The 143,686-nt window shown below is 43.1% G+C and overlaps 7 protein-coding genes and 2 pseudogenes across 11 annotated transcripts; 6 read left to right on the top strand and 3 right to left on the bottom strand.

Annotated features, from left to right (window-relative positions):
* Nucleotides 1-77,255: 77,255 nt before the first annotated feature.
* Nucleotides 77,256-78,472, bottom strand: LOC124648985 (annotated as a pseudogene).
* A 395-nt stretch (nt 78,473-78,867) lies between these two features.
* LOC124677758 (kinesin-like protein KIN-10B) lies at nt 78,868-84,070 on the top strand. Its single transcript, XM_047213724.1, has 22 exons — nt 78,868-78,950; nt 79,051-79,246; nt 79,340-79,543; nt 79,862-80,054; nt 80,140-80,339; nt 80,683-80,942; nt 81,018-81,116; nt 81,208-81,297; nt 81,380-81,413; nt 81,535-81,576; nt 81,659-81,706; nt 81,788-81,865; nt 81,942-81,983; nt 82,062-82,112; nt 82,203-82,283; nt 82,366-82,441; nt 82,524-82,804; nt 82,893-82,939; nt 83,017-83,038; nt 83,108-83,176; nt 83,279-83,320; nt 83,694-84,070. Exons 3-22 carry the CDS (start codon nt 79,370-79,372, stop codon nt 83,727-83,729), a joined length of 1,965 nt encoding a protein of 654 aa, XP_047069680.1. The 5' UTR covers nt 78,868-78,950; nt 79,051-79,246; nt 79,340-79,369; the 3' UTR covers nt 83,730-84,070.
* A 2,522-nt stretch (nt 84,071-86,592) lies between these two features.
* On the top strand, nt 86,593-92,205 carry LOC124695554 (chloride channel protein CLC-f-like). Of its 3 annotated transcripts, XM_047228417.1 has the most exons (9): nt 86,593-87,081; nt 88,315-88,717; nt 88,990-89,184; nt 90,163-90,617; nt 90,699-90,803; nt 90,899-91,126; nt 91,221-91,439; nt 91,540-91,772; nt 91,849-92,205. In XM_047228417.1, the coding sequence occupies exons 1-9, from the start codon at nt 86,758-86,760 to the stop codon at nt 91,907-91,909; spliced, it is 2,223 nt and encodes a 740-aa protein (XP_047084373.1). In that variant the 5' UTR covers nt 86,593-86,757; the 3' UTR covers nt 91,910-92,205. The 3 variants fall into 3 exon arrangements, with proteins under 3 accessions (XP_047084373.1, XP_047084501.1, XP_047084441.1); XM_047228545.1 differs by lacking the exons at nt 86,593-87,081; nt 88,315-88,717 and having other exon boundaries at nt 89,049-89,161; XM_047228485.1 differs by lacking the exons at nt 86,593-87,081; nt 88,315-88,717 and having other exon boundaries at nt 89,108-89,221.
* Nucleotides 92,206-92,611: 406 nt separating this feature from the next.
* LOC124648977 (probable WRKY transcription factor 2) lies at nt 92,612-95,117 on the bottom strand. Its single transcript, XM_047188662.1, has 5 exons — nt 94,734-95,117; nt 94,246-94,416; nt 93,541-94,088; nt 93,257-93,439; nt 92,612-93,134 (listed from the first exon to the last, which is right to left on the bottom strand). The coding sequence occupies exons 1-5, from the start codon at nt 95,115-95,117 to the stop codon at nt 92,612-92,614; spliced, it is 1,809 nt and encodes a 602-aa protein (XP_047044618.1).
* Nucleotides 95,118-102,523: 7,406 nt separating this feature from the next.
* LOC124685618 lies at nt 102,524-102,682 on the top strand (annotated as a pseudogene).
* A 462-nt stretch (nt 102,683-103,144) lies between these two features.
* LOC124677749 (pentatricopeptide repeat-containing protein At1g80150, mitochondrial-like) lies at nt 103,145-107,506 on the top strand. Of its 2 annotated transcripts, XR_006994219.1 has the most exons (3): nt 103,145-104,519; nt 106,695-106,835; nt 107,249-107,506. XR_006994219.1 is itself a non-coding variant. In XM_047213718.1 (2 exons), exon 1 carries the CDS (start codon nt 103,145-103,147, stop codon nt 104,474-104,476), a length of 1,332 nt encoding a protein of 443 aa, XP_047069674.1. In that variant the 3' UTR covers nt 104,477-104,519; nt 105,137-105,607. The 2 variants fall into 2 exon arrangements, 1 of the variants encoding a protein (XP_047069674.1); XM_047213718.1 differs by lacking the exons at nt 106,695-106,835; nt 107,249-107,506 and adding an exon at nt 105,137-105,607.
* Nucleotides 107,507-108,827: 1,321 nt separating this feature from the next.
* Nucleotides 108,828-111,435, top strand: LOC124695448 (F-box protein At-B-like). The gene is made up of 4 exons (XM_047228322.1): nt 108,828-109,049; nt 109,129-109,334; nt 109,557-109,656; nt 109,907-111,435. The coding sequence occupies exons 1-4, from the start codon at nt 108,828-108,830 to the stop codon at nt 111,245-111,247; spliced, it is 1,869 nt and encodes a 622-aa protein (XP_047084278.1). The 3' UTR covers nt 111,248-111,435.
* A 1,976-nt stretch (nt 111,436-113,411) lies between these two features.
* LOC124677739 (COP9 signalosome complex subunit 6) lies at nt 113,412-117,833 on the bottom strand. Its single transcript, XM_047213703.1, has 9 exons — nt 117,470-117,833; nt 117,301-117,389; nt 115,749-115,842; nt 114,860-114,921; nt 114,673-114,751; nt 114,466-114,558; nt 114,200-114,300; nt 114,059-114,114; nt 113,412-113,829 (listed from the first exon to the last, which is right to left on the bottom strand). Exons 1-9 carry the CDS (start codon nt 117,831-117,833, stop codon nt 113,745-113,747), a joined length of 1,023 nt encoding a protein of 340 aa, XP_047069659.1. The 3' UTR covers nt 113,412-113,744.
* Nucleotides 117,834-119,495: 1,662 nt separating this feature from the next.
* LOC124695275 (peroxisome biogenesis protein 5-like) lies at nt 119,496-128,183 on the top strand. Of its 2 annotated transcripts, XM_047228167.1 has the most exons (15): nt 119,496-119,627; nt 120,394-120,522; nt 120,593-120,755; nt 120,860-121,053; nt 121,279-121,611; nt 122,522-122,641; nt 123,396-123,566; nt 123,826-123,998; nt 124,231-124,477; nt 124,959-125,043; nt 125,417-125,526; nt 125,773-125,997; nt 127,030-127,095; nt 127,595-127,689; nt 127,781-128,183. In XM_047228167.1, exons 1-15 carry the CDS (start codon nt 119,511-119,513, stop codon nt 127,857-127,859), a joined length of 2,307 nt encoding a protein of 768 aa, XP_047084123.1. In that variant the 5' UTR covers nt 119,496-119,510; the 3' UTR covers nt 127,860-128,183. The 2 variants fall into 2 exon arrangements, with proteins under 2 accessions (XP_047084123.1, XP_047084187.1); XM_047228231.1 differs by lacking the exon at nt 123,396-123,566.
* The last annotated feature ends 15,503 nt before the right edge of the window (nt 128,184-143,686 follow it).

The raw sequence follows: 143,686 nt of genomic DNA, 5'->3' as shown, positions 1-143,686 counted from the left end.
GATAATTTACTAATGTGTCGCCATCCAGTAGCCCGGAAAAAGCAGTCATGAGCAATCGTCAGCAGCCGGTTGCATCCAGAAGCCATGTGCGCCCGCTGCTCCTCCGGTAGAAGGAACGCCCATAAGTGAATCCAGTGCGCAGCTCACCGAATAACCTGCAAGAAATTGGTAGATTTACGTTTGTTAAAGATCATGTCATTCCAACTTGTCCAAATAGACCAACATAAAGCTGAGATACCAATACGTATCCGAGCCTTATCACATTTGCTAACTCCATTTAACCATTTGCCAAACATGTTATTAATACTACTCGGAACCGGTATATTATAAGCAAAATACACCATACGCTAAACTATCTTTGCAAACGGGACAGTTGAGAAATAAATGGTCAACAGTTTCATTAGAATCACAGAAACAACATTTCTGACAGCCATTCCAATTCTGTTTTGCCAAGTTAGTTAATAAAACTTTATAATGAAGGAACCACATAAATTTTTTTATTTTCAAATGGATTTTTAGTTTCGACATATATTTACGAAGAAATTTAGTATGCCCACTCATCAAGTCTAGGTACATAGATTTAACCGTAAAGAGTCCTGAATCTGTTAGGTTCCATACAAATCTATCCGGTTCCTGTGTTAAATTCACTGTTATTAAATTTTGGCACAAATTCAGCCATTAAATCCATTTGTGATCGTTTAGACCCCTCCTAAAACATACATTAATAGGGGTCTGAGTAAGAACCGTCGACACCATCACATTTTTATGTTGAACAATGTTATATAGAGACGGATATTATTGGGCAAGAGGCATACCCCCAAGCCAAGTATCCTCCCAAAACCTGGTCGATGAGCCATTTCCGACCTTAAATGAACCTCTAGAAAAAATTTATTGTTTTACCCTCATTAAACCTTTCCAGAATTGTGAATCCGTGGGTCTAGCTTCTACCTGAGCTAGAGTCTTATTCTTAAGGTATTTGTTGTGTAACATTTGTTGCCATACACCATCTTCGGTAAGTAGTTTAAACAGCTATTTGCTAAGTAAACACTTTTTTTTAGCTCAAGTACCTCAATTCCTAAACCCCCTTGATCTTTGGGACGGCATATCATACCCCACTTTGATAAGTGATATTTCTTTTTATTTTCATCTGATTGTCAAAAGAAATTAGACTGACCGGGCCACAAGGATATGGAGTGATTCTAGGAGCTGAGCGAGGAGCTAGTTGTTAGTGGAGTAGTGGGTCAAAGAGTGGCGTGAGTGGCATGGAGAAGTGTCTAGGTCGTGTATATATATGTTGCTTTTAGTAATGAGAAAATTAGGCCATGAGGGCTGAGCAAAAAATGTAGCCTCTAAGGGAGAGAACCATGGCAAAGCCTTCTTCTTCCTTGGTCGGTGTGTGTGTGTGTGTGTTCTAGGTGAGAGAGAAACAAGAGTGATTGTGAGAGATCGGAGGTAGAAGAAGATGAAGAAGATGAGGCTGTGAGATGCAGCCCCTACATTCCATTCGTGGAACAGTATATTCTAGAGACGCTACTGATCAGCGGGACATGCATGCTCACAGAATGACCAGATGTCCAGATGGTGCTGCCTCTAGGCCACCCCGGCCTTTTGATTGATAGCAACTACATCGACGATATAACTACGTCTGTCAGATGGGCTGTTCCTATCCGGCACCCTTGTCTCAAGTCGCTTGTGTTTTCCCAACACCTCTTAATCCTATCGTGATGGCAGGATGATGCAACCATTGTCTCCTGTGGAAGGAGTTTTAAATATGGAACAACAAAGAGGCATGCGATGCGTTTCTAGTTTCCTAGGTTGGTCAAGAAATTATATTCAGTTCCCAAGAATAAAACGACAATATGTGAAGCCCTACTTACTTGCTCTACTTCAAATATTGTCTAACATATATAAACAACAAGACAGTACATATTCGTTGTCCTAGTTATTTGGTGCACGACATTTACAGGATGCATAGCATGTAATGCTTCTTAATGATTTGCATATGCTCTTATCTCACATTGCGCGAGGACTGGTTGGTGCTGCTACGTGTGATTCACTGTTGTCCATGTGGGTTCTGTAAGTGCTAATTGGGATGAAGCATCGTAAAGCATATTACGACATCCGGCCTCTCCTTAGTATGATAATATTTAGTTGTGTTTCTCTAATGGGACTGAATACGAGAGACGGTTGCTCAGTGTCGCTTTCGTTCGACATTAATTGCTTCAGAAGTACTCGGCATTCCTCATTAGTGCAATCTGTGGGGGGTACAGACGTGGTGCTGCTTGCAGGCAGTGTAGCTCGACGGCCGGCGGCACAAGCTTCCATATATAGCCGGCGGCATCGAGTGGCTCTAGCTTGTTTCCCGGAAGGACGCGAGGCGCAAGGACCTCTCGCGTTAGAGCATCTCCAACAGCCGCACAAAAAATCGGCGCGCTAAAATTGTTTCGGCCGCGCTGTAAACTGATAGCGCGCGCTGCGCTGAAAGTTGTCCCGCCAGATGCGGTATTTTGCGGCGCGTGCTCGGGCGCTAAAAGTGATCCTCCGCCGGGCGCGCCATTATGAAACGCGCGGCGCATCGCGTCGCGAACGGCTAGTTTGATCGTTTTTGTTCGAAATATAAATCAAACAAAACAAACAAAACACGAAAAATTACGAAATACATTAAAAGTCAATATATTAAAAGTTCGACATTAGAGCGAAATTTTATTTAAACTACACTAAGTCTACTCAGAGTCCCAGTCGAAGTCCGACGAGTAGCTGCTCGGAGTAGTGTCGGACACCGGCGAAGTAGTCCACTCGAAGGAGGAGGGGATGATCGTCGACGGCCAGGAGCCGTTTTTCTTCTCCTCCGCCCTCTTCGCCCTCCTCGGCTCCTCGCCGCCTTCTCCGCCCTCTCCGCCTTCCTCGCCGCCGACTCCGCCCGGCGCTTCTTGCGGGACGCTTTCTTCTTCGTCGCCGCCGCTGCTTTCTGCTCCTCCTTCTGCGTGTAGAACGCCTCCATCGCGGCGACGTCCTCCGGGAACTGCCGCGCCCACTCGAGGAGGAGCCGCTCGTCCTGCTCCGCGATGCGGAGGCGCTGCTCGAGCTCGCGGGCGCGCCGTTGCTGCTCGCGCATGATGGCCGGCGACGGCAGCGCCGGTTGCTCCGCCTGCTCCCGCGTCCAGACGTCGTGGAAGTTCATATGGCAGCGGGAGCGGCCGAGGCGCCAGGCAACGGTGTCGTAGGCGCGCGCCTCCTAGTGGGCCGTGTCGAAGGTCCAAAGGTGGATGCGCTCCTCGCCGGAGCGGATCTCGGCGTCGAAGAGGCCGCTTGGCCGCAACCGAACGCTGATGTAGCCGGAGGCGAAGCGGCGGCGTGGAGGCATGCTGTCACGGGGGCGGAGGGGCGGCGCGGGCGCGACGTGGGAGGCAGAGCAGTGAGAGGAGGGAGGCAGAGGAAGAGCGACACGCGGGGGGAGAATGAAACTTCCGGACGGTTGGCGTCACGCCCGCGTGGCGTTTATAGCGTGCCAGCCGAAGCGGCAATTTTCCCGCACGGGACAGCGCAAAAGCGCGGGCGCGGCAAAAAAATTAGCGTGCGCCCCTTTTCGCGCGTCTGCTGGAGGTTCGCGCGGGCGCCCGCGCGCACCAAATTGACGGTTTTTTTTACCGGCGCGCGCATTTTGCCGCGTCTATTGGAGATGCTCTTATGGCACACGTAGCAGAGGCCTGCGGTGAGCCGGAGCTGGACTGGCTTGCCTAGGGCGATTGCTCCGGTGTCCCCCCCTCACAGCTCCATGATTCTGAAAAATTGGAGCCGCTCCAGCTTTTTTGTTTTGATTTATGGAGTTGCTTCAGCTTTTTTTGTTTTGATCCGCGGAGTTGCTCCAGATTTTGGTACAAATTCGTGAAGTTGGTTTCGCAGAACACAAAAACATGGATTGGTTGTTTATTTACGTCCCACTCACCGATAAGTGACCAAAATGTTACGCATGTTTTATCTTTTTCCCCCTCCTCTCTCGGGCATGTTTTCCAATACCCAGACTCTTCCCCGATTTGACTTCACCGCAGCGTGATTCACACCCGCCGCCACCGTCGAGTCCGCTGGCAAACGAATCAACTTACCTACAACAGGAGTCAAAATTGTCTGAATCATTCTTGCTGCAGCGCAAATCGAGTTGTAGCTTGTTGCCGCCGCCAGAAACTTGTTTTGGCCGCCTCAACCAACTTCTTCATGGGTGAGGCGGCGTGAGACGTAGTGGCGGCGACAGCAAGCTCCTGGCGGTGGCGGTGGCTGCAGCGAGCAACAACTTGATTTGCGCGGCGGCGAGAACGAATCGGACAAGTTTAACTTCGGCAGAAAGTACGTTGACTCGGTCGCCAGAGTCCATGATTCAGTGGCGACAAATGTAAATCGTGTTGCGATGAAGTCAAATCAGTAGCAGTCGGATGTAAATTACGGTGCTCCGTGTTTTTATGTTTGTGTACCAAAAGCTAGAGCAGCTTGCAGTTAACTTTTCAAATCGTAATGGATTCGTAATTGTAGTAGTATCTAAATATGGATCTAAAAACTGGTTCAAGATTTTTAATTACCCGATGTTTGGGAATGTCACGGAAGTGCCGGGTGGTTCAGCGCCGCCGCCATAGCCATCCTCACCATCGTAGCCAGGCCAACTCTACAGCTTGAAAATACTTTGCCACGGGCTAGAGAGACTTCTAGCCATAGATTTAAGTGATCACGCGGTGCGTCGTCGCAGACATAACGAGGTGTGTTCTGTATGTTTATATTTTACGAATTCAACTTCACTTGTACCAAAAGCTAGAGCAGCTCCAACTTCTCAAAACCGTGGAGCTAGGGGGGACACCCAAGCACACCCCGCTTGCCTAGGTGGTGGGCTGGTGGTTAGCGAGGTGTTGGGGAGGCATTTTCTTGCTCAACTGTGTACAACAAACAACGACCGGCAACGAGCTTCAACAATAACCATAAGAGGAGCCCCTCGTTAACCTCTACTACTATGTGCTAACCCTGACTCCTATCAGATGCATCCTCCTTTTCACCATACTGGAGATTGAATATCATCTTGGTACCCAAGTTTACCACCACGGGTGAGCCGTCATCCGTCCACCATCAGCCTCATGTGATGACGCCAACCAGAAGGTCATGCATGCAAGAGATCGAAATGAAGGTGTTGCCTCTGGATCACCCCGACAAAGGGATGGATTTCAACTACAGCATCTGAACAGGATGGCTGTCAGATGGGAAGTTTCTCTCCGGCTGGCCTGTTCGAAGCTTCCTGTGCTTTCCCAATGCCTCTTAATCCTGGCAGAAGTGATGCAAGCACTGTCTTACGTGGAAAGAGCTCGACGAAAAGACAACAACATACATGTGGTTTACTTCAAGTTTCCTTTGTTGTGTAAGGAACTATGTTCATTGCTTGCTCGGAATAAAAAGAAACGCTCTGAAGCCCTAACAAATATAAGCACAGTGGTATTCATTGTTGGACTTATATGCTGCCCGGCATTTAGAGCAAGTTGAATAGTATAGCCAACTGCTAGCTATAATCGAGGTGGCATGCACTACTAGGAAAAGCCTTATTAACGGCGTACCAACATAGGCTACTGCCGGTATCACATGCTTTATACAGCAGTTATATAGATATAATATAAACATCAATACATTTGACATGGTATATGAAAACACTCGCATTACTATGTCATCACATTACTTAGAGCCCGATACATATAGTGGCAAGTGTCAAATTTTTACATATAGGTCGTCTAAACTACCATCACATAGAAGAGAGTTGCAGTCACTACGAGCATGATCACGATGAAAGTGGTCTTCATCTGGTTCCTCCTCCGCTCCCTCCTCTCTCCCTCCAGAGCGCAGATCTGTCTTCGGCATCCGCTCTAGTGGTGTACCCTTTGTAACTGTAATAAGAGCCAAATAGTATCAACTAAATAGCATTCCTCATACTTTGTTGGTCGAAACAAATATTAACATCTAGAGATTGAGTAATTGAGACCAAGTACGATACACAAGAGATTGATATTTGTGCCATCTCACCAGGCTCATTTACGCCACCTCCAAGTGTACGGTGACCAAACATTTTAATCATCGACACTCTCTCAAAGAAAGACCAAAGTAAGTGAAGAATCTCAACTCAAATACGAGCCAAGTAGGATCAACTAAATGGCATACCTCATACTTTGTTGGTCGAAACAAATATTAATATTCATGGACGGTGTAAGCGTGGCTAGATATGATGCACCAGAGATTAATATTTATTCCATCACACCAACCTCGCTTGCACCGTCCCCGAATGTAGTGACCAAACATTCTAATCATCAACACTAAAATGGAAGAAAGACCAAAGTAAGCGAGAATCCCAACTCAAATACGAACAAAGTAGTATCAACTAGATAGGATGCCTCATACTTTGTTGGTCGAAACAAATATTAACATTCAGGGACGATGTAAGTGGGGCCAGGTAGGATGCACAAGATATTTATATTTGTGTCATCACACCAGGCTCACTTGCACCGCCCCCGAGTGTAATGACCAAACATTTTAATCATCGGCACTAAAATGAAAGAAATACCAAAGTAAACGAAGAATGCCGACTCAAATACGAGCCAAATAGTATCAACTAAATAGCATGCCTCATACATTGTTGGTCAAAATAAATATTAACATTCAGGGATGGAGTCAGCGAAGCCAAGTAGGATGCACAAGATATTGATATTTATGTCATCACACCATGTTCACTGGCTCCACCCCAGAGTGTACGGGTGACCAAACATTCTAATCATCGGCGAACTCCAATAAAAGGGAAGTGGTATCAACTAAATAGCATGCCTCATACTTTGTTTGTCGAAATAAATATTAACATTCAGGAATGACGTAGTGTGACCAAGTAGGACGCACAAGATATTGATATTTGTGCCATCACCAGGCTCACTAGTGTCGCCCCCGAGTGTAGTGACCAAACATTCTAATCATCGGCACTCTGAAAGACCGAAGTAAATGGAATGAGAAGTCCTCATATAATAACACAGACAGAGCAAAATGAGAATCGTAAGACCAAATCAAATGCGCACAAATTTTGCATTGACATATGAAATGGTCTTACGCTATCATTTACCATTAGATGGTGCCAGTTGTAATCATCAGCCAATGGAATTATTAAGAAGTGCCAACACAAATAATAGCCAACTAGTATGAACTAAATGGCATGTCTGATACATTGTTGGTCGAAACAAATATTAACATTCCGGGATGGTGTAAGCGAGGTCAAGTCAGATGCACAAGAGATTGATATTTGTACCATCACACTATGCTCATTTATGCAACCCTAGAGTGTACGGTGACCAAACATTCTAATCATCGACACTATCTCGAAGAAAGACCAAAATAAATGAAGAAGACCAACTCAAAAACAAGCCAAGTAGGATCAACTAAATAAACGCCTCATACATTATTGGTCGAAATAAATATTAACATTCCGGGATGGAGTAAGTGAGGCCAAGTCCGACGCACAAGAGATTGATATTTGTGCCATCACACTAGGCTCACTTACGCTACCCTAGACTGTACGGTGATCAAATATTCTAATCATCGGCACTATCTCAAAGAAAGACCAAAATAAATAAAGAAGACCAACTCAAATACGAGCCAAGTAGGATAAACTAAATAAATACCTCATACTTTGTTAGTCGAAACAAATACTAACATTTAGAGATGGGGTCAGTGAGGCCAAGTAGGATGCACAAAAGATTGATATTTATGCCATCACACCAATCTCACTGACTCCACCCCCAACTGTAGTGACCAAACATTCTAATCATCTGCAAGTGCAAATAAAATTAAATTCACTTGCATTAGTTCCTAGTTAAATTAGGATTAGTTTTTAGTTAAATAGCAACACTGCATGACAAACCAACATTTCAACACTAACCGATGTTCATCAATGTTCTAGAACAACTACTTTCAAAATTACAGTTGATCAGACAGTTTACTGCTTTCAACATTGCATGACAAACCAACATGACTAAATACATATTCTTGTAGAACAACTGCGGAGGAAAGGGACAAGGGGGCTCACGGTGGCGGCGGTCCGCTCGGAGAAGTGGCCGACGCTGCCGAGGAGCTTGTAGAGCTCCCCAAGGGCAGTGTACTCGAGGACGGGGATGAGGACGAGGACGGCGTACTCGAGGATGAGGACGGGCGGAGCACGTTGGGGTGGTCGAGGTTGTTTCCGTCGCGGAAGAGAGGAGGCAAGACAGCGGCGACTAGATGATGGAGGAGGAGATGGGGGTGACGTATGGAGGAGGCGACGTGGGGGAGGAGATGATATACCGTACCAACTGGCCGTCGGAGGACACATAATTGGGCCTATTTCTGTGGCGCACCAAGCAACATCCACCACAGAAATAGTGAAACCAATAATTGGTCATGAATGGGGTGGGCCCAACTACATTTTCTGTGGCGCATGTGGGAGGGGTGTGCCACAGAAATCAGCTATTTTAGTGGTGCACAAAGGCTGGTGCGTCACATAAATAGTGAAACCGGGGTGGGGACATCATATTTCTGTGGCGCATGTGAGAGGGGTGCGCCACAGAAATCAGCTATTTTAGTGGCGCACAAAGCCTAGTGCATCGAAAAATATTTTACAGAAATTGGTGCGCCACAGAAAGGCCTCCCACCTATAGCTAGTTTCCTACTAATGTCCACTTCATGTGTGAGCCGTTGTTGCAGGTGCACTAGACCTTCGGTTTATCTCTTCAAATGATTAGTTGGCTTATGTGTTCACAAAAGCCAGCTACCCGACAGATGCTAGACCATTTTAAGTATCTAAATCTTGTATGTAATAGTTTAGATTAAGGCAGTATGTTAGAAACGGTCTTGTCAAGTATATAAATAGTGGAGAGGTGGAGGCATAGACCCCAGCAAAAACCCTAAACCTATTCTTCAAACTGTGGGGTTGAAGGGTGAGTGATGGCCGAGCCATTGGCGCCAAGAGGATGTTTCAACTCTTTCGTTGGTGACGGTTCCATAAGCCCATAATTAAGCCATGAATCTGTAAATTCATTAACATTTCTTTGAATTCAATAATATTTCTTGGCACGGTCGGCTGCATTGATCACACTACGTGTTCAGATCGGACGGGTAACAGTGGTGAGCTGAAAAATCACACAATGAAGCAAAAAAATTTGATTGAAAATGTCGTGGCCAGTTAAGATTTGACTGGTGCCGTTCTTTCATTTTTACTTTTATCTGTCAAAGTTCAGAGGTGCAGCGTGTTTCTATAATATACACACGATTGTCCGACCCTCTCAACAGAAGAAGGCAAATATGCTTTTGGGGCGCATAGTTTTTCCTAGGACACACCAGAGCAAGCCTCTTCATTTTTCCAGAAGAAAGTTGGTCGTCGCTTATCGATTTTCTGAAGTGTTAGCATGAGCATGAAAATGGGAGGCATGAAGTATGTGGGCAGCGAGTCAAGGACCGCCTAGAGAAGGATTAGTCTGCCGCCTTTAGAGTGAGTAGAGAAGCTTTCCAACTGGCAAGGTACCGATCGACACGGTCGATGAGGATTTGATATTCGGATGCCGGCAGTCCCTACTATTTTTTCAAGAACAAGTTGAACGCCCGTGAAGGCCAGGTTGCTGCGAGGAATTACATCGAAGCCTTCATGCTTAATGATGTTGTGCTATATGCGCGATTCTAAAGATCAGAACAGCTGTGCATTCATGGAGATTCACAACAAGGCTTTGGCGTCGGCTCACCCTGAACTTCAACTACAGTAGCGTCGCAACATGGCTGTCAGATGGGTCGTCCCTCTCCAACAGGAAGCTGTTTATGCTTTCCCAACGTCTCATAGTCCTAGCACGCATGAGTGCTGCAAACATTGTGTTATTTGAAGGAGCTTTCCAAAAGGACCACAACAGAAATTATACTCAGTTCCTCGGAATAAAAGACAAGGTGTGAAGCCCCTAACAAATATAGCAAACACAATATCGTTTCCAACTTGCCTACTTATTTGCAGCTCGTCATTTAGAGCACATCATGTGTAAGGCTTTGTTACCGATCTGCATGCACGTGCTCTTTGCTAACATTGCACGGGTGTGCATCAGGTACGTGTGGGTTCAAAGACGGTCGTACACTCGTACTGCAAGTGGCAATTGGGATGCAACATACGAAAGCATGTTAGGACGTCCGACCCGTACGTCCTCCGTATGTTTCAGCGTTGATTTTTCTTCTCTCTTTCATGTAGTATATGCATTTGCAGTCACAAGGCTAACGCAACCAAGACATGATAAAATACTTCTTTTTTATTTAGTATATAGAAGAAATGTGTAGGTTAAATAACGCTGCTAATATTCAAAGCGGTGCAACATACACAAATTACATACTGTATAAGAACTTCGAAAAATATAACAAATTTACACATAAAAATTTAAACTACTTCTTCTTTGATGGCCCCGCCTCGTCGTCCTCACGGTGGCGCTTCCTACTCGTCACCTCTTCCGAACAGGCGGTGTCATCCGACGGATCGGAGGAACTTGTGTCCTCCTCGTCGTCGACGGAGCTCACCGGCTGCGCCTTCCGCTTCGCTTTCGCCTCCGCCTTCGCCTGGGCCACCACCGCCTCCTTAGCCTCTTCCTCCTCCTCGGCCTCCTCCTCCTCCTCCTCGGCCTCCCATTCCTCGGCGCTGTCCGGCGGCGTGGAATCATCGCCGCTGCTGGGCGTCTGGACTCTGTCCCACCAATGGCGCCATCCTGGAGACTTGCCCTCGCTGTCGGTGTCTGATGGAAGCCCAGAGAGGTCGCTCATCGTGAGAAGCCTGGATGAATGGCGGCCGGTTGAAGATCCAAAAGCGCCTACGTACAGGTCTTATTGAGTGCGGATGAACGGCGACACAGATATCCAAGAGACCGGCGGTTGCTCTTCCGCAGAGTTCGCGCTCCATTCTGGAGGTTCGCGCGTCGATCAACGCGGTTGCCAATGCGACGGTTCCATTTCTCGGCAACTGCATCATCCCTAGGTAGGCGGCGGTTGAGCGTCCGTCCGTGAGTCGCTGACGGTTCGACCCCGCGTCGCTTCGCCTCGCTTTTCGTTGTGTCCGGCGTGCCCGGAGCGTTTCCTGTGAGGCGGGGACTGGCTCGGGACGCCGAACACCGTATCAGGTCGCGCCGGACAAAAAGAGGCTTTGGAAAACGCGGCTGGAACGTTTTTTTGTCCGACGCGTCCCCCAAGCCCCAAATCACTTTTGGGGACGCGACTGGAGATGCTCTGAAGTGCTAAAACATAGTAGCCAACTAAAGTACAAGTTTACTCCCTTTGATCATGTTTAATTGACGCCACATATGTATGCAAGTAAGCTACTATCTGTGCACCACTCGTGTTGTTTTTTTCCCATTGTAGGTAGTATCTCTCATAGTTATGCGATTACAAGAATTCTGATTCCTCTATTTTTTTGTAATATAAAACATTTCGACAAGCTAAATTAACCTGGGAAAATGTGTTATATTGGAGAATGGAGGGAGTACTTTTTTTTTACATGCCTATAGATGCTCTCTCCAGTGTAGGTTATATATATGATTCTTATTAGAAACCGTAAGACCAAAAATATGTTATTTGAGCGTTCAGGGCCTCGTACACAATGGCCAGCGCCGAGCGCCAAAGACAATTCGATGGAGCCTCGTTATCCTTTACATCTGCATCCTTTTTTTCCCAATGCCCGGGCAAGCATCATTTCAGTATCATAGCCTCCCACCAAGTTTTCCTCCTTGGGCGAGAGGCCGTCATCCAACATCAACCTCAGGTTGTTCACCGGACAAGAATAGCGTGAATGCGGGCAGATCCACGCCACAGTTGATGATGCATGAACTACAAAACCAGAGAAACGGTGGCTGTGAGATGGGTCGTCTCTCTCCAACTGTCCGGTCGCAAACTGCTTGTGCTTTCCCAACGCCTCTTAATCCTAACATGAGTGATGCAAAAGAGTTTTACATAAGGACTACAACACAGATTGTTAGTTTCTTTGGTACTCTTAAGAAATTATATATAACTTCCTCAGAATAGAAATACAGCGTGCGAATTAGCTCTAGCAGATATAACGAACGCAATATCCGTCGCCCACTTGCCTACTTATTTGCTGCTCGGCATTTAGAGCACGCCATGTAAGGCTTGTTACTAAGCTGCACATGCTCTTTGCTGAGATATTGCACAAGGGCAACGCTGTTATGCTGTTTCACGGGTATATGGGGTATAAAAGATAGTAGCTCTGCAAGTGTTAATTGAGATGCAACGACGAAAAGCATGTTAGGACGTCCGACCCACCCTCCGTATGTCTCATTATTGATTTGTTTATCTTTCATGTATACGTAGATTGCGGTTGAGAAACATCCGGAAGTTGGATGGTTAGGAGGGTGGTATATCTCCAGTCCACCAGAGTTTAGATCCAATATTTGACATCTGTGTGTCTCGTAAAGACGGAATTTTCTTTCAGTGGGAGGCGACGTTCTCGTCGACAGCGAAGCGCCCGTGATGACTTAGTCAATTTTCAAGATACGATCCGCCGGCTCGGTCTTCCGGAAGTGCTCATAGAGGTAGGTATGTGTGTGTGTGTGTGCGTTCATAGATCGATGTGAGTGTATGCGTGCAGCTTGTTTACAAGAATTTCTATACGCCACTCAACACGGCGCCACGCCGTACACTACTCCCTCTCTCACAGTTTATAAGGCACGCGCGTACCCCTAGGTTGCAAATTTGATCAAGTTAGCATTAGTTATATGTTATAAAAATTATATCATTAGAAAGTTTAGATGTTCTATTTTCTAATGATATAATTTTTGTATTATATAATTTAAATTATATAGGTTAAATTGATGACCTAGGGGTACGCGCGCGCCTAATAAACTGTGAATGAGGGAGTAGTACATACCGGGCCTATTAAGAACCCCCGTGGCACATGGAAAGATCTTTCCTTGTGTTGTGTGCGGTCGAATGCTAACGCCACAAAACACGAATCGTGTGCTTGGCGATGACATAAAGCACACGAAAGACATTTTCAGGCAGTCAGGAAAAGTTCACAAACAATTCGCTTAGAAATAAGGATCTGCGTATAGGCCATTCATCACACACGACTATGATTAGAGCTATCGTGTGTCAACGTTTTGCGATGAGTTCTGAATCTTGTTCATGTATTCTCCTCTACGCCTTCCTCCGGTGTACCACGTGTCACCGACGAGTCGACTTCCTCGGCCGGACTACAGAACCCCCCGCTGTCGCAATGTTTGGCACACCCCACCATTACGGCACACACACAGTTCACTTTGTCATGCTTCACACCAAGAAGATTGCTCACCTCTCATGCATCGCGCCGTACCCGCAGGCGCAGCATCGCCGTTTGGAGCCAGGCCCCTCCGGTGACGGAGGAGGCCCCTCAGATGGCGGAAGAGGCGCCTCAAGTGGCGGAGCAGGCGCCTCCGGTGGCTGGGGAGGAGTAGGCACCTACGACGTACAACCAAGACAGCGAAGAAGGCGAAATAAATTCAGAGGACATGGAAGAGCATACGAACATGGGCGGAAATGTTGCGGCTGCCAAATTTGTGCACGACGAAATATCGCAAACTGTTTGTTCAAATAGATCAATCATATGCGAAAAAGGTATCGCAAATGGTGTCAGCTATATTGTGCAGACGGTTTTTGTATGAAGAATCGTTTGCAAATATTTTGATCGTGAAATGCTCCCTCAAGTTCACCGATTTGCTTTTGCTTCAAATTGTCAAATCAAAATCTTCACGTTGTTTACCTCCTTTCCTATGAAATGCATCGCTCACTCTTCCCTCCGGTGGCCTACCCACCTCTGCACCACACCTCCCTGCCAATCCACTCTAGGTTGCATCGACCTTACACCATCGGATGCGGAGGAGGGGCATTCCTCACAGCATAGCTATGCTGGGGGGGGGGGGGGGAGCATCATCGACCTCACGAGGTCTCACTCCAAGGAGGAGCACGCTGCAGAGGAGGATGATCTGGCCGGGATGGAGGACGACTTGGAGGAGTATATGGTGCTTGAGGAGTCGATCGAGTCGGCACGGCGTGAGGAAGAAGTTGTGCATCGCGTGGTGGAGGACTCCTTCCAGACTCTCCGCGAGGACTGGGTGTGTAAGAAGGCCGGCCGTGCGGCGGGTTTGTTCTACAATTTCCCTCTGGCGAGCTTTCCGAGCTGTGGATGACCGCGCTGGCAAGGCACCGGGGCTGCCTTCGAAGCAGAAGCATCGGGCACTAGAGGCTAGTGCCTGATATTTCAGAGGCATCGCTTGGTAAATGGCACATTCCATTCTGCCAAACAGTGCTCCAATGATGCTCTATACCATTGCCAAATTTACATTGTTTTTCCTCAAGTTGCTGATCAGCTCCCTGGTACACTTATCAATGTGCCTGTGTGACTGCCAGTGCAGCCTCTCGCCGTACGTGGCTGACAGCGGATGGTTGTGCTCACTACGATGTTCTGCTACATACCATCTATGGTCGTCTGTTCGGAGAAAGAAGTCCAAATAACCCCCCTAAGTATTGGGTTTGGGATGCTAACCCCCCCTAAGTTTAGATTGGAGCATTTAACCCCCCTAAGTATCAAATACCAGGCACTTTACCCCCCTGGCTGTTTTAGTAGCTGTTTTGGTACAGTGGAAAGTGGTTTTAGCCGACCTCTGCTTCCGGGAGCTCTACTTCAGGCCTCCGGTCTGCTGTCGCCGTTGTCTCCGCTGCCACCTGCCACCCCTGTCCGCCGCCGCACTGCGCGCGCCTCCGCCGTCTGTTACTCCCTCGCCATCTGCATAAATTACGCTGATGATCAATTGATCGCAAGTCAGGTGCATATGTATACGCATTATCCAAACCCAAAGGCTGTTGCGTGCGCTGCACCACGAAGAGCTAATAATATTATCCATCACTGACCACACTCGCACGTACGTTTCTCAAGGCGAAGAGCTGGACGATCCCGCCGGCAACTGGGACGAGGAGGCGCGTCCTCTCGCCGCCGGCCGTAGCATCGTAACCTGGTCCCGACGTCGTGCCGCTGCTCTGCCAGGTCGGCTGGTTCAGCAGCAAGGCATGTGGTCACAAGCTCTGGCTGCAAGAATCATACAAACAACTGAACAAATACAAGTACATACCGCTGATCAGGGGAGAGTCGCCAGTAGATGCAGTAGTCCCAGCCATGAGCGCCGCCGACGAGCGGCCTCCACCGTGGCCTCATGGCGGTTTTTGGACGGGAACAGCAGAACTGCAGGTGCACACCCCTGCCCGCCATCGGCACCGCCGGAGAACGCGACACCTGAGGCGGCGGCGGGCAGTAGCAACGGCGAGAACCTCCAGGACCACGCGCGCCTGACCAACTGCATCAACCCCCGCCACCGCCACGTGGACGGCAGCGGCTTGTCTGGGCTGAGGCGCAACCCGACGGGCGAGTCATCCGCTTCCGCATCAACCTCCGCCACGCCGATGTGGAACCTCCTTTCGATGCAAGGGTTGAAGAGGTAGAAGAGGTTGTACTGGAGCAAGCGAGGACGCCGCCGACGAGGAGAAGGTTGGTGTCCTCTTCCTGGCTCAGGATTTGCTCCACGAGGTACTCGATTTCGGATTGGCAGGACTCAGCGTTGGAGATTCCATTGCTGGAGAGGAGCGATTTGAGCGGGGCGGGGTAGGGCGGGTGCCCGAGCTCGAACTGGTGGACGGCGGCGAGGAGGCGGTCACGGAGCGCGGCCTCCTCGGGGTCGTGGTACCGGGCGGCCGCGCGTCGGCGGCAATGGGCACGGAGGAGCTCGAGGTGTCCGGCCGCGTCGCGCTAGGGAGCACGTAGAGGACAACGGCGAGCTCGGCGTCGAGGTCACGGAAGGAGGCGGCGAGGTGCGGCCCCCGGAGCAGCGCCTACGCGCCGCCGGCGGAGGCGACATAGAAGACGAGCAGCTCGGCTAAAACCACTTTCCACGTGGATCAAAACAGCTGCTAAAACAGCCAAGGGGGTAGATTGACCGGTATTTGATACTTAGGGGGGTTAAATGCCCCAATCTAAACTTAAGGGGGGTTAGCGTCCTAGATCCAATAGTTAGGGGGGTTATTTGGACTTCTTTCTCTGTTCGGAGCAAGCGAATCATCGCGCGACATTCCGTGCGAGCAGACTTGGTGTTGCACCGTTCCGCCTTGGCCTGAAAATGTTTATGACGCTTATATGATTTACATTGTCATTGTTTGTTGCATAACACTCTATTTGTTTTATAGTAGACAAAAATGGGTATATATATCCACAATAAAGTTCTTGCATTGACTTGCATTTCTTTACATTCAGCCCGCTCTTCCCGTAGCGAATTCCAAAGCCACACTCCCATGAATACAAGCTGTAGAAATCGTATGCTTCTGATATGGAATCGAACCGTGTGCTAATTGATGGGTAAATAACGACATCGGTTTTCCTATCAGCAAATGTGCTGAGTGCATTCTCCAACGCAGACACACGATCAATACTTGGTTCACTCTCATCTGGTATCACGCCCCGACGGGTATGCATGCATCCGTGAAAGTTTGTAAGAAACTACCGAATGTCATTGCATATGCAACACAATAAACCCAACTGTAAACGAAAGAATACAAATCCTGAGAGCATCTCCAGCCGCGTCCCCCAAAACGTCCCCCAAACCGCGCCGGATTGAGCGTTTGGGGGACGTGTTTTGTTCGTGCCGCCTTTGGGGGACGTCGCTCCCCAGCCGCGTCCCCCAAACGCCGCCCCCAAACATTTAAATTACTTTTTTTTACACAGAACCATTTATCAAATATAGCATATGAATAAAAATGTTTGCGAGGATTGTTTTCAAATTAAATTACAACAAACAAAAAAACAAGTAAACAAATATAATAAATAGGGGTAGATGCTACATCAAGGTGCCACGGTATTTCCTTTGATCCTCCACAAATGCTCAACGAGATCAGTTGCTCATGCACATTGCTGTCACGGATCTCTGCGTGCATGGCGAGAAAATCAGGAAAATCTGCAGGCAACTCATGATCAACCTCCGCAAGAGGGCCTTCACACTCATAGGGACCAACATGTGACCTAGCATGATTCTTGCGGTCATCCTCGATGATCATGTTGTGCATGATCACACAAGTCTGCATCACCTCCCACATTTGGTCGTGAGACCAGCTTAGAGCAGGGTACCGGACAATAGCAAATTGTGCTTGAAGCACACCAAATGCCCGCTCGACATCCTTCCTGCAAGCCTCCTGTCCCGCAGGTCGTCGTCGAAGGCTTGCTCGTCCTCCAGCAGCAGGGAAACCATCTCATCGTCGCTGTCTGATGACCCACAAGTATAGGGGATCGCAACAGTCTTCGCGGGAAGTAAAACCCAATTTATTGATTCCACACAAGGGGAGACAAAGAATACTTGAAAGCCTTAACAGCGGAGTTGTCAATTCAGCTGCACTGGAAACAGACTTGCTCGCAAGAGTTTATCGAGTAGTAACAGTTTTATAGCGAGTAGCAGTAGTGATATAACAGCAGCAGAGTAACAAAGACAGCGAGTAGTGATTATAGTAAACAACAGGATTAAAATATCGTAGGCACAGGGATGGATGAACGGGCGTTGCATGGATGAGAGAAACTCATGTAACAATCAAGCGGGGCATTTGCGGATAATAATAAAACGGTATCCAAGTACTAATCAATCAATAGGCATGTGTTCCATATATAGTCGTACGTGCTCGCAATGAGAAACTTGCACAACATCTTTTGTCCTACCAGCCGGTGGCAGCCGGGTCTCTAGGGAATCTACTGGAAATTAAGGTGCTCCTTTTAATAGAGCACCGGAGCAAAGCATTAACACTCCGTGAACACATGTGATCCTCATATCACCGCCTTCCCCCTCGGTTGTCCCAATTTCTGTCACTATGGGGCCTTAGGTTCCGGACAACAATACGTGTATACAACTTGCAGGTAAGATCATAAAGCAATGAATATCATCATGAATTGATAACATGTTCAGATCTGAGATCATGGCACTCGGGCCCTAGTGACAAGCATTAAGCATAACAAGTTGCAACAATATCATAAAAGTACCAATTACGGACACTAGGCACTATGCCATAACAATCTTATGCTATTACATGACCAATCTCATCCAATCCCTACCATCCCCTTCAGCCTACAGCGGGGGAATTACTCACACATGGATTGGGGAAACATGGCTGGTCGATGGAGAGGCGTCGATGGTGATGGTGGCGATGATCTCCTCCAATTCCCCGTCCCGGCGGAGTGCCAGAACGGAGTTTCTGGTCCCGAGACGGAGTGTCGCGACGGTGGCGGCGTACTGGATGGTTTCTGGCGATTTCTTCTAACCCCCGTGCGTTTTTAGGTCGAAGGCATTAAGTAGTCCGAAGGAGGGCGTCGGGGGCCAGCCGAGGCGGCCACACAATAGGGCGGCGCGCCCCCCTCCTGGGCCGCGCCGGCCTAGTGTGTGGGGCCCTCGGGCCCCCACCTGGCTTGCCCTTCTGGTTCCGTCAATATTCTGGGAAAATAGGACCTTTCGCATAAATTCCAAGGATTTTCCTGAAAGTTGGATTTCTGCACAAAAACGAGACACCAGAGCAATTATGCTGAAAATAGCGTTAGTCCGTGTTAGTCGTATCCAAAATACACAAATTAGAGGCAACACAATAGCAAAAGTGTTCGGGAAAGTAGATACGTTTTGGACGTATCAACTCCCCCCAAGCTTAGCTTATTGCTTGTCCTCAAGCAATTCAGTTGACAACTGAGTGCGATAAAAGAACTTTCACGAACACATTTGTTCATATGATGTAAATATTCTCATGATATGGCAAGTACTTAAGCAGTTCATAATAAGATACATGCAAATAAAATCATCTAATAGCTATGTCAATCATGGAAAAGGTACCAACAAATTAATAATGAGCATCATGAATCATGTCTATCAGCAGGATTGCAATGTTCATAGAATGATATGATAAAGTGGTATCTCGCTTGCCCATAATTGTACAGACAAAACATAAATGCTTGGGCACCTTTGAGGTTCATGAGAAGACTGGAAGTAGAGGTTATCAAAGATTAAAGCATCAAAGTTATACCACAATTAATCACATTTTGGGACAATCATATTATACTAAGAATGACAGTTGTGCTCTCAAGAAAGTGCTCAAAAAAAGGATGGAGACTCAATGTAAAAGTAAAAGATTGACCCTTCGCAGAGGGAAGCAGGGATTAACATGTGCTAGAGCTTTTCATTTGTAAAACAGGAGTAAAATTATTTTGAGAGGTGTTTGTTGTTGTCAACGAATGATAGTGGGTACTCTAACTACCTCGTCAACCAGACTTTCAACAGAGGCTCCCATGAAGGACGTTATTTCTACCAGCAAGGTAAATCATCTCTCTTCTCTTTTGTTTACACACGTACTTTAGTTTTATTATGGATGACACTCCCCCCAACCTTTGCTTACACAAGCCATGGCTAACCGAATCCTCGGGTGCCTTCCATCAATCACATACCATGGAGGAGTGTCTATTTGCAATTTAAGTTGCTTACTGATAAATCAGGGCAAAACATGTGAAGAGAATTATTAATGAAAGTTGATTAATTGGGGTTGGGAACCCCGTTGCCAGCTCTTTTTGCAAAATTATCGGATAAGCGGATGCGCCACTAGTCCATTATGAAAGTCCGTCAAGATTAAATGACAAGATTGAAAGATAAACACCACATATTTCCTCATGAGCTATGAAACATTAACACAAATTGAGAAACATTTTGAAGGTTTAAAGGTAGCACATGAGAATTTACTTGGAATGGTTTGAAATGCCATGCATAGGTATTTATGGTGGACACTCTAGAATAACTTGGTTTTCATGTGTTTGGAAGCACGAGCAGCGTTCCCGCTCAGTACAAGTAAAGGCTAGCAATAGACTGGGAAGCGACAATCAAGAGAGCGATGAATCGTCATAATCATGCTTGCGACAAAAATAAATTAACGGAGGCATAAAAGTGATACAAGAACTCTGAGGTAAAGTGAATCATCGAGGCTTAATTGACATTTGTTCAGTCATATGCATGCGTGAGCATGTGCCAAGTTGATTCAAGAGAATTATTCAGAGAAGGATACCACAATGTCATACCTATCTATGAATAAAGCAATGCAAGCAAATATTTATGACATGCTACTCATATTAATAAATTGGAGCTAATCATGAGAGATCATGAACTACTAGACTTTCTTAAATGACATATACCTCACATGAACCAACTAAGCACGCTCACATGGATGAGTATATGTACAAAAATGAAAACAAATAGAGTTCATACCAGCCTCTCACCGCAATCAGATCGTCGTATATCGTCATTATTGCCTTTTCACTTGTGTAGCTTGAATAATATGGAATGAAAACCACGCTCCAGCCACCGAAAACCATTGAACTCATAAAGAACTTTACAAAACCAAAGAAGAACAGCAAATATTTTTGGTGTTTTCAAATTTGGAAGCAAGAACAAAAGGAAACAAGCAAACAAAGCAAAATCTTTTTGGATTTTCTTATAGCAGACCAACGATAGCAAATAAAGCAAGATAAAAGCAAGAAACTAAAACAAACAAGTGGTGAAGAGAAAAAACAGAAATATTTTTGGTCTTTTTGTGTTTTAGGAAAGAAACAAAGCAAGAACAAGAAAATGAAAACTAAAAGAAACACAGAAAAGCAAGATGGCAGAAATCTGCCAAAACTTGACAACAGTACAGTAATCGATTTTTAAGAAATGCTTACGCTGCTCAACTCGAAAAGTGTTCAACTAATGAAAGTTAGATAACAACCTGGGGAACATGCACAAAAATTGGCAGCTCAAAATAACGTTCTGGCTGTGCTCACGAATTTTTTTAGTAACAGTCCAGAATCTGTTTTCAGGCAACACTTCCCCAAATATCATCTTCCTCTCATTAGAAAACCACTCAAAGAAACTAAACAAGTATATACAAGTATCCAGCAACCATAATATGCAAAGAATGAGTGATGCCGGTATACCTCCCCCCAAGCTTAGACTTTTGGCCTAAGTGGAGATCAACCCCAGCGAGGGTCTGGGTTCCACGCTAGTGGATCATACATTGCGTAGTCATAATAAAGTCCCGATGCAGAAGAAAAGCGTGGAGGCTCCTCATGCCCAACTTGTTGATGCGAAGAACTTGTTGCATCGGATGACGAATCGAGGTGTTCCTCGGCCTCCTCCCTATTGTCTCTTGCACGATGGCCTCTGATACGTCCCAAACGTATCTATAATTTCTTATGTTCCATGCTACTTTTATGATGATACTCACATGTTTTATACACATTATATGTCATTATTATGCATTTTCCGGCACTAACCTATTGACGAGATGCCGAAGAGCCGATTGCTCGTTTTCTGTCGTTTTTGGTTTCAGAAATCCTAGTAAGGAAATATTCTCGGAATCGGACGAAATCAACGCCGAGGGGCCTATTTTTCCACGAAGCTTCCAGAAGACCGGAGGACTTACGAAGTGGGGCCACGAGGTGGCCAGACACTAGGGAGGTGCGGCCCAGGTGCTGGCCGCGCGGCCCTAGCGTATGGGCCCCTCATGTGGCCCCCTGACCTGCCCTTCCGCCTACATATAGTCTTCGTCGCGAAACCCCCAGTACCGAGAGCCACGATACGGAAAACCTTACTGAGACGCCGCCGCCGCCAATCCCATCTCGGGGGATTCAGGAGATCACCTCCGGCACCCTGCCGGAGAGGGGAATCATCTCCCGGAGGTCTCTTCATCGCCATGATCGCCTCCGGATCGATGTGTGAGTAGTTCACCCCTGGACTATGGGTCCATAGCAGTAGCTAGATGGTCGTCTTCTCCCCATTGTGCTATCATGTTAGATCTTGTGAGCTTCCTATCATGATCAAGATCATCTATTTGTAATCCTTCATGTTGTGTTTGTTGGGATCCGATGAATACTTAATACTATGTCAAGTTGATTATCAATCTATCATATATGTTATTTATGTTCTTGCATGCTCTCCGTTGCTAGTAGAGGCTCTGGCCAAGTTGATACTTGTGACTCCAAGAGGGAGTATTTATGCTCGATAGTGGGTTCATGCCTCCATTAAATGCAGGACGAGTGACGTAAAGTTCTAAGGTTGTGGATGTCGTTGTTGCCACTAGGGATAAAACATCGATGCTTTGTCTAAGGATATTTGTGTTGATTACATTACGCACCATACTTAATGCAATTGTCTGTCGTTTACAACTTAATACTGGAGGGGGTTCGGATGATAACCTGAAGGTGGACTTTTTAGGCATAGATGCATGCTGGATAGCGGTCTATGTACTTTGTCGTAATGCCCTGATTAAATCTCATAGTACTCATCATGATATATGTATGTGCATTGTTATGCCTTCTTTATTTGTCAATTGCCCATCTGTAATTTATTCACCCAACATCTGCTATCTTATGGGAGAGACACCGCTAGTGAACTGTGGACCCCGGTCCTATTCTTTACATCTGAAATACAAACCGCTGCAATTGTTCTTTACTCGTTCTTCGCAAACAACCATCATCATCCACACTATACATCTAATCCTTTGTTTACAGCAAGCCGGTGAGATTGACAACCTCGCTTGTTACGTTGGGGCAAAGTTCCGTGATTGTGTTGTGCAGGTTCCACGTTGGCGCCGGAATCCCTGGTGTTGTGCCGCACTACACTCCTCCGCCATCAACCTTCAACGTGCTTCTTGGCTCCTACTGGTTCGATAACCTTTGTTTCTTACTGAGGGAAAACTTGTTGCTGTGCGCATCATACCTTCCTCTTGGGGTTCCCAACGGACGTGTTAACTACGCGCAATCAAGCTCTTTTTCTGGCGCCGTTGCCGGGGAGATCAAGACACGCTGCAAGGGGAGTCTCCACTTCCAATCTCTTTACTTTGTTTTTGTCTTGTTTTGTTTTATTTACTGCTTTGTTTGCTGCATTGTATCAAAACACAAAAAAATTAGTTGCTAGTTTTACTTTATTTACTGTCTTGTTCTCCATATTAAAAACACACAAAAATTAGTTACTTGCATTTACTTTATTTACCTTTAGTTTGTTCCATCATGTTTCCTCCTAAGTTTACTCTGAAAGACATACCGGTAGGACGTGGGTCTATAATTGGGAGAGATAATATAGAAGATTTTTTCACTCATGTTAGTACCACTGAAGATTTTAAAGATAGACACTTGGTATAACTTGCTCCTACTTATGAAATTGCTGTTGCTTCTTTAGTACACATGTTGGAAACTAAATTTGTTAATCTTAATCCTATAATCCAACACATCTTTCTCACACTCGGTGATATGGAAGAAGGGGAAAAGAAAGATTTTGTTTTAGAAACCCTTCTTAAAGAATTTGGTGGAGTAGCAAGAGAGGCTAGAAAGGTCTTTATAAAATATAAGATGTTTGGCTCTTATACCAATTTTGTTAGTATCCTTGAAAAGATGGACATGGAGAGAGTAAGGTACACTAATGATATTAATGATGGTGGGGAGATTAAGACAACAATACCTTGTAAGCTCCTAGGAATGAATGACGCTCTAGAAAATAACTATGGTTGGCTTGTTCCTGAAAATTTGTTTGACGAGGATAGCAAACCTAAGAATAATGAAAAAGGAGCCTCTGAAACTCACATAGATAAGATAAAATGCATAGTTGAGAAAACTCCCAACACCTATGTTGATGCTTCATCTCTCGACAATACTTGATACACACTTTCTGCGCCTAGCTGAAAGGCGTTAAAGAAAAGCGCTTATGGGAGACAACCCATTATTTTACTTCTGCACTTTATTTTATATTTGAGTCTTGGAAGTTTTTTACTACTGTAGCAACCTCTTCTTATCTTTATTTTATTGCATTGTTGTGCCAAGTAAAGTCTTTGATAGTAAAGTCAATACTAGATTTGGATTACTGCGCAGGAACAGATTTCTTGCTGTCACGAATTTGAGCAGTAGTCTCTTTAGAAAATTTAGAAAAATCTGCCAATTTACCTGCGTGATCCTCAGATATGTACGCAACTTTCATTCAATTTGGGCATTTTCATCTGAGCAAGTCTGGTGCCACTTTAAAATTCGTCTTTACGAACTGTTCTGTTTTGACAGATTCTGCCTTTTATTTCGCATTGTCTGTTTTGCTATGTTAGATGGATTTATTTGTTCCATTAACTTTCAGTAGCTTTGTGCAATGTCCAGAAGTGTTAAGAATGATTATGTCACCTCTGAATATATGAATTATGCACTGACCCTCTAATGAGTTTGTTTCGAGTTTGGTGTGGAGGAAGTTTTCAAGGGTCAAGAGAGGAGGATGATACAATATGATCAAGAAGAGTGAAAAGTCAAAGCTTGGGGATGCCCCGTGGTTCATCCCTGCATATTTCAAGAAGACTCAAGCGTCTAAGCTTGGGGATGCCCAAGGCATCCCTTCTTCATCGACAACTTATCAAGTTCCTCTAGTGAAACTATATTTTTATTCCGTCACATCTTATGTGCTTTACTTGGAGCGTCTGTTTGTTTTTATTTTTGTTTTTGTTTGAATAAATCGGATCCTAGCATTCTTTGTTTGGGAGAGAAACACGCTCCGCTGTTTCGTATGAACACATGTGTTCTTAGCTTCATCTTTAATGTTCATTGCGAAATTTGAACTACTTCATTCATTGTTATATGGTTGGAAACGGAAAATGCCGCATGTGGTAAATGGTTTAATGTCTTGAATAATGTGATACTTGGCAATTGTTGTGCTCATATAGATCTTGTTTAAGCTCTTGCATCATGTACCTTGTACTCATTAATAAATAACTACATAGAGCTTGTTAAAATTTGGTTTGCATGATTGATCTCTAGAGTCTAGATATTTTCTGGTTGAGGTGTTTGAACAACAAGGAGACAATGTAAAGTCTTATAATAGCTACAATATGTTCATATGTGAGCTTTGCTGCACCTTTTATACTTGAGTTTGCTTCAAACAACCTTGCTAGCCTAGCCTTGTATTGAGAGGAATTCTTCTCGTGCATCCAAATCCTTGAGCCAATAACCATGCCATTTGTGTCCACCATACCTACCTACCACATGGTATTTCTCCGCCATTCCAAAGTACATTACATGAGTGCTACCTTTAAAATTTCTATTCTTTGCCTTTGCAATATATAGCTCATGGGACAAAATAGCTTAAAAACTATCGTGGTGAAGAATATGTACTTATGTGTCTTATTTCTTAATAAGTTGCTTGTTGAGCGGTAACCATGTTTTACGGGGACGCCGTCAACTCTTTTACCTTTGTTGAATATCATGTGAGTTGCTATGCATGTTCGTCTTGTCCGAAGTAAGGGCGGTTCTCACAATCAAATGGTTTGAGTATGCATACTCGTTAGAGAAGAACATTGGGCCGCTAACTAAAGCCATGATTCATGGTGGAAGTTTCGGTGTGGACAGCTAATCCTCAATCTCTTATGAGAATATTAATCGTTGTTGAATGCTTATGCATTAAAGAGGAGTCCATTATCCGTTGTCTATGTTGTCCCGGTATGGATGTCTAAGTTGAGAATAATCAAAAGCGAGAAATCCAATGCGAGCTTTCTCCTTAGACCTTTGTACGAGGCGGCATAGAGGTACCCCTTTGTGACACTTGGTTGAAACATATGCTATGCAATGATAATCAGTGTTAACCCAAGCTAATTAGGACAAGGTGCGAGCACTATTAGTATACTATGCATGAGGCTTGCAACTTATAAGATGTCTTATACATAACTCATATGCTTTATTACTACCGTTGACAAAATTGTTTCTTGTTTTCAAAATGAAAAGCTCTAGCACAAATATAGTAATCAATGCTTTCCTCTGCGAAGGGCCTATCTTCTACTTTATTGTTGAGTCGGTTTGCCTATTCTTTCTATCTTAGAAGCAAACACTTGTATCAACTGTGTGCATTGATTCTTACATGTTTACTTATTGCACTTGTTATATTGCTTTGTGTTGACAATTATCCATGAGATATACATGTTGAAGTTGAAAGCAACTGCTGAAACTTTATCTTCCTTTGTGTTGCTTCAATGCCTTTACTTCGAATTTATTGTTTTATGAGTAACTCTTATGCAAGTCTTATTGATGCTTGTCTTGAAAGTATTATTCATGAAAAGTCTTTGCTATATGATTCATTAGTTTACTCATTATCTTCATCATTGCTTCGAATCGCTGCATTCATCTCATATGCTTACAATAGTATGATCAAGATTATGATAGCATGTCACTTCAGAAATTATCTTTGTTATCGTTTACCTACTCGAGGGCGAGTAGGAACTAAGCTTGGGGATGCTTGATACGTCCCAAACGTATCTATAATTTCTTATGTTCCATGCTACTTTTATGATGATACTCACATGTTTTATACACATTATATGTCATTATTATGCATTTTCCAGCACTAACCTATTGACGAGATGCCGAAGAGACAGCTTGATGTTTTCTCGCTGTTTTTGGTTTCGAAATCCTAGTAAGGAAATATTCTCGGAATTGGACGAAATCAACGCCCAGGGGCCTATTTTTCCACGAAGCTTCCAGAAGACCGGAGGACTTACGAAGTGGGGCCACGAGGTGGCCAGACACTAGGGCGGCGCGGCCCAGGTGCTGGCCGCGCGGCCCTAGCGTATGGGCCCCTCGTGTGGCCCCCTGACCTGCCCTTCCGCCTACATATAGTCTTCGTCGCGAAACCCCCAGTACCGAGAGCCACGATACGGAAAACCTTACAGAGACGCCGCCGCCGCCAATCCCATCTCGGGGGATTCAGGAGATCGCCTCCGGCACCCTGCCGGAGAGGGGAATCATCTCCCGGAGGTCCCTTCATCGCCATGATCACCTCCGGATCGATGTGTGATGTGGTGACCCGGCATACCACTGCATGGTGTAGTATGCAACTCTGATATAACACCAATGAAACACTGTTCCACTAGTATTATATCGCTCAGAGTGGTACAACAGAAACATATGCGGGTCCAAGGTATGTCTATAGAATTACAACATTGACTCTATTACATAAGATCAGCACAGACTCCTACTTTACAATGAGGTAAAGCTGCAGATTAACTCCAGAAGAACGAGTCGTATTCTAGTCTTATCACGAACTCTATTTGTAGAGTACTTCACTAACTACAGAGGCTAAGAATAGACTCTAGCTAAATAGGAGCTAGGTTTAGGAAGCTAGTTCCCTTCTATGACTAAACTAGGTTTTCTCCTTGTTGGATGTGGTATTTGGCTCCTCTGACAGGGTCCTGTCTCGTGAAGTAGTTGTTGACTCCTCGGCCTTCGAGTTGCACTCGTAGATCCTCCTTCGATGCCTCCATATCTAAGCAGGGATTTAAGAGTGGGATGAGTACGAGCGTACTCAACAAGTTCATTATAGGAAAGAGGTGTTTAATGCACTAGCTACGGCATTAGACCGGAAAGTCTAATACCAATGCAGGTTTTCATAACCATTTCTTAAAAAGGTTGCTTTTATTCGGAAGAACTATGTCCGTCAGCCTTCACCGGTTTACTAGAACTTCATGGAGCTCCTTTCCGGCCGCGTTCGCAGCTTCCATATCCCGGAACAGGGAGTGACAGGTCACGATTCATTACACTCTGCGAGGTGTGTTGCTTTACCCATAAGAGATCTTAACCTTGGTGCCAACCGAGTCTAGTTCTCGTCCACACTTCCTTTGGTGTGAGGCCCGGTATAAGGTCATAGCCAATCATATTCCTCCGCTACCTCATACACCCACCCTTTGTTGCATACCCCGACCCTGGGTCCTCGTCGGTCCTCATTACACCAATTAAGGATGGACCCCGACCACGACAACGGTTTGGGACTCGTTAACCAAACTCCTTCGCCGGTAGCCGCAACCCATCATAGACCACATTACCGTGGGGAATTAGAAGGGGATCCCCACCCTCAAGTTGTTCCGCAAGCCGCAACCGCTACGGTAAGCTACGCTATACCGTGGGGAATTAGAAGGGGCTCCCCACCCTCAAGTTGCTCCGCAAGATACAACCGCTACGGTAAGCGCATCCGTTGATGTACGAGAGGTGGAAATACAATTGGCTACTCCGTCCCACTCCGGATCTTATGGTGAACACGAGTTTTACGGCACAAGAATCACTGGACGACATTTGTTGTTTAATCCTAGATGTATATATAACCCGTGCAATGGAACCTCCACCATATCAACACAATCCATGGTTCCATTGCCCACCACATAGTCATATTCATAGTTATGAAAGTAGTGGTTTTGATTTTTATGCAATAGTGATAATCATAGTACTTTGTAAGTAATTTGATAAAGATACTCAAATGACATGAGCAAGCGATGAACTTGCCTTTCTTGACTGCAAGATTATGCAGGCAAGGTCTTCGATACGTAATAACTCCAAATTCTGAAATAGCATCATCGTCCGGTAAGGACGATGTTTAAAAGATTGAAAAGGATGCAATAATGCATAAGAATGAGATGCAATCGCTCTAAGCATGTCCTAACCCCGATGATTTAGGATCAGTGAGTTGTAATGATTGGTTTAGGGTGTGTTGCACTTTTAGAGTGATTTACATACAAGGTTCTTATTAGGGTTGAATACTTGGTATCATGAACATGTGCTGCAATATATCATAAGAATAGCATTAATAGCACACAACAATAAGATTTGATGTAATCCTAACATGTAATGAGTAGTGGTTGGTTTTAGCACTACATGACATGGTTAATGATTGATTATTATATACTTAAAAAGAATAACTTTTGAAGAACATGTTATTTCATAAAGAACAAGTATAATAATCAGGGTTGTGGAGTTCCATGGTTTATTATGGTTCTAATTGGTTTCTGGAGTGAGTAGTAGATGGATCACAACCTAGTTGGATTCATATGCACCGAGGGCTTGTAAGGTGGAGTTAAGCCTAGGCATCCTAAGCAATTAATTACACATGGGTTGTATCAAGATTGGTTTATCTTGCTAGTGATGGCTGGCTAGGGTTTATAGGTCCTTATAAGCAGGGTTGATGATGATTCCTTATTTTCTTCAAAAGAATAACTTTTGAAGAACATACTTCTTAAATAATAAGAAGTATTACAATTAAGGTTGGGGTTGTCTTGTATTAGCCATTGGATCTCTGAGTAGAGAATGGTTGGTTCCTAAATAGGATGGTTCATAAGTATCTCACACTAGTAGGGTTTAGTGGAACAGGGTTATGTAAAGTAAAATAGTAGGTGTGGTTGCTATTAGGGTTCATCACAATGGTGTGATGCTAAATAGGAATGAATAAGGATGAGGGCTTTGGTAATAGGATCTAGGGTTTACACTTGGTGGACCCTATTGATTATTTAGGTCTGATGAGGATGAACACATGGAATGCTAATTGTAGTGATAGGGTTCTACCTTTTATGTGGACATAGGTATGTCTTTTAGTTGCTGATGATGGCTCTATGACTTGAAATAAAGTACCATGCTCACCTGTTCTAATCTAGGTTTTAGATTAGAAGCAAATTAGGGTTCATATGAATAAATGGAGCTAGGTTGCCTAATGGTATTAGGGTTTTAGGGTCCCGCATGAAATTATGGTTTCCTGGTTCTATTACTTATGAAATTAGGGTTTTCTAAATACCCTAAAGTTCTTGAATTAATAACTTCACTTTAAGGTTGAAGTTATTAATAACTTTAAAATAAAATTAATATTGGATTTGGCATTTTATTATTTTTAAATAATTAATAATTAAGATAATTATTAATTAGGGTTTAAATCCTTCTGATAATAATTTAATAAGTTAATAGTAAAGGAAAATTAATTTTAATGTTTTCCTTATTTACTTTCTGGTTTTTATTTGTTTTATACCTTCTTCCTAATTATTGAATTTTAACTGAATTTAGAATTAAAATTAAAGGCTTTAAATAACAAGTATTAAACAATTAAATTTTTATTAAAAATAAAAATTTCATATTATATTTTTATTAAATATAATTTACTTTTATAAGAATTTTGATGTCTTATTTTTATTTTTCTGAGTTAATATGATTTTTCTATAATTATTTGAAGTTGCAGTAATTTCCTGGATTTAAATTCAAACGGTTAATACTACAGTTACCCAGCTAAGTTACCCACGTAGTCACTGACCAGTGGGCCAACATCCACGTCACCTGCCACGCATGCTTGACTGGGTCAAAATTGCCCACGTGGCAATTGAGCACGGTGGCCGGCGTACTGTGGCGATGATCGCCGGAGTTTGGCTACTCCCGAACGCGCACCATTATGCCTATTCGACTCAGCGCGTCACGGTGAGCATTATGGTGGCGGCGCCGCTCCGAATAGGTCATCGGAGCAAGATCGACGGCGAGGCCGAGCGGCGGCGCTCGCAGATTACCGGCGCAGGCATGAGTTAGAGCGTAATCGAGCGAGCTAGGAGGCGCTTGAGCATCAGAGACTCACCCTGAGCACGATGAGCATGGCGGCGAGACCAGGGGTGGTCGAGTTCGCCGGAATCGGCACCTCCGGCCGTCGGATATGCTGAGCTCGATTGGCGATGTGCAGGAGGATTTGGCTCAATTCCAGGCGTGGGTTGAACAAGAAGAGGGTGCTGGTGACGATGGTGACCACGCCAAGGCTCGGGAAGGCTTCCTTCACCGGCGATAATGGTGAAGGGGTGCGGCAGGGTTTCGGTTTGGGGACGAAATTTGAGCAGAGAGGGGAGGAACTCGGTTCAGTGTTCGTTGCTGGGCTTTATACGGCGCTGGAGTGTGCCTCGTCACACCGTCGAGGAAGGAGGAGGCGCCAGCGTGAGGGAGAAGCGACGCACGGCTTCGCGGTGGCCTCCAGCTCTCGGAGAGGATGAGGACGACGCCTCCCCGGTTTTTTTTTAACAAAGGGGTAAGTGGTTTGGCGTTGGGCCGTGTTGGTGGGCTTAAGCTGGGCTGTCGAGGTGGGCTGTGGCGGCCAGGTAAGGTTCAGGTGGTTTTTCTTCTCTCTTCTTTTTCTTCTTTTTATTTTTCTGTTTTATAATTTACCAAATTGAACTCATATTTGAATTCTATTATTTTTGGCAGGTGTCTCAATTGTGTTATTTCAATGAGCATGTAGTACAGTAACTATTTCACCACTTTCTTATTTGTAGAAAGTATTTTATATTAGATTAAATTTAATAAAATAGCTAATGGACATGATTTTATTTTCTTATTTAAATTTCCTTTTCCTTATAGATCAAAACTTTTGGAATGTTTGGAGTTAATCTTGTTAACTCAAAGTATCTCATAGATTATTATTAGTGCTTGGTTTCTATTTGACAAATTAATCACTTGCATGTTAGTTCATGTGAGCAACATTTTATTAAGGTTTTGTAGGTTGGATGATAATCCCCTGTTCATTAGCATTTGTGCTATGATCTATTAACACTTTGAATTTATTTAGAGTAGATATTACTCTCTTCAAGGTTGGGTCTTAATTATATAGATCAGTGGTTGGGTATGAGTAGTTATTCACCACACATGGGTTTTTAATTGTGAGTACAAACACTAGATGTTTCTTAGGTTTAATTAGGGAAGCATAGATCTTAGCAAATGAGCAATTCCGGGGTCCTAATTATCTTCACCTAATGGCATGTGGTTTGGAACTCAAATGTGAACTAGGTTCATGGTTATGATCATCCAAGTGATACACCCCTAGGGTTGTGAGATAATTTCTAGGTTATAGACATGAGATAACACCATAGTGCATTGGCTAGGGTTTAATTTTCCCTAACCAAGATAAGATGGTTACTTGCTTAACATTTTATGTGCTTCTCTAATTACTAAGGATTTGATAATTGGTTTTATCTTCTACCAATTAACTTCTATTATTATCCTCAATTAATTATTAAAGTAACTACAATGGTTATAGTTCTTTTTATAGTTAACTTTGGTCATATGGATTGATGGTTTCTCATCATATAAAGTATAGAGTTTGACTCTAAAAGTTCTCTTGTGGTTCTTAAGTGAAGACTAGATGGAAAGTAAATGTGGTAGGATTCTACTTTTGATCACCAAGAGATTCACAAGTTGGGATTGAGGTATAAGTCTAGGGTTGCTTATTACTGATCTCCCTATGATTTCATGTGGTGAATAATATCTACTAAACATATAAGTGTTAGTAGTTGGATTATTCTCCTATTTCTCCAAGGCATGGTCATGGTTTAGGCATGATCCACTTGTTCTTAATATCCTTACCTCAAGTTCTTAGGGTTTATGATCATCACTCAATTTATAATGATCAAGGTTTGGCTTCCTAAGATATCTCTCATTTAATAGGTTTCCCACTCTCAAGATCAAGTGTTGTCTTGATCAATTAAATATATACTTTCTTTTATAGTTTCTTGAATGGGCATGGTTATGGTTGTCTCAATTACCTTGAGTATAACACCATAGCTTGAGCTCTCATATAGGCATAGTTATTCTAGGGTTTATGGTGTATTCACAATATCTCAATAGGTATCTAGTCTAAAGCTCCACTTGGCTATCTTAGTTGGATTAGTATCCTCCCTATTTCATCAACTCATGGATATTATCTTATCCAATTGGATATTTGGTTATCTCACCCCTCCAAGATGAAATGGTTTACAAATCTATTACTTTAGTTCAGGTTTATCATTGATCCTCTAATAAGTAACATAGAACTCTCACTTCTCTAGGTTTGATGTATATTAATATGTAGTAGAGAGGAATATATATTTCTAGAGTTTATCTCCTTGTCTTGTTTCCAAGAATGAAGTGAATTGGTTACCATGAGGTTCATGGTAGGATCAAGGATTGGTTTAAGGCATGGAAAAGCTAAGCCAAGACTCGGTTTCTCCATTTTATTGTTCTTTGATTTAGAATTGAATTGGTGTTCATATGTTATGACAAGGATTACCATATTATAATCTTTTATAAGATCAAGCAATTGATCATGGAGTAAAGTGTTGTTGTGTTAATTATTAGTTCCATTTGATCTAACCCCTTAGATCAAATTCATCTCTACCCAAAACAAGGTTTTAACAAAGTCACATTGAGGTTTATAGCGCTTGACTTGATGAGCTACTTCAATTCCACCAAGGTCAAGTGAAACTTCAGTTATCGTGGATCGTTTTACTTTAAAGCGCGAAAATTCCCGGATTTTCTATGCATGAATGCAATGCACACATCTCGTTTCCTCTATTTTTGTAACCCCATTACCTGGGATATTACAGTCTCTACCCCTTAAAATAAACTTCGTCCTCGAAGTTTGAACTCTCTCACGTTTCCGGAGTGTGGTTCTGACTTATACAGACTTAAACTTTTCTCGAACTCCATAGTGATCTCACTGGATATAATTGAATATATCCCTTGTCCAGATTTTTCCTGGAATCCACTAGGGTTTGTCTCTGAACATCAGTTTCTCCCTCCAGTTCTATGATTTTTCTCTGGAATCTAATAATACCTGTCTCTGAACCATGGCTCTTACTTTGATTCATTGATTTATTCCAACTATTATAATCTTATTTCCTATCTCATTGAAGATTCAATGGTTGGGACTTCTTCTTGTCCTGGCAGTTTTTATTGAGGACTAATTGGATAACAATCTCCTATTTGATAAAATAGGTCTTTGTTTTCCCTTACTACCAAAACTGCAATAATGGTACTAAGTAATGTACTTAACATGGAATGGTCGTGATGGTTTATTTTCCTAAGAATGTATTAGACTCATTTAGTCCATCCAATCATGGTTTATAATTGATACCTATAACTATTTTAGGTTATTTAGGTTCCATGAAAGGAATCTTTCAAATAGACCTTAGTTTTGGTATGGTCAATCTACTTCAGTCTTTGGCCTTCTTGAGTTGTATTTGGTCTATGGTATTTTATTCATCCAACTCCATTAACATCAGCTGACTTGAGCTGAAGTACTTCTGAGTAAATATTACTCACTTTCTCAAGTTATAGTCCACTTCTTTCTTCCTCGAGGTATGAACCTCGGCTTCTGGTCTGACATCCTTCTGAAAGTATTGTTCGATAATCTTATGAAAATAAGATCGAACTTCCTCTTGGTTCAGACCTTCTGCTTCGATCTAGCTTAAAGTATTGAGTACTTGTATATCCAACTCAATCTTTACTCTACCCCTTAGAATTTTTCTTATGGTCTTCAACTCCTTTTCTTCCAACTATTGGATTGATGGTTAGAATATTAGTCTAGGTGTAGCTTATGGTTTATATTCTTCTAAGGTCTCGTGAAGAATCCTTGTGGTGTATCCACTCAATTATGGACATCCAATGTGAATCCTTCGACTAAATGATTATAGATCATAGTTATTTGGCTGACAAATTTTTTATTTGTTCACAAACTTTTGTTACAACTAATTAAATCGTGGACTATTTGTAATGCCAACTGATACCAGCTGTGGTTATTATACCAACTGTGGATATTTGATATCTAAAAATGGATTCTATTATAGGTTCTGATCAACTAGATGAGACATCTTCTAGTTTATCTCGCAGTATTGATATTATACCAATTGTGGTCTTCTGATATCGACTATGGTCTTCTTATGTCTGCTATGGTTTCATATATCACCTTCCTTCATTCAGGGTTTATTTTGCAAGAAAATCACTAGCTGACACTATGATTATAGTATCCTAAGTGATTTCCCATGCATTCCCTCTTCTATGTTGACTATGGATCTGCTTCAGCTTCACCATAATCATTATATTTCTCACCTTCATGCTTCTTATGTACTAAAGTACTCCTCTGTTGAGGTAAAGCATGAATATTGATTGGCACTTCCTTCAGAGTATTGTGGTTGCTTCCCACAACTTTGTTTCCTTTATCTGATGAACCTTCATCTTGTCTTCAAAATATACAGAATTCGTCACTTCCTCACACGAATACCATTCCCTCTAGATCTATAGCATCAAGTAAGGACTTGATATTGCAACATGCATTTGCATATCAAAGTCAAACTTCATGTATGGATCTAGTCAAACAATGAAAATTTCAATAAAATTCAAGAAGATTCAGCTTTGTGCTTATAATACACATCATCATAAGCCTGAATATGATTGTTGAGTAAGACATCTCTAAACATCAGGCTCTGATGTGTAATATAGAACACCACATAATATAGGTTTATATCGTGATACTTAGCACGAATATAGGGAATTCTACTATTTGTCTCAACCTTTACCTTGATTGCACATTTGCAATGAGATAAACTTGAAACAAAGTGGTCTAGGATAGTTAAGGTTAACCTAATTTTCTTTGGAAGTACTAATTTAGCTTCCCTTTTTGTTGAGGAATACCTCACATGATATCTTTAGGTTCCAACATCGTCACTCTAAACACATAACTATGGAAATATAACTCTTATACTTCCATGTGTTCTTACCATGTAACTAGGGTTCTGATGTACTTGACACAGTTCCCATGGTTTTTGGAACATAATTCTTGCACTATTGTTTAGCACTTGGCTTCTTATTGTACTCCTCCAAAATTCTTATATTGTTCTATTCCATCACATAATGATTCTCAGGTGAATCATATATGATTAACAACTCTACCATGTAAGTAATCATATTTTATTCATATCTCTCTTCCTTATCCCCCATGATTGACTCATCATGGTCTAGACTACCTCATATGACTCATAGTTATCACTTACTATCAATTGTTTCACATGTCTAGATAGTTTTACTTACTCATTACTTAACTTGGTCTACATCTTCTATTAGGATATCTTAATTATCTTCATCAATTGATATAATTCCTATTACCAGTCTGGATAACTCTTACTTAATCATAACGTATGTTGGTACACATCTTCCAATAGGATATCTTCCTTATGGTTGTATCCTCTCTTTGGACTACCATGTATTGTATACCAACTGTGGTCTACTGATGTCTACGGGAGCTTCTATTCTTGTAGACAGTGTTGGGCCTCCAAGAGCAGAGGTTTGTAGAACAGCAGCAAGTTTCCCTTAAGTGGATACCCAAGGTTTATCGAACTCAGGGAGGAAGAGGTCAAAGATATCCCTCTCATGCAACCCTGCAACCACAAAGCAAGAAGTCTCTTGTGTCCCCAACACACCAAATAGGTGCACTAGTTCGGCGAAGAGATAGTGAAATACAGGTGGTATGAATATATATGAGCAAGTAGCAACGGTGCCGTAAAAGTGCTTGGCGTGTAGTTGATGGTGGTGGTATTGCAGCAGTAGTAACGCAAGTAAAACAAAAACAAGCAGTAGTAACTCAGCAGTAGTAACGCAGTAGTAGTAAACAAGCAGTATTTAGGAACAAGGCCTAGGGATTACACTTTCACTAGTGGACACTCTCAACATTGATCACATAACAGAATAGATAAATGCATACTCTACACTTTTGTTGGATGATGAACACATTGCGTAGGATTACACGAACCCTCAATGCCGGAGTTAACAAGCTCCACAATAATGCTCATGTTTAAGTAACCTTTAGTGTAAGATAGATCAACGGACTAAACCAAGTACTAGCATAGCATGCACACTCGTCACCTTCATGCATATGTAGGAGGAATAGATCACATCAATATTATCATAGCAATAGTTAACTCCATAATCTACAAGAGATCATGATCATACCATAAACCAAGTACTAACACGGTGCACGCACTGTCACCTTTGCACACATGCAGGAGGAATAAAACTACTTTAATAACACATTGCTAGAGTAGCACATAGATAAATTGTGATACAAAACATGTTGCAATCTTAAAGAGATATAAATAAGCACCTCACTATGCCATTCAACAGTGAATAAGTATTCTGTGAAATCTAGCCTAAGAGACCCACACGGTGCACACACTCGTCACCTTTACACACGTGGGACGAGGAGTCTCCGGAGATCACATAAGTAAAACTCACTTGACTAGCATAATGACATCTAGATTACAAGCATCATCATATGAATCTCAATCATGTAAGGCAGCTCATGAGATTATTGTATTGAAGCACATAGGAGAGAGATGAACCACATAGCTACCGGTACAGCCCCGAGCCTCGATGGAGAACTACTCCCTCCTCATGGGAGCAGCAGCGGTGATGAAGATAGCGGTGGAGATGGCAGCGGTGTCGATGGAGAAGCCTTCCGGGGGCACTTCCCCGCTCCGGCAGGGTGCCGGAACAGAGATCCTGTCCCCCAGATCTTGGCTTCGCGATGGCGGCGGCTCTGGAAGGTTTTCGTGGGTTTCGTCAATTGCTATCGAGGTTTTAGGTCCAGGGGATTTTTATAGGCGGAGAGGCGGCGCAGGAAGGTTGAAGGGGGGCCCACACCCTAGGGGGGCGTGCCCCCCCCCTTGGCCGCGCCGAGGTAGGGTTTGGTGGCCCTGTGGCCCCCCTCTGACCCCTCTGGTGTGTTCTGGATGCTTCCGGGGATTCTAATATCTTTGGCGTTGATTTCGTCCGATTCCGAGAATATTTCGTTACTAGGATTTCTGAAACCAAAAACAAGCAGAAAACGAGAACCGGCACTTCGGCATCTTGTTAATAGGTTAGTTCCAGAAAATGCACGAATATGACATAAAGTGTGCATAAAACATGTAGATAACATCAATAATGTGGCATGGAACACAAGAAATTATCGATACGTTGGAGACGTATCAGCATCCCCAAGCTTAGTTCTCGCTCGTCCCGAGCAGGTAAAACGATAACAAAGATAATTTCTGGAGTGACATGCCATCATAATCTTGATCATACTATTTGTAAAGCATATGTAGAGAATGCAGCGATCAAAACAATGTGTATGACATGAGTAAACAACTGAATCATAAAGCAAAGACTTTTCATGAATAGCACTTCAAGACAAGCATCAATAAGTCTTGCATAAGAGTTAACTCATAAAGCAATAATTCAAAGTAAAGATATTGAAACAACACAAAAGAAGATTAAGTTTCAGCGGTTGCTTTCAACTTGTAACATATATATCTCATAGATATTGTCAACATAGAGTAATATAATAAGTGCAATAAGCAAGTATGTAAGAATCAATGCACAGTTCACACAAGTGTTTGCTTCTTGAGGTGGATAGAAATAGGTGAACTGACTCAACATTGAAAGTAAAAGAATGGTCCTCATAGAGGAAAAGCATCGATTGCTATATTTGTGCTAGAGCTTTGATTTTGAAAACATGAAACAATTTTGTCAACGGTAGTAATAAAGCATATGCATCATGTAAATTATATCTTATAAGTTGCAAGCCTCATGCATAGTGTACTAATAGTGCTCGCACCTTGTCCTAATTAGCTTGGACTACCTGGATTATCACCGCAATACATATGCTTTAACCAAGTTTCACAAAGGGGTACCTCTATGCCGCCTCGTACAAAGGTCTAAGGAGAAAGCTCGCATTTGGATTTCTCGCTTTTGATTATTCTCAACTTAGACATCCATACCGGGACAACATAGACAACAGATAATGGACTCCTCTTTTAATGCTTTAAGCATTTGACAACAATTAATTCTTTTCTCATTAGAGATTTGAGGATATTTGTCCAAAACTGAAACTTCCACCATGAATCATGGCTTTAGTTAGCGGCCCAATGTTCTTCTCTCACAATATGCATGCTCAAACCATTCAACTCAGTGTAGATCGCCCTTACTTCGTACAAGACGAACATGCATAGCAACTCACATGAAATTCAACAATGAGTTGATGGCGTTCCCGCTAAACATGGTTATCGCACAACAAGCAACTTAATAAGAGATAAAGTGCATAATTACATATTCAATACCACAATAGTTTTTAAGCTATTTGTCCCATGAGCTATATATTGCAAAGGTGAATGATGGAATTTTAAAGGTAGCACTCAAGCAATTTACTTTGGAATGGCGGGAAAATACCATGTAGTAGGTAGGTATGGTGGACACAAATGGCATAGTGGTTGGCTCAAGTATTTTGGATGCATGAGAAGTATTCCCTCTCGATACAAGGTTTAGGCTAGCAAGGTTGTTTGAGGCAAACACAAGGATGAACTAGTACATCAAAACTCACATAAAAGACATATTGTAAACATTATAAGACTCTACACCGTCTTCCTTGTTGTTCAAACTCAATACTAGAAATTATCTAGACCTTAGAGAAACCAAATATGCAAACCAAATTTTAGCATGCTCTATGTATTTCTTCATTAATAGGTGCAAAGTATACGATGCAAGAGCTTAAACATGAGCACAACAATTGCCAAGTATCACATTACCCAAGACATTTATAGCAATTACTACATGTATCATTTTCCAATTCCAACCATATAACAATTTAACGAAGAGGAAACTTCGCCATTAATATTATGAGCTAAGAACACATGTGTTCATACGAACCAGCGGAGCGTGTCTCTCTCCCACACAAGCATGATGTAACCCAATTTATTCAAACACAAACAAAAACAACAGCAAACAAACATACGCTCCAAGAAAAAGCACATAAGATGTGATGGAATAAAAATATAGTTTCAGGGGAGGAACCTGATAATTTATCGATGAAGAAGGGGATGCCTTGGGCATCCCCAAGCTTAGACGCTTGAGTCTTCTTGATATATGCAGGGATGAACCACCGGGGCATCCCCAAGCTTAGAGCTTTCACTCTCCTTGATCATAGTATATCATCCTCCTCTCTTGACCCTTGAAAACTTCCTCCACACCAAACTCGAAACAACTCATTAGAGGGTTAGTGGACAATAAAAATTCACATGTTCAGAGGTGACACAATCATTCTTAACACTTCTGGACATTGCATAAAGCTACTGGACATTAATGGATCAAAGAAATTCATCCAACATAGCAAAAGAGGCAATGCGAAATAAAAGGCAGAATCTGTCAAAACAGAACAGTCCGTAAAGATGGATTTTATTAGGCCACCAGACCTGCTCAAATGAAAATGCTCAAATTGAATGAAAGTTGCGTACATATCTGAGGATCACTCACGTAAATTGGCATAATTTTCTGAGCTTCCTGCAGGGCAGTGGGCTCAGATTCGTGACAGCAAAGAAATCTGGAACTGCGCAGTAATCCAAATCTAGTACTTACTTTTCTATCAACGGCTTAACTTGGCACAACAAAACACAAAACTAAGATAAGGAGAGGTTGCTACAGTAGTAAACAACTTCCAAGACACAAATATAAAAGAAAGTACTGTAGCAAAATAACACATGGGTTATCTCCCAAGAAGTTCTTTCTTTTTAGCCATTAAGATGGGCTCAGCAGTTTTAATGATGCACTCGCAAGAAATAGTATTTGAAGCAAAAGAGAGCATCAAGAGGCAAATTCAAAACACATTTAAGTCTAACATGCTTCCTATGCATAGGAATCTTGTAAATAAACAAGTTCATGAAGAGCAAAGTAACAAGCATAGGAAGATAAAACAAGTATAGCTTCAAAAATTTCAGCACATAGAGAGGCATTTTAGTAACATGAAAATTTCTACAACCATATTTTCCTCTCTCATAATAACTTTCAGTAGCAACATGAGCAAACTCAACAATATAACTATCACATAAAGCATTCTTATCATGAGTCTCATGCATAAAATTATTACTCTCCACATAAGCATAATCAATTTTATTAGTTGTAGTGGGAGCAAATTCAACAAAGTAGCTGTCATTATTATTCTCATCAAGTGTAGGAGGCATAGTATAATCACAACAAAATTTACTCTCAGCAGTAAGTGGCACCAAAAGACCACTATCATTATCATCATCAGAAATAGGAGGCAAAGTATCATCACAGAAAATTTTCTCCTCAATGCTTGGGGGACTAAAAATATCATGAAAACCAGCTTCCCCAAGCTTAGAACTTTCTATATTATTGTCAACAATGGTGTTCAAAGCGTTCATACTAATATTACTACCAGCATGCAAAGAAGATTTCATAGGTTTTTTAATTTTCGCATCAAACAATCCATGTTTTAAATCAGGAAATAGAATAAGAAGCTCACCGTTGTCCATTATGCCAAACTAGTGTAAACAAGAAACAAAAAGATGCAATTGCAGGATCTAAAGGAAATAGCTTCGAGCACACACACGACGGCGTCAGAAAAATACTTTACCTGAGACCGTAGTATGAGAGCCTTTTTACCTTTCCTCCCCGGCAACGGCGCCAGAAAAGTGCTTGATGTCTACGGGAGCTTCTATTCTTGTAGACAGTGTTGGGCCTCCAAGAGCAGAGGTTTGTAGAACAGCAGAAAGTTTCCCTTAAGTGGATACCCAAGGTTTATCGAACTCAGGGAGGAAGAGGTCAAAGATATCCCTCTCATGCAACCCCGCAACCACAAAGCAAGAAGTCTCTTGTGTCCCCAACACACCAAATAGGTGCACTAGTTCGGCGAAGAGATAGTGAAATACAGGTGGTATGAATATATATGAGCAAGTAGCAACGGTGCCAGAAAAGTGCTTGGCGTGTAGTTGATGGTGGTGGTATTGCAGCAGTAGTAACGCAGTAAAACAGTAAACAAGCAGTAGTAACTCAGCAGTAGTAACGCAGTAGTAGTAAACAAGCAGTATTTAGGAACAAGGCCTAGGGATTACACTTTCACTAGTGGACACTCTCAACATTGATCACATAACAGAATATATAAATGCATACTCTACACTTTTGTTGGATGATGAACACATTGCGTAGGATTACACGAACCCTCAATGCCGGAGTTAACAAGCTCCACAATAATGCTCATGTTTAAGTAACCTTTAGTGTAAGATAGATCAACAGACTAAACCAAGTACTAGCATAGCATGCACACCGTCACCTTCATGCATATGTAGGAGGAATAGATCACATCAATATTATCATAGCAATAGTTAACTCCATAATCTACAAGAGATCATGATCATAGCATAAACCAAGTACTAACACGGTGCACGCACTGTCACCTTTGCACACATGCAGGAGGAATAAAACTACTTTAATAACACATTGCTAGAGTAGCACATAGATAAATTGTGATACAAAACATGTTGCAATCTTAAAGAGATATAAATAAGCACCTCACTATGCCATTCAACGAGTGAATAAGTATTCTGTGAAATCTAGCCTAAGAGACCCACACGGTGCACACACTCGTCACCTTTACACACGTGGGACGAGGAGTCTCCGGAGATCACATAAGTAAAACTCACTTGACTAGCATAATGACATCTAGATTACAAGCATCATCATATGAATCTCAATCATGTAAGGCAGCTCATGAGATTATTGTATTGAAGCACATAGGAGAGAGATGAACCACATAGCTACCGGTACAGCCCCGAGCCTCGATGGAGAACTACTCCCTCCTCATGGGAGCAGCAGCGGTGATGAAGATGGCGGTGGAGATGGCAGCGGTGTCGATGGAGAAGCCTCCGGGGGCACTTCCCCGCTCCGGCAGGGTGCCGGAACAGAGATCCTGTCCCCCAGATCTTGGCTTCGCGATGGCGGCGGCTCTGGAAGGTTTTCGTGGGTTTCGTCAATTGCTATCGAGGTTTTAGGTCCAGGGGCTTTTTGTAGGCGGAGAGGCGGCGCAGGAAGGTCGAAGGGGGGCCCACACCCTAGGGGGGCGCCCCCCCCTTGGCCGCGCCGGGGTAGGGTTTGGTGGCCCTGTGGCCCCCCTCTGACCCCTCTGGTGTGTTCTGGATGCTTCCGGGGATTCTAAGATCTTTGGCGTTGATTTCGTCCGATTCCGAGAATATTTCGTTACTAGGATTTCTGAAACCAAAAACAGCGAAAAACGAGAACCGGCACTTCGGCATCTTGTTAATAGGTTAGTTCCAGAAAATGCACGAATATGACATAAAGTGTGCATAAAACATGTAGATAACATCAATAATGTGGCATGGAACACAAGAAATTATCGATACGTTGGAGACGTATCATCTACTCATTATTATTTTATGGTCTTAAGAGTATGCTACATACTTTGAGATTAGCTAGCTAACATTACTTAGGAAATATAGGTAAGAAATGTTGACTCAAGTGTGTCAGGATTATTCTCAAGTGAATATCCATCTCAAGTCATAAGAATATTTGATTTAGCTAAGACAACTTCCTATAGACACTACCAATCCTATAGGTCTCCTTTAAAGGGTTTTAATCCTAGGGTCAAAGCATTTGCTCGATACCAACCGTGGTGACCCGGCATACCACCGCATGGTGTAGTATGCAAGTCTGATATAACACCAATGAAACACCGTTCCACTAGTATTATATCGCTCAGAGTGGTACAACAGAAACATATGCGGGTCCAAGGCATGTCTATAGGATTACAACATTGACTCTGTTACATAAGATCATCACAGCCTCCTACTTTACAATGAGGTAAATCTGCAATTAAACTCCAGAAGAACGACTCGTATTCTAATCTTATCCCGAACTCTATTTGTAGAGTATTTGACTAGCTATAGAGGCTAAGAATAGATTCTAGCTAAATAGGAACTATGTTTAGGAAGCTAGTTCCCTTCTATGGCTAAACTAGGTTTTCTCCTTGTTGGATGTGGTATCTGACTCCTCCGACGAGGTCCTGTTTCTTGAAGTAGTTGTTGACTCCTCGGTCTTCGAGTTGCACTCGTAGATCCTCCTTCGATGCCTCCATATCTAAGCGGGGATTTAAGAGTGGGATGAGTACGAGCGTACTCAACAAGTTCATTATAGGAAAGAGGTGTTTAATGCACTAGCTACAGCATTAGACCAGAAAGTCTAATACCAATGCAGGTTTTCATAACCATTTCTTCAAAAAGGTTGCTTTTATTCAGAAGAACTATGTCCGTCAGCCTTCACCGGTTTACTAGAACTTCATGGAGCTCCTTTCCGGCCGCGTTCGCAGTTCCATATCCTGGAACAGGGAGTGACAGGTCACGATTCATTACACTCTGCAGAGGTGTGTTGCTTTACCCATAAGAGATCTTAACCTTGGTGCCAACCGAGTCTAGTTCTCGTCCACACTTCCTTTGGTGTGAGGCCCGGTATAAGGTCTAGCCAATCATGCTCCTCCGCTACCTCGAACACCCACCCGTTGTTGCATGCCCCGACCCTGGGTCCACGCCGGTCCCATTATTCCCGTAATTTCGGGGTGGACCCCGACCACGACGACGAGTGCTGGGCTCTACCATACACTCCTACGCCGGTAGGCTGCAACCCATCATAGACCGCATTACCGTGGGGAATTAGAATGGGATCCCCACCCTCCGGTTGTTCCGCAAGACACAACGCTGCTACGGCATGCAATGCTTTACCGTGGGGAATTAGAATGGGATCCCCACCCTCCGGTTGTTCCGCCGGATACAACTCGCTACGGTAAGCGCATCCGTTGATGAACGAGAGGTGGAAACACTTTTGACTACTCCGTCCCACTCCGGATCTTATGGTTAACACGGGTATTACGGCACAAGAATCACTTGGCGACATTTGTTGTTTAATCCTAGATGGATATAAACCCGTGCAATGGAACCTCCACCATATCAACACAATCCATGGTTCCATTGCCCACCACATAGTCATATTCATAGTTATGAAAATAGTGGTTTTGGTTTTTATGCAATAGTGATAACCATAGTACTTTGCAAGTAATTTGATAGAAATACTCAAATGACATGAGCAAGTGATGAACTTGCCTTTCTTGACTGCAAGATTATGCAGGCAAGGTCTTCGATACGTAATAACTCCGAATTCTGAAATAGCATCATCGTCCGGTAAGGACAATGTTTAAAAGATTGGCAAGGATGCAATAATGCATAAGAATGAGATGCAATCGCTCTAAGCGTGACCTAACCCCGATGATTTGGGATCAGTGAATTGTAATGATTGGTTCAGGGTGTGTTGCACTTTTAAAGTGATTCACATACAAGGTTCTTATTAGGGTTGAATACTTGGTATCATGAACATGTGCTGCAATATATCATAAGAATAGCATTAATAGCACACAACAATAAGATTTGATGTAATCCTAACATGTAATGAGTAGTGGTTGGTTTTAGCACTACATGTCATGGTTAATGATTGATTATTATATACTTAAAAAGAATAACTTTTGAAGAACATGTTATTTAATAAAGAACAAGTATAATAATCAGGGTTGTGGAGTTCCATGGTTTATTATGGTTCTAATTGGTTTCTGGAGTGAGTAGTAGATGGATCACAACCTAGTTGGATTCATCAGCACCGAGGGCTTGTAAGGTGGAGTTAAGCCTAGGCATCCTAAGCAATTAATTACACATGGGTGGTATCAAGATTGGTTTATCTTGCTAGTGATGGCTGGCTAGGGTTTATAGGTCCTTATAAGCAGGGTTGATGATGATTCCTTATTTTCTTCAAAAGAATAACTTTTGAAGAACATACTTCTTAAATAATAAGAAGTATTACAATTAAGGTTGGGGTTGTCTTGTATTAGCCATTGGATCTCCGAGTAGAGAATGGTTGGTTCCTAAATAGGATGGTTCATAAGTATCTCACACTAGTAGGGTTTAGTGGAACAGGGTTATGTAAAGTAAAATAGTAGGTGTGGTTGCTATTAGGGTTCATCACAATGGTGTGATGCTAAATAGGAATGAATAAGGATGAGGGCTTTGGTAATAGGATCTAGGGTTTACACTTGGTTGACCCTATTGATTATTTAGGTCTGATGAGGATGAACACATGGAATGCTAATTGTAGTGATAGGGTTCTACCTTTTATGTGGACATAGGTATGTCTTTTAGTTGCTGATGATGGCTCTATGACTCGAAATAAAGTACCATGCTCACCTGTTCTAATCTAGGTTTTAGATTAGAAGCAAATTAGGGTTCATATGAATAAATGGAGCTAGGTTGCCTAATGGTATTAGGGTTTTAGGGTCCCACATGAAATTATGGTTTCCTGGTTCTATTACTTATGAAATTAGGGTTTTCTAAATACCCTAAAGTTCTTGAATTAATAACTTCACTTTAAGGTTGAAGTTATTAATAACTTTGAAATAAAATTAATATTGGATTTGGCATTTTATTATTTTTAAATAATTAATAATTAAGATAATTATTAATTAGGGTTTAAATCCTTCTGATAATAATTTAATAAGTTAATAGTAAAGGAAAATTAATTTTAACGTTTTCCTTATTTACTTTCTGGTTTTTATTTGTTTTATACCTTCTTCCTAATTATTGAATTTTAACTGAATTTAGAATTAAAATTAAAGGCTTTAAATAACAAGTATTAAACAATTAAATTTTTATTAAAAATAAAAATTTCATATTATATTTTTATTAAATATAATTTACTTTTATAAGAATTTTGATGTCTTATTTTTATTTTTCTGAGTTAATATGATTTTTCTATAATTATTTGAAGTTGCAGTAATTTCCTGGATTTAAATTCAAACGGTTAATACTACGGTTACCCGGCTAAGTTACCCACGTAGTCACCGACCGTGGGCCAACATCCACGTCACCTGCCACGCATGCTTGATCGGGTCAAAATTGCCCACGTGGCAATTGAGCACGGTGGCCGGCGTACTGTGGCGATGATCGCCGGAGTTTGGCTACTCCCGAACGCGCACCATTATGCCTATTCGACTCAGCGCGTCACGGTGAGCATTATGGTGGCGGCGCCGCTCCGAATAGGTCATCGGAGCAAGATCGACGGCGAGGCCGAGCGGCGGCACTCGCAGATCACGGCGCAGGCATGAGTTAGAGCGTAATCGAGCGAGCTAGGAGGCGCTTGAGCATCGAGAGACTCACCCCGAGCACGATGAGCATGGCGGCGAGACCGGGGGTGGTCGAGTTCGCCGGAATCGGCACCTCCGGCCGTCGGATATGCTGAGCTCGATTGGCGATGTGCAGGAGGATTTGGCTCAATTCCTGGCGTGGGTTGAACAAGAAGAGGGTGCTGGTGACGATGGTGACCACGCCAAGGCTCGGGAAGGCTTCCTTCGCCGGCGATAATGGTGAAGGGGTGCGGCAGGGTTTCGGTTTGGGGACGAAATTTGAGCAGAGAGGGGAGGAACTCGGTTCAGTGTTCGTTGCTGGGCTTTATACGGCGCTGGAGTGCGTGCCTCGTCACACCGTCGAGGAAGGAGGAGGCGCCAGCGCGAGGGAGAAGCGACGCACGGCTTCGCGGTGGCCTCCAGCTCTCGGAGAGGATGAGGACGACGCCTCCCCGGTTTTTTTTTTAACGAAGGGGTAAGTGGTTTGGCGTTGGGCCGTGTTGGTGGGCTTAAGCTGGGCTGCCGAGGTGGGCTGTGGCGGCCGGGTAAGGTTCGGGTGGTTTTTCTTCTCTCTTCTTTTTCTTCTTTTTATTTTCTCGTTTTATAATTTACCAAATTGAACTCATATTTGAATTCTATTATTTTTGGCAGGTGTCTCAATTGTGTTATTTTAATGAGCATGTAGTACAGTAACTATTTCACCACTTTCTTATTTGTAGAAAGTATTTTATATTAGATTAAATTTAATAAAATAGCTAATGGACATGATTTTATTTTCTTATTTAAATTTCCTTTTCCTTATAGATCAAAACTTTTGGAATGTTTGGAGTTAATCTTGTTAACTCAAAGTATCTCATAGATTATTATTAGTGCTTGGTTTCTATTTGACAAATTAATCACTTGCATGTTAGTTCATGCGAGCAACATTTTATTAAGGTTTTGTAGGTTGGATGATAATCCCCTGTTCATTAGCATTTGTGCTATGATCTATTAACACTTTGAATTTATTTAGAGTAGATATTACTCTCTTCAAGGTTGGGTCTTAATTATATAGATCAGTGGTTGGGTATGAGTAGTTATTCACCACACATGGGTTTTTAATTGTGAGTACAAACACTAGATGTTTCTTAGGTTTAATTAGGGAAGCATAGATCTTAGCAAATGAGCAATTCCGGGGTCCTAATTATCTTCACCTAATGGCATGTGGTTTGGAACTCAAATGTGAACTAGGTTCATGGTTATGATCATCCAAGTGATACACCCCTAGGGTTGTGAGATAATTTCTAGGTTATAGACATGAGATGACACCATAGTGCATTGGCTAGGGTTTAATTTTCCCTAACCAAGATAAGATGGTTACTTGCTTAACATTTTATGTGCTTCTCTAATTACTAAGGATTTGATAATTGGTTTTATCTTCTACCAATTAACTTCTATTATTATCCTCAATTAATTATTAAAGTAACTACAATGATTATAGTTCTTTTTATAGTTAACTTTGGTCATATGGATTGATGGTTTCTCATCATATAAAGTATAGAGTTTGACTCTAAAAGTTCTCTTGTGGTTCTTAAGTGAAGACTAGATGGAAAGTAAATGTGGTAGGATTCTACTTTTGATCACCAAGAGATTCACAAGTTGGGATTGAGGTATAAGTATAGGGTTGCTTATTACTGATCTCCCTATGATTCCATGTGGTGAATAATATCTACTAAACATATAAGTGTTAGTGGTTGGATTATTCTCCTATTTCTCCAAGGCATGGTCATGGTTTAGGCATGATCCACTTGTTCTTAATATCCTTACCTCAAGTTCTTAGGGTTTATGATCATCACTCAATTTATAATGATCAAGGTTTGGCTTCCTAAGATATCTCTCATTTAATAGGTTTCCCACTCTCAAGATCAAGTGTTGTCTTGATCAATTAAATATATACTTTCTTTTATAGTTTCTTGAATGGGCATGGTTATGGTTGTCTCAATTATCTTGAGTATAACACCATAGCTTGAGCTCTCATATAGGCATAGTTATTCTAGGGTTTATGGTGTATTCACAATATCTCAATAGGTATCTAGTCTAAAGCTCCACTTGGCTATCTTAGTTGGATTAGTCTCCTCCCTATTTCATCAACTCATGGATATTATCTTATCCAATTGGATATTTGGTTATCTCACCCCTCCAAGATGAAATGGTTTACAAATCTATTACTTTAGTTCAGGTTTATCATTGATCCTCTAATAAGTAACATAGAACTCTCACTTCTCTAGGTTTGATGTATATTAATATGTAGTAGAGAGGAATATACATTTCTAGAGTTTATCTCCTTGTCTTGTTTCCAAGAATGAAGTGAATTGGTTACCATGAGGTTCATGGTAGGATCAAGGATTGGTTTAAGGCATGGAAAAGCTAAGCCAAGACTGGTTTCTCCATTTTATTGTTCTTTGATTTAGAATTGAATTGGTGTTCATATGTTATGACAAGGATTACCATATTATAATCTTTTATAAGATCAAGCAATTGATCATGGAGTAAAGTGTTGTTGTGTTAATTATTAGTTCCATTTGATCTAACCCCTTAGATCAAATTCATCTCTACCCAAAACAAGGTTTTAACAAAGTCACATTGAGGTTTATAGCGCTTGACTTGATGAGCTACTTCAATTCCACCAAGGTCAAGTGAAACTTCGATTCATCGTGATCGTTTTACTTTAAAGCGCGAAAATTCCCCGGATTTTCTATGCATGAATGCAATGCACACATCTGTTTCCTCTATTTTTGTAACCCCATTACCTGGGATATTACACCAACCCCCACAACATTGCCGGAGCCTCGTCGTCCTTGACGCGTTGCCGGCAGGTGAGCATGTCGGGCTTAGCAGGAGGTTCCGGATAGAGGCAAGAAGAAGCGACCAAGTAGAGAGAATCGGGCGGGTACGGGCCATCGAAGGCTATGGCGGCGAGCGGCAATGCGGTGTCCAAGGTGGGGCGGCGCGTCTAGTGGAAGAAGAAAAGCCAGAGGAAAGACGTAGGGAAAAGTAAAAACCAATGATTTATGGATGACCATCACCATTGTTAGTCAAAGCGGTGTCATAGAGGAACACGCGCCGGAAAACCAACGTGCCACCACCGCACCGCTCCAGCACATGGACGTGGACCCCATCACAAAGACCAGACGGTGGAAGAGAAAAAGAACAGCTGCGGAGACAGGAATGAGCTACACTCACACAGGTCTAATATAGAAGCAGACACCACGGGGATAACCAGACCAAAACAGACCTGACAGAAAATGCAAGATCCACCCAAAGCCGCACATGAAAAAATAACACATGCCATAAAACCACGTGTCAGCTCCACATTAACCCCTCAAAAAATTCAAAACTATCACAAAAAAGATGTGTGTTCCCAGATAGTATAGTAGTTATGCTTTATCATGCCTTTCACATATCCTCTTGGTTGAGCCTTTTTATTATGGTGCCTCTTACTTGTTGCTCAACTATTTGTTTGTTGCAAGTGTTTAGCTTACTTTTCTATCTATGATCTTTTACAAATGTTTGTGTTTTAAATGAGGGAGTGAGGATTCCATGTTATGCATATTGTATTCAAATGCAACATTTTATTTTATGCATGTACCTTGGGGAGCTTCCTCATTTGATTTAGAACACTATCTTGTGGTGATCATTAGAGTTTGATTCACTTGGTATCTTTTGTTTTTGAATGATATTATGGGAGTGATGATTCCATGTTTGTGCACTTTATACTCCAATGCAAATTGTCTAGTTTTGTGTACAAACCTTGGGGAGCTTCCTCATATTATTTAGAGCAATCTTCTTGATCTTATCATAATATCTATCTTTCTTTTGGTATCTTCCTTGTGGTTCATTTGGTTGCTTGCTTCATTTGTTGAAGCTTCTTGACTTTGTTATCTTTTTGCAATCTTTGATCCTATCTATAGTGTGATTCCTTCCGAATATTCGTCATTGGATATGTGCTTTTGATTCCACTCAAATTATGAGAAATGCACACGCTATGGAGGAACTCTCACTATATTGGCCTTCTAAATTTTTCACCCATTTCGGCAATTGGTGCCAATGGGGGAGAAGTTTGGAGGGTTTAAGGGAATTTGGTTATGTCTTTGCTTTGTGCTTAAGCATGTGCCTTTATTGCATTGCATCTTGTTGCTTTGCATAGTTGAATATTTAGAGGAAACTCCACTAGGCTTTGAATGCCAATATATGCAATGAAAGTCAAGATCATTCACACATGCATATATTATGGGGGAGTTTGCTCTATATATTCAACTTATTTGTTACTTAAATTCCTTATATAAACCCTCTCAAAGAGATTGTCATCAATTACCAAAATGGGGGAGATTGAAAGTGCATGGAGCTCCCATGTGTGGTTTTGGTAATTAATGACAATCCCTATGGACTAATGTTTGCATTGAGTTATATTTGTAGGAGTTGTCCATAGGCAATTCTTGAACCATTTGTTGGCTTCAAGGTTGCAATAAGAAGAAATTGATGAAGGATATCAAGTGTCAAGTATGTCTTGAAGATGAAGATGAAGTGAGCCCTCAAGTTACTTCAAGACATCAATATGATGAAGAATGAAGAATGAAGTGCAAGTTCAAGATGAGCCAACTCGAAGAGTTCATAAGCTTGAAGCTTGCCATGGAGAAATGAAGTGCAAGTTCAAGATGAGCCATCTCGAAGAGATCCTTTGCTTGAGTCTTGCCATCCATATGGTGATCATGGATATGTGAAGATGCGCCGAAGAAGAAGCTCTCCCATGGTGGATTATGGGGGAGCAATCCACATGGTGGTCATGGTTATGTGAAGATGCGCCGAAGAAGAAGCTCTCCCATGGTGGATTATGGGGGAGCAATCCACAAGACTTCGTCAAGCAAGCACAAGCAAGAAAGGCATTCCATCTTGTTGAGGTCAAGATCGTCGTCATCGAGCTCAAGTGGAATGCGCAAGTATAAGGTTTGCTCTTGATATGGTTTCTTTCTCACCGGTCTCATAGTGTAGTTGGAGACCGGTTTATAGTTTAGTTGCCGTACTATCAAGAGGGCTCTCGAGTGAGTAACTCGATCGTATCGTTCGGAGAGAGCTCAAACCTTTGCATCCTTGCATCATCTTTCTTGGTTGTTATTTGGACCTTATCCATGTGATGTTTTAGAGCTTGTGCTTATTCTCATGACAACTTCTAGTTCATCGAAAACGGATTTCGCATAGATCACTTGTTGCGTTTTCGAGTTTGATTCATCATCTTTCTTGGTTGTTATTTGGATCTTATCCATGTGATGATTTAGAGCTTGTGCTTATTCTCATGACAAGCTCTAGTTCATCAAGAATGGTTTTTGCACGGGCAACTTGTTGCATTTTCGAGATTGGAGGTTTTACCGGTATGTCTTTTTTAGATAGGTCAAACCTTTCATCATTTGTTTCTATCCTCCCTTGTTGGACTATGATGGTTTCCTGCATGATCTTGTAGAGCTTGTTCCTAGCTTCAAAACAAGCCCAAGATCATCAAAATCGGAGTCTGAATGCTAAAGTTATACCCGTTTTAGTTTTGGTGTTTCTGCAGTTTGCCAGGCCGGATTTTCCGGGCCGGATTATCCGGGCCGGATATTTCGGAAATATCCGGCCCCCTCGAAATCGGCTAAGGACCAGAAGAAAAGCAGCTCAGGACAGGGGCCGGACTTTTGGCCGGATTTTTACCAGGTTTTGTCCCTGAGGCCGGATTATCCGGGGGCGGATTATCCGGCCCTTACTTAGGCCGGATTATCCGGCCCTGGTTTTGCCCAACGGCTCGATTTTCTTGGGGGGGGTATAAATACCCCCCTTCTTCCTCCTTGGGCTGTGGCTTCTCTCACTCTCTCTCTCCTCCATTGTTGAACTAGAGAAGCTTGCACTATCTCTCAATCCCTCCATGATTCTTGCCCCCATTTGAGGGAAAAGAGAGAGGAGATCTAGATCTACATCTTCACCAATCAAATCCCTCTCTTTGTGAGGGGAACCCACTAGATCTTGATCTTGGAGGATTTTGTGTTCCCCTCTTTGTTCTTCCTCTCTTATTCCCCCAATAGCTTTTGTAGCTTTGTTGGAATTTGAGAGAGAAGGATTTGAGCATCTTTGTGGTGTTCTTGCCATTGCATTTGGTGCATCGATTTGAGTTCTCCACGGTGATTCGTGGTGGGGAAAACATGAAGGTTGTTACTCTTGGGTTCTTGGAACCCTAGACGGATTCTACGCCTTTGTGGCGATTTGTTGGGAGCCTCCAATTAAGTTGTGGATGTGTGCCCCAATCTTTGTGTAAGGCCTGGTTTCCGCCTCGAAGGAAATCCCTTAGTGGAACCGTGACCTAGGCCTTTGTGGCGAGGGTCACCGGAGATTTAGGTGAGGCGCCTTCGTGGCGTTCGGTGTGTGGTGTGAGTACCGCATCTTGGGGTGAGGCCTTTGTGGCGTTGGTGTGCATCGAGCAACCACACCTCAAGGTGAGCCTCTTGTGGCGTTCGGGAGCACTAAGCAACCGCACCTCTCCACCGGAGATTAGCACTCGCAAGAGTGTGAACTCCGGGATAAATCATCGTCTCCCGCGTGCCTCGGTTATCTCTATACCCGAGCTCTTTACTTATGCACTTTACCTTGTGATAGCCATCGTGCTTGAAGTTATATATATCTTGCTATCACATACTTGCTTGTATTGCTTAGCATAAGTTGTTGGTGCACATAGGTGAACTCTTGCTTAGAATAAGTTGTTGGTGCACATAGGTGAACCATAGTATATAGGCTTTGGGCTTGACAAAGTAAACGCTAGTTTTATTCCACATTTGTTAAGCCCATCTCGTAAAAGTTTTAAATCGCCTATTCACCCCCCCCCCCCCTCTAGGCGACATCCGTGTCTTTTCACTATCGTTTAATTTTCCCGGGGTTTGCAATTTTCAAAAATACGGGGTAAAATACGGGGTCTGCTAGACGGAATGGTTCTTGCGTGAGCATTTTTTTAATACAGGACCCTCTACTCGCGTTTTACGGGGCAGCAAAATAGGGGTCATGTTGCTCTTACAAAGTTCCAATGAAAATTTGAAAAATCTAGCTATCTTATCGTAGTGGTCGAACATATTGAAGTCGAGGTCTGGAGCGCAATCGTTTGTGTCATGTCTGCTGCACTCCTCCTCGACAATGCCTTGGCCGCCCTGGACTTCCATCGGCGCGGAAAGAGGGAGGCTGGTTGCCGCTGTCATCGATGATATTGCTGAAGTCATAGGCGTTCCACCACTTCACCGCATCATCGTCTGCCGCAAGGACGACCTTTGCCGACTCGGCGAGGGCCTTGCTGAGGACGGGGAACACCTCTGCGTCGGGTGTGCATCGATGTCGGCTTGCATCGTCGGACACCATGTGAGGCTGGTCCATGCAAAACACAGCTATGGAGGCTTCCACTGGGTCGCTTTTTGTGTGTGGCATCCTCCAAACCGTCTGTGAGTGGCACTGACGGATCCTAGCTCATCGGCAACTACTGCCGCTTCCTCCCCTTGTCGCCGCTAGTACGCGTCGCCGGTCAATGCCATAATATCAGCACGGCGTGTGATGATGAGAAACGGGGTGGAGGCACGAGGATGTGGCGTCAGCATAGAGGTGCAGAGGGACTGGCGTGGCGGAGCTATGCTGCAGCACCAACGGAGGGGCACGGAGGTGCGGCGACAGTGCAGAGACGCATTGCTGCTAGCAGCAGCAACATGACGGGCTCTATTTGGGCATGGCCTATGCCAGGGAGGACCACGGTCGATGCGTATGCAGGCTGCCACGACCTATTGCATGGTGGATTTATGTAGAGGCGGCGGCCTCGACACCTCTTTGCAGCGATGGTCTTATGGGACTTGGTCATGGCCTGGCATGGAGTTTGGGTGGCGACTTAGATATTTGTGTGGATAGCGAGTTCGTTGGCCCGACTGGTTCATCTTCGGGCAGTGAGAAGGTTGATCGTGTTGCTGCGTTGGGGTTAGGTAGAGAGTTCGTCGGCCCCGTATTTGGCGTGATGTTGGAGGTCCGCGAGCAATCGACTAGGTAGCTAGGGCTACGAAACGGCTCGGTCATGCGGCGTTGCGGCTTTGCGGCTCGCATGAAGCTTTGGTGCGAGTGGTGAAAAATTCGGGGTGGTTGCCCCGAAGGTGAAGATGTGTTTGTTGCGTTTGCTGGCTACTTTTTGTGTACGTGCTGCGACGAGCCTCCTCCCATTTGTTGCTTTCACCCCGGTTTATCTTATAAATCGGGCAATATATAGTTTGCGTGGATTTTAGACCCGATTTGTTTTATAAACTGGATGATTCTCTTCTATTAATCGACACCACCTCTTTACCGAGTAAAAGAAAATGCATGGCCGCGCGCCGCACCTACATGCTACGTGGATGATCATCGATCGCCGATCGGTCCGGTGGTGCTACCTAGCCGGTCTGATTCACGACGCTGTCGAACCTTGGATCCACGGGCATCAACTTAGGGTTAGCACGATGCACGCAGCTGACGTACGCACGGCAGCGCGGCGCCAGCGGTTTCTCCGCTTTTTCTTTTACCCGACACAGGAGCAAGGGTATAGCCAGCCCCAGCCCCAGAGCAGGCACTGTCGCCGGCTGGTATTGGACACCGATCCTCTGCTTTTTTTCTTCCTGTCCGTTGGAGTGATGGGGTGGCGTGTGAAGCACAGAGACGGCGCCATGCAAAGACAGTGGAACCACGGGGCTTTCTTTTTTGTATAAGGGCGATGGATTTTGGATGTTCAAACGAACTTGCGTCGGTCTAAATGATCGAAATCGTCCGGCGTCCGTTTGCGTCGGGTGTGACTCTAGCGGCACGACGCATATTTTTTAATGGAAAATGTTCAAAAAGAAAACACTCAATCATGCAACACTAACACCGGGACAGCTTAAATTGGTAGCCCTGGCCCTGCCATCAACAAAGCTACAGTACTAGTATTCGAAACGCATATGCACACACTGGCAGAGATGCTAGCTAGTGCCACGGCATATACTGTGTAACTGCTTTTAAAATGTAACAAATAAACTTGTAGTATGACTTTTGTTGCTAAAGCAAAACACGGGAATACGGGATGCTGCAAGTTTTCTAGGTCTACCCTAGGGGCGCGTTTGGTTGCCTGGGCTTGATTCGTGACTCACTGGCGCAACGGTGCAAGCACACTTGCGTGTTCAGAACGAGCCACGGATCGAAATTGTTCTGTTATTTGGTAGGTCGGACTGCATCGGCTGGGTCAAAAGAATTTCTGTTTGTTTGCCTGTAGCCAAGCCCAAATCTCGATGGAGAGGATATTAGGCCTGTTTGGTATCATCCAGCCATGTCTACGGTTACCTCTTCTCTACGACGGGTGGTCTTACCATGCTCTCACCTACAATCACACAGAAATCACAGTTCATGATAGGTTCAATCAGTTCACGAAATCATACCTAGCTACTACGAATGGTAGTTCATAACACGATGCACCCTAGCTACTACGAATTTATCATAACAGGATCGTTCAACATACGGGGATCGAAAAGGGGTTCGAGAAATAGGGGATCATAGGGGGTTTTTCTTCTTCACTTCTTCACTTTTTCTCAGATGATGGTGTTGCATCTGGTTTCCCATATTGCGTCTGCCCACTCTTGCCTCTTCACCCTCCAGGCATCATTGTCGCCTGCTTCCATGCCATGGCCGGTCTCTACTTCATCAAAAGTGACAACATCTTCGAAGAACTCATCCTCGCCCCAACCTAGGATCCAATTGTGAAGAATGCAGCAAGCAAGGACCAGCTTTACCTGAGTGTCAACCGTGTGGAATGGTTTCTGGTCAAGGACCTTGAACCTGTTCTTCAATGCAGCAAAAGCCCTCTCAATGGTGACTCTAAGGCTTGAGTGTCTGAGATTGAACAACTCTCTCACATTCAGAGGTCGGTGCTTCGTAGAGAACTTGTTGAGGAGGTACCTTGTTTTCCAGAAGGGAGGTAGAATTCCAGGTCGGCATGCATATCCAGCATCTCCAAGGTAGAACTTACCATCAGAGATTTACAACCCATCAGACCTTGATAAGCTGTCGGCCAAGATGCTCGCATCATGAGCTGAACCCTCCCACCCAGCAAGCACGTATGTGAACCTCATATCGAAATCCACAGCTGCTAGCACGTTCTGGCTGGTGTAGTGCTTCCTCCCGCGGAATGCTGCAGACATTGATCTCGGTACCTTTGCAGTGACATGAGTACCATCAATAGCCCCAATGCAATCCTGTAAAAAAATTAGCACACAGTCATGTTTCTGATAGTACCACACATCTGATAGGTAGAAGGAACATGATTTTGTACTCACCCTGAAATAGGGGAACCACCTGTAGCTGTTCTTGATCTTGATTGGTGTGTTCATTGATGCTGGCTTGATCATTTCACCTCTGAGCTCTCTAATTGCGTACAACACCTGCTGGAAATACCGAGAGATAGTCTCCGTCGATCGCCTGAATGTGTTATGGATGAATCTGAACCTCTGGTTATGACCGACGACATGAAGAAACATTGCGACTTGTTCTTCGACAGAGGTGCGGATGCTACCAGTCAGCAGTCCTCTATCCTGAATGTTTTCACAAGTGCATATAAAGGGGCTCTTCTCATCTGTAGCATATGGATAGCTTGTACGTCGTTGCAGTTGTAGATGTTGTTTAGGTTGGCAATCCTCTCCTGATCTCGTTGTAACATAGATCCGTAAGTCACACGAGGATAAGCAGCATGCCTAACTGCTCTCTTGTGCACCATCAGGATCTAGGCTTGTACGCAAATGATGAGTGCTGCGGCGTGATGCACAAGCTGGAGCTGGTCGGTCTACTCAAACAAGATCTATGCATTACGAACGGTCTTATCAAACCCAACCAGTTCTACGAATATGAATCTAACACTACAGTACAACAGAGGAGTTTCCCCTTACCTCCGTCATGGCGGACGATGGACATGGCCAAAAGCCACCGCAGATGTGCGCGGGCTCCACCTCGGCTGGAGAAGAGGACCCTAGTCCGGCGCCGGAGACCGAAGGGAGATGCGCGCTGCCAGATCTGGGTCGCCGCCGCCGTCGGTGCGAAATTTGGGGGAAGGGAAAATTTGGGAGGAGGCTAATGGAGAGGGTAACCGAAGAGGGAGGTTACCCCTACCTTTGCCGCGCTACGCCGATAGAATTTCGGCTTCTCCCGCCATGCCGAGGCGGAGCTCCCGCGCGAACGGCGTTGTCAATTTTCGTCTCGCCAGGGCCTGGCATTGGAGAAACTGTCAAACCGGGCGTTCCTCCCGGGCCTGTCCAGGAGTGCTTTAAAACCCGTGCTATGCAAGAACACGAGTGCATCCTGAGAACCAAACGGTCCGAAATTTGCTGGGTAATGCGAGCCAAGGGACGCCCAGGCAACGAAACACGTCCTTGGTGGCCAATTTTCGCTCGCGGCCGACACCTAGAATGACCGCACGTGAAATATCCCATCACCACTTGTTTTGAGCTAAACTAATTACAACTACGTATAGAAACACCATCAAGCAGATTGTGGCCATTAAGTCAATCTAATACAAAATGATGATCTCACTTATTCTTACAAAACAAAAAAATTCATATTCAAAAATTCAATTTTTTGTAGATTTGAAATTTGGAAATATAGACACATCCAAAAAAAATCAACCCTGATTTAGAAGCATGATCTTGTGTGATACCAAATGATTGGAACAAAATAACAGAGATCATGTCAATTTTCAAATATTGTTATGCGGGGAGTTAGTTAGGCTCTGTAAAAAAAAATCTAAACATCAACAAAAAGATTTTTCATGAAACGACATTGTGAACACATAGCGTGAAGATTTACATGCAATTTTTCATTTCAATTTTCCTAATTTCAAAATATGTGTAACATGTATTTTAAAACAAAGGGAGCATATGCTCCCATGTGCTAAAGCACCACTCCGATAATTTCACTAGGATTCATACCCTGAAACTTGAAAATCCACTCCCCTAATCCCGCAACTTCAAAGGAAAAATGGAAACCTCACAAGCATATCTAACAATAGGGCATATGAACAATCTATGATTTATGCTTTCATAAACAGCACAAAACACTACATCGTGTTGCCTGCATCCCATCCGCTTTTCTTTAGATTCCATATCCTTAGTTAAGATCCTACTCCACCATACTATTACCCTTTATATACAATGTACTAATAATTCTCAATTAATTTATAGGAGCAAGTTCACATCACGAGCCAACATCATCTATCACATAGAAACGAATAAATCTGATCTGATATAAAGAGTTTAGTTAAGTTATTAGTCTCTCGCCAGTGTACATCCTAATGGTAGTTACATGCTATGATAAATAGATTTTCAATTTAAAGTGTGTGCGTGGATTTTTTTTTTTTGTTTGGGAAAATGGCAGCAATTGGATATACAAAAACATACCAAGCAATGAGACTATCAATTCAAATGTTGTTTATGCAAAAGTAGTATAATCAAAAATATTTATATGATTGTTAATAATTAGTATAAGAGATACTATCTTAATACAGAATACAAAACATGTTTGCATTGTGTAGTTGTCAACTTATTATTGTACGCACTATATATGTATGTTGCACTTGACCATGAAAAAACCGTTCATGTCATGGCAACAGTTCAACTTATACTCTAGATATTTCTACAAATATGCTTTATTAGTGATACACCGGAAACAGCTATCATGATATATTTTTGGACGTAGATAATTATATATCTCTACCAAAATATTTATGAATAATAAAACATTAGTTCAATTGACAAACAATAATTCAAGTAGGCATGCAAATTAATCAACTTCATTCCTTTTTCACATTTAATCACATTCCGTTTGAACCAATGTTAAAAGCCAATGTCTATAAAGAATAAAACTAAGAAAAAACGTTTACAAAACTAAGATAGCGTGTTAAAAAACAATTTAAAATTTAACACGATGTAAATGTATTCTCAATATATCTCACAATTATCGTTCATTCTATACTAAGATTAAAAAAAGTTAAGGAAAAAGTAATAAAATTTATTATAAATTATATTCATTTTAATTAATCTCGGGTCTAAGAAAAATAGGAGATCGAAATTTATTAGAAAATGTTTAGATCGCCCCGCTGGAACGATCCAAGAAATTAAAGCAAATTCAAAATGCATTCTCCGGCAGCTATGCCATGGTTGTGCTGAACGAACAAACGAACCAAACTCTGCACACGTGATGGGGAGCCGCTACGAACCAAACTGTGGACCGGTCAATCTGCCTGAGCCAAAAAGAAAAGACTTCCTTTTGCAAATGGTGGGCTTCTTTTGGACGGATTCCTGGTCAGACTAAAGATGTACCTGCTGCTACACCGCCGGGTCCTATCCTGGTACCAGGCGTGATTTGTTGCAATGCAAGGAGGAACACGAGGATTGGCGTGCACCGGACCTTCCTTATGCGCCGGTGGCCGTAGCCCGTATCCTACGGTGCGTCCCATTCTACACGCGTCGGATAGCTGCCGTGGCGTGTCGAGACGGCACCGGAGATCCTCCTGGACACACACAGCTCATCTTCTTCCTCTTCAAGCAATGGTCCTGGTCCGGTCAATCTCTTCCTTTTCCATTAAAAAAGGAAAGCAAGGTCTTGTTTTATTTCTGTTGCAAAGCCTGGCTTGTTTTGGCACCGTGCTAGCTACTACGCTGCTCCCACGACGGCGCTGCATCCTGCAACTGGCTGCCCATTCGACGGTCGTGGCGCAGCGTATCGCCAACTCTGCAGCAGGATAGCGTCTACTGTCAGCTTGTTGTAATAAACCAATCAACTAAACTTCAGGTGAACCATCAATTTATACACTTGCGTGTTCAAAGTTACATCGGTGATGCGCGCCCATGGGTGTTTAACACAGTAGAACGATAGAGAGGGAAAGAGATTGGCAGAATATGATGGATAATGTAATGAGCCTCTCGGGCGAGTATATATAGGGTTACAAGTCTTGAGAGCGAAGAAGGTTATCCTAGAGATAAAGTAGGAGATGATTTGTCAACACCCGGATTTTTAAGTCCAGGTGCCTATTATGCCGTACATCGCAATCCCAGGAATATTGTTGTTGCGAGACATAATAGTTGAATATCATAGAGTCATCATTTATTACAACACATAATCGTCTTACAAAGGTAGATCACATGATCCAATATTACAATAGTAGTTGATCTATCGATCAACGAACATCACAAATAGCGGAAGCGAAGTAGTAGTGGCTATCTAATCCACAGGCCAACGCTTGACGTCAGGAGCGGTCCTAGTTGTCGTAGACGTCCTGCTGTCCATCTTCCTCGTACTCCTGTTCACCTTCATAGTCTGGCCATTTGAATAGCCAGGGACAAAGCCATGAGTACTTTTAAAGTACTCGCAAACTAATACTAGTGTAAGCACTATTAATTCTAGTAAGGGGATACTAAGCTCTAGGTTTATTTGCATAAAGCCAAGTTTATTTCATAAACATTTAGAAAAGACTCTTCATTTGCTAAACTAACTCAAGTGGGAACATTAGTGTCATTCCCACAACTCTGTTGTGATTCAATTCAAAGTCACCATTCACCTTTCAAATTCAAGTCCCAAGTCATATGTCACATTTTTGAAAATGGTCTGATGACGGAACAAGTATGGCCTTCCCAACCGTCCATAACCGTGGACACGGCTATTCGAATAGTTCTACACTCTGCAGAGGTCGTACACTTGTGCCACAATATTTGCAATAATCCGTCGGGGTTAATCGGCCCTGATTTACCATACTCCGTATGCGGACTACCAACCATAACCTTTCACTTACATACTCTAGTATAGGCACCTCTCCCCATGAGCTTGGCCTCCCGGTGAAAACCGCAGTCAACCCGGGAACCGCACAGGGCTTGGGCCGGACATTCACCTCATTCCACGTCATATCGCATCGTTTTGTTTGTTGTGGAGGCAGCCCTCGGCCTAACCCCGATGACGCTTGTTAGAGGGAACCCATACTAAAGCACATAAATTTCTAGTTAAGCCCTTACCCATATTGGGTATTGTGGGGGTACTTTCAAATTGGAATGGTATCGCATCCGAACCCAACCATCAGTTTTTGTAAAATTCACCAAGTCATTCACCAGTCATATTCACCTTCAAAATCTTTCAATAGAATGAATCATCATTCCAAGGTTTTTCAAAGTCATTCATTTCACATGATCCCATCTAGAGTAGTCAATTCTATTTGTTTAGCACTAGCAACTAGTCATGAGGGGTGCTAACTAGCTTGTCTTGCTCTAGGCTAACTTTGATGCTCTTGTTCTACTCTATATCTAAACCAAGTGAATCATGAATCAAAAAGGTAAACTTTGATAAACAAAATTTAGAAAAGCTTGTAAAGTAAAAACTTGGGATAGGAGCATTAAGCATAGAGTAAAAATATTGGTGCCTTGCTCTTGTAGAGCTTTGCACAAGGGAACCTTGCAAGAGTGTTAGCTTGCAAGAATATTAGCATGCATTAGTCTAGCTTGCCTTGATTGGTGATGTGATCAAAGTTTTCTGGCTCTTCCTCCTGGTAGAATACCTCCTCCTCTTGATAGTCTCCGGTACTAGCGTCTAAAAACGAATACGAGGATACAATCACCAAACAATACTTAAGTACTCTTAATTAGCCTTAATGGCTCACTCAAATGATCTAGCATCACTACTTAACATTTATTTACACATTAAGCTAGGGTTTCCTTATTTAATAATAGGAAAATAATTTCCTCTCATTGAAAATTGAAATTAGGGTTTCTCTTGGTTTGGAGAAATAATTTCCTCTCATTGAATCTTCTTAAGATTTAACCTTCTCAAATAACCAGGGATGATCCCATGTTGACCAAGGTCAACACTTCACACTTAGTATTGGAGAAAAGGGATTTAAATGAGATTCATCATCTCATGTGATTTAAATAACTAATGCAATTTAAATACTATGTTGATTTAAATTCTACAAGTGAGCAAGTATGAACCTATGCAGTAGAGGTCAACAAATTACTTCATATCACTTGTGAGAATGATTTAAATGAGGTGCTACACCTCATAGATTTAAATTCTAAAATTTGGATATAGTTTAAATGGGCTAGTATTGTCTACATAGCCAATATTTTGATTCTAGCCCATGATCATGTACAGAACCCATATCATATTTTTACATAGTAAATTAGGGTTTGTTAAATGTGAATTATTGCAATTGGATTCACTGCAAAATTCAAAGTGGTTGATTTTTAAGATTTATTTGAATACTGAAAAGTATCTGTTTTGTTATTTTTGCTATTCAAAAACTACACAAGTTATGAGTTTGATTCCAGTGAGGTTTGCTAGATAATTTCATAAGCTTTCTATAGCATTTTGAATCACCAGATTTGGATTGGTAGATTTGAAGCTATTCAAAATATGGCACAAACCAGAATTGAAATATTTGCTGAATCAATTTATTTGAATTAAGTTAGATGGGCTAGGCGGGAAACTGTTGGGCCGAAACGGTTTGAATTGGGGGAAACAGGCCCAGTAACGGTTCGGTGTTTTAGTGGGCTGTCAGGGGTGGGGCCTACGTGTCAGCGAGTGTTTAACTTACCGAAACGGTACGTGCTGGCGACCGTCGGATCAGAACGCGATCTGACGACCGGGGTTCGTCTTCTTCTCCGGCGAGAGGAGGGCGTGCGGGCGACGGAGGTAGGGGGTCGGGGAGAGTCCTGGGCCGCCGGTGGTCGAGGGAGGGGTGCGAGGCGTCGTTGGCGAGGACGAAGGGGCTCCCGAGTACAGCGGCGAGGCTCGGGGCGGCGCGGATCGATGGCGATGGTCTGCGGACTCCGGCGGGAACGAGCCTTCGATTGGGGCGGCTCCGGCGAGGTGGGGTTCGATTGGGTGGTCGAGGAGAGGCAGTGAGGAGAGGGGAAGAGATTGGTGTGAGTGAGGAGTGCTCTGGTGGCCTCTTTTTATAGCGGGGAAGGTGGCCGGCGGATGCTGTGAGAGGGTGTCCATGGCGCGGCGTTTCTGGGCGGCGAAGGGGCAAGTGAGGTGGCGTGGACGGTGCTGCGAGGCTCAGTGATCATCACGCGCGTGCTAGCGAGGACGGGGGTAGACGGGAGCAGGCAGGCGACGTCGTCGTCCTCTCAGTACCGTGGCGGAAGGACCGCGATCATGGCGACGGCGACAGGTCCTCTGCAGGTGATTTAGCGTGTCTATGAGCTAGCTGGTGCCGTGTTGGTGCTACGTGCAACGACAGAGGAGTAGGGAAGGATGGAGGCGACCGGGCACGCACGCGTTCTGGCGCGTCCAGGACGTGCCCGTGCGCGGCTCACCGCGTGGCCTGGCATGTTCTGGGCGTGTCGGGGCGTGCGTTGTGTGGCCAATGCGGTGCAAGTCTTTGGCCAGGGAGGGTACCAGCGTGTTTAGGGTGGTGCAGGGAAAGCAGTAGACATGGTGTAGGAGAGAGGAGGGGCTCAGGTCGCTTGAGTGCAAAGATGGCCGGCATGGTGCACGGCAGAGCCAAGAGTTGATCATGTCTCCACTTTAAACGAAGCAACTGGGTTGGGATGATGCAGAGAAGGTACAGGAGGGTTGATGATCACAAGGAAAAAGGGGTGGAGGCAAAAATCCGGAGGATAATAGCATGTCTCTTGTTTGCCAAATGATGCCTGCAATGTGTTCGACTAAATGGCCGCAAGAAACTTCTTTTCAAAATTTGAAATTCTTTTTGGTGCACTTCATTTATATAAATAGAGAAAGGGTTTTGTGGTGGTGGTGGTCATTTTGGTGAAGTTTTGTGAGATTTCAAATTTGGGGTTATCTTCTCATTATTTCAAAGTCCTCACTTGTCCATCTTGTTCGGTCAACCTGGTCCACTTCAGCACTAATGGTCAACATGAAAGTTGTTGACCTTGACATGGTCTTGGATGACATGGTCATAGTTGACCAAGTTTAGTTGAAGAAAAGTCAAATGCAGGGGTGTAAAGTAGGGAAGATTTTATAAAAGGGGCATATGACCATTATCACATGTATGTGAGTTTTGAATTTTCCTTTGATTTGATTCTTGTTTCTTTGATGCAAATGTGTTTGTTTATCATATATAAGTATTCTACAAGCAAGAGATCAAGCAATGGTGGCCTTGGTTGAAGATTTGCAAAAATGGCCATAATACATAAGAGGTGATGTGTCACTTTTTATTATTTTTGTAAAGTGTTGATCTTGCTTCACTTGGATATGGGTTAGGGTCAATTTAGTGTTATATTAGGTTGGGAGATGGTTTCACATCATTTAATCAAGGTTTAGAGTCATAGGTCAAGATTTAGTGAATTGGCTATGTGTCACATAGGCTTCTATGCATATGTTGCATTTTATTTTTAATTTGACTTGGTTTGACCCAATTGGTGTTGTTGAGTGTTGAAATGGTATATGGAGGTGATCCAACCATTCACACATGTATTAGGGTCAAGATTCTTAAAATCACAATTTGCTATTTTGCTCTCATATGCCTCTATGGCATTTTTAGTTTCTTTTTAATTTCTTTGGAAAACACTTGGATTTGATTTGATAAGCCTTTGGTGAGGTGTATGAGGGTTTTCCAAACCTCTATGCAAGGTAGAAAAGATTAGGGTAAAGTTTTATAAGAATAGCCATAAGCACCTATGTCTTTTTCTTATTTAATTCCCTTTTATTTTATTTTAACTAGGATGGTGATAAGAGGGGTGAGGTTTTAGGGTTTAAGATCACTTCAAATACTAATAACAAGCAATCATAACAATAACACAAGAATTAAGCAAGATCACTATGTATCATATTCTATTTAATAAAAGTTTTTGTTGGTTCCAAAATTTGGAACTAGTGAAATTTATTTGTTTTGTTTTGAAATTCTTGGGATGTTACAAACCCTTCCCCCTTAAACAAATCTCGTCCCGAGATTTTAAGAAAAGTTAGGTTCCTAAGAGAGATTGAGCATTTTGATTAACAGGAAGACATACTTGTCATGGTCTGGGGTGCTTCCTGAGCTTCAGTGGCAGTCATGTGGTAGAGGCTGCCGTTGTTGTTGTTCTGGTTCCTTCTACCTGCGAAGCGACGCTGTTGCTGGGCAGGTGCAGCGGTGTTGGCGGCAATCTTGGCAAGCTTCTTGGGGCACTCATTGGAGTAGTGGCCCACAACTCCACATTCATAGCAGTTGATCGTGGATTTGTCCTTGGGGTTGACGGGAACAGTGTTGCTTCCAGTCCTCGGGCCAGTGTTGGTGTTGTGGTTGTTCCCATTGTTGTGGTTGATGTGGTGGTGGTTGTTGTTGTTGTGGTTGTTGTTGTTGTTGCCTCCGGTCTTCGGGGGTCCTCCGTTGTTGTTGGGGTAGTTGGGGCGATAATTCTGAGCAGGGGGCTTGTTGTATCTTGGGGTGAATCCTCCGGAGGAGTTATTGCGGTACTTCGGGTATGGTGGGGTCCATTCTGATTCATCATTCTCGCGCTTGCGGTTCTCATTGGCCCGATGCAGCTTTCCTTCCATCCGTATGGCTGAATCTACGAGGGCTTCTAAGTCGGCGAACGGAATGTTCACTAACACGGTTTGCATCTCGTCATGCGATCCGTTCAGTAAATCTTTCCTTCCTCTTCTCATTTGTGTCGGTCTCATCCGGGCGTACCTTGACAGAGTGAGAAACCTGTCGCGGTATTCCACCACGGACATCCTTCCTTGTTTGAGTTCACGGAACTCGTCTCTCATTTTCTTGATCAGTCCTTGGGGCACATGATATTTGCTAAACTTCAGCTTGAAGTCTTCTCGAGTCATCATCCGTCCCGCATTCATTGCACGGGCACTTGTCCACCGAGCTCGGCAGGTCCCGACAGGTAGTGGGTGGCGAACGATACTTTTTCTCGCGGCTTCAACTCCCGCAACTTCGAGGTTGTTCTCCATAGTCTGGAGCCAGTCATCAGCATCTAGGGGCTCTTCAGTCTTGTTGAATACCGGAGGGTTGGTGTGCTGAAAGTTCTTCAGTTTCGATCCAGGGTGATCGTTGTTTCCATGGCCTTGATTGTTCTGAGCTATCTGTTGCAGTGCAGCTATGTTGGCTTGGCGTTCAGCTCTCTCGGCTTCGCGGTCTGTCATCATCGTCTGCAGCAGTTGCATCATGGCATCCTGGGTGGTGTTGCGGGTTGGTGGGGCCATCTAAACATTGATGTAGATGATAAGATAAGAGGGAAATTTCTATGGTTTGTTTTGTTAAAGTTTAACAAGGTTCATAATATTGAAAACTTGAGTAGTGTTGCGGGGGTAAAAACCAACAACACTTTTTTCATTCATACCAAGCATCATACATTACAAAGCTAACACACCGTTGGTTTGAAGAACCATTCATCGCTCTACGATACAAGGGGATCCTCGATACAACTCACACCTACTTAAGTGCTTGGGTGATACTACTCTTCGGGGTGGAATTCTGCGTCTTCACGGGTAATGTGCTTGGCGAGAGGCGAGGGCGTTGTCCAAATCCCCGAGGGTTTTGTACTGCCTCGAACTCCCGAGGTGCTTCATAGGGGTTCATCTTTGGTTGTGGTGGGGGCATGGTCATCGGTCTTCCCATGGAGTCATGTCTTGGGTAGTAGATGAAACGAGTGTTCTTGATCTTGTCCTCATTTTGTCCACACGGACGGAAAATTGCTTCTTGCATAGCTTTGTCTAGTCCTTCCTTCCAAGTGTTTCCCGTTACGAGAAAACCATATGGTTTCCCATACCGGGGCATCAAGCTTCCTTCGTAGATCAGTAGAAACGTCCCACCGAGGTGGTTCTCCTAACTGAGCCTTGAGGGGTATTCCGAAGAATTCGGGATACGGGTGCTCTAGATAGTCCACTAGTTGCTTCAAATCTTTTTCGAACGTTAGGTCTCCTCCGCGACCAAGCTGATAGAACTCCCATTGGTACTCCATCTGTGAACAAGGAGGAGGAGTAAATTAGAGATGTAGTCAGGTGTGCAAAATTTTATGTAGGCTTGCAAAGAAAGTAGAGTATAGATTTCTCATCTTTTTGAAAAAGATTTTAAGGGTAAGAGTGAGAATAAGTTTTTCACAAATATTCACTTCTTTGGTTGTTGAAACTAAGTTTTTCAGACGTCCATTCTAACTAGGGTCTCCTAAGGTCAAACAATGGCTCTGATACCAACTTGTCAACACCCGGATTTTTAAGTCCAGGTGCCTATTATGCCGTACATCGCAATCCCAGGAATATTGTTGTTGCGAGACATAATAGTTGAATATCATAGAGTCATCATTTATTACAACACATAATCGTCTTACAAAGGTAGATCACATGATCCAATATTACAATAGTAGTTGATCTATCGATCAACGAACATCACAAATAGCGGAAGCGAAGTAGTAGTGGCTATCTAATCCACGAGCCAACGCTTGACGTCGGGAGCGGTCCTAGTTGTCGTAGACGTCCTGCTGTCCATCTTCCTCGTACTCGCTGTTCACCTTCATAGTCCGGCCATTTGAATAGCCGGGGACAAAGCCATGAGTACTTTTAAAGTACTCGCAAACTAATACTAGTGTAAGCACTATTAATTCTAGTAAGGGGATACTAAGCTCTAGGTTTATTTGCATAAAGCCAAGTTTATTTCATAAACATTTAGAAAAGACTCTTCATTTGCTAAACTAACTCAAGTGGGAACATTAGTGTCATTCCCACAACTCTGTTGTGATTCAATTCAAAGTCACCATTCACCTTTCAAATTCAAGTCCCAAGTCATATGTCACATTTTTGAAAATGGTCTGATGACGGAACGAGTATGGCCTTCCCAACCGTCCATAACCGTGGACACGGCTATTCGAATAGTTCTACACTCTGCAGAGGTCGTACACTTGTGCCACAATATTTGCAATAATCCGTCGGGGTTAAGCTGGCCCTGATTTACCATACTCCGTATGCGGACTACCAACCATAACCTTTCACTTACATACTCTAGTATAGGCACCTCTCCCCATGAGCTTGGCCTCCCGGTGAAAACCGCGATCAACCCGGGAACCGCACGGGGCTTGGGCCGGACATTCACCTCATTCCACGTCATATCGCATCGTTTTGTTTGTTGTGGAGGCAGCCCTCGGCCTAACCCCGATGACGCTTGTTAGAGGGAACCCATACTAAAGCACATAAATTTCTAGTTAAGCCCTTACCCATATTGGGTATTGTGGGGGTACTTTCAAATTGGAATGGTATCGCATCCGAACCCAACCATCAGCTTTTGTAAAATTCACCAAGTCATTCACCAGTCATATTCACCTTCAAAATCTTTCAATAGAATGAATCATCATTCCAAGGTTTTTCAAAGTCATTCATTTCACATGATCCCATCTAGAGTAGTCAATTCTATTTGTTTAGCACTAGCAACTAGTCATGAGGGGTGCTAACTAGCTTGTCTTGCTCTAGGCTAACTTTGATGCTCTTGTTCTACTCTATATCTAAACCAAGTGAATCATGAATCAAAAAGGTAAACTTTGATAAACAAAATTTAGAAAAGCTTGTAAAGTAAAAACTTGGGATAGGAGCATTAAGCATAGAGTAAAAATATTGGTGCCTTGCTCTTGTAGAGCTTTGCACAAGGGAACCTTGCAAGAGTGTTAGCTTGCAAGAATATTAGCATGCATTAGTCTAGCTTGCCTTGATTGGTGATGTGATCAAAGTTTTTCGGCTCTTCCTCCCGGTAGAATACCTCCTCCTCTTGATAGTCTCCGGTACTAGCGTCTAAAAACGAATACGAGGATACAATCACCAAACAATACTTAAGTACTCTTAATTAGCCTTAATGGCTCACTCAAATGATCTAGCATCACTACTTAACATTTATTTACACATTAAGCTAGGGTTTCCTTATTTAATAATAGGAAAATAATTTCCTCTCATTGAAAATTGAAATTAGGGTTTCTCTTGGTTTGGAGAAATAATTTCCTCTCATTGAATCTTCTTAAGATTTAACCTTCTCAAATAACCAGGGATGATCCCATGTTGACCAAGGTCAACACTTCACACTTAGTATTGGAGAAAAGGGATTTAAATGAGATTCATCATCTCATGTGATTTAAATAACTAATGCAATTTAAATACTATGTTGATTTAAATTCTACAAGTGAGCAAGTATGAACCTATGCAGTAGAGGTCAACAAATTACTTCATATCACTTGTGAGAATGATTTAAATGAGGTGCTACACCTCATAGATTTAAATTCTAAAATTTGGATATAGTTTAAATGGGCTAGTATTGTCTACATAGCCAATATTTTGATTCTAGCCCATGATCATGTACAGAACCCATATCATATTTTTACATAGTAAATTAGGGTTTGTTAAATGTGAATTATTGCAATTGGATTCACTGCAAAATTCAAAGTGGTTGATTTTTAAGATTTATTTGAATACTGAAAAGTATCTGTTTTGTTATTTTTGCTATTCAAAAACTACACAAGTTATGAGTTTGATTCCAGTGAGGTTTGCTAGATAATTTCATAAGCTTTCTATAGCATTTTGAATCACCAGATTTGGATTGGTAGATTTGAAGCTATTCAAAATATGGCACAAACCAGAATTGAAATATTTGCTGAATCAATTTATTTGAATTAAGTTAGATGGGCTAGGCGGGAAACTGTTGGGCCGAAACGGTTTGAATTGGGGGAAACAGGCCCAGTAACGGTTCGGTGTTTTAGTGGGCTGTCAGGGGTGGGGCCTACGTGTCAGCGAGTGTTTAACTTACCGAAACGGTACGTGCTGGCGACCGTCGGATCAGAACGCGATCTGACGACCGGGGTTCGTCTTCTTCTCCGGCGAGAGGAGGGCGTGCGGGCGACGGAGGTAGGGGTCGGGGAGAGTCCTGGGCCGCCGGTGGTCGAGGGAGGGGTGCGAGGCGTCGTTGGCGAGGACGAAGGGGCTCTCGAGTACGGCGGCGAGGCTCGGGGCGGCGCGGATCGATGGCGATGGTCCGCGGACTCCGGCGGGAACGAGCCTTCGATTGGGGCGGCTCCGGCGAGGTGGGGTTCGATTGGGTGGTCGAGGAGAGGCGGTGAGGAGAGGGGAAGAGATTGGTGTGAGTGAGGAGTGCTCCGGTGGCCTCTTTTATAGCGGGGAAGGTGGCCGGCGGATGCTTGTGAGAGGGTGTCCATGGCGCGGCGTTTACGGGCGGCGAAGGGGCAAGTGAGGTGGCGTGGACGGTCGCTGCGAGGCTCGGTGATCATCACGCGCGTGCTAGCGAGGACGGGGGTAGACGGGAGCGGGCGAGGCGACGTCGTCGTCCTCTCAGTACCGTGGCGGAAGGACCGCGATCATGGCGACGGCGACAGGTCCTCTGCAGGTGATTTAGCGTGTCTATGAGCTAGGCCGGTGCCGTGTTGGTGCTACGTGCAACGACGGAGGAGTAGGGAAGGATGGAGGCGACCGGGCACGCACGCGTTCGGCGCGTCCGGGGACGTGCCCGTGCGCGCTCACCGCGTGGCCCGGCATGTTACGGGGCGTGTCGGGGCGTGCGTTGTGTGGCCAATGCGGTGCAAGTCTTTGGCCAGGGAGGGTACCAGCGTGTTTAGGGTGGTGCAGGGAAAGCAGTAGACATGGTGTAGGAGAGAGGAGGGGCTCAGGTCGCTTGAGTGCAAAGATGGCCGGCATGGTGCACGGCGAGCCAAGAGTTGATCATGTCTCCACTTTAAACGAAGCAACTGGGTTGGGATGATGCGGAGAAGGTACGAGGAGGGTTGATGATCACAAGGAAAAAGGGGTGGAGGCAAAAATCCAGAGGATAATAGCATGTCTCTTGTTTGCCAAATGATGCATGCAATGTGTTCGACTAAATGGCCGCAAGAAACTTCTTTTCAAAATTTGAAATTCTTTTTGGTGCACTTCATTTATATAAATAGAGAAAGGGTTTTGTGGTGGTGGTGGTCATTTTGGTGAAGTTTTGTGAGATTTCAAATTTGGGGTTATCTTCTCATTATTTCAAAGTCCTCACTTGTCCATCTTGTTCTGGTCAACCTGGTCCACTTCAGCACTAATGGTCAACATGAAAGTTGTTGACCTTGACATGGTCTTGGATGACATGGTCATAGTTGACCAAGTTTAGTTGAAGAAAAGTCAAATGCAGGGGTGTAAAGTAGGGAAGATTTTATAAAAGGGGCATATGACCATTATCACATGTATGTGAGTTTTGAATTTTCCTTTGATTTGATTCTTGTTTCTTTGATGCAAATGTGTTTGTTTATCATATATAAGTATTCTACAAGCAAGAGATCAAGCAATGGTGGCCTTGGTTGAAGATTTGCAAAAATGGCCATAATACATAAGAGGTGATGTGTCACTTTTTATTATTTTTGTAAAGTGTTGATCTTGCTTCACTTGGATATGGGTTAGGGTCAATTTAGTGTTATATTAGGTTGGGAGATGGTTTCACATCATTTAATCAAGGTTTAGAGTCATAGGTCAAGATTTAGTGAATTGGCTATGTGTCACATAGGCTTCTATGCATATGTTGCATTTTATTTTTAATTTGACTTGGTTTGACCCAATTGGTGTTGTTGAGTGTTGAAATGGTATATGGAGGTGATCCAACCATTCACACATGTATTAGGGTCAAGATTCTTAAAATCACAATTTGCTATTTTGCTCTCATATGCCTCTATGGCATTTTTAGTTTCTTTTTAATTTCTTTGGAAAACACTTGGATTTGATTTGATAAGCCTTTGGTGAGGTGTATGAGGGTTTTCCAAACCTCTATGCAAGGTAGAAAAGATTAGGGTAAAGTTTTATAAGAATAGCCATAAGCACCTATGTCTTTTTCTTATTTAATTCCCTTTTATTTTATTTTAACTAGGATGGTGATAAGAGGGGTGAGGTTTTAGGGTTTAAGATCACTTCAAATACTAATAACAAGCAATCATAACAATAACACAAGAATTAAGCAAGATCACTATGTATCATATTCTATTTAATAAAAGTTTTTGTTGGTTCCAAAATTTGGAACTAGTGAAATTTATTTGTTTTGTTTTGAAATTCTTGGGATGTTACATGATTACAAATCATATACTACCAAATACACATATGCCAAATATATATCTAACACCCCCCCAGTCATAGCGGTAGTGACGTGAACAATGAAAGCGTCGCGGACAGTCAGACTGGAGAGAAACCGAAGGTATGAACCAACGGCCTGACACTCCTCCGCAGTCGTAGCGGGAGCGTCATGGACAATGTCGCGTCGCGGATGCTTGGACTGTAGAGGAAGCCGAGGTGCTCGTGCGAGGTGGTAGCCCTTGTGCCGATGTCGAGGGAGCCGAGAGCGTTGGGCGGTGCAGCCTTGGTGGAGAGTGTCGTGCGAGGGGTTGCCGTGGTCAATATCGTGGTCGGGTTCCGGTGTCGAGGTAGCCGCACATGAAGCCGCAAGCGCATAGTGTGCGAGGAGAGTGACGGAGACGCGTCGAGGCAGTCGTCAAAGCACCACTCCGATAATTTCACTAGGATTCATACCCTGAAACTTTAAAATCCACTCCCCTAATCCCGCAACATAACCAGGTTGAGGTGGAATGTCAAAGGAAAAATGGAAAACTCACAAGCATATCTAACAATAGGCATATAAAAAACCTATGATCCATGCTTTCATAAACAACACAAAACATACATCATGTTGCCCGCATCCCATCCGCTTTTCTTTAGATTCCATATCCTTAGTTAAGATCCTACTCCACTATAATATTACCCTTTATATACAATGTAATAATAATTTTCAATTAATTTATAGGAGCAAGTTCACATCACGAGCCAACATCATCTATCACATAGCAACGAATAAATCTGATCTGATCTAAAGAGTTTAGTTAAGTTATTGTTCATTCCAAATAAAATTTGCAAAGGAATGCAAAGAAAATTGAGCCAACTTTTTTATCTTAATATAGGAGGTAAGTAGATGCTTATTAAGGCGGTTGCTCAAGTAATACCGGTGTTTGCGGTGACAGTATTTAACATTCCAAAGAAAATTTGCAAAGGAATTATGGATGCTATTTCGCAACTATGGTGGGGCGATGATGATGACCACAAGAAAATGCATTCGCTGCCCTGGTGGAAGATGTGTATCCCCAAATAAAGAGGAGGTATGGGCTTTAGAGACTTACATAATGTTAGCAAGCAATGCTGGAGACTAATAGAACACCCGGATTCTCTATGTGCAAGAGTTTTGCGCGCAAAATATTATCCGGATGGTGATCTACTCAAGGCCAAGCTTAAGAGTGGTAGTTCTTATATATGGCAGAGTGTCTTATATGGAATCCAAACATTTAATCGTGGATGTATATGGAGAGTTGGTGATAGATCTCAAATTGATATATGGAATGATCCTTGGATTTCAACGAGCCCAACCAGGAAAGTATATACCCTAAAGTCTCTATTATTCTTGGTAAAGTGTCAGACTTGATAAACTCAGCAACCGGGGCTTGGGATGAAGTGCTAATTCGAGATATTTTCAGGAGTGTCGATGCTACCAGAATAGTGGAGATCCCAATGTCATCATCTGATATGGAAGATTTTGTAGCTTGGCATTTCACCAAAACAGGGCTCTTTTCAGTCAGATCAGCTTACCATGCTGAATGGGACTATCAATTTGGTAGGCATAATCCTAATGCTATGGATATTGGGGACTCACAGCATAAAAAATTATGGAAGCGTCTTTGGAGTTTAAATGTTCCCGCGAAGATCAAGATTTTTGGTTGGAGGGTTTTGCATGGACTTATACCATGTCTGGGAGTTTTAGCAAATAGACATATTGTCCAATCCAGTAGTGCCTAATATGTGATATTGGATGTGAAGACATTCTGCATACTTTATTTACTTGCCCGCGTGCGAAACAGATATGGGAGAAGATAGGTGTTTATCAGGAAATCATGACCACTATCCAACTTGATATGTCGGGCCCTTTACTTGTACAGTAAATGATCTTGAATCCTAGTATTTGTCCACTCTTGAAGGGAGTTGGTCTGGCCGAAACAATTTTAACTGGTGCATGGTATCTATGGTGGGAAAGACGCCAATTCACTCATGGTGAGAACTTACCACCAATGCATAGAAGTGCCATGTCAATCGGGGTTCTTGCAACAAATTATTGGAGAGCAATAAAGAAGATTATACAGAGCAAGAAGGAAGCATGGGTATGTCCAAAGAAAGTTTCAATAAAAATTAACGTGGACGCTGCTTATAATGCCGAGTTGGGTATAGGAGGCATGGGTGCTATAGCCAGGGATTGTAAAGGAAAATTCATGGCTGCAAGCTGCAAGAAAAATCATTTTGTGGCAGATCCTTTTATGGCCGAGGCATAAGCATTACACAATGGTCTAACTCTGGCACAGTTCTTAGGAGGTAATAAGGTAATCATTCAATCAATATGCAGGTCATCGAAACAATGGCGAACGGGTGCTTCTCGGCCACATCTTCTTCAGCCATTTTTGATGATTGTAGGAACTTATCTGCTGGATACAGAGAAATTCTGTTTGAGCACTGTAATAGGGAGGCAAATCAGGTTGCTCATGAGCTAGCTAGGCATAGTTTTATTAATCATGTTGATGAGTTTTGGGATAATGACCCTCCTAGTTTTATTATGCCAGCAATGGTACATGATGTGAACTCGGGGCAGCAAGTTTTTTACGCACTCTTTTCCTTACCATGGTACCGAAGGGGACTAGAAGGTTTTTAATGAGGTGGCTTGCTTGCCTGTTATAATATAATGGTGTTATCTCAAAAACAATAATTCAAGTAGGCATGCAAATTAATCAACTTCATTTCTTGTCACATTTAATCACATTCCGTTTGAACCAATTTTAAGAGCCAATGTCTATAAACGATAAAACTAAGAAAAATGGTTACAAAATTAAGAATAGAATGTTACAACACAATTTAAAATTTAACACGATGTAAATGTATTCTCAATATAGCTCACAATTATCGTTCATTCTATATTAAGATAAAAAAAAGTTAAAAATTTACGATAACTTATATTCATTTTAATTAACCACGGGCCTAAAAAAAATTAGGAGATCAAATTGAGTACACCCGATCAGCCCAATAAGAAGCATATCGAATGGTGATCCACTTAATTTATTCAGCGTCAATTTGTACTACCAAAATTAATAGGCATGCAAATTAATCAACTTCATTACTTTTCACATTAAATCACATTCCGTTTGAAGCATTGTTAAGTGCCAATGTCTATAGGCTCTGTTTGGATGTTTGTATTGAGGGGCTTGGCATTGCATTCGGTGTAATATCAATATGCTGGGACATTTGCATTGAAATGGTTACCAATATTTCCGTTTGGATGTATAGATATTTGGTACCTAGAATTGATACCTTAGTAGAATGCCAAATCCTGTTTGGATGGTCAAAGTGGTGTATTGCATTTATATGAGAGTATGATCATGATACATGTTTGCAAACGATTTTTTGTGTGAGTTTCTAATATATTTGATTATGTGATATAATAAAAATTAATAAATGGCAAATAAAAATTGATATAAAATTGTCGCGTCATCTTGTAAATTGAAACAAACATGGAAAAGTTAGTGAATATCAGTTCATAGGAGCAATCGAATTCTTCAAAAATGATAACAGCACCATACTAGTAATAAGTGTCTTGCTAAATCCATCAAGTTTCATCCAAAATGTGCTGCACCCCGTTTCTTTGACTTTCCTTTTCTTCAACTGGCAGGGTAATGCGAGCGGCTGGGCAACAATGAGCAGAACGCGAGCGGCTGGGCAACAGCAGCAGATGGAGATGGACGGGCGGTTGGAGCCGGTGATGGTGCAGGACGGCGCTGCCGAGGGCGCAGCCGGCAAGGGCACGTGCGGGCGGCGCGGGTGCAGGCGGCCGGTTGGTCGAGCGCGATCGGGCGAGGTCGCTGCAGAGGCGCGTGATGCCGAGTCAGCCGGGGTGCGCGCGAGGTAGAGGGAGACTCGTCGGCGGAGGATCCTTAGGGGAGGTGTCTGATTTACTTGGCCGCCGCTCGAGGCGCTCGGGTGTATAAGAGAAAATGCAGTCGGGCGAGGAAGAAAAGCTCGCCTCCGAATACCCAGCGATGTCCAGGTCTGGGGCTCGACATTCAGGAGGAGCCCGGGACAGTGCAATCTGCCCGTGCCAATATTTAGCCCGAATACCTCAGGTCAATACCTAGCACACCCAAACGCCTCAAATTGAGGTATTCGGGCTGGGAATGTCTCAATACCCAATACCAAGCCTCAATACAAACATCCAAACGGTGCCTCATGGAGACCGAACAGGGCAGCTCTAATTTCAGCAAGGGAGAAAGGGCGGATCAAAGAGGCGGCCTGAGTTGAGTTGAGAGAGCCAGAGAGGTAGACTCAACCAGGGTGGCCCAGTCGAGCCCATCATCAAGAAGGTTTTTGAGGAAACCATGAAGGATATCAGCACAATTAATTGTACAATTGCCCAATCTCCAACTTTAGATAGCATCAAGCAGAAGGTACAGGATCTTTCCGTACATAAATACTCCAACTTGGACGGCATTATCCACCAATCTACAGAAGTATAGACATGCTGGGCTAGCAGGCTACCAACAACAATTCTGAGTTACTGCATCAGATTGACCAGCACAAACGTTGCCACGGCCATTTCGTTCCAGGTTTAAAACAGCCACACTGCTTGGTAGAAGAAGGGAGGCCTACGCTACGCATGGTCAAACCATAGTGGTTTCACAAATCACAATATCGTTGTTAATCTGTTCCAAGAAGCAGATTAGCGGTAGTACTACTGTATTTCGTTCTGAAATGGAGTCAGAAACAGTTAAGATCGGATGACTCGGGTGACAGTGGTTTCTTCTTGACGAGGATGAAGATGGCGACGCGGTTGGTGCGGAAGTCGGGGTGCCACTGCTCCTGCTCGATGCACCCGATCACGAACTCCTCCATGGCCGCCTCCAGGAAGCACTCCAGCACCACGTCTGTTGGTTTCCGAGCAGAGCACCCTCATCAAATTACTTGCTGTACTGCGAGAAGCCAAATCAGAACATAGAGGGATTGCTCACCGTTGCGGAGCTCTCCGGCGAGCAGGACGGTGGTGTTCTGTCCGGCGAGCAGGCTGAGGGTGGCGAGCAGGTCGTCCACCGCCTCCTCGCTGTACACGACGTCGGAGCCGAGCAGCAGCTCCGGGTGCATCAGGTCCGGGTCGGGGTCATCGTCCTCGCCCCACACCAGCTCGGCCACCCGGGCGTCCCCGTCGCCGGGGCCGAGGTTCTCCTCCAGGTTCTTCCGGAGCAGCCTGAGGCGGTCGGGGAGGTCGGTGGCGACCACGCGCGCGCCCAGCAGCGCCGCCACCACGCCCACGAGCCCGCACCCGGCGCCGAGCTCCACGGCGCGCGCCCCCGCGCCGCCAGGAGGCCGCGGTCCGCGGCGTGCTCCAGGAACTTGGCCAGCACCACGCCGCTGTCCCAGACCACGGCGCCCGTCACCCCGGAGGCGCCCTTGAAGTTGGACGGGGACTGGTGCAGCGTCAGGCGGCGCCCGCAGGCGTCGATGGCGAGCGCGCCCGCGCCGTGCCGGACGAAGGCGTTGGGGCGGTGGGAGGCCGGGTTGCCGAGGGACCAGAGCAGCATCGTCTCCCCCGCCGCGGTCTCCACCGGCCGGGCAGGCCCGCCGTACGCGCCCATCACCACCGCCGGCTCCGGCTCCTCGTCCATCGTCGTTCGGCGGCGGCGGCAGCCGAAGGAGGAACACGAGTCTGATGATTGCCGTGGTGTCTCTAGTGGGCCGGGCCGGGCCGGGCTGGATTTGAACGGTCGGCGGCCCACCGACAATCTGAACACGCTCCATCTTCCCCGAGACGATACCCTCCGCTCCCCAGCTATAACAATTTCGAATCTTTCTCTCCTCGCAACGGCACTTCTCTACAGAATTCATTCCCCATCGAGGCGGATCGTGAGGAAATCTGATGGAGGCGGCGGCGGCGGCGGGAGCCGTCGGAGGCGGCGTCAGGGTCATCGCCAGGATCTGCCCCCCTGTTTCTGATCCTGCTGCTCCCACATCAACGACGGCTGCTAATTCGTTCCAGGTCGCTGCTACGCGTGGCGGCGGCGACCCTCGCTCCTCCGACGCGGCCGCGCTCCTCTCCTTCACCGCCGCCGCAACTACTTTCTCTTCCTCTTCTTCTTCGCAAGGGTAATCTATCGAATTCCTTATTCCGTTAACCCGCCTAGGCAAAATTAGCCATCCCAGATAGATGATTCAAGTTCAAGAATTGATCTTGACTTCGTTGCAGGAGAGGCCCCAACACGCGCAAGGAGGAACACAGGCTCGACTGGTGCTACCTCCAAGACGAGACCAACCATCACGTATTCCTCAACGAGGTCAGTCCCCTCATCCATCGTCTGCTCGATGGTGCCACCGGCAGCAGCTGCCGCAACGCCTGCGTCCTCGCGTGCGGCGCCGCCACCGCCAAGGATCACCTGTTCGCAGTACGTAACACCCCCATCGTTCTTGCGTTTCATTTAGTAATATCTCGGGCACGCGAATGGACAGGCATCTCACTCTGCTAACGCGCATTTCAGGGGTCACAGGATCAGCCGGGATTGGTCACCATGGCGATGGAGCAAATCCTCCAATTCTGCAAAAGCATTGGCGGCGCTGTCCTAGTCTCGTCTTACCACGTGCTGCAGGACACCCACGTCTTTGATCTGTTGGAGCCCAAGGACCAAGAGGTTACTGTGCTGGAAGACTCCCAGGGAAAGACTAATCTCAAGGGGCTCTCCAAGGTAGTACATTACTCATGCTGCTCTGCTCTAACAAAATCAGCCTCTCTTTTTTTTTTTTAACAGAGAGCAGCAAATTAGACTTAGAATAGCTTAATCGATGCCTGATACTACGGTCAATAATTGTTTTAGCACATCCTAAGCATCAACATATATAGACATAGGAAGTAACCTCCTTTTTTTTTCCACAGGCAATACCAAAATAGACTTAGAAAAGCTTTATTGATACCTGACTCATACTACATTCCCATGCAATTCACCTGTCGCATTACAACCAAGTGGTGATTAAATTATATTAAGGGATTTTGTTTTTCTTTGCAGGTTCCTGTGAAATCGATAGAGGATTTCACACAGTTGAGCTGTTTCAGAAGCACTCAGAATAAACAACAACCAAGTAAAGCTCCTACCCTGTTACACACTAGGGGGCACCAGGGGCTGATTATGCACATCTCTAGCTTTGATCGGGAAGGCAAAGAATGTGATGTAGCTAAGATGAACTTTCTCAACTTGACAGGTTTGTTCTTCTCATGCGTGCACCTCAGGCATTGGCTCGCTCACATATTCTTTGATAATGCCTTATGTTTTGGTTCTTGCATTAGGCTATGTAGATCCCAAGCAGAAGGGTAATGGTGGAGTGGCTGCTCTATCGAACAGTAACAAGACAATGTATGCCTTGATGAATGTAGTGAAAGCGCTGAATAGCAACCAGAGCTTTGTACCCTATAGGCAGAGCAAAGTTACTCGTATTTTGCAAGATTCTTTATGCAAGACAAGTGGGGCTGTGCTGATCGCCTGTTTGGTAAGTTACTTAGCATCTCGTATGACTTTATTTTGCTATGAGATGCACCAAAAATAAATAAATGGTGTTTTAATATTGCAAAGACCATGTGTCAACTTAGTCCTGAATGCAAGTTGTAGATATTTGTAAGAACTCCTTTTATTGAGAAGACAGATGATTATGATCAATTCTTAGTTGCTACCTGTAAACAGAAGATGTTGTACAACATATGTTCAGCTACCATTACGTGTGGCTATTTTCTATGTTCTCCTTTATGTTATGCCATCCTACCTGTTGGAATTAATACATGGCAACTGTAACTACCCAATTTTAATCTGCTTTTATCTCTTCATGGTCGATGCAGGATGAAATTTCCTGCCAAGATGCAGTTTCTACTCTTAGCTTGGCTGCTCGCTCGAGTCAGGTGGCCAATCAACAAAACAGCAGATCCATGAGTGTTACAAGTTCCAAAAAGAAAAATGTTAACTTATCTGCAAATCCCAAAAACTCATCAAGGCCATTCCTTACTTCTATACTCCAACCAAACCCTGTACTAAAGCATGACCGACCGCAATGGAATAACAGCGCGGCAAAAACATGTCGAACACCCATTGCCAATAAGAGGTTGCATTCTAATCTGGGTAATAACAGCTTTGAGGTAGGCACTTGTGTTAATAACGTTTTTTTATTCCTTACAAGGTCTCAGCCAATCATGCATTCAGCAAGAAAATCTGAAAGTGTGCTCCCTACTCAAATCAAAATGAAGCATAAGGATGCTAAACCCACAATGAGTGGAAGGTACCACTTCATTAAACCCGCAAAAGGCTGGTAATTTATTTGAGATTGGCTCTTGACTAAAATTGTGTGATTTTTATTTATGTCATGAAAGGTCTCAACCAATTGTGCGTTCAACGAAAAATCCGCTCTCTACTTCTATTAAAATGAAGCAAAAAGATGAAAATTCTAAAATGAGTGGAAGGTACGACACTATTCATTAACTCTAGAAAAAATCTTATGCACCCTCTATTATTATGCAAATAACTTGTGTTTTTGTTGTACAGTACCTTGTTATGTCCGAGCACCAATTCATCAAAGGTAAATACCTAAGCATATTAGTTGATTGTTTGTTGCAATGTTCCACGCAGGTAATATGCATGTGTTAAAGTTGCTATTATCATTTTTCTAACCAATAAATTCCGCTCTATGAACTTTCTAGGAAGATACGATGGTCGTTGCACCAGTTGCAGTAAAATTTGAGGTTGGTATGCAGATGCACTTGTGTGTGATTGGTTATTTGTAACTTACTTTATTTATACTGTTTCCACTGCATCATTCTGCAGGACCAATCATCACGAGGCATTGAAATTCATGCTCCATCAACAGATGAGGTACTTTGGTTCTTTTTGGTAGTCACTAGATATATGATGACCTTATGAAAATAATGCTGATATGTTTGGCGCAATATGCAGGGATTTGATAAAAGCGATGTTTTAGATATTGTATCATCTGAAATACAAAAGGTGGTCTCAAGTAGTATGGAGGAAGAGGTAAATGGCTGGAGAGTCATTATTCATAAGGTCAGCATATTTCTAACTAATCAATTCCACTCTATGAACTTTGTAGGAAGATGCGATAGTCGTTGCACCAGTTGCAGTAAAAGTCGAGGTTAGTATGTGGATGCACTTGTCTGTGATTAGTTGTTAGTTACTTTATTTATACTGTTTCCACTGTATCATTCTGCAGGAGGTACAATCATCAAGAGGCATTGAAATCCAGGCTCCATCAACAGACGAGGTATTTTGGTTTCTTTTCGGTAGTGTAGCGTCACTAGATATATGTTGACCTTGTGAATGATGATTGTGATATGTTCGATGCAATATGCAGAGATTTGATAAAGCAAGCAATACTTTAGATGATGTATCATTTAAAACACAAAAGGTGGTCTCAAGTAGTATGGAGGAAGAGGTACATGGCCCGGAGACCTTTTTTTTTTAATAGTTATGTATTATGTATCATAAACAAATATCTTCCTTGTCTTTTTATTCAGGACTATTCGTTATCAGGTTTGCATGCAGCAAGTTCATGTACAGACTTGGGTGAGAGCTGTTATTCTAATGTACCTGGTAAAACACAATTCTTAGTATTTTTTTTTTTTTGGCAAGTTTCTAGATGTCCTGTTAGTTGACAATAGAACATGACCTCCAGATGTCCTTGTCGAGAAGACTCTGGTCAATGTTAATAAACAATCTCCAAAGCTTAGTGACCGCCTGAGAGAGATATCAAACTCATTGAAGGTTCTTAGCGCCCGTCCATTGAGCATAACAACACAAAAAGTAGGCATGGAAACGCCACAAAAAGTAGGCATGGAATATGTCCAACCGATCAACAGAGATGTACCTGAACCAAAAACTCCTGTGAGGCACTTGAAGTATGAGCAAGGAGAAGTTGCAAGTAACTCATTTAAGGCTCGCAGCACCGGGATCAAGGTTACTTGTTTATCACTTGCTTTGCACATCCTTAGCATACATACATGTTCATTGAGTTTTCTTGATGAACTCTATTTTTTTCACACAGAAATCTCTAGTTCAAGAGTGCTTGACTTTTCTGAACAGTGCTACTAAGTGAGTACAATCCAGACTTATCAACTATTTGAGTCTGTTGCTGCTTATCTAATTCATGTTTGTATATACATTTGCAGGGAGGAATTAAAAAGCTTAAAGGTGTGCTCAGGATCTTTATAATTGCACATCAGATTAATTTTCTCTTACTAACTGTCTGTGAATGTCTAGGGCATTGGAGAAAAAAGAGCAAATTACATAATTGAGTTTCGTGAGAACTCACCGGAGCTATTTAAAGAGGTAGGCGTTATACCTTGATAGAAAGTTTTGACAAGAATTAATCAGTAACTATTATCAATAATATGACCAACTTAAGCCGCTCCTGTAATTTTGCTTTCACAGATAGATGATCTCACAGATATCCTTGGAATGAATAAAAAAGAGGTATCGGAGAATCACGATTTACATTATTTTTTCTGTAATGATATATGATCTATGTTGCCCCAGTTTTACTACTCCCTCCGATGCATAATAAGTGTCGTGGTTTTATTTCAAATTTGACTAAAAAATGAACTAAAGCAACGACACTTATTATAGATCGGATTAGTACTTCGACAAATGAGTACTTTGTGAGATTTTTCATCACATCGTCATTGTCTCATTGAAGAAGTTACATGTATATCTGTCATATAATGTATGTATTTTATTTGGTATTTTTAGGTAGACACAATGGTACAACAATTTCAGATGTATTTAGCTGACAACTTCATAGGAAAAAGTGATTTACTGATTGGTAATATGTCATTGTTTTCACCAGATAAAAAGGATGATGTCAGGGATCATTGACTCCTAGATCGATGATAACATGTACTGGAGTGGAGGGTTACTTTCTTCTAAATACGAAGTCAAGGGAATGACAGGTATATGAGCAGCGGCTGTTCTTGAGACTGCCACTGCCAGTCATACAGCTACAGAGCTTGTTTTTTTCCTCTCCGTCTGAAGTGCAGATCTGTATATTTTGCTTTGGTTTCTTGTGTTGAGCGTGAGAGAATAAAGCTACTGAAGCGTGTTGTTGCAATATATATTTTCCTGTATAATCCGATCATTGTATCGTGCTTGCTTGGTCTCTGTATTCTGATTTGACGGTCCAAATCTCGCCATTTGAATTTGGTCGTTTCCGCCTTGATTTCCTATAAAATCCCTGAATGCGGTATATAAAGATTAGAGGAAAAACTCTAAACACCCGATCTCATGGACAAAGCAAAATAACCGCCGCGTAGTGGAATGCTAGATTGCTTTCTTTTTTACCCTTGGCGATTGAAGATGTAAATCAATCGTCTCTCACGCTGGATTATTATCCAGAGCCGTCTGAACGGGGTAATGAGGGCTGGACGTTGAGACGTCCATGGAACATACACAAACTGTGAACATGAAAGTAGACGCAAGATGTAGAGGCTTTTTTTTAACATGCAATCCACTTTATTTAACTAGAGAGTTCAAAATTACATCAAAGCATATAGGAGATTCTATACTAAGAGCTTCCTTGGAGCACACTTGTGCTGCAAAATTTTAAATAGAGAAGTTTGAAAGCCTGGAAAGTTTGACTAATAGCCTTGAGCTCATTCAGAATGTGGACACCAATCCACTCTGTTTGCAAGATAGCCTGGGATAGTCGACGTCTCGAAGCAGCCACTTGGGAGCTTTGCGAGGCTATGCATGAACCAAGTTGCAACACAGACCATCATTTTGGGCTTGGAATGCATGCAATGCTTGTGAGACTTGAAGCCAACACCGCTCACCGTCTGCCCCATGATGCCATCATATGCGCCGATGAACTTGTTACATTATTGTACTATAGTGCCTGGACGCCCGGTCGATGTTGCAATGACTTTATACTTCAATCACTTTTGTTGTATGGATGATAGTTTTTGTACTCATGGAAACGAGCATGAATACTTTTCCAATTTGCCGCCCCCTTTTGCCCCACTCCACATATTGGGTCTTGTCCAGTGGTGAGCCACACATCACATATGGGCTCGTCCTCTTGGCGTGGTGTGTTGCTTCCGAGTTCAATTACTCAAGCTCGTCTTCAAAGCCCTTTCTGTCACCTTGCTCACCACCTTACACACCAGTTTTCTCACCATCATGCTCATGACATTGCCTAAACAATTGCATACCATGCACAACACCTTCCATAGCTTGCCGATGACTTTTGTTTATCTTTATTGATCATTTTTTGCATGAGCTCATCATTGTAGTATGCCGAGTTCGGTGACGTTATACCGGCAATCCACAGTGCACCGAAAAGGTTCCGTCCATCAAGTGTGCCACGCGCAATGGGAACCCGCACCATCCCCGATGAGTCACCTGGCGGCATCAGTGGTAGCTTCCTTCTCCCCTTCGCCCTTGGGTGGCGATTTTGGCGCTTCACCCTAGGGCTTCGGCTCCTTTTTCGGAAACACCGAGAGGGCGTGCATGTACGCAAGGCATTGATAGCTCGGGGAGAGGATAAAGATTCCATGGTGGTCGGCGGCACACATGATTGGGGAAGGGTTTGGCGCATGGTTGAGGAAGAAATTTTCCTCGACAAATTATAATGTGTTTTTTTAAACGGAAGGCTTGAAATGAGTCTACCTTTGAATTAACGAAGCCATCAACCGGCTAGGAGAGTATTATAACCAACCGCTCGGGTTACCAACTACATATGAACACACATAGCAACACCACAAATTATAATGTTGTTGGATAAAGGTTTTGTTTGGGAATAAAATTGTTGTTGGATAAAGGTTTTGTTTGTGCATAGCAAGATATTAGAAGTATTGAAATTAAAGTTTAAGTTGTTGAATTTGAAGATTGAAATGCCGAAGAAGAAGGATTTAGTCCGTCGCGGCAGTGTCGGTGTAAAATATAATTTGCTGTACGTGTACGTTTTTCGTGATGTAAAATTTTGGTAGTGTGATGTACCACTTTTTGGTGATGTAAATACATCATCTGCAAGAGGAGGCCAATCATGGAGTAGATGCGATCGGTTGCCTAATTCTGAACGTTTAACATTTGACAGAGAACTTCATGGGCAACACACTCGTGGCGTGGTCACCCCAAGTTGCGCAAACCGGCCGGCTCCGCCACTACGCTTCTCCACTTCAAGTGTTGACGTGCCAAACTCCTGAGCCATGACTAGGAAAAGCCTACTAACAGCGTGCCACTCTGGAACGTTTGTATTTACGAAGTCATTTCAAAATTGTATACAGTTTGGTTAACAAGGCAAATCGCATTCTAAGAACCAACTTGTGATTGGGTGGTTAGGAGAGCAGTGATCCAGAGTTCAAACCTCAGGTTTGACACTTTGGTGTCTCATTAAAAGCGAAATATTCTTCAGTGGGTGGCGACATTTTCGTCAACAGCGATGTGCCTATGGTGACTTCGTCAATCTTAAGACCCATCGGTTAAAGTTTCTTGGACGCAATATCTCAGAGTTGCTCATAGAGGTAGGGTGTACGTACGCGAGGATTGAGTGTATGTGCGTATATGTAAACGTCTATATCTGTGTTTTGCAAAAAACAAAAAAAAAAGCGCGTGGCGTTCTTCAATTTTTTCTACTCCTAAGTTACTGTACTTTATTTTTGCAAATATAGACGTGCACGAGGGGTAACCTGAAAAACGAACACGCGCACTTCCCTTTCCTTCCTCCTAACCCAACCTCCGCTCCGCTCACCCCACACACCCGTCTCCCCGCCTCGCCATCGCCAACCAACCGCCGACGAGATCACCGCCGCAAAACCCCCCAGATCCGCCTCCACCCGACGGCCCCAAGCTTCGCACCCGCACTCTCGATGCGATCGCGCTAAGCTCGATCGCGCTCCTGCCCCAGCTCGCGCGCCATGGCCGACAGCGACCTGGAGCCGCTGCGCTCCGGCGCCGCGGCGCTGCCGTCCTCCTCCGACCCCGGATCGCCCTACACCCCTCGAGGGAACCGCGTGCGCGAGCTGCTGCGGAATCTTGACCGCCGTCTCTCGAGCCGGGGCCGCCACGGCCACGCGGACGGCGGCGCGGCGTCCCCTACGGCCGGGGAGACGGGCACGCCCAGGCGGGAGGAGGACAGCGACGAGCTCGGGGACGGCGCGCCGCCCGAGTGGGCGCTGCTGCTCGTCGGGTGCCTCCTCGGCCTCGCTACCGGCATCTGCGTCGCCGCGTTCAACCGCGGGGTAAGTGAGAGATCTGCCTGGAGAAAGAAACGTTTTTTTTTTATTTAGTTCTGTATTCTGTTACCCGTCGCAACAGATCGTATTCTAATGAGATCTATAGGTTTGCCAAGTACGAAATTTACTCTCATCTTCTTAATGTGACTGTTTCCGGCAATCTGTTGCGACGATATAGGTGGATGGTGGTGGATTTCCAGTGAACACTTGGGGTTTTGACTGTGAATATACATTGGCAATTTGGCATGCATTGTAGGGCTCTCATGTATGAAGGGATACATAAATTTGGTGGGAACTTAATAGTGTGATAGTGTGATATTCAGACCATTATGTTGGACATGTTAGCATATTGTTCTTCATGTGAAATATGATGGTACGTCCTATGGGTTTAGCTGATATGATCACAGTCTCTGTTTAGTGCATGACTTGTGTTGCTATGGGGTGAGCAGGGGCAAAAGGAGCCATGTCCAATAGTTTAGTCTGAATGATAGTTTGCCGGTTTGGTATGATTTTGTGCTTTTGGTGCCTTCTTACTGCTCATTTTGGTGAACTCTTTGTGTTTGTCTGTACACTCTTTTTATGATGTGGCTTGATCAAAAGGCTACCTGAGTTGTTCTGGATTGATCAGGTTGTTGAGGCATATTTGAGTTTTACTAAACCACGTAGAAACCAGAGAAGTGTCTCCTTCTGATAAATTTGGGTGTTCTACCAGTGCATCTCATAATGTCTGTAGTTAAATTAATCGTCAGAGTCTTTCGTGTTCTTTTCAACTGCTGTGTGATCGCAGAGCTTATGCTCTGTTTTAGTCTGATAGTTTTCAAAAGCATTTGCTTTGGCGAGCTTCTGAGTGGGGGTGTGGTATATTGGGCGAATTCTGGTATAATTTCAGGTCTCCAATAGAATGATAGGTCATCTCCATTTTAAGGTACACTGAACACTCAGTGTGACTATAGTCACTTGCTTGCTTTCTCACCGTTTCTGTCGAGCCAGGTGGAGCTATTAATAATTAGTTTTCGCTGCAGGGTGGGCTCCAAACCCCTAGTGTAGGTGTATATTTTCGTGTTTGTATGTGTTTCAAATCTATCAAGCCTTAAAACCAAAGGAAAATGCTTGCTTTGGAAGAACATAGTCATTAAGTAGGAGCTATTCAATCAGAATTAGCTGTTTATTTTATTTTTTGAATTGAACTAAAAGGTTGGATCTTTTCTGATCGTTTTTTTTTATGTCTGCCCTTTTCAGGTGCATGTCATACATGAATGGGCTTGGGCTGGAACTCCCACCGAGGGCGCTGCTTGGCTTCGCCTTCAGAGGCTTGCTGACACTTGGCATAGGATATTATTAATACCAGTGACTGGTGGAGTTGTTGTTGGTATGATGCATGGATTGCTGGAGATATTTGAACAGATAAAGCAATCATTATCATCTCAAAGGGAAGGTATTGATTTCATGGGTGCAATCTTTCCAACAATCAAGGCCATCCAAGCTGCAATTACTTTGGGGACAGGATGTTCATTGGGACCTGAAGGGCCAAGTGTTGATATTGGTAAATCTTGTGCAATTGGCTGTGCTGAAATGATGGAGAACAACAGGGAACGAAGGATCGCTCTTATTGCAGCAGGATCAGCTGCTGGAATTGCTTCAGGTATACCTAAGTAACTATATCTGTTCAAATTCTTCTCATGCTTCTGATAGAATTGAAATACACGAGAAAGCCTGCTAAGATGCTGGTTGAAGTTAAACAAGAAAGTAAGATGCTACAATTTTGAAGCAAGTGGAACCACAAATCATATCTGGGAACATTGTAAATCTTTGCTGTTGTGAAGAACTGAATCATTAGTTTGTTGTTAACCATACTCACACCGCTGATTCTCTTGTCCTATATTTCCCCTGACACTTGTGTTTCTATGTGTTTAGGTTTCAATGCTGCAGTTGCTGGATGTTTTTTTGCTATTGAAACAGTGTTGAGGCCTCTTCGAGCAGAGAACTCACCACCGTTTACCACTGCTATGATTATCTTGGCATCAGTTATATCATCAACTGTGTCCAATGTTTTGCTAGGGGAGAAGGCAGCTTTTATTGTCCCGACGTATGAAATAAAATCTGCTGCTGGTATTTTATCTTATTCCGAATTTGGTATTACAGAAAGGTAGCTTTTGCTTTGTCAGTAGATATGCATATGCTCTTATACTTATTATAGTAGGAACGCAGAGTGATCTGGTTTTCGTCTAGCACCCAGTTTCTGTTTTGTATTATTTCTTTGGAGATAATATCAGTTTATTTGGTCTGTGCACCATGCATATATACAATGGTTTTGCTAGTTTAAGTAACTTTGACAGGGGTTATTATCTATGGTCAATCCTCTTTTCCAATTTGTATGCCACTAGCCCCTTTTGTTTGCAAATATGACATTTTATGTTTCGAACATCGACAGAGCACTTTTGCAACTCGGAAACATGTAAAATTGGAAAATACTAACATGTGGGACTCGGGTGCACCTACTAGTAACATGTTGGACTCGGGTGCACCTACTAGTAACATGTTCTTTGGTCTGACCAAGCTCCCAGTTTATTATATTCTTCCTTTATAATACTCTCCAGCATTTTATTTTCTCTAGTATCCCATCTATTATTCTGTTTCACCCCTTTTGAAATGGAGGAACGTAAATAAAGCTATCCTGGATTAGGTATTAACTGACGATTTCATACCTGTCCCAAAGGCCAGAGCTGGGCATGGTTTATGTTCTGAATTATAAGGAGCATGTATTTACGTTTTAATTGGTTGTGTAGAGTGTAAAAAAAGTAGTAGTTGCAGCACTTTTTTGTTCTCCTCAGTCTTCCATCTGTACAATTATCATGAAATGTGACACTTCCGTGCTTTAGGTTCTGATTTCCCTAATCCCTGCCATTAGCAGTGCCATTCTTTGTAAAAATCACTCATGTTTAGCGCTTCCTGTTTCTGTGATATTTCTTGTCTTGCCATTAGACATTATATAACTTGTAACTCTGATGTTTTTTCTAAGTTTTACCTGTTATGATGTTTAGATTTCAGTCAGCTAAGTATGAAACTGACGAAAGTTATATTCTGCAGAGCTACCACTCTACCTTATTCTAGGCATGCTTTGTGGGGTAGTTAGTGTGGTATTCAGGCAATTGGTCGTTTGGTTTACAAAGACTTTTGACTTGATAAGGAAAAAATTCGGTCTCCCTGCTGTGGTATGTCCAGCTTTAGGTGGTCTTGGAGCTGGTCTAATAGCTCTAAGATACCCTGGAATACTATACTGGGGTTTCACCAACGTTGATGAGATTTTACATACGGGAAAAAGTGCTTCAGCCCCTGGGATTTGGTTGTTAGCTCAGTTGGCTGCTGCAAAAGTTGTTGCGACTGCACTTTGCAAGGGTTCTGGTCTTGTTGGTGGCCTTTATGCCCCAAGCTTGATGATTGGTGCTGCTGTTGGTGCTGTTTTTGGAGGCTCAGCGGCACAATTGATAAACTCTATTATTCCGGGTAACACTGCGGTTGCACACCCTCAAGCTTACGCGCTGGTAAGTTTCATTTTTTTTATTAGGCTAGTAGGTTAAAGTTTGATAGCACCAAAACTATGCTGACTTTTTTATTCTATTCAGGTTGGAATGGCTGCTACACTAGCCTCCGTTTGTTCGGTTCCATTGACATCTGTACTGCTACTCTTTGAACTGACAAAAGATTACAGAATTCTACTTCCTCTTATGGTAATGTTTCACCTGAGGCACTTGTTATTTTGCTGTAAAAGCATGAAACTTAATATCCGATGTAGCTTAAGTTCACATTTGTTTTCCATTAACAGGGAGCTGTCGGATTAGCAATATGGGTCCCATCTGTTTTAAGTCACTCCAGCAACAAAGAGATATTCGAGGCTACATCTCCTCGCCATGGTTATTCTTCACTATTACCTCCTGCTGATAGGAACGAGACAGATGGAAGACGACAAGATGTAGATGATGTCGAACTCGCAATTCTTGAAGATGATTACTATGGTAGTAACAGTGAAGAAATGATTCTCGATGAGCTGAAGGTTTAATAACTCAATTTCATTTTTTTGCTTTATGTGAATAAATTTGCAGAACTTTGCTGGGCATTTTGTAGTTTTCTAATAACAACTCTTCCAGGTATCACGAGCAATGACGAAGCATTTTATTAAGGTTACACCTACAGTCACCATCAAGGAGGCAACATTGCTTATGCATGATAAGCAGCAAGGTTGTGTTCTCGTTTTAGACAATGAAGATTTTCTTGAAGGAATTGTTACAGTTGGTGACATTCGTCGTAAAGGATTTGAATCAAGTGAAGATGCTAACAGTACTGGGGGAAATTCACCTGTTTTGGATGTATGTAAATTCAGAAATTTATAGTCTACAACCGAACTTACCATCTGATTACCATTTTCTAAGTCAGCATTACACATATTAACTCGGAGAACCTTTTCAGGTAAATTCTTCTCTTGTTACATCATGTCTCACACGAGGGTTTCAGTACCACGGCAATGAAAGAGGGCTGGTGACCTGCTTTCCGGATACAGATCTGAGCACAGCTAAGGTGCTCATGGAAGTCAAAGGTATCAAGCAACTTCCAGTGGTCAAACGGGGGGCTGGTCGTAGGAATGATGGCAGGCGTAAGGTCCTCGGTCTTCTTCATTACGAGTCAATAGGACGGTGCTTGAGGTAACAGTTTTAGGATTTGTAACTGGCTCAGAGCTCACTGTAAATGCTTTTGGTCTGAACTGTTATGCTTGTGCAGGGAGGAGCTTGAGCGGTGGAAGGCACTATATCAGAGAGAATTTCCAGCAGCCAGCAGCTAATTGGCACTGAGCAGGGGGCACTGGACATGCAGAGCTCAAGTTTTGGCTGTACTTAGTGACAAAAATACCAAATACATTAAGTGGCATTTGAGCAGAACTAGTGACTTAGCCTTGTTAACTTGAACACCTCACTTAAACGAGTCCCCTCGTCAAATGTAAAGTCTTCCTTGGGTTTGCCAGGATACACATTTTGTATCAATTACAGATATTATAAGACATGATGATTCTGGGTTCATGATCATTTACCGAGAACAGGTATGGTTGACCGTTTGCATGAAGTCTGGTTATGGTTGAAACAGCCAATGCTTTTTGTCATGTCTTTTGTTGTGGTAGTGTTTCTTTACTGGAAACATGGAACATTGCATTTGTGGCAGTAGAGTTGGTAGCGTACTGCAAAACTGTACGTTGGTTAAAACTGCAACAACAGTGACAGAAGAATCACAGTTTTCTAGCATCCTGGATGGAATAAGTTGATCGACATAGGATCCTGACTGTTTGAACATCAAATCTATGCTCTAATTAAACTACTTACCTAATCTTTTCTACGGAGTACCTAAAACCAACTGAGTTCTATGTATTCCTTAAAAAAAAAATTGTTTCCCTGAAACAAAAAAAAGATAGCCACATGGAAGAGCATGAGAATAAAACCAAATTTGTTTCACATACATGGGGCCTTTTTTTCATGTCTCATCTTCCTGCTGTTTACAGTTGATGATCCTGAGACAACCTGCCCATCAACTGTTGGTAAGCTACCGGGCCATTTGCATTTGTTGCTGGCAAGACAGGCCGTGCTGCCGGATTCACGTTCGCCTCCCCTGTCTGCAGCACAGGCCTTGTGTAGCCCTGCATTGCCGCTGGATGACCAGCCATCTGCACCGGCACCAAAATCCCCAGAGCCGGTACCGGAACCGCCATGCCATTTGGAAGTAATCTGAAGGAGAAGCCAGCTGCTTGAGCCAACTGACCAGGTGACCCAAAAGCAGCAGCAGCAGCGCCGCTGAACGGGGCGAGGCTGCCTGGTGCCGGTTCTGGCCTCCGGTGAATGCCATTAGGCTGCAGCATGGCTGGTGGCACAACACCAGGCCCGGAGATTGGATGCCTGGCTGCTGGAACTTCATGGGTGTGCTTGCCCTCGTATGTGGTGATCACTGACTTCGGATCGCTCGACGATCTTTCAACGTGCTTACGCACCGTACAGCCTGGGTGGGTACATTTGTAGTAGCTCCTGCACACATTTGGATGGGTGTTTCTTCTTCATGTTTAAGTACTATCCTACTAGAAGGTAAACATCTACATTGTTGCCTACTGAAGGAATGAAATATAAATCGCAAGGGCACTAGAACTGACCTTGGATTTGGATTTCCTTTGACAACTTTCTGCCCATACTTGCGCCAACGGTACCCATCGTCAAGGATATCGACATCACTTGCGGTCTGCACAATGACGCGAGCCTCTCGAACAGCTGTCCACGTCAGAGCCGCTATGTCTATAGTATTGATAGCAGTGGCTGGAGTGGCAGAATCCATCTTTCTGAGATAAAATTCAAAAGAATTGATGATGATCGAACAAGGAACATTTGGTTTATCATACTACAGCAGGCTTGTCTTAGATACTCAGTGGATTGGTCTAACCTTCTTTTGGATTTGGTCGCATCTTCATCCCCATCTTTTGGATTTTGGGTTTGCTCGACATCCTCACTTGAGGGTGTTGACGAGATATCGATAGTTTCTCGGGCCTGTGTAACGGATGTGTCTACAGGCTCTTCTGTGTTAAGAGAAACAGACTGCTTTGTCCCAAGAGCTTCACCATGCACATCCTGGAAGTGGTCATCTGGGACATTCTCTGGGCCACATGGCCGGCTGTCGGGAGGCGGTAAAGGGTGATTGTGAGAACCTTTGTAGACTATCTCCGTTATATCACCATCTTGACAGCGCTCCACCTTTTTCTTGACAGGGCAATTTTGGTGAGTGCATTTGTAGTAGCTCGTTGGATGGTCACTGTTCTTCACTTGCCTCTTTCCATATTTCCTCCAATTATATCCGTCCTCAGCATGGGTAATTATCGGCGCTGAAGAATAGTCTCCATCTCTGTTTGCCTCGCCAACTTCTAGCTCTTTCTCGGGAATACAGTGATCCCTGTCGCTTGCTGATGGATCATTTTGATTAATAACACTGGAACCCTAGACAGTGCGAATTTCGTCAGCTCAATGCATAACTGAACAAGAACTTGATTTTGCATGACAGACTTGCAAGAACAGGAAAACCAGATGTGCCGAATATAGTGGCAGCAAATAGGGGATAAGTCATAAGAAAGTTAACTTTGAGCAAATCAATTACCTTGTCCAGAATTGAAGAACAAGGTGGTTTAGACCTCACAATGTGCTTAAAGGAGAAAGTATGATCGTCGCGTGATAGGTCTTGAGCTTTCTTATGGACTGACGGTGTTGTTGGTCTAGCATTAGTACGCATCAGAAATGGCAATTTGCCAGTGGTAGGAGAAGGTTGTGCCTGTAAAAATCATGACCACTTACAGAAGTTTCAGACAGTAAACACTAAAAGAAGAGAAATGATTATATCCAAAAACAACAATAATAGATAATTTGGCTGCTAAGTAAGGAACTGAAAATTGCAAAATGTAATTCAAAGCCTATCCTACCCAGAAGATAGTTGAAAACGCAGTAGTTTGAATGTGATCATGTAATGACAAACGTATTTTCTGTAGGTGATCATTACACATAAATTGATATTGACTTGACGCACAGATAGTAACATACAATGGCGTTGGGAAGAAACACCGGCGACTCAAGAAGTTCCCTTGGGCTCACACCGGCTGGAATCATGATAGGAGAGCGAATTGATGCGGAATAACCGACACGAGAAGTGTCGATCTTGAGGCCACAGAAACCATTCTTTTCTGCAAGATTGTCATTATTTGGGCTTGATTCCTGAATAGAACCAAGCAGGTTTGGTTCAAAATGTAGAGGGGCCCTTTCACCTTGAGAAGATTCTCCCCGGCTCAAATCAACAAAAGCATTGCTCCTCTCGATTCCATCTTGGGGTTTGTCGCTGCCACCGTCACCGAAAACATCGGAGAATACGTCAGAGCTGAGATCATCGTTGAAGAGGCTCAACATTAGTGTCCTTGGGCTGGGTGTGGAAAGCGTCCAATCCTCCATTAGTGCTCCACGTCTGTGGCTGGTCCCAGCCATTGCGCTAACAACTGTTGAGTCTTAAGCTGAACAGGGAAAGAAAAATACATCTTTTCATTTGAGGCAATGCATATTTCTGGTAATAAAATCAGTAATAGAAGGAGCAGTTTAAGTAGCAACTGTATCATCACAAATTCATAATCTATGGTAAGATAAGATCCCGGGTATTTAAGTACTACAAACATATTCGGCTCGGTTAAAACACATCACTTGAGCTTATGAAATGAGCAAGCCAGAACATTGAATTATTGTGCTTGGTCCCACTAGAACCCTAAATTGTGAAACTGATCGTATTGAGCTCTAAGTTTCAAGACCGTTTAAAATGAACCCTAGACTGGTTTTGAATTGTGTTTCTGTATTTGAGGCATTCAAAAAGGTAAATAAAATACGGCTGTAGGTAATGCTAACCCACAGAAGAAATCTTCAAAAAGTACGGGTAGTTATGTCATGTTAAATAAATTCAGAAAAAATTAGTTGTCATTTTAGTTTTTTTTCGTGAATACACATTGGAAGGTGTATTAATCATATAGAAGGGATACCGAAAGGCATACACAAGTATGCAACCCCGAAGAATGGATGTTCAGGCTGCAAAAAGGAGGTGGCAACTCCTCTGCAAAGCTAGAACTACTCGCCTACCTGCAAGTCTGCAACCAGAGTGGCAATGGCTCTGGGAAGGCAAAAGTATCGGTACGAAAAAACTAGCTAAGCGTCACCTATCATGCTCCTCCTTAATCTTCACCTTGATCATCTCTGCCGCCTCATTTGAGTTTTTTCTTATGGAACACAAAAGATCATATTGGTCGATAATTTAGATCAATGTTTTATAAAAAAAAATTAAAAACAAATCATGAATGCCATTGGACTCTAGAGACTAGAACCTGCAAATATCCAACCATAAATATGGAAAACTTTTTCTGTTATAAAAGACAAGAGGGATCAATTTGCCTCTTGTATATTCATCTCTTGGTACAAAATTCAAGTTGGACCAAAAGCATAGTAGTTCAGGGTTCAAGATGGACTTAGTTTTTTAACCACAAAACCCCTGATAGCTCGATCACACTGAGCAATCATACAGAACGAATAAATAATTCCAAATGGGCACGCACCTTAAGTGGCTTGATTCCTTCTCCTCTTCTACCAGCAAACCCAAGAATATGAACAGAGGCAAGAAAAAATCGGGCAGACAATAGCTGGATGGACGGGATCCTTGTGCGGCAGAACAGTGACGAATCTGTTTGTTATAACGCCTGAAATCAGCAGGCTCACTGCTGCTATGTGCTGTGTGTGTGTGTTCCTCTATCTGCGTGTTCTTGATTGTTTCTTTTTTCCTCCCAGGGCGGAGAGATAGGGAGCGGCGGAGAGAAGGGTGTAGAAGTTGGCTGGGGGAGGATAGGGGGCGGTGATGGGCTCGAAATTTCGTGCGCCCAGCTGCGGAGCTGCTCTGGCCGTGTCGTCTTCGCCGCTCAATTTGCCCCATCACTTCTGGAAACCCAACAGCTGCTCTGTACAACGGTCATTCCCGCGGATTATTTTTATGGGCTTGCCTGCCCTTATACCTCCAATTAAAACACCTTTGTGATTTTCATGTAAATCCTACATAGCAAAGTGTAAAACAAAAAGTTGTGCACGCTTGTAACTATTAGTCCCAATAAATACAATAAAGTTATCAAATAGTATTACGGATTATAAACAACAAAGTTGATGGATACATTTTACATCAATCAGTCAACCGCCGCCTCCTCCCCCCACCCGTTCATGGCACCTCCCTCTAAGCGAACGAGAGGATGAGCATGATGCCACTTTAGTGACATACATCATGTCATCCTGCTGCTCTTCTTGTTATCCATGACGCTTGACTTGTGTGTGTCGGACGACGAAATTAGCTGAGGTTCGTCGAAATTTGGGATGGTGCATTGGAAGTCGGCCGGATTTTGGCGAGTTCCGCGGTAGAAGGGCGTTGACGCGTCCTGGAACTTTCTCCCCACCAAGCGTTGACCGGTTTACAGGCACTGACAAAATTGCCTCCGAAGCTAGGAATACAAAGTTTCCGTGCAAGGATTCATGGTGCCCTTTAACAAGTTTACGGGTCAGCCGAGTTTTACGGGGTCTAGAATGAACTTTCTTTTTCAACCAGAACCTTAAAAATCAAGTATTTTAAGAGCTTAACCATTTTGCGGGATCTATTAGAGATGCTACTGGACATGAGTAGTGCAAAAAAACAAGACATAACTTTTCCCATGTTTCTTTTTTTTGAATTTTATAATTTTTTTTTTTGAATTTTTTTTCCCATGTTTCTTAGGGATACACCCGCACATTAATTATAACTTTTTGTGTAGCATTCAAAGTGATTTCATTTGTTAGATCTATATGGTCAACTAGGTTCAAACTTTCAAGTAATAAACTGCTTTTGTAAAAAAAAAACAAAGTGATTTCAGGGGCCATGCATACGTCTCCTGCCAGGTTCTCAATTCGTACGTCTACGAACCACCCCAGATATAAAAGATCTGCTTACAATAGAAAGCAGTTCCATCCATTGTTCAGCTGGACACGTCACAATCTTTTTCGGTCACGCATGTGCTGTCCGTAGCCCGTACGTACAGAGGATAACGGCGGCATGTCCTCTTCTTCCGGAGCTGATCGTAGATTTTGTCCCAACTGAACTCATATGCCAATCTCGGAATACACAATGGCTTGCAACGCATCATGAGCTGATGACTCACTCGTCTCATCCCTCACCCTTTCTTTTTTCTTGAACAAGATAGGGTCCAAAGATCCTAGAAGCTGCTAGTACTAACCAAGCGGTGGTTACAATTTGCAGAAAAGGCCCTACAGACAGAAAAGACCCCATAAAAATAATAGAAAAAGCAATCAGGTCCTTCGAGCTCAGCACCGCATCTGATGGAAATCGCCGTCGAGTTGCTCTGCCACAAAACGGACACCGGCGCCAGGGACGAACCACTTGGTCCGGCGTCGTGGCAGGAGCGGTAGATCTTCCCCTCGGACTTCTTGGTCTCTCGGAAGTAAGATCTCCAGAAGAAGGGCCGCCAATCGGCCATGTGATGCAGGGGCAAGGCGTTGACGCCGGCATAGGTCCCCCGTTGAAGAGCTTCCCCGGATGAACTCCGCCTCAGCATCGGCGACTACCTCAGCATCGGCGTCGACGAAGTAGTCGCAGCTCCATAGCATCTCTTGGGCAGCCTCTGCTTGGTCGCCAGACCCACCGGCGGATGCTCTTCTCCCTCGCCACCGGGGCCAGCCAAGAGGAGCATCGACAGTGGTTGGCCTCCATTGAAGAAGAGGCGACGACGCTATTGGAGGGGGCCTCGCAGATGCGGAGAGCTTCCCTATCTCCCACCTCAGGAGCAGAGGGAAGGGCCTCACCTGTGATTGCCTGTCACCGCATCGAAGCGCCAGGGAAGAAGCTGACCCCCGGCTGATTCCAGGATCCGCTGAGCTAGCCACTGGCTTCCTCTTCCCCTCGCCTCCATGGTCGGCCAGAGGAGGAAACCAGTGCAGCGGAGCACAACGAATCCAGAAGCAGCAGAAAAGGATCTTATTGACGGAGATCTCTGAGGTGGAGGAGCTCGCCTTCTCCGGCCGCGGAGCTCGACGAGGCAGGACCACCATACCCGGATGCACCAAATCTGACCCCAAAGATCCCGTGCCCTACTCCAAACTACCGGCAAGCCGCCGAGGCATCTAAACCTAAACCTATCTACAACTCCGGCGCCTCCCCTTTGCCATCTCCAGCCGGCAGCGTCGCCGGAGAGGGCTCGGGGTCGGCCCGGCCTCACCTGGTGTACTCTCAAGGAGGAAGGAGAGAGGAGAGCGGTGGGGGGTGGGGGGGGGAGAAAGAGTCGTATCCATCACCCTTTCGGTCCATGCATCTGCCTCTTGCCTCGTCGCCATGCTACCAAGTCTAGACAGCAGTAAGGTATGACATTTTTTTTAATGAGGTATGGCATATATATATTTTTTACCTGGTATGGAAGTTTCAGTGCCACGGTTAAGAAACTTTGAAAAAGAAGAGAGCCAGATGGGCTTGAGCGCTAACTGGATCCAGAGTGTTGGGCTCCCACTTCGGGCCCAGCCAAGGCAGCAGCGCCCGCGTCTCCGTCCTAGTCCTGCTCGCCCCAGAGCGGTTTAGTCCCACCTCGACTCGAGGAGCAGCGCGCTTGGGAGGAGGCTATATAAGAGCATGTCTAACAGGCCCCGTATTTTTTCGCCCCTTAAAACGCGAGTAGAGGGCCCTGTATTCACTTTTCGCCGGCCGAAAACTCGGACGAGCTAGCAGACCCCGTATCTCCACCCCTCAACCCCTGAAAACAGGGTTTTTTGACAAATTGCATATTAGAACCAACACACCATTCACATAAAATAAATGTTTTACATCACACAATAATCGTCATAATTATTACAATACAATAATATTTTTCGGAAATGTCAACAAATGTTCTAATGGAAGAATTAAACAAATAACAAATGTTTCACACATACAACAAATAGGAAATGTATGTTTCACACATACAACAATGGGAAATGAATGTAATAAATCATTGGCCATGCAACTGCCAATGGTGATCAATCAAATCTTGGGTGAGCTGGTGATGAGTCTCGGCATTTTCAATGCCTCGATGAGCTGCAAGAAAAGCTTCAATCCGATCGGGGTTCCTCTCGGGCTGCACTCGGGTGCCAACATTGTCATAGAAACATGGCAAGTTTAAACCTCTTTCATCTTCAATGATCATGTTGTGAAGAATCACACAACATGTCATGACATCAACAAGAGTTTCCTTGTCCCAAAACCTAGCGAGGACCCGGACAATTGCAAACCTTGCTTGCAAGACACCAAAAGCTCTCTCAATATCCTTGCGGCATGCCTCTTGATTTCTGGTGAAGCAAGCTTCCTTTCTTGTCAAAGCCCTGTCCTTTTTCTCTTTTATGGACTTGACAAGGGTTGCATAGTTAGGGTAAATACCATCTGTGAGACAGTACCCCGTGGTGTACTCATTGTTCATAACTTTGTAGTTAAAGGGTGGAGCTTCACCCTTAACTAGTCTTGCAAACAAAGGGGATCTATTCAAGATGTTGATGTCGTTGAGTGTCCCCGGCAATCCAAAAAAAGCATGCCAAATCCATAAGTCTTGAGAGGCCACAACTTCAAGAACAATGGTAGCATCACGGCTTTTGCCACAATACATTCCATGCCATGCTTTTGGACAATTTTTCCATGTCCAATGCATGCAATCCAAACTACCAAGCATCCCCGGCCACCCCCTCTTTTCATTGATCTCCATGAGCCTTTTTGTATCATCCTCATTTGGAGCTCGGAGATACTTCTCTCCATACAACTTGATCACCATCTTGGCAAACATACGCACGCAATCCGTGGTTGTTTGCACACCAATGCGAAGGTACTCATCGGTATAATCTGCTGGTATACCGTATGCAATAACCCTCATGGCGGCAGATTTTTTTGATATGGGCTAAATCCCATGACTTGGGCAGCATTTCTTCTTTGCTTGAAATAATCGCAATTTGCCTCGCAATCTTTGACGATTCTCCCGAACAAAGACCTACGCATTCGGTACCGTCTACGGAAGAGGCGGGGAGGATAGGTCGGTACCTCGGCGAAATAATCTTGCATCAGCTGTTCGTGGCCGAGCGCGCGGTTCCGCGGAATGCACATACGCCCCATCATGGGTCCTTTCCGCTGATCCAGCAGCTTCATGCGGTCCTCCGTTTGCTTCAAGCCGAACAGGAGCAGCATCATCTCCGTCCCGTCGTCGTTGAGCAACTCGTCGATATCCGAATCGTCGGAATCCGACGACGACCAATCGGTCGACGTCGCGTCCAAATCCGCCATGTGCACATCCTCCGAAGCCATCTACCACGGTGTACCATACATCAGCCCCAAATCCGACCAATTTAACGGCGGCAACGAAGAAGAACGCGGCGGAATACTCACCGGCGACAAACGGCGGAGAAGACCACGGCGGGAGGGCGGGCGGCGCGCGCGGAGGGACGCGGAACTTCGGCGGGGGTGCGGCGGAGGTGCGGCGGGCGTCGACGCAGCTCGACGCGGCTCGGCGGACGGCGGAGGGGCGCGGATCTGACGGATTCCGGCGGCGGCGCGCGGGTGGCGGCGGCGGCGCGCGGGGGAAATGGGTGGGGGGAACTGAAATGTCCGCGCGCGCTTTTGAAATTGGGATACTGGTTTCGCCCACTATCCACGCTCCCACCCCGCACAAGTAGGGGGCGACGACCCGCCACGTACTCGAAAACAGCAAAAAACGATGCGGGGGCCGTTTTTACGGGGCGTGCTAGACGGCCGGGTAGAGCCGAAACCCTCAAATCGGCGGTTATTATACGGATTTGCCCCTTTTACGGAGTCTGTTAGACCTGCTCTAAGGAGCCGTGCCTGGTCGTTGCAACTCATACCTTTCTCTGCCTTTTGGTTAAGAGCATCTCTAGCATTCAGAACCGAAAAAAATGAATTTAGTCTTTTGAAAAATGAATTGCGAGCGGATTTAGTCACAGCGCAGAACAGAAACCGAAACGAAATCAAACATTGGGAAAATCGAAACTCAAACATTGTGGAAAATCGAAACTCGCGATTGCACTTGATTTCATCCGATCAACCTGATTTCGTTCATAATTTACAATAATAGGAGCAAAATACATGCATCTTCGACCTACATTCGATACTAGGGGTCTAATTTAGACTAGATTTAGTGCCTGAATTAACTATGTCACCGGGGCGCTAAATGTCGCCGGTGGAGGGTTTTTGGTCGACGGCTCTTCCTAGGCGACAATGAGCGCCGCCGCCTCGGAGGTGCTCCCGTAGGCTAGAGGCGGCCCATCGGCGTCGTCATCGCCGTGCCGGCAGCGGGGGCGCCTCTGCTTCTCCTTCCTCAGCCGTCTCCTCACGCGCTTGACGGCGCGCCATTAGTTCCAGCCACTTTTGGCCGGCCCGCTTCCATGCGTCGTCGGAGCGCGATCGCCTGGCGCGCTCCGCCTTCGCTCGTCACCCGGCGGACGCCGAGGTGATTTTCCGCTGCAGATTCGGCCACCTCCCCTACCCACGCGTCTTAAACGCCCCATTTCGGACGGAGGGGTGGTGGCCGAAGCGGCGGAGTAGCGTCGGAGGAGGCGGAATCGCTCGCCGGAGCGGAGGCAGGCGGCGGTGGCGGGAGTGAAAGCGGCGGAGGGGAGTAGGGTTTACGAACCGAACTCCCCTCCACAGCCCCTTTTAATACGGTGCGTCCGCTCGATTTCTCGGGGTCCCGAACTCGTTTTACGGGCCAGGCCGCGAGTTCGGTCTCCGTTCTGACCCATCTCCGAACCGAACCCCTAAACTCGCTGGACTTTTTCGGTTTCGGCCGCGAGGTCGGGCTCTGTTAAAGATACTCTAAGATCAAGTGTATTATTTGTTCTTATCAGTTTAATATCTGATATGTGGGCATGTGGGGCATGTGTCCACAACGATATTAAATTTATTTTGTGTGGGGCCCTTGCGTGTCGCCTAGGTGTTGCACTGCTGCCCTGGGCCCGGCGCACTCCAACCAAATCAATCTACAATCTTTTTCTAATTTTGTTGTGTGATGAAGCTGATGTAAAAATGTGTATATGTAAACTCGGAGGGAGTAATTGATTGTTTAGAAATCATGAATCGTGATATAAACTTTCAAATAATTTTGTGGCTTTGAATCTGGTTTAAGTCTGGATCTGACGCTCAGATCTCTCGTCCGGTGCCCATCAGAAGTTCAGAACTCCAAGCCGGCAATTGGCCCATGGGCCAAAAATAGTGTTTGCTCGTACTGAGGTTTGCGGGCCTAGCGAGTGCTTTCGACCGCACGGTGGCCGGTGGGTCGCGCCTCCACGCAGCCATCGTGGTGGAACTCTCTCCTCCACCCCCCAGCTCGCCCGCTCCGCCGCCGTCCACGGCGACCTCCACGCCGCCGTCATAACCGACCGCCGCCCGCCCCGAGCCCCGCCCCCACCTGCCCCGGGATCGCGCGGATCAGATGCTATCCCTGGGCGCCCTCCGCAAGCTCTGCGCCGCCTTCGACGCCGTCGCGCTCACCGTCATCGCCGCCGGCCTCTCCCACCCGCGTTGCCGCCCCTTCTCCTCCCGCGCGCCCTCCCCGCCGCCGGACTTCCCCACCATTGCCGCCTGCCGCGCCGCGGTCGCCGCCTCCAACACCCGCCGCCAGCCCTCCTCCCCGCCCCACGCCGCCACAGACTCCGACACGCCGGTGCTGGTCAGGATCAAGCGCGAGCGGGACCCGGTGCGCCTGTACGAGCTGTTCACCGCCAATGCGGACAACCGCGTGCTGGTGGAGAACCGGTTCGCGTTCGAGGACGCGGTGGGGCGGCTGGCAGGTGCTCGACGTAACGACCTCGTCGAGAACATCCTCGAGCAGCACAGGGCGCTGCCGCAGGGGCGGCGGGAGGGGTTCGTGGTCAGGGTCATCGGCCTCTACGGGAAGGCCCGGATGCCCGAGCACGCGCTGCGGACGTTCCGGGAGATGGAGCTGCACGGGTGCCCGCGCACCGCCAAGTCGCTCAACGCCACCATGAGGGTGCTGGCGCAGTCGCGGCGCTTCGACGACGTCCTGCAGCTGCTGGACGAGGCCTCGCCCAGGTACGGGGTCGCCCTGGACGCCGTCTCGTACAACACCGTGGTCAAGATGGCGTGCGACATGGGGGAGCTGCGCGCGGCGTACCGGGTCATGCAGGAGATGGAGGAGAAGGAAGGGGTGCGGCCCGACGCCGTCACGTACACCACGCTCATGGCCGCGTTCTATAAGAGCGGCCAGCGCGAGGTCGGGGACGGCCTGTGGAACCTCATGCGGCTGAGGGGCTGCATGCCCACGCTCGCCAGTTACAATGTCAGGATCCAGTTCCTCATCAACAGGAGACGGGGATGGCAGGCGAATGACCTGGTGCGGAAAATGTACGCAGCGGGGATAGGGCCGGATGAGATCACGTACAACTTGGTTATCAAGGGGTTCTTTCTGATGGGCGAGCATGAGATGGCGCAGACGGTCTTTGGTGCCATGCATGGGAGGGGATGCAAGCCGAACGATAGGGTTTACCAGACGATGGTGCATTACCTGTGTAAGCGGAGGGACTTCAATCTGGCGTTCAGGTTGTGTAAGGACAGCATGGAGAAGAACTGGTTTCCCAGTGTTGATACCATTCACCATCTGCTGCAAGGCCTCATGAAAATTAGAAAGGACAGGAATGCGCGAGAGATATTGAAGCTCGTTACGGAGAGACAACCTTCCTACTCAGCTGATGAAGTGAAGGCCTTCCAAGACATATTGTCTCATGGGAAGACTGGAAGAAGTTGACCGCTGGATGGGAAGTTTTGCTGTAAATCCGCCACATGTAACTGTAAGGCTGTTGTTGACATTGTCTCATTGATTTTGTTTTTGCGGATAAATTAGAATAATAGGTTGAAAAGGTTTTCAGTGCCTAAATTATTCTTTTTTTAGTAGACCTCAGATAGCATTTTGCTCAGCTGCTTAACTTATGTAAATCACAGGAAAATCTTTACCTGCAATGGAAATTCATGACCACTCTTAGGGCTTGTTTGGTACTAGAGTTTTAGTGGGGATAGTCCGCTCTAAACTTTAAATCCCCACTTATCCCCAATACATGTTTGGTGTTAGAGTATGAGCGAGTTTAATCCCCACTTATCCCCACTTTTCCCCAAATTTTAGTGTAATATTTTCAATCCCCAATACTCTACCTCTACCTAGTGGATTGGGGATGGGGTTTTGTGGGGATTGGGTGACAGTAGTGATTCACCCAATACTGTAGAGTATTATCCCCACTAATCCCCACTAAAACACTAATACCAAACAAGGCCTTAAGAAGAATTTGGGCTATATTCTGTCATAGCTGATGCTTCCAAATTTCTTTACAACTAGTACTAAAATTGTTTCAGCATAGGAAATATAGAGGAGTTGTTGATGAATGTTGACAAAAAGAAGAAATCAAATGTGCAGTATTTCAGGTTATATTTGAGCAAATCTGAGAAGTTGACTGCTGGATGGAAAGTTTTGATGTAAATCCACCACATGTAAAACTGTAAGGCTGTTGTTGACATTATCTCAATGATTTTGTTTTTGCGGACAAATTAGAATAATAGGTTGAAAGGGTTTTCAGTGCTTAAGTTAATTCTTTTTCAGGAGACCTCAGATAGCATTTACTCAGCTGCTTAACTTATGTATATCACAGGAGAATCTTTACCTCCAATGGAAAATCATGACCACTCTTAAGAACAATTTGGGCTATATTCCGTCATAGGCTGGTGCTTCCAAATTTCAATGCAGACTAATAAAAGAGATTGAAAAGGTTTTCAGTACTTGAATTATTCTTTGAGAGACCTCAGATAGCATTTACTCAGCTGCTTAACTTGCGTAAATCACAGGAGAACCTTCACATATAATGGAAAATCATGATCACTCTAAGAAGAATTTGTGCTATGTTCTGTCATAGACTGAAGCTTCCAAATTTCTTAACAGACTACTCAAAATATTTTATCATTGTGCAAACATAGAGGAGTGTTCATATATATTGCAAAAAAGAAGACAGATTAAAAGTGCTGTATTTCAGGTTATGTTGGGCAAATCCAAGTTCTTTCTCATTTTTCTATACCAAATTCACCAAGATTATGATAGAAGATTGTCTATCTCTTGCTGCTTACTATTTGTAACAATGTTTCTCGCTTGAGTATTCATTTTGACCATTTATTGATGAGCCATATGAAAGTTACATTAGCTAAGTCATTTGGATTGTTTATTGATAAGCTATCTGGAAGTTATGTTAATCTTCAAGTTCATGAACATTTAGATCTCTGAATGAGCAAAGGCTAACTTAACTGAAATGGATACCTAGTGTTACTTGACACAAGTAATTCAAGTATCTTGTTAAAACAAATCTACATAATTGGATACAGTAAAATATTTTGGGATCTAAATTTCTTTGCACCTACAGTTTTGTCTTCTGTGCAACTTTCTTGCTGTGTGTAAACTATGATTGGAAGATGTAGAATTTTCAGTGAGCTGTATAAACATGATTGAAATGATTCACTGGGGCAGTAGGCATGAGCTGTGCATGTTTTCTCTCAATGTTTCAGAGGGGTGAAATAGGTCCATTTTTCCTCAGTTTCAGATCCATGTTAGACTTTTAACCATACTATTGCCACTTGAATTTTAATTACCGCCACATTGATTTTCTTTGGTTGTGTTAGAAGGCTTCACATGAGTAATCTCAGGACGGTAGTTCTGCGTTCTTGTGGTTTGTGCGATGTAAGTGAACAACTATGGCTACTCAATTCGTTCGAAAAAAAGCCTAAAGTACCAATTTTAAATGTCTGGCCTTAAATCACAAACAATTATATTTCTCAGTTTTAGATCATATTTCATCTCCGACAAAAAAAAGTTGATAATAAATAATGGTGTGAACATGACAATTTGACAGACATGTCCTGTTTAGGGATTCTTTCAGTTCAATGTGAACTATATAAGTGACCTCTGCTGTAATGGTGTCTTTATTTTGCAGTTGGCACTCTCTCTATGCTTGATTGAAAGGAGAAGGCAGCAAAGAAAATAATGATGAAAATACAGAATAAGAGAAGTTGAGGGGAATGGGGTCACATGGTCATCGAGCAGCATTGTTACCAGAACAATCGGAAGTCAGAAGGTAGGAACAAATGGTATTGCTAACAACTGAGTCAGTTCGAGATATTTCTTCACTGTATATCTCAACAAACAGGTCATCTTGATATTCACTTCATAGAACTCTCTGTCTCTCGATTCAATTGAAGCAAAGTCAATGGGGCTCCGTTGCCCTTCTTCATATGACGTTTTTTTAAGATCATGTCAGTGTTAGCTCTTTGTCCAATATGTCGTTAATTTTAGCTGGTCTCTTAATTGCCAATGGGCACAGATCTTAGATAAATACAAGCGTAGTTCCTCTTGCGTCTTCTCAATCTAGCAATACAACATTGATCACTAATGCAAAGTACTAAAGCACGTTTGGTTGTCTAGGGCGCTGCAGTTCTTTGCTCTAGGACAGTAAACTCAGGTGTTTACCATCTTCTGCCCTTTTTACAGGTAGACGTTTTGAAAAACTCTATCAAGATTGTTGCTTGGAGCACTGGAGGGAAAACAAGCGTATGACTGATCGCGGTGAAGGGAACTTCCTGCCCAGATTACCAACAAATGGAGCAAGCTGCAAGTCACAGTTTGTGCTAACAACATAGTCAACCGCAAAAGATTTTTGTACCAACTGCCGGTTGGCATAGCCATATACTTCGACTGGGAGCCGCACACACACACATATACATTGATAAGTTAGTATATCACAATGTATCTCACTACAGCTGTAAAATCTTGACATTCTTTGTCCGGTTCATGATCTCATTTGCAGGCACTATTGAAAGAAACAGTACTATGTTCCGTTCTCTCACTGGAAGATTTTCCCGTGTATTAGCCGGAAAGGCCTCCCACTGACATTTTGTTGTATTCTCTTCATAAGTCGTAACTGCTAACTCAACGTGTCTGATATAAGTAGAGCAATATACATCAAGAAACTGATTGTTAGCACTCTATGCACAGTTTACCACCCCAATTCCAGATATTTGATGAGTTGTCTCTCTTGACGAAAAATGGCGTCCTTCTCCCTCCAGTCTCGTAAAATCTATGGTTTTGATACTGGCACAGCCTTATAATATAATTTCACCCATCACTTATATATTATAATATGTTCAGAAAACTGTAGAAAAACTAAAAATTGACGCATGTCGTTGCAAAGTGCCACATCTAGATTCACACATATTTAAAGATACTACTACCTCGGTTACATATCATGACCCGTTTTGGTAGACTAGTTTAGCCTACTAAAACATCTTATAATTCGGAACAGAGGAAGTAATAAGATGGAGCTTATTTTTTGCGGGAGCGGTGTTTTGGAATATGGGTGCGTATGCTCCCTATATTTCAAAATGCATCTTACATATATTTTAAATTTTTAAAAAAATGAAACTAAAAGTTCGCACGTACATCTTCACGTGCTACGTGCTCACAAAGTCGTTTCATAAAAAATCGACTTATCATGTGACGTGTGTAAAAAAGATAAAATTCAGTGCTAAAAATAATGCTTTCACAAGATAAACTTTCTCTTTTTTATATAGACCACACAAAATATTGGTTTTTCGTGAAATTTGACGAACTCACGTATATTATGGAGATTATGGAGATGTACATGCATAATTTTTCGTTTAAATTTTTCGACATTTTGAAATATGATTTTTTGGTAGAGGGGCATACGCACCCGGGAGCCGAATTGAATTTCCGTTTTTTTGCCTACATTTCTTTTCACTAAATTGGTTAGAGTTTGTTTTTTAGAACTTAGAAAGAGTTAGAAGTATAAGACGGAGGGAGTAATAAATGTATTTTTACACATTATTATTGATGCTTTAAATGTTAAATATCAGGCGCTAATCTTTTTTTCAAGTACACAAGCACTTAACCATAAGCCAAATAAATGAATGAACGGTAGACTGAGCTCTGATTCAGGCCCCACATGTCATAGACACATTAGGCCCGGAGTCGTCGTGGTATATCCGGTGACGTTTCTCCCCGAATCTGCCTTTGTTCAGGCTCTAGGTCTGAAAGCAACCGGGAAGGGTCAATGGAGAAGAGACCCCGCGCCGGCGACGGCGGCGGCGGCGGCGGCGGAGAGGCCTCCGCAAGCCTCGGAGGAGGCCTGGTAGACATGCTACCCGAAGCGCTGCTGGTGGAGGTGGTTGGCCGGGTGGGGCTGGAGGCCGCCTGCTCCGCCGCCGCGTCCTGCCGCGCTCTCCGAGGCGCCGCCGGCGCCGCCTTGACCGCCGTCACATCCCTAGACCTCTCGGTGAGCCTTCCATCCTTCGCGCTCCCCACATCCAGCCAGGTGGTTTCCCCTAAACGCTGGGGTCTGCTCGTTGTTGCAGGTGTTCCCGCCCACGAATGCTATCGTGAATAGGATTCTTGACGGCAATGGCGCGCTCCGCAGCCTCACCGTCAATTGCAGCCTCCTCGACGACTCTGCAGCTGCCTCTATCGCAAAGGGGAGCCTCCGCGAGCTCGAGCTGCTGAAGTGTTCGTCGTTCACCCCGTACCTCTTTGCGGTAATTGGTGAGAGATGCGCCAATTTAAGGTATGCTTTTTCAGCATTTGAAAATTATATTTCTTGAGGAGATTGAATTAGGCGCTATGAACTGCTGCCTGGTATTGTTGCCAATTTTCGTCTATGCCTCGAGTAGGTGTGATGGACATTGGGATTTTCTTTTGTGCACCTTATGTCCTGTTCTGTAGAAATGATTGGTTTTGATTTTCATCCAAATCATGTGAAGTCTGAGCGTACTGTGTTTATATTCAGATCGATTAAACTGGAGGTGGCAGATTTAAACGGCAGTGAACATTTTGTGATCTGCCGTAAGTCCCTAGCACACATATTCAAAGGATGTGATTACTTAGAGGTGAGATATCTTTTTTTTTGTGTGTGGGTAAGGCGAGATATCTTTGTCACATGTGAACATGATGTTCCTCCTTAACTTAGAAAGATGACCACAGCAACATTGTGTATTTTGATAGTTCCTAGGTTGAGCATCTTTGAGTAGTAAAGCATATTGGGTAGCTAATAGTATTAGCAATGGTGTTACCATAATGAGCTGTTGGAAGAAGTTGATTTGGTTGTGTGCTTAATCTGTTCTGAATCTGTCAATGCAGAATATTTCGCTGAAGTTTCCTCTGCGAACTCCAGGCTCTGTTGACTTCGATTCTTTGGTGTCTGCAATTCCTAGCACCACCAAGGTACTATTGCTACAGCCTGTGGCTAATTGGCAGGCAAAGAAACTCTTTCCTATAAGCCCTTCTCTGAAGACACCTTTCAGTGACAGTTTAGAATCACTCTCTTTAGTTCTCGACATCATAACTGACGAACTTGTCACCTTCATCACTGGAAGTCTCCCTCAGTTACTTGAGCTCTGCCTAGAGGACAACCCGGGGAGTGAAACAGATCTGGACACTGATCTGACCAACATTGGGTTACAAGCACTAGGCATATGCCAGAATTTGACACATTTATCGCTGACACGTGGTAAGCTGAGTTATTCTTCCACCTTCAGAAGGGTAAATGACTTTGGGATACTGATGCTTGCTGAAGGATGCAAGCAACTCCAAACCATTAGACTTGGCGGGTTTGCCAAAGTGAGAGATGCTGGATATGCAGCCCTTCTCCACTCATGCAAGGACTTGAAGAAATTTGAGGTCAGTACTGCCTCATGCTTGTCAGATTTGACATGCCTGGATCTTGACGAGGCAGCTACAAAGATTACTGAAGTGAGGTTGCTGTCTTGTAGTCTCTTGACCAGTGAAACAGCTATATCTCTCTCATCCTGCACCAACTTGGAGGTTCTTGATCTTTCGGGCTGCAGGAGCATCGCAGACGCTGGCCTGGTTTCCATCTCACAGCTTTCCAAGCTAACTCTGTTGGACCTTGCTGGAGCTGACATTACCGATGCAGGTTTATCAGCACTCGGTAATGGGAGGTGCCCAATATCTTCCCTGTGCCTCAGAGGGTGCAGAAGGATCACCAACAATGGTATAGCTTCATTGCTGTTAGGGAGTGGCACCATCAACAAAACTTTGGTTGCACTGGACATCGGGAATATAGCGAGGATATCAGGTAGAGCTGTCACAGTGATTGCCAAGAACTGCGAGCAGATAAGCAGCCTGTGTCTTCGTAACTGCGTCCTCATCACTGATCCATGTCTCGAAACTCTGGGTTCAGTGCAGCACAACTCTGGTAAAAGAGCCCTAAGGATGCTTGATCTGTCGTACTGCTCTAGGTTGTCCCGCAGCTTCCTGAGGCTATTTGATCCGCTGTTTGACCCGCCACTGTTTCGAGGCCTACGGTGGCTCGGTATCGGGAAGAATGTGCTGGAACGTCGTGGCAACAGCCCGACCGTTGCAGAGATCCTGGAGCGCAAGCCAGGGTTGACAATATGTGCCAATAACTGCGAGATGGGCTGCAGGAACCAGTGCCATCCTGACGTTCGTACCCTGTAATGTGCATTCTCGGTAGACATCCTATTTGTTGTTGAAATTCTATGTTTCATTATGTAACAGCGTTCTTAGAAGGTATTGATCTGTGTGTGTATCACTGAATATTTCTTAGGACAGGTATGTTGTTTTCTCATGCTGTATTGTAATGAACTGCTGGATCTGTGCTGAGAATTTGGGTAATTAAGCTTTCAGATGATAATTTTGGGAAGCATCAATGTCAGGATCCTGATGGGTCTGACGAGCTGGGAACAGGAAGAACAGGATTTTGAGAGGATTTGGGAGATACCCTATGCTCATGGCCAAATGATGGAAATACACATAGTCGTGCTGCAACAAATATGTTAAGGGTCTCATCAATTGTATCACTCAATTTGTATAGACCAACCATCCAACATACTTTCCTTCACTTTTTTTTTGAGAAAACTCCAGATCATTATAAAAGGTCACCATAAGTACAAATCGCTCATAAATATAATAAAACTTACATCAATGTCCCCAAACAAGTTAAACGACCTAACGATCAATGGAGCTGGCCTAATGTTATTCCTAAGGACTAGCATACCAGGGCTGAAGCCATCACCATTAAGTTTTTAAATTGACAAGAAAGACCAATTTCTAACATTAGGTTCGAGCGGTGGCTAGGCTGGAACCCTAGGTCGCCGCATTGTTTCTTTTGCTAACTTTCCTTTACTGAGTTAGAGCAAGTACAATAAGGTACAATCAGTTGGCTATAATAGATAAAATATTATATCTTTACTTAGTTGGAGGAGTGAGAATATGAGAGAGAAGGTAAGTGTGCTCTTATGCAAGAGTCAGCTCTAGCACGTGCTCCTAGGTACTTTGTGAGAGTGAAACGTATGCCATATTTTGATAAAGTAGTACATTATTAGAACCCACCATTGTATATATGGCTATAAATTGGTATAGATGACATGATAAACACTGTTCTTGCTCTTAAGAGGACCCCGCTCCTTCTCGGGTGGCGTGCATATGAATGCATCTGAATGTTTGTAGTGCATATTAATGCGGAAAGTGCTTTTGATTCTCGAGCTCAAGTGCTCCTGCCATATAATTCTTTTTTACAGATTATAAAAAAAATCTGAAAATAATTCTAGAAATTGTCAATAATACATCTCGCAATCCTACAAAATCTCAACCTAAACTTCTTCTTTTTTTAGACTGGATAAGAAAATAAAATCTGATATGTTTTAGAGATTTAAAAATGACTACTCACATCTCCACTTTTGTCATTTTTGTGTAGCTCAAAATATGAAGTGTTCGGAGCTGATTTTTTGCACGTTTGTGGGATACATCATTAACTACATATGTATTTGTTTTCAAAAGAAATTTGAAACACAATTTTTTATTTTTATTTTAAACAGAGAGCATTGGTGCTCATTCTGTATTAGTTGTGGCATTTCAAGTATATATGAGTATATTTGAATCAGCAATTAATATGATACCTCCTTTCCAACAAATAAGGTTTATATTTCTTTTGAAAGGTCAAATTAGGTGAAGTTCGCTTAAATTTCACTTAGCTTGACTTTTAAAAAATGAAAGGGATATATGCAACTCAGTGTTATTCAAATAATAATAACTGCATATTTCAAGGAATTTATTACTCACTCTGTCCCGAAATTCTTATCACAGATTCATCTAGATACATATGTATTTAGGGTGTGTTCAGTTTAAGAACCAAGTGAAATGTAATGTCATAGTTCCACTCCACTCCAGAAGAATGAGTTGGTTTCATTCTTGTGTTCGGTTGGAGAGTGGAATGTAACAGATTCTAAGAATAGAAGATGTGAGCATGCATGGAATGCATTTAGCAGAATAAAGTTATGAGAGAATAGAAGAGTTAAGTGAGTGTGGGTGACTTTAACACAGAGGAACGGAAGATTTCACCAATTTTGAAAAACGGGTACGTTCCGGATCTAGAGAGAATATTCTCTTTTGAGGGATCTAGAGAGTATTCTCTTTTAAGGAACCACCTCGTTCCATTTCATTTCCAACTGAACACCGGAATGTGATCTAGGTGTCTGCACCATCGCATTACATTTCACTTGGTGACACGCCATTAGTGTATAGATACATGTGAATCTAGACAAATATGTGACATCTAATTCGGGACACATGGGAGTAGTTTGGTTAGGCAAAACCAAGTCAATCAAAAAACCAGGATAATACCCAGATAGATTCAATTGAGCAGCATATATTTAGATAAACTTTACATGTCTAACTTACGGGACAAGAGGGATAAAGAACCACCCAGGCACAAAATCAACAATATCAACATGCTTGCCGTGTCACTGACTGAACCAATAGAGGATAAGAATTAAGCTTGAAAAGTCCCAGGCACTGCCGGATAGAGTAACTAACGACCGCACGCACGCACAAACTGCGTCTACATACCGAAAACTATTTTCCAAAAGCTCAGCAGATAACCAGCAGTGAGGCATTCACAGATAACCAGAGCATCAGAAGCACGGCAGGAAAGGATCTACATGAAAGCACCCCGTCCTCCTCTCCTTGCAGTGGTTCTCTCATAAGTAGTGTTGAACTTCTCGACCAACTCATTCATTGTGCTGCAAGTCAACAAGGAGTATTATCACCATCAACATCAATATAGGTGCAAGTGCAGTCTGGAATCAGAACTATGGTCTGAGAATACATAAGAATACAATATGCAGAAAAGGAACTATATCTGACAGAACTTGAGATGTACAGGTAATTTCTTTTCATATTTTGTTGTACATGCAATATTCTTCCTTATGGACCTTATCAACAAGTTTCATTGAAGAAACAGAGGCATACCTTGAACAGTTGGTAAACATTGCAAGGTAAGTCATGAGGAGGGTGTCATTGTATTCCTGAGAACAAAGAGATATCATCATACCATAAGATGCAAGGTTAAGTTATAGAGCTAATACACAACAAAATGGAGCATTAGCTTACTGTCAAGAAGTCGTCTTGGAATTTCTCCGATTCCATAGCTGGTAGTCTCCTGACAAGGCTTGAGACTTGCCTAAGAAGTGAATTATCCAGTGGAATATCACCTGCAGTGGCAGAAAAGGCTTAGTAAAATTGACATGTACTCATACAAATAGTTAAAAGACACCGAAATTGTTGGCAACTAAGCTGAGACTTTAAAGCACATGGATGAACATCAGCCATATTTTGGAGAAAGATCTACAACATTAGATCGGTGGCAAAAGACGAACCCTTTTGCATGGAACCAAGGTATTGCTGGATGACACGGACCCGGCTGTTGAGCATCTTGATGGCACTGTGTATTCCTGTAAGATGAGCAGCCACTGCTCAAACATATCTGTTAGTATTATGTGTTCGAAAATGATACATTGTGTGGTAAGTACTGCACAACTCTGAACTATAAGAAGCTAAAATGATGTTAAGCAAAGAATCCTTACACTGAGTTGCTGCAGAGCTACCGTCAGATGGTTTGAGATGGGCAACATGATCTACAGATATCCTCTCTGCCTCTACAGTCTGAAACCAAACATATGTTTGACAAGTGTTGATACAATAGTACAGAACTAGAAAAACAAATTCATAGCTAGGTCAACACGCAAGAGATTAGTGAAGGAAAAAACCAACCTCAATTGTGTAATTTGATCTGACAAAGATAAGCTGCGGACCACCATCGATAACATGCAACTCTAGAAATAATAGAAAAGGTGATATATTAAGGAATTAGCAGCCCATATGGAGAAAATGAACCAAGATAAGAATGTCGTGCAATAAATAAGCTCCAAAAGTAGTTACAGAAATATCAGAAACAATAATATTGAGGGCTACCCATACTATGCTACTGATGGCTATAAACTGTTATTTATATATTGAAAGACACTAATCATAAAGAAGTGCAAATCTGATGTGCACTCGATACAAGACACCTATAAAAACATTGAAGTTGTATTGTTGTGGACATTGGCCAGCCAGGCCAGTGCACAACAGCAGAAAATGTCTCAAGGAATCCGAAACCAGCAACAGCCACCAGAGCTCGTAATCCAGGAGAATTAGTAAGCGAACACCACCGTTAATAAGAATAGTATGTTAGACATTTGGTTGACCAATAGGGCTACAGTCAGCATAGAATAAGAGTTGAATCACAGATAACTTGGTTGAGTCATTCCTATATAGGTAATGTACCTCCAGAGAATTAGCGAGACAGAATATATGAACTGGGTTTTCTTTTAAGTTTCTTAAGGGTGAAGTTAGGAAGATATTTCTTCATCTATTTGCTACCTCCCAAAGCCCTCTTAGTCTATTTTTTTTTGCAGAACTGCTATTGTTCTCATTATTCTCGTTCCAATCTATCCGTATCTTCCACTTCCAAAACACTACTTTCAGTTCAAGCCATTCCATCTGGCTATCCTTTGTACGGGAATCACATCATAGATAAGACAATCCATAGTAGAACCAAGAAACAAGTCAACTGCAACACACCGAATGACTATACAAACTGTAGATCACATTCACGTACCACTCTCATATATTGTCACAGGGAGATCCTTCTGGGAGTGGTTGATTGCAGGATTCAAGAGAAGATAAACAGGGCTTTCATTAATGTCCATCAGCTGGATAATAGAAAACAAAAAACCGTTACAGAGAGGCTAAGACATTAAATACAGCATATCATATCCATGTTGATAAAAAAATATTCCTGCTAAAATCAAATTGCCAGTATGGTCTCCAACTTTCCATTTTTTGGGTGTGCACTTGAACACAGCTCACCACAGCATGCTAGAGTTTGAGACTAGCTATTCACCATCGCAACATAAGTAATACTGCCAGTGTTCCAAATTAAGTGTTGCGGCTTTGGTTAAATTTAGTATAGATACGCATGTATCTGGATGCGATTCAGTGTGTAGATTCACTTAATTTAGAACGGAGGGAGTATCTTATCGCTGACCACGACATTAACCATTTTGACATACAACATAATAATTTTTTTTGCAAATCTACGGTTAATTTGATGCAGTTTCAAAGGCAACACTGGTTCATCGATGTAGCATAAAAGTATGCAACAGTTGTAGCCTTTATTTTCAGGCTTGACTGGGAACAGGTGCAGTGTGCAACTTGCACAAAAGACAAACGAATTTATCTATGTAAACCAGGGATTACGAGTCGCTGAGTCGCAACTTGCCGCTGGGGTACCGACTCACAGACTAGTCGTGACTAGTCTCGACTAGCGCTAGACTAGTCGACATGTAGTTGAGCTGTAACTACTAAAAATATACTAATTAAATAGGCTACTAATAGTAGTATACTACAATATATGTATGGCATAGGGGAGTCGCGAGTAACCTAATACCGTGACAATCACGCCAAATGGGCAGGGCCTCCACTTCTGTGATGGCATAACCAAGCTGGTGGCTGCCAGGTGAGAGGCGGCACAAGGGGAAAGGTGGCCAGAGGAAAGGCAGCTGGGCAGGAGGGGTCAGTTTTGGTCTGGAGGGGTAGGGTTTCACGGGCAGGCCTTTTTGTTCCAGCCGAGAACTAGCCGCTTGACTCAAAAACAGAGACTAGTCGTGATTTGTCGTCAACAAGTCGTGTCGCTCCAGGTTGTCGACATTGAGGTTGTGACAGGCCGACAAGCCGCGACTCATAATCCTTGATGTAAACAAATACATCCTAAAGGCTACAGCTGAACCTCATCAGAAGCCTAGCAGCGGTATTGGTTTACAGGTAGCAATATGTAGCCGTCATCTGCTCCACACCCACTATAACACAACAACAGCAGGAGAACTTCCAACCTTACATATGCATGTCGACTTTCCAATTCAACAACAACACCTTCCAAATAATAATAAAAAAACTAATTGGTGTATGCACTGTAATAATACAAATTATCGTCCCCCCTACTCTCTTCTACCACCAATTTCACATGCCAGCAATAAAAAACCACCAACCGAACAGTAAATCACACCAGATCAGAGATACTATTTTATTGCAACAATAGCAAACAGCAAGCACATTGGCATCAGTCTTAAGGATTATTAGGAACTTGAAGACAAGAGATCCCAAGTACTCACCGCCTTGTGGATAAGCATGTCGGTGTCCTGCACATCGCTCCCAGTCGAGTACCAGCCCAGCACATAGAAATCAGGGAAGACCTTCTTATCTGCAGAGCCCACAACCGCACCAATCAGAAATTCCGCTGGCAAGCGCCACCAAACCCTAAAATCGCACGGGTCGACTTACAGAGCTCGAGCTTCTTCTCGAGGAAGGCGCGCTCGAGGGTGCCGGTGACGGGGTCGATGACGAGCTCGAAGCTGTTGAATATCTCGACGGTGCGGCCGCGCTGCACCCCGATCACGCACCCGAAGACCCTGGGCGGGACCGCGGGCTCCGAGGGCGCCTCGGCGGAGCAGGAGGCCTGCGCCTTGCCCGCCGAGGCGGGCTCGGCGGAGAAGGCGGCCTGCGCCTTGACGCGGGTGTAGTGGTCGGAGACGTTGACGATGACGAGCGGGTGGAGCTTGAAGGTGAGGCCGCTGCTGGCGGTGGCGGCGGTGGCGGCGGCAGGGGCCGGCTGGGCGGACGCCGCTGCGTCGGAGGGCGCCGACATCGTCGGGGGAGAAGACGGGCGGTTACCCTAGGTGCGTGGCGCCGACGGCGAGGTGGGCGACGGCAGAAGGCGATGGGGGTTTTTGCGCTGTCCTTTTGCCTAGGTTTCGGCCTTGTATACAGACGTGGTCTCCTGTTGGGTCCGGATTGGGCTCTCTGGGCTGAAAGTATTGGCCCACGTAAACTAGGCTGGCAAGTATTAGAGTCATACTCAATTCCCTAGTTCTTTTTTTTGAAAATGAAAAGTGAGAAAAAAACCTATGGAGCAACAAAAAAAGGTAGATTTTTCACTTTTCAAAATTGAAATTAAAATGATATTTCTCTGGTCATGATACCACAATGAAAGGCCTTCTATGCCACCTACCTTCCCTCTCTAAATGACCCATTAATTTTTTTTAATACAAACATTTTTCTCCAATGTGGGTTGAAATCCAATAGCTGATTTTTAAAAGTAAAATTAAAACAATTGATTCCTCTGCTATCTAACTCTATCGGGGAGGGGGGGGCCACTGCAACCTTCCATTGTGATGGCTCTAAAGAAAGAGTAGCAAGTCTTGGCCCGCGCCCGTGGTCAAAGTGAGTTATGAGATATAGCAGAGTAAGTTTAGATTATTTTTTACTTTAGAATGAATCCCGAAGGAGGATTCATCTGAGCTTTCTTGTAGAAGTAATATAAGCTAATGAAAAAGTATAAATGCTTTAATTAGATACTAAATATGGTCCTTTGAACCTAATATCTATGTATAAACACAAGCAGCATACCATGTATCTTAACATCGCTCACACATGCATATGCTATCCTAAGAGGTGTAGATCACAACCGACATGTAAGTATGTAACCCATAGTAGGACTGAAAATAGATGAAGGGTCAAAAAACTTACCCATTCTACTGAAATTGCATAATAGAGAGGAAAACCAAGACATTAGACTTGTTGAAAGCGGCTAAATTGACAAAGTGAAAACATGAAAGCCAATGTTAATCAGATGGTAAAAAATGTTTATTTACTAAAGAGCAAGGCTATCTATAACCATACCCGCAAGAGTTGTCACTCTTGAAATAGCAACATAGAGCTATCCATGGGAAAATATGCAAATACATAGTCATCACATAGCAAAGAAAAAAATGGGTACCGATGACATTGTAGTGTAGAAGGCATTAAAACTAGGTAATGGTAGCCTTGCATTGTAAAAGGCCACATCGAGAAGAGAGCATTAAGAACTATTCAGAACAATCGATGCTCCTAGATATAAGAAGTTGTGACAGTTCAAATTGAACTTCTAAAAGATCTTATATTTAGGAACGGAGGGGTATCTTTGTTACTAACCTAAAACGGTAAACATTTTTTTGATATGATAATTTGACACAGTTTTATTTGTAATACTCCGTATGTTTTTTTTTGCCATCAAATTGCGAAGAAAAGTGTGACAGAAAAATCCGTGTTTTTTCTTACGTGTGAACGAAAAAAGAACCCGTTCCCAACGACCCATACGTACATAAAAAATCAGACGCGACCTGGACTTATCGGGTCCAACACCAACAGCTTACTACTCCTCCCCACACCCGCCGCAGCGCAGCACGACTCCTTCCACATCTCCTCCGTCCGACCGCCTCCCGTCGCCGGCGATCGGAGCAGCGCCAGCACCGCCCCCCGCTGCCGGCGGGAGCCTTTGGCGGAGATGGGGACGCGCCACCTCATCACCGGCCAGAACAGCTGCGCCCCTGACGGGGCGTCCTCCTCCAACCCATTCGGCACCCTCGCCAACGCCCTCCTCGGCCAGTCCAACAAGGCGGAGGTAAGCCCTACCCGTATCTCAGCCTCTCGAGCTTAGATGGTTACTCTCTGCTGCTTCCGCGGCGATAGTTGAATCAATTGGCGTTCTTTTGGTTTTTTTTATGCTACTCCGTACTTCTGTTCTGTAAGGTTAGTGGTGTATCCTAAGTATGCGTTGACCAATACGGTTGATTCGTGGGCTGTGCTTTGGCATGTCTCTGATTGTGTGGTGTGTGGGTTTAGACTATCTAGACGGGCCAGAGCAACTAATTGTTCAAGGTTATATCTGTAATGTTCCCCTTTAACTTACTACTATGAAACCGTGTTCAAAGTTATGGCGAGGTACTCGAGTGATTTGTAAATTTCAAGCTACAAGTTAGTTTGTTTTAATATCGGTAGGCTCCTCTTGCTCCCGTGCCATGCTGTCAAACTGTTAATAAAAAAGGAGAGAAGCGAGTAGGGTTAAAAGAGTTCAACACGCTACAATTCTAACCTATTTAAGTCTACCGTGAACAATTCTAACCTATTTAGATGCCTGGACCTGAAGTGTGCTCATGTTAACAATTTAAGTCTTCGGTGAATTTATTTCTCTGAGAATTTCTGATTGAAATTACTAGTCATCTGTCATATATGAAGGCGTCGTTTTTGTCCCGACCAGTTTCCATATTCCTGCATTAATAATATGTGTGGATTGAATTGGACATATGGGATGGTGAAAATCGAAATGTATTAAAAAATCATGGCCGAACTCCAAGAAAGCATTGTTTATAAACATTTTCTTTGTGCAGTCACTAAAGGGGCTTCCTGGCGCTTCGGCGAATGTGCCGACTACGTCTGACTATGGCACAGCGGCTCCACTGTCTACCATCCCGGGTTCTGAGAATGAGTTCAAGCAAGATCAACGACCGTTTGCACGGGTAATGCTGATTCTGAGCACTGTCCTTTCTCTGCTTTTGGCCATTCCTAACTGTAATCGAACACTTGCAGGGTACTGACTTCACCCGCGGGGGTCCTGCTAATGATTGGGTAGAATCTTTTCGTCCTCCGGGGCAGTCTGCATTTGGAGGGCCGGACGCAAGCTTTGCGGAGTTTGATCAAATTTATAACAATGCAGGCCCTACCTTTGGACCAGTTGGACCAGCCTTGGATGGTAGATTTCTGTGTCATAGCCTTTCTGTTTACTGAATTGTTGCTTTTTTCAGCACATGGTACCTGAATACAGCACATCCCGCTGACTCCTAACCTTTGTTCTAGGTCCACCACAAAGGGTCTTATCTGGTGTTCTGCATTCATTTCTTTCAAGTGGCCGAGCTGGTGTGCCATTTCAACCTGTCCCAATACCAGCTCTTGGTTTGTCTGAAGGTGACAAACAATGTATACGTGATCGTAGCTGCATAATGGCACGCCATATTTTGGCTGATCAACCTGAAGAATATATACAAGCACAGGTTAACTTGCAATCTTCCTACATTTTGTGACTATGGAGACTGCCTTAGACCATACAAACTTGTTCAAGCACTTAGTTCTTTCCTTTTTGTCCATTAGATTAGCACGTAGCTTCCTTTTAACTTGCTTGACATTCTAAGTTCTGTGTGCTGTTTATGTTTTTTTTTTTATCAATGTTCCTTAGGAAAAAATATGTTCCTGAATATAACACTTACTATTTATATCAGGTAAACACATTGCTGCATTCTCTTGATATTGACAATAGTTATCGAACGAAAAATCCCCTGCATGGGCCATATCCAGAGATGGAGGAGTACTGGAATCAATCCCAAAGTGCTTTGCGATCTGGCCCAATGCACAATGCTGCAAATAATTGGGCTGCTGAGTTCGGCAAGCAAAATAGTAACCCTGAGGGTTGGGTTACTGAGTTCGGCAAGCAAAACAACAATCCTGAGGGTTGGATTACTGAGTTCGGCAAGCAAAATAATAACCCTGAGGGTTGGGCACGCTCGTTTGAGCAGCAATATGGTCCCAATGGTTGGGCCTCTGAGTTTGAACAGGTCAGAGCCTTATAAATACCCATGGCATTTTCACATGCGTCAATTCAGAAGCATTTTCTTCGTTATTCATACTAATCATTTGAGCACACAAGACATCCTAGAAACAAGTTTGACCATGCTGAAGATATCGTTTGACCTTAGGCCCATACACCTATGCTGCAATTGCTGCAGTTTTATCTGAGTAATACTTTCATTATTATATCAGATAGGATCTGAATTTGGATATTGACTTTTCTTCTGGATGTTATCTTTGTCCATACGATTCTATATCATAATTGAAGGCTTTATATTCAATTGAATCTGGTCCAGTAAATGATGATATCTGGCTATCCACGTAACCAAATGCAATTCTGAATTTTATTTGTATCTGCACCATGTGCCTAAACCTGCAGTATTCTTGAGTATGTTCCACTTGTAATAATAATATTATGTTAACCTTGTAGAATTATTTATTTTCTTTTTCTTGAGTACATAGCAAATATCCAAGAGGAAACGCAAAAAAACAGTAAGATAATGGATCCAAGTTTGTATGAGAAAGATATGCAGGTTTTGTATGCCAGCTACGGCTACCTGATTGTATTCTGATCTTTCCTCAACTCTACCCCTTAAGCTAGATATTATGATATCTTTGAGTACTTGAGTATATTGCATTTGGAAATAAATCTAAAATAGTCTCATGTAAATATAGATTTTTCTTTTATTTCATGTGGTTATTCTAGAAAGGTGACAAACGATCAAATTCTTTGAACATGTGTCAACTATTGACTAGATTTAGTGAACAAAACAAAGACTTGTAATTTTATGAATGATAATCTCCATACTTATCATATTTCGATATCCTTCTGCAGCAATGTATTCGTTTATGTGATACCTGGCTTAAATTGTGCTGTGTGCTTTTATGTTGTTTCAGCATCAGTCTCAGATGGCCATGGGTCAGATGGGAGGGGCGAACATGGCGAATCTTGCAGCTATGCAGCAATCCCGTATGCTTGCAGAAACATTATCAAGTAACAATGACCCAAAGTTTCAGGTATATATGATGACCTGACTTGTTCCATATAATTTTGTTTGCACATTGTGTTTACCCGTAGTGAAAATTTGCTTGAACCATAACTCATCCATATTTATTTGTAGCCTAGGTGTCGATTTATGTACATGGCTTACATTTCCTTTTTTTCACAAGGAACTATCCTGCTCGTTTATATCTGCAGTGATATGATTGCATCTTGATATGTTAGGCTAAACCTAAATGTTCTAGAACAAGTCCAGCATGCCTTAATCACCTGAATGAATCCTCCAAAAATCAGAGCAGACCTCCTAAAATAGGACGTTGCTTTCCAAGTGATAGAGGGGAGCCTGTATTGGATAAGCAGAGATGAACTAGCATTTGCTGATAACTGATGCATTGTTTACTCATATCAGTGTATGATGCCACTATTGATTATCGTGTCATATCTTCTTATATGTTCTCCAACAATTCTGTTTATGCCAAAAATGCTAATTTTTGTAGTGCAAGTTGAATGATATTAAATCCTATTTATTTATCATCTACGGGCACAGTCTATTTCATTTCATGTTTCAAACGCAAATTTTGTGGATAATGGATCATGTATTCATGTGAACTCTTTCTTAAGTCTGTGTCTCTTACCAATAATACGAATGTTTCTAGACATTAAGTCAACCAACTGTATTTTTTCTACCCTTGTTATACTATAGCATATAGGGCAATCGTGATCATCCTGTCTTAAGCACCTGATGATACTTTCTTTTTCCTTTTTTGGAAGAATTCAAAATTCTTCCAGTTTGTTTCAAAGATGAGCCGTGGTGAACTTATTATAGAAGATAATGAAGTAAAACAAGGTTCAGCATCCCAATCCAGTGGCTGGGCTGATGAATTTCAAACACAGTACAATGCTAATGCTAACACTTGGGCAGATCAGTTTGTGCATGAAGAGGTAATACCAGAGAGCTGGATGCATGTAAATAATTGTATGGCGTGCTAAATGGGGGGTTAGTTGTCACCAGAGAGATGGATCTCTGTAAATCAATGTATGGGATACTTAATTGGTTTCTAGCTTTCTGTGGGCAATGTAAATGAAATAGGGAACTGGTTTATCATGGTATTGTATTATTATTTAGCAATATTACACTGACTCATCTTTCACATTAATATCTGCTGGGCGCTGATGATTTTGCCTCATGATATTTCTCCAGCTTTCACAAGGCGCAGATAAGTGGGTTAATGAGTTCTCTAGTGAACACAATCTGGGTGGGCTCAATGAGAAGTGGGTTGATGAGTTCTCCAAATTGCATGTGGATGATGAGTGGGCAGAGGAGTTCAGTGGAGGGGCTTTTGGTGAAAGCTCTGCTGATCCGTGGGCAGATGAGTAAGTACAAGTCCCCTTGTTTCTCCATGTCTTTGCCAATAGTATTAACATTGAGTCGACCTCTGTTGCTTCTTTCTTGATAGGTTTTCTGACCAATCTTTATGTCAGATTACCAAAAAACTTGAGTTTGATTAATATTGACTAAGGCTAATTTATTTCTACCGTTATGTTCTGGTTTACAGAAGCCCCTTATGCATAGGGCATTAACTATTATTGTGCAAATTGCTTGTAGGTTTCAGAACCAATTGGCAGCTTCCAAACAAAGTTCTGGTGCTGCTCGAGGGGTTTATGTTTTCTCTGAGATGAATCCATATGTTGGTCACCCTAATCCAATGCAGGAAGGACAGGAGCTCTTTCGGAAGGGCCTCTTAAGTGAAGCTGCTCTTGCTTTAGAGGCTGAAGTTTTGAAGAATCCTGATAATGCTGAAGGTTGGAGGTTGCTTGGAGTAACACATGCCGAAAATGACGATGACCAACAGGTAATTGTGCCTCACTCATTAATGTTTGATGTTGTGACATTTTCTGATATTCATATGCCAGGTATTAGAGTACATGTTTGGCATTATCGTCGTACCGATTGATCTCATTATGGTAGTCCAGCATGGATGTATTGGTTGTGTTTGTGCATCACGATTATTCAAGACTGAGCTTCAGTTATGTCATCTTTGAGAATGTCGTTTTACCAAGTCTGAAAGGCCAATGCCCAAACATATTCAGGGTGTCTGAATTCGACAGTTGTTACATGATTTTTCTGATGCATTGTGCTCATTCTTGTGACCAGTGAAGCGAACCATACTCTAGTGAAGTTTTGTATACCTTGCAAGATCTACATATGCATATCTAAAAAATATAAAAATATCAAATTCTTGCAAATTCTGAAAACCTTAAGATCTATGGGCTGGGCTCCATGCTTCTTTGCTTAAGGAGTCTGCAATTTTTTAACTTGTTTCTTTCTTTTAGGCCATCGCAGCAATGCTGCGGGCACAGGAGGCTAATCCTACAAACCTGGAAGTTCTTCTTGCTCTTGGTGTCAGTCACACAAACGGTGGGTGTTATTTACGAAAGTAATTCAGTATCATGCTTAATCTGCTGATGCTCTTATAAGAAATGAAGTGATAGAAATTAGGATTGGGAGTAAACAGGTTTTCTGCTTTGTGCCAGATATTTTTACCAGGAACTGTAGATGACTGGACTAATCAATCTTCCACTTATTTTTTCTGTAACAGTTAAAGAAAGCTTTTCCATGCTCCAAGCCTTCTCTCCAGTGTTTAATAATTGTGCCCATATCATGTTCTAACATAATATACCAAAGCTCTATTAAAGCATGGGATTTGAAGAATAGTCTGACTTTTAAATATACATACTTTATATTTGTATATACTAACATGAGAGGATTTATTTCTATGCTATTGCTGCAGAGTTGGAGCAGGGAGAAGCATTGAGATATCTTTCGAGGTGGCTTCAGAATCATCCAAAATATGGGGGTCTCGCCCCTCAAAACCAAATTGATTCACCTTATGGTCCAGATGTAAGTGAGTGCTTTATATTTCATAGTGTAGATGTTCAATTTAATGTATTTGTTAAATCCTTCCGTCTCCAGCTTCCAAATGGTATTATGTATAACTATCTCAGTTTTATGATCTAGCACTCTGTTTGACTAAATTATTTTACCTTCCAGCAAGGTATATTATTAGCCACAACCATGTGTCATGTACAATTTGTTTTCTGATGTTACTAAAATATTATTTTGGCATACTAAAATACTTTCCACCAGGTTGTTAGATTATTCAACGAAGCTGCTCAGATGTCGCCTGAGGATGCTGATGTTCATATAGTTCTGGGTGTCTTGTACAATTTATCAAGAGAATATGATAAAGCTATAGCTTCATTTAAGACGGCACTACAGCTGAAACCACAAGACTATTCTCTCTGGAACAAGCTTGGTGCGACCCAAGCAAACAGCATCCAGAGTGCTGATGCTGTGCTGGCATATCAGCAGGTAATTAGTTGCTGGAACATGCTTGAACTTACAAATTCGGTGAAAGTTTTGTCCTGTTTATTAGTGTATTTATATGCTTGGTTTAAGAAGTATAGCATTTTTTTCTATATCCTGGGCTCCGCTATTCGTTCTGAAGGAATATTCTGGCAGTTGCACTCGCTTATGTGCAAACTGCAAAAGCTAACAGTATGATCTCTTGTCTGACAGAAATCATTTCATAATGTAATGTCTCTATACATCAATACATGTTTGACTTGTTGAAATGATTAATCGATGGACAGATTGACACATGGAAACTAATGTCGAATTCACAAACTTGGGCATGTAGCTCCTTCTGTGGAATGTCGATAAAATTTCTGCACTAGTGACAGCAACATTGTGTTTGCTTCAGTAGTTCAAGTTACATGCTAGTATATCTGATGGGATGTATCAAATCATTTGTAATGCAATGTGATGCCATTAATTTGTTATCCCATCCTACAAACACATGTTTTTTGCAGCCTCAACTTATTTTAGTACTCCCTCAGATCCTAAAAAAATGTCTGATGGTACATTTAGCAAAAACAACCTCGAAAATTATTTGGTCTCAACCCGCACTCCACCAAATGCACTGATCAGGAAAGGGATAGGGACACCGTAGCTGGCTCGCGCGCGTGGAGAATGGGGCCATGGGCACACTTCGAAGTCTGACCTGGGCAGACTCACGCGGGGGCATCGCGGCAAGGGGCGCACGCATGCGCGCGGCGTAAACTCCGGCAGGAATGACGGCAATATGCTTTGTTTTAGAAGGATTTAATTATAAAAAGTAATTGTACTAACTGTCGGACACTTTTTTAGGATCGGAGGGAGTAGTAAAAAGTGTATGACCTCCAAACCATCATAGTATGCATTACAGAAAATACTATAGACTAATGAATAGCATGTCTTCATTATTATTTTTGTTGATTGTGGTGTACAAATACACTAGAGTTTATTTAAGGAGTGCAAGTGTAGTGGCTGGAACTGATTCCAAATTGTCTGTTCTTATTTTAGGCTCTAGACTTGAAGCCCAACTATGTCCGTGCATGGGCTAATATGGGGATCAGCTACGCCAACCAGGTAATTCTTGTGAAGCACCATCAGTTGCTTATTTTACTGGCTGTGCGATTGCATCTTTCACAAATACCTTGTGATGTGAAATAAGAAAACACATTACTCGACTGGTCCACTGACATGCTTGCTATCATTATATAAGTGAGTTTGCATGCTTTTACTTTTAGTATTGAAATGGTTGTGTCTTGTTATCACGTTTTCTCATCAGTATCATGAAAATTCTGGGTATTTTTTGCACAATGAGTTTCACCATAATGTTTATAAAGGTGAAACGGTTACAATGTGAACTATTCCTCTGTTCCAAAATATAAGATGTTTTGGTTGGCTGATATTTTGGGACGGAGGTAGTACTAATTTACCAACTTCTGAATGATGAACACTGAAATTTATCTATATCTAGTGATGTGATAACAGTCTCAAACACAAAAGTTCATTTATTATGATAATACATAATGATTTTCCACGTATAATTCCTCTTGTGACGGTCGTTTTCTAATCTATGCAGGGTCTGTATGAGGATTCTATTCGATACTATGTAAGGGCGGTTTCCATGAATCCGAAAGCTGACAATGCCTGGCAGTACTTGAGAATTTCTCTCGGGTATGTCTTGTTCGCTTGCTTTATTTCCATGTGAACATGAATGTTTTCTTAATGATTTTAACTTAATAACATGTTTTCCCTTTCCAATCAGTAATGCTTCGCGCAGCGATATGATTGCTGCATGTGATTCCCGCAACCTTGACGTCCTTCAGAAAGAGTTTCCTCTCTGAGTCCTAAATTAGCCCCCCATCATGAAAAGGAAGCAGGAGACTAGCAAAATGAGACGTTTCCCTTGTCTTCTTATTCTGGACTGGGAAGAAAAAACAAGCGCAAATTGCCGGTCATGTGTTTCTGTATTCTTCTGTTTACTAAAGTTAACTGATCTTCCGTCTACCAACATGTGGAATGTATAGAAAGCCAGATTAGCAGCCAGTTTGTAGATGTAAAATCCCACGGCAGAAACAATGGCTGCGACCGGGGGATGACATATGTAATTGTATACAAGAGGCATAATAAAAAAGAATAAAAGGTGGTCATACAAATCAATTCTTGGACGGAACATGTTCTTCAATTGTTATGGACAATGAGATGACGGGTAGCAGTTTTTGTGTTATTAATGGAAAAGAAGAGAATACTGGTTAGATGGCTTTGCCTTTGATATTCATGCGTGGTTGGAAATAGGAACAGTGTGGGCATCCTGATAGAAAAGAGCCTAAAAAGGGTTAGTCCCTAGTCGGCAGCTTTCAAAAGTATGGTTGGATCCTGCCATCTGCTTGCCGATCCTCTAGGGCATGAGCAGGAGCATGTTGGTCTAGGCAGCCTCGGAGTTTTGTTGCTTGTGTGCTGTTTGGTCTGGTTGTGACGTGGTCTTGAGGCTTGGTGTTCTGCCTCCTTGCCATTTTTTACTAGAGGTTGGGTAAGGCGAGCTTTGCCTACATGTTGTAGGAGTGTGTTGTAGCTGCTGGCCTCGTCTTGGATGTGTGTGGTGTTGTAGCCATTTGGTGGTCCTTTCTTATTTTTAAGGTTAATACAAAATACGTAGATCTTCGTGGGTACTCGAGAAAGAGGGTAGTGAACGTTCAGATACATGAGACGGGATCACCCTTGTCAAACTAGTCATTGTGAATCTACTCTAGAATGTTATTAGTGCTTATGCCCTACAAAGTAGGGCTTGATATATATGAGCATAAAGAGGCAATTCGGGGAGGACTGCTACAATAATTGGCATCATGATAGAAGCACAAGCAATATGGAGAGGTATAAAGAGGCCAAGGAGAAAATGAGAGACATGTGAGTGAAGCAAAGAGGGCCAGGATGATGCTGAGCTATATCAGCTACTAGGCACAAAGGGAGGCAAAAAGAATGTCTACAAGATAGAAAAAAATCGCGGGGCGAAGGGATAGGGGAACTCAATCAAATAAAATTTCTCAAGAATGAAGTTGGTTGACTTATGAAAGATGAGGATATCAAGAAGATATGGGGAGATTACTTTGACTGGTTATTCAATGGTGGGAATGGCAACACTATGCTTGAACTGGATAAACCCTTTTGATGACACCAATATGCGGTTTATGCGTAGGATCCAAGAGCTTGAGATTATGGAGGCCCTAAAAGAACGAAAGGAAGGAAGACCTTTGACATCTATGATATATTCCCATTTTAAGTGTGCAAATGCCTTCGAAACATGGCAATAGTATGGTTCAGCTCCCTAAGAGTGGAGGAAAATAATATTTGTAGCCATCTTTAAGAATAAAGACGATACTTCCTCCGGATCAGTTTAACATGCCCACACGTAGTTTATGAAATTGCTTTGACCATTATTTTGGTCAATAAAATATGGAATATATGTCACAAAAACTAATGGTCACAATTTGTCTTAAACTACATGTGCGCCTATTAAACCGATCCAGCGAGAGTATTCAAAGTTGTACTAGTTACCGAGAAATTTATCTCATATGGGACATACTATGAAGCTTTTGGAAAGTGTAATTGAGCATCGTTGAGAAGAGTGACGAACCTCTAAAAAAATGATTCGGTTTATGCCCGAGAGATCAACTAAAAGGTCATTTTCTTGTTACTCCAACTTACGGAGGGCCTCTTTATTTGGGCTTTTAGCTGCTTTCCACAGAAAAAAGCAGGGCAAACGAAACAAACGGGTTAGCTGTGCGGTAGGCTTTTTCAAAAGCAGGTCCCCTTTCCACACAGTAGAAAAAGCATGGGTGGGAGGTGCTTTCCGAGCTTTTTTTGGGCCTGCCGAACCGTTCCCTTTCTTTACCCATTTGATTTTCAGAATTTACTGGAAAACTACCGAAAACTCTAGAAAAAGGCCGACTTCTGAGAAGGGAAGAGACTTTCTCCGCGCGCGACACGTGGTTGAACGTGGGGCGCGGAATTTGCCGGTGGACTGCCTCCGCGCTCGACACGTGTTGCTTTCTGGTGATTTTGCGAACCGTCCACTTCTCGTAACGGGTCCGCTTCTCACTTAACGGGTTTACGGGGACCCGTTTCGCGTGTGCCTTTATCTCCGTTTTTTCCCTTATTCTTCTTTTGTCGTCTGGGCTGGTCGTGGGTTCTGGTTCCTTCGGCTGGTCGTCTCGTCGGCGGCGCTGCTATTTTCCCTTCTCCTCCGTTCGTTGTCAAGAACCTCTCGCAACTCATCGTCGGCGGACGTTTTTTCTGCTCCGAGTGGTAAGCGGCTGTCGCGTTTTTCGCTCTGCTTAGGGTTTCTAAGCTCTTGGTTTTTCCCTTTGATTCGATTAGATCGAATCAGTATTTTCCCTTTGTATTTCCGGGCTGTGAGTTTTCTGGGGAATTAATGGGAGGGAGGTAGCACTTTCAAATGGAAAATATGCGGAAGGCGGATGCAGATGCGTTTTCTCTCAGTAAAGTCGTGCTTTTTTCATCGATTTCTTCCGCCTCTTCTTGGTTATACACCTTCAGAGGAACATTAGTTAGGGTTTGCCTTTGTCGGAGTAGCCGTATAATTCCACATTTCGTGGTGACATGTGATACGTCTCCAACGTATCGATAATTTCTTGTGTTCCATGCCACATTATTGATGTTATCTACATGTTGTATGCACACTTTATATCATATTCGTGCATTTTCTGGAACTAACCTATTAACAAGATGCCGAAGTGCCGATTCTTGTTTTCTGCTGTTTTTGGTTTCGAAATCCTAGTAAAGAAATATTCTCGGAATTGGACGAAATAAAAGCCCAGAGGCCTATTTTCTCACGAAGCTTCCAGAAGTCCGAAGGAGAGACGAAGAGGGGCCACAGGGGAGCCAAACCCTAGGGCGGCGCGGCCCCCCTTGGCCGCGCCGGCCTATGGTGTGGGCCCCCCGTGCCGCCTCTTGACTTGCCCTTCCGCCTACAAATAGCCTCCGTGACGAAACCCCCAGTACCGAGAGCCACGATACGGAAAACATTGCCGAGACGCCGTCGCCGCCGATCCCATCTCGGGGGATCCCGGAGATCGCCTCCGGCACCCTGCCGGAGAGGGGATTCATCTCCCGGAGGACTCTACACCGCCATGGTCGCCTCCGGAGTGATGAGTGAGTAGTCTACCCCTGGACTATGGGTCCATAGCAGTAGCTAGATGGTTGTCTTCTCCCCATTGTGCTATCATTGTCGGATCTTGTGAGCTGCCTATCATGATCAAGATCATCTATATGTAATTCTATATGTTGCGTTTGTTGGGATCCGATGAATAGAGAATACTTGTTATGTTGATTATCAAAGTTATGCTTATGTGTTGTTTATGATCTTGCATGCTCTCCGTTATTAGTAGATGCTCTGGCCAAGTAGATGCTTTTAACTCCAAGAGGGAGTACTTATGCTCGATAGTGGGTTCATGCCCGCATTGACACACGGGACGAGTGACGGAAAGTTCTAAGGTTGTGTTGTCTTGTTGCCACTAGGGATAAAACATTGATGCTATGTCTAAGGATGTAGTTGTTGATTACATTACGCACCATACTTAATGCAATTGTCATGTTGTTTGCAACTTAATACTGGAGGGGGTTCGGATGATAACCCGAAGGTGGACTTTTTAGGCATAGATGCAGTTGGATGGCGGTCTATGTACTTTGTCGTAATGCCCAATTAAATCTCACTATACTCATCATGATATGTATGTGCATTGTCATGCTCTCTTTATTTGTCAATTGCCCAACTGTAATTTGTTCACCCAACATGCTGTTCGTCTTATGGGAGAGACACCTCTAGTGAACTGTGGACCCCGGTCCAATTCTCTTTACTTAAATACAATCTACTGCAATACTTGTTTCTACTTGTTTTCTCTGCAAACAATCATCTTCCACACAATACGGTTAATCCTTTGTTACAGCAAGCCGGTGAGATTGACAACCTCATCTGTTTCGTTGGGGCAAAGTAGCTTGGTTGTGTTGTGCAGGTTCCACGTTGGCGCCGGAATCTCGGTGTTGCGCCGCACTACATCCCGCCGCCATCAACCTTCAACGTGCTTCTTGGCTCCTCCTGGTTCGATAAACCTTGGTTTCTTTCCGAGGGAAAACTTGCTGCTGTGCTCATCATACCTTCCTCTTGGGGTTGCCCAACGAACGTGTGAAATACACGCCATCAAGCATATTTTACGGCGCCGTTGCCGGGGAGATCAAGACACGCTGCAAGGGAGTCTCCACTTCTCAATCTCTTTACTTTGTTTTTGTCTTGCTTTATTTTATTTACTACTTTGTTTGCTGCACTAAATCAAAATACAAAAAAATTAGTTGCTAGTTTTACTTTATTTGCTATCTTGTTTGCTATATCGAAAACACAAAAAAATTAGTTTACTTGCATTTACTTTATCTAGTTTGCTTTATTTACTATTGCTAAAATGGCCAACGCTGAAAATACTAAGTTGTGTGACTTCACAACCACAAATAATAATGATTTCTTATGCACACCTATTGCTCCACCTGCTACTACAGCAGAATTCTTTGAAATTAAACCTGCTTTACTAAATCTTGTCATGAAAGATCAATTTTCTGGTGTTAGTTCTGATGATGCTGCTGCCCATCTTAATAATTTTGTTGAACTATGTGAAATGCAAAAATATAAAGATGTAGATGGTGATATTATTAAACTAAAATTGTTCCCTTTCTCATTAAGAGGAAGAGCTAAAGATTGGTTGCTATCTCTGCCTAAGAATAGTATTGATTCATGGACTAAATGCAAGGATGCTTTTATTGGTAGATATTATCCCCCTGCTAAAATTATATCTTTGAGGAGTAGCATAATGAATTTTAAACAATTAGATACTGAACATGTTGCTCAAGCTTGGGAAAGAATGAAATCTCTGGTTAAAAATTGCCCAACCCATGGACTGACTACTTGGATGATCATCCAAACTTTCTATGCAGGACTAAATTTTTCTTCGCGGAATTTATTGGATTCAGCTGCTGGAGGTACCTTTATGTCCATCACTCTTGGTGAAGCAACAAAGCTTCTTGATAATATGATGATCAACTACTCTGAATGGCACACGGAAAGAGCTCCACAAGGTAAGAAGGTAAATTCTGTCGAAGAATCCTCCTCCTTGAGCGATAAGATTGATGTTATTATGTCTATGCTTGTGAATGATAGGACTAATGTTGATCCTAATAATGTTCCGTTAGCTTCATTGGTTGCACAAGAAGAACATGTTGATGTAAACTTCATTAAAAATAATAATTTCAACAACAATGCTTACCGGAACAATTCTAGTAATAACTATAGGCCATATCCTTATAATAATGGCAACGGCTATGGTAATTCTTATGGAAATTCTTACAACAATAATAGGAACTCACCCCCTGGACTTGAAGCCATGCTTAAAGAATTTATTAGTACACAAACTGCCTTTAACAAATCTGTTGAGGAAAAGCTCAATAAAATTGATATTCTTGTTTCTAGAGTTGATAGTCTTGCCTCTGATGTTGATCTTTTGAAATCGAAAGTTATGCCTAATAGGGATATTGAAAATAAAATTGTTACTACAGCAAATGCCATTCAAGTTAGAATTAATGAGAATATAAGATTAATGGCTGAACTGCGTGCTAGGTGGGATAGAGAAGAAAATGAAAAACTAGCTAAAGAGAAGAATATAGCTAAAGTTTGGACTATTACCACCACTAGTAATGCTAATGCTACACATGTTGCTGCACCTCCTACTCATACTAATAAAAGAATTGGTGTTAGCAATGTTTCCACTTCTAATGCAAAGCGCGAAAAGCTGCCCGAAACCGCTAAAACTGCTGAAACTGCACTGCGATAAAGCTGCTGAAATTTTTTCCAACATTGGGGATGATGATCCCATTGCTTTAGATTATAATGGTTTGAATTTTGATGATTGCCACATCTCTGAAGTTATAAAGTTCTTGCAAAAACTTGCTAAAAGTCCTAATGCTAGTGCTATAAATTTGGCTTTCACGCATCATATTACAAATGCTCTCATAAAAGCTAGAGAAGAGAAACTAGAGCGCGAAGCCTCTATTCCTAAAAAGCTAGAAGATGGTTGGGAGCCCATCATTAAGATGAAGGTTAAAGATTTTGATTGTAATGCTTTATGTGATCTTGGTGCAAGTATTTCTGTTATGCCTAAGAAAATTTATAATATGCTTGACTTGCCACCGCTGAAAAATTGTTATTTGGATGTTAATCTTGCTGATCATTCTACAAAGAAACCTTTGGGTAAAGTTGATAATGTTCGCATTACCGTTAACAATAACCTTGTTCCCGTTGATTTTGTTGTCTTGGATATTGAATGCAATGCATCTTGTCCAATTATATTGGGAAGACCTTTTCTTCGAACTGTTGGTGCTATTATTGATATGAGGGAAGGAAATATAAAATATCAATTTCCTCTCAAGAAAGGTATGGAACACTTCCCTAGAAAGAGAATGAAGGTACTTTATGATTCTATCATTAGAACAAATTATGATGTTGATGCTTCATCTCTCGATGTTACTTGATACACACTTTCTGCGCCTAGCTGAAAGGCGTTAAAGAAAAGCGCTTATGGGAGACAACCCATGTTTTTACCTACAGTACTTTGTTTTTATTTTGTGTCTTGGAAGTTGTTTACTACTGTAGCAACCTCTCCTTATCTTAGTTTTGAGTTTTGTTGTGCCAAGTTAAGCCGTTGATAGAAAAGTAAGTACTAGATTTGGATTACTGCGCAGTTCCAGATTTCTTTGCTGTCACGAATCTGAGCCCACTGCCCTGCAGGAAGCTCAGAAAATTATGCCAATTTACGTGCATGATCCTCAGATATGTACGCAACTTTCATTCAATTTGAGCATTTTCATTTGAGCAAGTCTGGTGCCATTTTAAAATTCGTCAATACGAACTGTTCTGTTTTGACAGATTCTGCCTTTTATTTCGCATTGCCTCTTTCGCTATGTTGGATGAATTTCTTTGATCCACTAATGTCCAGTAGCATTATGCAATGTCCAGAAGTGTTAAGAATGATTGTGTCACCTCTGAATATGTCAATTTATATTGTGCACTAACCCTCTAATGAGTTGTTTCGAGTTTGGTGTGGAGGAAGTTTTCAAGGATCAAGAGAGGAGTATGATGCAACATGATCAAGGAGAGTGAAAGCTCTAAGCTTGGGGATGCACCCGGTGGTTCACCCCTGCATATATCAAGAAGACTCAAGCGTCTAAGCTTGGGGATGCCCAAGGCATCCCCTTCTTCATCAACAAATTGTCGGGTTCCTCCCCTGAAACTACATTTTTATTCGGCCACATCTTATGTGCTTTTTCTTGGAGCGTCGGTTTGTTTTTGTTTTTGTTTTGTTTGAATAAAATGGATCCTAGCATTCACTTTATGGGAGAGATACACACTCCGCTGTAGCATATGGACAAATATGTCCTTGGTTTCTACTCATAGTATTCATGGCGAAGTTTCTCCTTCGTTAAATTGTTATATGGTTGGAATTGGAAAATGATACATGTAGTAATTGCTATAAATGTCTTGGGTAATGTGATACTTGGCAATTGTTGTGTTCATGTTTAAGCTCTTGCATCATATGCTTTGCACCCATTAATGAAGAAATACATAGAGCATGCTAAAATTTGGTTTGCATATTTGGTTTCTCTAAGGTCTAGATAATTTCTAGTTTTGAGTTTGAACAACAAGGAAGACGGTATAGAGTATTATAATGCTTTCAATATGTCTTTTATGTGAGTTTTGCTGTACTAGTCCATCCTTGTGTTTGCCTCAAACAACCTTGCTAGCCTAAACCTTGTATCGAGAGGGAATACTTCTCATGCATCCAAAATACTTGAGCCAACCACTATGCCATTTGTGTCCACCATACCTACCTACTACATGGTATTTTCCAGCCATTCCAAAGTAAATTGCTTGAGTGCTACCTTTAAAATTCCATCATTCACCTTTGCAATATATAGCTCATGGGACAAATAGCTTAAAAACTATTGTAGTATTGAATATGTAATTATGCACTTTATCTCTTATTAAGTTGCTTGTTGTGCGATAACCATGTTTATCGGGGAGCGCCATCAACTCATTGTTGAATTTCATGTGAGTTGCTATGCATGTTCGTCTTGTCTGAAGTAAGGGCGATCTACACTGAGTTGAATGGTTTGAGCATGCATATTGTGAGGGAAGAACATTGGGCCGCTAACTAAAGCCATGTTCCATGGTGGAAGTTTCAGTTTTGGACAAACATCCTCAAATCTCTAATGAGAAAAGAATTAATTGTTGTTGAATGCTTAAAGCATTAAAAGAGGAGTCCATTATCCGTTGTCTATGTTGTCCCGGTATGGATGTCTAAGTTGAGAATAATCAAAAGCGAGAAATCCAAATGCGAGCTTTCTCCTTAGACCTTTGTACGAGGCGGCATAGAGGTACCCCTTTGTGAAACTTGGTTAAAGCATATGTATTGCGGTGATAATCCAGGTAGTCCAAGCTAATTAGGACAAGGTGCGAGCACTATTAGTACACTATGCATGAGGCTTGCAACTTATAAGATATAATTTACATGATGCATATGCTTTATTACTACCGTTGACAAAATTGTTTCATGTTTTCAAAATCAAAGCTCTAGCACAAATATAGCAATCGATGCTTTTCCTCTATGAGGACCATTCTCTTTACTTTTATGTTGAGTCAGTTCACCTATTTCTATCCACCTCAAGAAGCAAACACTTGTGTGAACTGTGCATTGATTCTTACATACTTGCTTATTGCACTTATTATATTACTCTATGTTGACAATATCCATGAGATATATATGTTACAAGTTGAAAGCAACCGCTGAAACTTAATCTTCTTTTGTGTTGCTTCAATACCTTTACTTTAAATTATTGCTTTATGAGTTAACTCTTATGCAAGACTTATTGATGCTTGTCTTGAAGTACTATTCATGAAAAGTCTTTGCTTTATGATTCACTTGTTTACTCATGTCATACACATTGTTTTGATCGCTGCATTCTCTACATATGCTTTACAAATAGTATGATCAAGATTATGATGGCATGTCACTCTAGAAATTATCTTTGTTATCGTTTTACCTGCTCGGGACGAGCAGAACTAAGCTTGGGGATGCTGATACGTCTCCAACGTATCGATAATTTCTTGTGTTCCATGCCACATTATTGATGTTATCTACATGTTTTATGCACACTTTATATCATATTCGTGCATTTTACGGAACTAACCTATTAACAAGATGCCGAAGTGCCGATTCTTCGTTTTACTGCTGTTTTTGGTTTCGAAATCCTAGTAAAGAAATATTCTCGGAATTGGACGAAATAAAAGCCCAGAGGCCTATTTTCTCACGAAGCTTCCAGAAGTCCGAAGGAGAGACGAAGAGGGGCCACGGGGGAGCCAAACCCTAGGGCGGCGCGGCCCCCCCTTGGCCGCGCCGGCCTATGGTGTGGGCCCCCTGTGCCGCCTCTCGACTTGCCCTTCCGCCTACAAATAGCCTCCGTGACGAAACCCCCGGTACCGAGAGCCACGATACGGAAAACATTGCCGAGACGCCGTCGCCGCCGATCCCATCTCGGGGGATCCTGGAGATCGCCTCCGGCACCCTGCCGGAGAGGGGATTCATCTCCCGGAGGACTCTACACCGCCATGGTCGCCTCCGGAGTGATGAGTGAGTAGTCTACCCCTGGACTATGGGTCCATAGCGGTAGCTAGATGGTTGTCTTCTCCCCATTGTGCTATCATTGTCGGATCTTGTGAGCTGCCTATCATGATCAAGATCATCTATATGTAATTCTATATGTTGCGTTTGTTGGGATCCGATGAATAGAGAATACTTGTTATGTTGATTATCAAAGTTATGCTTATGTGTTGTTTATGATCTTGCATGCTCTCCGTTATTAGTAGATGCTCCGGCCAAGTAGATGCTTTTAACTCCAAGAGGGAGTACTTATGCTCGATAGTGGGTTCATGCCCGCATTGACACACGGGACGATGTGACGAAAGTTCTAAGGTTGTGTTGTGCTCGTTGCCACTAGGGATAAAACATTGATGCTATGTCTAAGGATGTAGTTGTTGATTACATTACGCACCATACTTAATGCAATTGTCTGTTGTTTGCAACTTAATACTGGAGGGGTTCGGATGATAACCTCGAAGGTGGACTTTTTAGGCATAGATGCGGTTGGATGGCGGTCTATGTACTTTGTCGTAATGCCCAATTAAATCTCACTATACTCATCATGATATGTATGTGCATTGTCATGCTCTCTTTATTTGTCAATTGCCCAACTGTAATTTGTTCACCCAACATGCTCGTTCGTCTTATGGGAGAGACACCTCTAGTGAGCTGTGGACCCCGGTCCAATTCTCTTTACTGAAATACAATCTACTGCAATACTTGTTTCTACTGTTTTCTCTGCAAACAATCATCTTCCACACAATACGGTTAATCCTTTGTTACAGCAAGCCGGTGAGATTGACAACCTCAGCTGTTTCGTTGGGGCAAAGTAGCTTGGTTGTGTTGTGCGGGTTCCACGTTGGCGCCGGAATCTCCGGTGTTGCGCCGCACTACATCCCGCCGCCATCAACCTTCAACGTGCTTCTTGGCTCCTCCTGGTTCGATAAACCTTGGTTTCTTTCTGAGGGAAAACTTGCTGCTGTGCTCATCATACCTTCCTCTTGGGGTTGCCCAACGAACGTGTGAAATACACGCCATCAACATGCATCTTATTATTTAGGGTTTCTTGGTCTTTTTTCTTGTCGATTTACCCGCTCTGGAGGAGCCGCTGAGTTTCCCGTGTCGTGTTGACATGCAGATTCGACGACTCTGGTGGTTCTTGTGGTTTCTATCTGTGTATTTTGTTGTATTGTTTGGTCTAGTTTTATCACACATCATACCTGAACTATTTCTAGGGTTTGTCCAGTGCTTGTTCATAAGATGATTTTGTACTTCTTTATGTCCACCCGTTTCTGTCTGGTACTTGCTGTCCTTTGTGTCTTGTACTTGTTCGTGTTTGTCCTTGGTACTCGTGTGATAATTTGTTCTGTACTTGCGTAGCTTAGTCTATCGTACTTGTGCACCTATATCTCTTGTACTTGTGCACCTATATCTCTTGTACTTGTGCACCTATATCTCTTGTACTTGTGAATCTATATCTCTTGTACTTGTGCACCTATATCTCTTGTACTTGTGCACCTATATTTCTTGTACATGTGCACCTATATCTCTTGTACTTGTGCACCTATATCTCTTGTACTTGTGCACCTATATCTCTTGTACTTGTACTTGTGCACCGACTTGTATTGTAATTGTGCACTGGTAAATTCATATCTGTTTTGGAAGGTATGTTGTTGGCGCCGTGCAGTCTAAACTTGTACAATTTGTTTCTTTTCAAGATTTTTCGGTTGTGCTAGTGTTTACCTGGTTGTTTTTTTTTTGTCTAGTTTCCCTTGGTCTATTTGTTGTAGAGTTTAGCGGCAGCAAAGGTGCTGCTCTGTTACACGTCTTCGCCAGTGCATGCGTGTAAATTATGTTGCTTTCTTTTGGTTTGTTTGGTTGTCGATGTATTTGCGCCAGAGGCGCGTATCATTTTAGATGTGTAGTGAAGATATGCAATTGTGACGACAAAGGTGGTTTGTGTGGTTTCTCTTGTAATCTTTTTTTGTTGTCCTGTTTTTTCTAGTTTCGAAAGTGATAAGTCTGCACACATTGTACCTGAACTAATTTTAGTGTTCTCCGAGTGCTTGTTCGGGTTGGAAAAGATGGCGGATCCAGGTTTTCACTCTCGTGCGGATATTCCCGACCATCTTCGTGAAGCGATCGATCGTCACATCTCGGATATGTTTCCTGGTGAAATGCATAATGATGTAAGGTTTTTTATTATGTCTTTTGATTTTTAATTATTGTGTTATTGTAAATTGCATTCTTAATTGTGTTTTTTATTTACGATTACGTTCTAAGCTGAAAGAAATGTGGAAGACTTTCTTCACTTCGTCGATGATAAGAACGGGACATGTTCTTGTTGATCAGATGCGTGATATGGTTTCTCTTTTGTCAATTGAGTTGAAGAAGCAGCCATGTGCTTGCAAGAGAAAGGAGTCTGAAACTGAAAATGTTGTTGGAGGTAGTTCTGTGGCACAGAAGGATGATGGCAATGCAGACACTGATTCTGATTATTGTATTGAGGATTGTTGTCTTGAGGGTTCGGGGCCATGTACACGCAAGGAAAAGGAGCCTAAAACTGAAAATGTTGTTGGAGGTAGTTCTATGGCCCAGAAGTATGATTCCTATGCAGACGCCGATTCTGATGATTGTCTTGAGCTTAAGGAGCTATCTGGGGAAGAGGAAGTCCCTGTAACTGCTTTGCATAGAATGTTGTTTGCTGATGTACTTGAGGCTCCTAGGAATTACATTGAAGGGTAACCGTTGGAATTCAATTTTCCATCTATTTTTCATCTATTTTTGTATATACGGATGTTTATTCTTGTTGTTTTTAACAATTGCAGTGCCGAGAAAATATTTGAAGTTGGTGGTAAGTCTGTCAATGTGGCATAGTTTCTACCTTGCTATGAAGGGTGGTGGGTTCATGGATCCTTCGTTATGGATGTTTTTCTTAAGTGCGTTGATGATGGTCTTGATTTCTTATTTATTCCAAGCTCTTTGGCGGTACGTCATGTGTATATGTTTTAGATTTATTTATTTTTTAACTAAATGTTTTTAGCATTTAGTTTTTTAAACATCTTCTTGTTGTTTTTTCCAGCATATTCTTGATGTGGATGAGGCGGACCCTATTCATCTAGCTGCAAGTTTTGCTGAACATGATCTGAAGTACTATAGTTTGGATAGGGAAGAGGCATGTTTTTCATGTTTTGTTTGGCGATTATATTTTTTCTACTACAAGTATCATGGATGCTTTCTTATTTCTCGTGGGATTGTTTATTTTCAAACAGGTCTACATTACTTGTTGCGATTACAGCCATTGGTGGGTTATCTTTGTCGACTTCCATTTCAGGAAATTTAGAGTGTCTAGCTCACTGAAGTTGACTGAATCTCAGATGGCTTCTACTGAAAGAATTGTATGGTTTTCGTTGTAATCTAGCTAATCAAATAGTTATTTACACATGACAACAATAACTTTTATTTTTTATTCTTTTAGTGCAAATCATTCAAGAAACTTTATAGTCATCTTCATGGTGTCGAGGGATTAAATATCTCATCGTTCAAGATAAAAGTTTGCGGCACCCCTTCTTGTTCAGAGTAATCATCTTTTCTTAATGTGATCTATGATTTTATTTTGTTTACTGTGTTTGGATTTAGTTTTTTCTTTCTTTTTGACCATTAGGAAAAGCGCGAGGCGTGACTGTGGTATCTATGCAATGAGGTTTATTTGGATATTCAAGGCTAATTTTTACCCAAATGTATTCAAGGTAGGTAATGTGTTGTGTACATACTTTTATTCAATAGTATTTAAGTCAGGTTTTTAGTACTTGTTCACTGTATAATAGTACATGTCAATTGTTCTTTTTAGTACTTGTACATCTTTTTGTTTGGTAGTTGTGAACTTTTTCGTTCGGGGCTTGTGCATTTTTCGTTTAAGATAATTAACCATTGTGTTGTTTCGTGTTTTTCAGGCTGACATCGAAAGTTTTCGACAGTTATTCACCGGAATGATGCTCACTTATGATTCTCCTGATTATTTGGCAAGTTTCGTACGCGAACAGATCGAAGAATTCAAAACTAAGTACTGGTTTGTAATTGTTAATCTTATTTCTCCAGTGAAGTCAATGGAGTTAACTTGATTGTACTAAATAAGTAGATAACAACATTACATATTCATTCCATTGTCTGTATCATATATTCTAAATATTCCTGTGGCCTCCTCCTTGATTGATTCCTACTTTTGTTGCTCTCCTTTTGATATCTTTTGTTCATCGTCGACCTCTGCAAATAAATATATTTTAAATTTATGTTAACTTGTCGGAAAAAACAGATTATTTGCATCAGTAGGTTTTCATCACTGACAAAGTAACTTCATGGGCACACTTACCTTGTTAACATGTTTTTTGTACCAAATACTAGATATTCCATGTTGCATCTTATTCTTCCGTTGTGGTAGTACATACCGTAAGTGTTTCCTGGTTGTGTTGTTCTCTGTGTTGTGTTACTATCGTTATTTGTGTGTCTGTTTCTTGATTGATTCTGTGCTGTATTGCTTGTATATCTTTGCTGTGATGATGCTGCTTGTGCTGCTGCTGCCTGTGCTGCCTCTGCTGCAATTTGTGCTTTCAGTTCCCCACATCCTGTTTTGTTGTGTCCTGATTTTTTGCAGTGTCCGCATTTTATTTGTCTAGTTTTCTGTCTTTTTTCTGAACCTGGCATCATTATGTCCCCTCTTTTTGTTCCTCTTCTGTCGGACATTGGTGGGTCACGCAATGTATCGTTGCTACCTGTTTCTTCATCATGAAGTTTTTTAGCTCCTTCATCTTCTCTTATTGCTGCCAGCACTTTTGTTTCCATATCACGCATACACTGAATCATGACATTATATGCTTTATCATTTGGGCACGCTTTGTTGAAAAGTTCTGCCATATGGCTCATCACACCGGCAAACTTTAGTGTTTCGTCTCCGCAAGAAGCATCTGCGACATTTCCTAATGTTGCGAGTTCCATGTCTATGTCTTTTCTCCATCTTTTAATCACAAAACTCTCACGGCAAATCATTGATCTCCATGTGAACCATTGCTTTTATTACATGGCAGCAATGTATACCATCCCTCTGCATCTTTTTGCAGGAACACATGAAGTTCTTTTTTTCATCTTCAAATGTGACGTCAAACAACTCCCTTTTGAATTCCATGTGGTTGTAGAATTTCACTATTCTTTTCAGCCGTAGGTGGCGACCAGGTTCAAGTGATCCATCTACCTTGAATGCCGTGTTGTTTGTGATATCGATCTGGAACTTCTCGAATATGTCATTTGTGAATTGTTCAAGAGCTTGCTTCTCAAACGGATGTCTTGTTACTAATTTTGCTGTTTTCAGTGTTGATGTGAGCTTCTTCTTGTCCAGGGCAGATAAGCACTTGTCTTGTATGACCTCATATTGTTCAAGGAACATTGTTATTGTGTCTGTGTGCTGGCTATAGCATTTCCACATGTTATTTGTGCTCTCGCTCCTTCCTGTGCTTGATGAGAATGGGTAAAATTTATCCATGCAGTATGCCGGTACCCACCTGTGTCTTATCCTGAATAACTTGCTTAGGTGTTCTTCTCCGCCAGCATTGTAATCCTCTATCACTTTATTCCATCCCATTTCGAACTCACCTGTCGGAACATTAGCAGTTCCGACAGTCCTGTGTTTTTTGCAAAGAAGGTGCTCTCTTTCTGACTCATCTTGGCAAAGAACGCATTCACGATGTGGTAGTAGCAGTTCCTGTGGGTTGTGGACTTTAGAACTGTTTTTATTGCTTTCTTCATTGCTTTGTCCTGGTCTATTATTATTGTCTTTGGTTCTTTTCCACCCATGGTCTGAACAAATGTTTCCAGTACCCATATAAATGTATCTGTTGTTTGATCCTTGAGCAGAGCAACGGCAAACAGTA

Source organism: Lolium rigidum, chromosome 1 (genome assembly GCF_022539505.1).
Source record: "Lolium rigidum isolate FL_2022 chromosome 1, APGP_CSIRO_Lrig_0.1, whole genome shotgun sequence".
Lineage (NCBI taxonomy): Eukaryota > Viridiplantae > Streptophyta > Magnoliopsida > Poales > Poaceae > Lolium > Lolium rigidum.
This window is presented reverse-complemented; position numbering and strand designations above follow the sequence as displayed.

Excerpts from the sequence above, each read along its gene's own strand:
- LOC124695448 (XM_047228322.1), top strand. The coding sequence starts at position 108,828 with ATGGAGAAGAGACCCCGCGCCGGCGACGGCGGCGGCGGCGGCGGCGGA. Across the intron at positions 109,335-109,556 it reads GAGAGATGCGCCAATTTAAG|ATCGATTAAACTGGAGGTGG; the intron begins GTATGCTTTTTC and ends GTTTATATTCAG. Across the intron at positions 109,657-109,906 it reads AAGGATGTGATTACTTAGAG|AATATTTCGCTGAAGTTTCC; the intron begins GTGAGATATCTT and ends CTGTCAATGCAG.
- LOC124648977 (XM_047188662.1), bottom strand. The coding sequence starts at position 95,117 with ATGGCTGGGACCAGCCACAGACGTGGAGCACTAATGGAGGATTGGACG. Across the intron at positions 93,440-93,540 it reads GCGACCAAATCCAAAAGAAG|AAAGATGGATTCTGCCACTC; the intron begins GTTAGACCAATC and ends ATTTTATCTCAG. Across the intron at positions 93,135-93,256 it reads AAAGGAAATCCAAATCCAAG|GAGCTACTACAAATGTACCC; the intron begins GTCAGTTCTAGT and ends AAATGTGTGCAG.
- LOC124677758 (XM_047213724.1), top strand. The coding sequence starts at position 79,370 with ATGGCGATGGAGCAAATCCTCCAATTCTGCAAAAGCATTGGCGGCGCT. Across the intron at positions 82,442-82,523 it reads CTGTTATTCTAATGTACCTG|ATGTCCTTGTCGAGAAGACT; the intron begins GTAAAACACAAT and ends CATGACCTCCAG. Across the intron at positions 82,940-83,016 it reads TTTCTGAACAGTGCTACTAA|GGAGGAATTAAAAAGCTTAA; the intron begins GTGAGTACAATC and ends ATACATTTGCAG.
- LOC124677739 (XM_047213703.1), bottom strand. The coding sequence starts at position 117,833 with ATGTCGGCGCCCTCCGACGCAGCGGCGTCCGCCCAGCCGGCCCCTGCC. Across the intron at positions 114,752-114,859 it reads GATCAAATTACACAATTGAG|ACTGTAGAGGCAGAGAGGAT; the intron begins GTTGGTTTTTTC and ends GTTTGGTTTCAG. Across the intron at positions 114,115-114,199 it reads TCCAAGACGACTTCTTGACA|GAATACAATGACACCCTCCT; the intron begins GTAAGCTAATGC and ends CTTTGTTCTCAG.
- LOC124677749 (XM_047213718.1), top strand. The coding sequence starts at position 103,145 with ATGCTATCCCTGGGCGCCCTCCGCAAGCTCTGCGCCGCCTTCGACGCC.
- LOC124695554 (XM_047228417.1), top strand. The coding sequence starts at position 86,758 with ATGGCCGACAGCGACCTGGAGCCGCTGCGCTCCGGCGCCGCGGCGCTG. Across the intron at positions 88,718-88,989 it reads AGCTGCTGGAATTGCTTCAG|GTTTCAATGCTGCAGTTGCT; the intron begins GTATACCTAAGT and ends CTATGTGTTTAG. Across the intron at positions 91,127-91,220 it reads TGATTCTCGATGAGCTGAAG|GTATCACGAGCAATGACGAA; the intron begins GTTTAATAACTC and ends CAACTCTTCCAG.
- LOC124695275 (XM_047228167.1), top strand. The coding sequence starts at position 119,511 with ATGGGGACGCGCCACCTCATCACCGGCCAGAACAGCTGCGCCCCTGAC. Across the intron at positions 120,523-120,592 it reads ATCAACGACCGTTTGCACGG|GGTACTGACTTCACCCGCGG; the intron begins GTAATGCTGATT and ends GAACACTTGCAG. Across the intron at positions 123,999-124,230 it reads GCTGATCCGTGGGCAGATGA|GTTTCAGAACCAATTGGCAG; the intron begins GTAAGTACAAGT and ends AATTGCTTGTAG.